The sequence below is a fragment of the Chenopodium album genome, chromosome 14 (assembly GCF_948465745.1).
Source record: "Chenopodium album chromosome 14, dcCheAlbu1.1, whole genome shotgun sequence".
Classification (NCBI taxonomy): Eukaryota; Viridiplantae; Streptophyta; class Magnoliopsida; order Caryophyllales; family Amaranthaceae; genus Chenopodium; species Chenopodium album.
Genome location: NC_137847.1, coordinates 52770833 through 52915011, shown reverse-complemented (window position 1 = coordinate 52915011; position 144179 = coordinate 52770833). Strand labels below are relative to the sequence as shown.

Sequence of the window (144179 nt, the reverse complement as noted above, 5' to 3'; positions counted from 1 at the left end):
ATAATGGTTGGACCCGATTTCACCCGATCTATTTTGAACCGAAACCCATTTTCGAACCGACCCAGTTAAACCCAAACTGATTATGACCCGAACCAATTACGACTCGTCCTGATTAAGACCCGAACTGTTTTTAACCGAAACCCACATTAAATGGGCTAAACCCGTTTTCAAACCGACCCAGTTCAATCCAAATTGATTATGACCCGAACCGACTAGAACCCGACCCGATAAGGACCCAATCCGAATAGAAACTGCAATTAAAAAAACCAAACCGAACTGACCCGATAATTTTCAAAACCGACCCAAACCGACCCGCTTATTATTTCAATCCGTTATAAACCGACCCGTTATAACCCGAAACTGATAAACCCAACCCAAACCCGAACTGTTTAACCGAATTGACACCCCTAATGTTGATCCTTTGAAATGTTTGAGTTGGAGGTAGAGGAGGCAATTAATGGGAGCATTAAATGAAACAATGCTGTTGTATATGAGTTAGCGCACCTCTTTATTTCCACCCTCCTCCATCTTATTTTTCCCCTAAAAATGTTTTTTTTTTTTTTTTGGAAAGATTTTCTTAAAAATATTTAATTTAATTTATTCTGTGTAAAATAAAGAGGTCCCCAATTTCTTCCTCCAGCAAAAACCAGCTAATTTTGCTGAAACTTCAGCTGACCCCACTTTCAGTGTTTACTCTACTGCTGCAAAAACCAAAAACCCCTCTTCATTTCTTGTTCTTCAATTTTTAGAACACTTTAATTTGTGAAATTGCCTTGAATTCAATTCATTTTTCTTTGAGAAATCTTCCCTTTTGATGCTTTGGGTACCAACTAATTTCTCTTGTTTTACTACTTTTGGCATTTTCTTGTGATTTTACCAGTTTTTGGGCAGGAATGAGAGGAGGGTTCTTCACTTACTTCATCAAGCTTCAGTTTTTCAGCACAGTTCTTGTATTGTTCTGTAAGTTTTGCTGATTTGCTTACTTTTTAAGCTTGATTTGCTTGTATTTTAGCTTTTTTTTGTTCATTTCGAGTGTGCCTCACTTGGTAATCGAGAGCCTACTAGACTCCGACTAATCTAGATTAGCCCCGGGTTAATCCCCAAGGGCCGAAGGGGGGCAAAGCTCACCCAATTAGGTCTTATTGATAGTGACCTAGTTATGAGTAATATTGCAGTGAATTTCAGATTTATGTGATGTTCTTTGTAAATGAGGAAATGGGTATTTCATTATTTTGGTTATTTTTATAAAATGTGGTTTGGACCTTTAAATTTTGGTTTAAGGTAGTTGTTATTTCAAGAGTTTATAGCTTTGGTTGTATGTGCTGTACTCTCATTTCAGTCCAGATAATTTTATCTTATATTGCTAGAAATTTGTCTTGGACAAAATATATTTTTTGTCTACAAGTGAGCTTAATTCCCTTTCAAGTTTTTTTACTAGTTTCTATTGTCTTGTCTGTCTTGTATTTTTTTAAAGATTATTATTATTGAGTATTATAAATTTTACTAGCATCTGTATTGGATTTGTTTGTGTTTTCTATTCACAATGTCACATATTTATTTTTGTGCTTAATGTTTCATAGGAGTAATATTCAGGATAGTGTTGACTGTTGAGGAGAAACTTATGTAAATTGGCCCTTTCTTTTCTTAGAAGGTTCTTTAGAAAATGCTCTTGAATTTTGTTGGACTATGTCAATTAAGTGGTTAATCCAATATAAAAACCTTTGTTGTATATGTAGAGGGCATGTGTACTTAAATTATTGATGAACTAAGCTTACACTGATTGGATACTTTACAATGTATGAAAGATCACCATAGATTCCTAGCTTTTCCTTGGAATTATTGACTTAGTATTGAATTGTATGTGATCATAGCTGAATGTCATTTTGTATCATCATTCATAATTTGTAAGTGGAATGCTAAATGAAATTATGCGTTGAAGAATGCCTGAAAGTAAGATGAAAACTGTAAGCCCGGTTAGAACATTGGATCTTTCTGTTGTGTGGCTGTCTTTAGAACAGCTTCATATAATAGATAAGTGTAAAAAAAATTCTGTAATACTACATAGATTATTTAAGCTTACAGATTATTCTTTTACAGATGCCACTGAATTGTATTGTACCCCATTGAGTTATTTCGGAGATCCTGCCCCGGATGGCGGAGACTTCTTACCTATGTTGCCATTTGGGGCTCCTCAGCCCCTTCTTCCTTTTCTGGCACCTTCACCTTTGACTCCATTTACAAATAGTACAGTGCCCAAATTATCAGGTAGATACACAATAACCAGCTTTTCTTGATTTCCCAGTAAATGATGCACATTCCACTGTGGTATCAACTAATATGTTGTTCATTGTAGGAGCATGTCCTTTTAACTTCACTGCTGCTGAAAGTATGATGGGAATTACAGCCACTGATTGCTTTACTGCGTTTGCTCCATATTTGGCTAATGTAGTATGTTGCCCGCAATTACATGCCACCTTAGTTATTCTTATGGGTCAGTCCAGTAAGAAGACCAAGTTGCTTGCCCTGAATGAGACACATTCTAAGCAGTGCCTATCTGACGTTAATCAAGTATTGGCGAGCCAGGGTGCAAATAACGATCTTCAGCAGATATGCAAAATTCGAGAATCCAATCTCACTGAAGGCTCTTGTCCTGTCAAGGATGTCAGTGAATTTGAGAAATCAGTGGACACTTCCAAGCTTCTGGCATCTTGTCAAAAGATTGATCTTGTCAAAGAATGTTGCTCCCAAACTTGTCAGAATGCTTTATCTGAAGCTGCTAGAAATCTCAGCTCGAAGCTTGGTGATCTTAATGATGTCCCTCAGCTTTCAGATATTGATGATGATTGTCAAAGTATTGTTTTGCGGTGGCTGGCTAGTAAACTCAATCCTTCCCGTGCAAAAGAAGTTATAAGAGGGTTGTCAAATTGCCATATCAATAAAGGTGAGAACTGTGCTTGATAGTTGTTGTAGCAGAATTTAATTTTAGCTTAGGAAGCTAGGTGTAGGATCCTGAAATAATGCTTCATTTCATTGGAATAATTATGCATTAGAAAAGGTGTCTAAATGTTTACAAATGAATCCGAGATGTGATTTTTTTGCCTGGGAGCTTGAACACATGTGGAAAGATTGTTTGTTACTCACCCAGCAGGCCGGCACAGTCTAAAGGGACTAAAGATCTAAAAAAACCTTGTGTTTGGAAGTTCTAAATAATTCTAGTGTCTGATCTTTTTACTAAAAAATTGCATCTGGATCAGTATGCAGAGTCGCAGAATGACTTGTCACTGGCTTGAATTAGTACCACTAGAAGCTGTGATGTAATTTACCAAGTCACTGTTAAAAAAAAAGGACGAGGAATTGAACATTGTTGGTCATTAAACAAATGCCGTGAAGAATAGTCTGCTTGTATGATTTTTTCATAGCGCTATCAAAATACTCTATTGCATTACAAAAGTCAGAATTGCCAAGATAGAACAAAAAAGAATAGTCTGCTTATTCTTCATTGATGACCCTGTGCATCTTTTCTCATCTCCAGTGTGTCCTTTAACTTTCCCTGACACAAGACATGTTGCAAAGAAGTGTGCGAATGTAATAAGCAACCAAACTGCATGTTGTAGTGCCATAGAAAGCTATGTGAGTCACTTGCAGAATCAGAGTTTTGTCACCAACTTGCAAGCACTCAATTGTGCTGCTGCGCTTGGATTGAAGTTGCAAAGAGAAAATGTTACTACTAATGTTTACGATCTTTGTCATGTGAGCCTCAAGCAATTCTCTGTACAAGGTAATTTGTTCATGCATTACTGCTTCCAATTCTTTAAATCAGTATCAATAACAGATCTAACCTTCATTTCTTCCCTCTTTGGGCCTTTTGCTTCTTCATTTGGCCTTGTCGCACCGGCTTGATATGATTTATGGCAATCACACCAGCTGGAACACAAGGTAAATGCTGAACTGGTTGATTATATAGCTTTGAGAAGATGGTCCTGTATAAACTACTTTGGTTACTTTCCCCGTTTTAAATCAGTAATTTTTTCTGCATTATCTTCACCTGGATGTGTGTAGCAACTGATTATGGCACTTGCCATGGTGAGTTGCTTTCTCGATGAGTCATTTAACAAGAAAAGAATATATAAATTATTTTGTATACATTGCAAATTAATGAGTTAGAGCCTCCAAATCCCATTTGGTACAAACTTAATGTGCAACTTTCTGCTGCTCAATATGAGTGAACACACAAAGGAGGGCAGAATTCTTTTTCAAGCAAGAAGAATGAAACAGATGTGTACCAAAAGTTTATGCTGCACTACTGAATACGTATCTAGTCTGTTTGATGGAGGGCTTTTTAGTTACTTAAAATTGCATGCGTGTTTATTTTGTATTCCATTCTTAGATAATCATAGATGAAACCATAATTACCCAAAATTGTCCAAAATCTCAACTCCTTGAGTATGTGCTAATGCAGTATTGCGTAATGCATAAAAATCTTTAAACCTAAGGGCCAAGGGTTACCATTCTATTGCATTATTGGATAACTGTAGTGACTTTTGTCATCTATCCTCACCTAGAATCCACTATTTTTGTATCATAATTTGATATTTTTGGTTCCAGAATCTGGATGTCTTCTGCAGAGCTTGCCTTCCGATGTTACATTTGATAAGACATCAGGGATAACCTTCCTCTGTGATCTGAATGATAACATTCCGGCTCCTTGGCCCTCCGCACTTCAGTTGCCAGCTTCTTCTTGCAATAAAAGTATGCTTTGTCTACTGTATGCTCTTTTGTTTAATGCTGAATTGCTGATTATTTGGCTATTGTTGATGAACAAGATGTGTTTATATTGATCATTTGCATTGCTTATCATCAATTAGCTGCTCATGTTCATAATTTGGTTTTCCCTGCAGCTTTAAACATTCCTGCTCTTCCAGCAGCAGCTTCTGGTGAAACTGGTGAGTCAGGCATCTCGTTATTTTCTAGTTCGTTGGGTTTAAAAGGTTAAGATGAGTGCAACATTACCTCTTATGATTGACAGTTAGATGGGTAGATAATCTAGTTGGATACATCAGTAATAATCAATCCGTGATACTCTTTGCTGATCTTTAGTTATATGATTTACGTGTTTCAGGTCTGCATAGCAAGCATCATAGGAATTACTTGCTCATGGTCTTCTCATTGATTATGATTCTATATTGAGCTGGACTATTAACTCCAAACAAAAGGGTTGTTGCTTGTACATGGAAGATAAGCAGGGATATTAAATTTGAGGGAATTATGGTTCAACTGGGAGCAAGTTAATTATACGCGATGTTCTATCGAATATCCTCGAGTACCCAGAGGCCAGAGCTACTTAGAGGTTAATTCAATTTATTTCTCATTGTAGTGATAGTGAAATTTCTTCCAAAGATTTTGTATAGGAAGTCGAGAATACATGAAAATATTTGCATTGTAAAACAATCATAATACTCCTATTGGATACTGTAACTCACCTGTAAATTTAGCAAGCGAGTAATCTACGATATCTTTATTCGGCCATGTTAACTCTAATTTATTCATCCAAACGTACTAATATATACTTAGCTGAGTTGTTCTGAAAGAATACTAACTATACAACTTACTAGTTACTACTATGTAATAAGTCAGAATGCTACTACTATCACTTACTATGTACTAGACTAAGAACACTGGCATCGTTCTCTTGTTCGTTTTGTTCATGGCTCTGCTGCCCTTGGCGCTGATGTATAGGCTTCTTGTTAAACCAAACTAGAGGCAAGTACTTCTAGAGTGTTAAATACGGGATCTTTGAGAAGCATCTCTAGTTCAGACTCATCCATCTCTTGCTGGTAGCAATCAGAGGCAAGCGTATTTAGAGGCTCTGGTACATAAGCTTCTTGTTGGACACAACCAGAGGCAAGTGTATTTAGAGGCTCCGCTACATAAGCTTCTTGTTGGACACGACCAGAGGCAAGTGTATTAAGAGGCTCCGCTACATAAGCTTCTTGTTGGACACAACTAGAGGCAAGTGTTTCTAGAGGCTCTGAAGTATGAGCTTCTTGTTGATCGGGACCATAACCAAGTTTTTGTAGATACGCGTCTAGCATTTGAGGTGAAAGTTTCCCTTTTCTACAGAGATCGTGAGCTTCATCAACACTGACGGTAGTAATGTTATGGATGCTAGACCTCTTAGTGACTTTTCGGACATTTTTTCTTGTTACAGAACTTTTGGGCATGGCTGGCTACCTGGGTTGCAGACCTTGTTAACACAACCGACCTTGATATGCTTTTCCAATCACCCAATCCATAAAGTTCCACTCCAATTATAAACAGCCTGTAATAGGAAATTTTCAAATTAAGGCGGGTTTAGGATTTTTATATTAGGTTGTCAACATCCAAATAGTATGCAAAATAAATAATTAAAAATATATACATAGTAAAAGAGTAGGGTAACAAAATATACTTACATACAACGAAAATCCAAGGTACATTTAAGCATTATATCTTCACAAAATATAGAGTAAAACTGTAAAATAATATGACCCGATTATATTACATGAAATAAATTTAACATTGATGATGTATCATAGATTTATGATCAAGAATTCAATATTATTAATGTGTGGTGCAAAGAGTACAAAAATTTTTAAGGTAAAAGAACTGTGTAATAAACATTAAACATTGATGATATATTAAAGATTTATGATCAATCAAGAATTCAAGATTATTGAATCATGGTAGAAAGGTACAAAATTTTAAAGGTAGCCACAAAAAAAAAAAAAAAAAAAAAAACCCTAGTCTCTCAAAGAGTACGTAAATACTAATCAAAAAAAATAATGAAACATTAATGATATATCATAGATTTATGATCAAGAATTCAAGGTTATTGTGTTTGAGACAATAGTGACTATATATAATAAACTTTTAAGGAAAACCTAGTCTCTCAAGAAAAATAAAAATTAACCCTAGAATATTAGATGAAATAAATCAAATAACATTGATCAATTATATTATAGTTTATGTTCAAGAATTCATCAAGATTATCATTGTAGAGTTAAAATTTGTACTCCATATAATTAAAGAATTTAAAGATTAATGATGATCTATATTAATTGTAAGTGATGTAATTAACATTGATTATTATTCTATGCAATTTCTAAAACCAAAACAATAAAGAATAATTAAGCCATTGTTCAAATTTCATACTACTACGTAGTAATAATAACAATGTACGTACCTGTGTTCATCATTAGACCACTGAGCCACCCCTTTGCTGCTATTCTTTTTCTTTTTATCCGAAGGGGTTGGGATAATGCGACAACTATTCTCCTCCTCGTACCAATGTTGTGGAAAGTAATCAACCTGGCCACCTTCGATCCTCCCAAGGTCGTACACAAGTCGGTCGAAGTGAAGTTTAACCTCTTGCGGAGTTCTTGATTGGCCGAGAAGGTCGGAGATTTGTTGGAAGCGAATATTTCCATCCATACTGTAAAGATAATTCATTGTAAGACACTTTTCAAAGTTCTTGTTTTCTTCAGGAGTCCATTGTTTGTAATTTGAGTATGATGTTGATGGAAAATTATTAGTAGAAAGATGCATTTGTTATTTTTATTTTTTTGACTGATTAATCAAAGAAGAGCTTTAATGAAATTTAATGAGCTCAATAATCTTAATTTAATGTATATATAGACACAAGTAAGTCAATCCTTAGTCAAAAAAAAAAAAAAAAAAAAAGGTAAGTCAACCCTCCAAACTGTCTAACCTCCTTCAAACCCTAAGCCTATTATGATACGGCTGTATTAAGGAAAACTTTAAGCTTAATAAGAGCTTAGTTAGTTATGAATGTAGGTTTTTTTTTTTTTTTTTTTTTTTTTTTTTTAAATAATAAAATATAATTAATTTTTAAGTTAGTCAAGTTGATAAGGATTGATCAAATTAGAATCTTATACGGACTACGTTTACGTATGGAGAGATATTTGTGAAAAATCTAATTTCTAATTTTTACTGTAATAATAATTTTATTTTATTTTATTTTTTTTTTGTGAGATAGTGGTAGAGTTTGTTATATACGACACTTAGGTGCACCATACATCCAACTAACCCAAGTATTTATTTTATTTTATTTTATTTTATTTATTTTTTTTAGGGAAAACCCAAGGTTTGTTTTTTGCTCCTCGTTTGATGATTATATGAAAAACAATCATCAAAATAAGAAAAAAAAATAAATACTCATGGGTGTACGGTACACCCGGGTGTATATAGCAACCTCTAATTTCTAATTTTTATTACTTTAATAGCTTCATTATGAATGTAATATGTCTGACCTTTTCTTATTATTAATTTATCTTATGTTTTTGTTATGAATGTAATATGTCTGACCTTTTCTTATTATTAATTTATCTTATGTTTTTGTTATTGAATTTATACAGTAATATACACTTTTAGTAGGTTTCAAAAAAAAAAAAAAAAACTTTTAGTAAAAATTTGTGCGAGATAAAAAAAAAAAGTTTAATCCTTCGATTACAATTTGATGAATCAAATGGAAATTTTCTTCACGACTACAACAGTTCTGGCACTGTGCATCCACGTCCGAACAAGGAGGTTTCCGAATCTGGTGTTTTGGTTTGGGCGTTTAGATTGTAGTCTACTTCGTCGAAGATCTTAATTGGTATGGTTTTGTCTTAGAGTCTTGTTTGTTTTGGTTTTTATTTGTTTGTGTCATTGTGTGTCTTTAATTAATACCTGGTGTTTCATAAATAATTCACTTGTTTCCATGGGTATTAGTTGGTGTGCTGAAGATTTAGGGTTTCATGGTTCCCGTCAAAGTTGCGAAGATTGTGGGCGTATGTTTATCAGATTAATTTTGCATCAACAGATAGAATGCCGAAACAGAGCGAACTCACAGAATCGTACTGCTTCAGATGAAGGGGAATTTTTTAAGGCTACATTTTTTAAAATCTGTGATGTATTCAATTATGAAGATTCATGTATGTCAGTTAGTCTTCTGAATTTGTCAGAAATTTTTGTAAGTGTCGTTAGGCCTTGTGATTAATGAAACTTTTTTCTTCTTGTAAAAAAAAATATTTAAATTGATGATAACCATAATAATAGTAATAATAAAAATAATATTAATATTAATAAATTATGACAATAAAAAAATTAAATGATAGTAATTTTAACAATAGTAAAAATAGCAACATATTGTTTTATGTGCAATTAACTATATTGTGTGGCCACTTGTAATTAAAAATCGAAAACCCCTATTATGTTGTAGAAATCCCTTATTATACTTAATGAGTAACCATTAAATAACAAAATACTCCCTCCGTCCTAATGCCCCATTCTCAATTTATGGGTCAAACTTTTAACACTTTGAACATTATTAATTGTTATTAGTTATTAAGAGATAATATAGCCGATGGAATCTTATCAGATTCGTCTCATTGTATACTTGATTAATAATATTATTAAGTATTTATAATTTTTTATCGCGTTAAAATAAAAATATATATGCTTTAAGACACATCTTCATGACTGTAAAAAGTCAAATGGGGCAAAAAAATAGGGACAGAGGAAGTAACTCTTACAACACTAGGTGTGATCCACATAATAACACTAACAATCTAACCCCGACCCAATATTATTAACTAAGTAACCCCTATAAGGCTATAACCATATATAACTTACTAAATCATATAACATTAAATGAATAACTTCATGATGGCTGGCCAAATGGGGAGGGCGACATTGTGGCAAGAGTGGGGGGAAAGATAGCGAAGGAGGTGGTGGCGTTACTGGATTTTTTGAGCGGTGGGGGTAGGGCAGGAGGGTGGTGGTATGGTGGCGTGGTGATTGCATGCTAATAAGGAAAGAGAATTGATATACATATGGGGGTGGGGAATCAACTTGGAACACTTAGGGGTATAACAAACAACATCAAAGGGGATAACCTAGGAAAGTTGATCCCTTTACCCTTGCTTGATGAATACCCCCAACTAACCAAATGACCCCTAAAGATCGTGCTAACCTATTCCTTTTTCTTAATAAGTTGACTGAGAATAGGGATAAAGAAATTGCAACAAATATTTGTTTTAAAAAAAAAAACTTGTTCAAAGCACGTGCATTATCATGAAAATTGGCATAGACATTCAGCAAGTACTAGCAATTAGACATCAGGGAATAAATTTGAAATCTTGTTAAGTTAAAAGCTTTCAACTCAAAGTCACAGAACAAGTAAGGCTGTATTAGCATTCTGGCAGATTCAAAAATCAAGGCTATGGGATTATGTTAAAAGTCATGTATTCATTACAGAAAAGAGTAGTCATTAATTATAAGCATGAATCTGTGCATGAATAAATACTCAAATTATATATAATGTAGATGTAAATGAATATATAAATAAAGCTTCAGTGCTTCACAAAGCTAATTCCTGATTTGTAGGCCTAAGTATGTAGCACAGACCTTAATAAATTGCCACCATAATGACAAAAACAATGCTAGCACACAACAGACAGATTTAGATGGATAAACTGACAATACATTGGTAGATATGAGCTTTGGCCCTAACTCATCTAATAGAAATGTCAATTTTTCCCTAAACCAAAGCATATCTAGTCAGTAATTTTGACAGAGTTAACAATGCCAATATTTATGAGAATTAAGACATGTTTTTTTAAAGTTGAATCACATTAAAATTATTCCACAGATAGCCTAAATAGGTGAAAGCATGATGTTCAAATAACAAGGAAATCAGAAATATAAAAGTTGACTATATATGTTATATAATCATGCAACAATTAATAATTTCAACTATAAGATGCTGAGGCACTTAAACTCAATCTTATTTAGACCAAAATTGAGCAGACTCTAATACTCGCGCAGGAAAATTAGCTCACTATAATTACTGAGCTCAGATCATGTAATAAGTATTCAAACCTTAGTTCAAACACAACTGACAAACATAGTATTCAATTCAGGGATAGTTAAAAAGAGAGATTGTCACTATTTCTGATTAATCATCTAGGTAGTCTTCATACACAACCTTCGATCTGAGTTTTTCCATTAATCTTCTGTGAGCTTCAGCTTTTTCCTCATGATACTTCTTAGTATACTCTTTAACAAACTTATCTCCTTTCTGAAAGAGAATAATAAATAATAATTAGTAGGAATATAAAGTATATTAATTACGAATGTGATCAACTTCGATGAAAAGAAGCAACATATCTGTTTTACAGCATACCTTCTCCAGCACCTTATAAAACTCTTCATAATTAAAAGAAAATAGTTGGTGTAAGGATTAAGGGTTCAAACTAATTGCAATCCAGTGAAACCCATTGGAGCGGACGCTCCAAAGAACATGAGCGACCGCTCAAACAAACTGGAAAAAATAGAAAACGAGCCTCGAATGGAGCGGGCGCTCCTCAGATAGGAGCGGGCGCTCCTCGGATAGGAGCGGGCGCTCCGAATTCCCCTGCTGGACAGCTTCTCGTAAAACAGCCATAACTTCCTCGTTTCTTGGCCAAATTTAGCTTATAACCAGTCGTTGGAAAGCTCTTGAGATAAGCTATCACATCCAACTTGAATCATCTCAAAATCCTTTCTAGGAAGAGAGATATGCTCATTTGAAGTCAGCCCTTTTCTTAAAGTGGTCAAAATCTTCACCTCATTGATTTCACCTTATGCCTCCTTGATTTATCCATCTCTACACTAATCCTAACAGTTGGGAAGAAATGAAAAGGAATGAATGTTACAAAAAGTGGAGTGTAGCCCAATCCTGATCTGTTGCTTTTGAGAGAATCCATTTCTCTAGTTCCTCCTCACTAGCCTTAGCCTTGAATTTTTTGGATCTTTGAGCATCCCTAAATCATTACTCGTAGATAATAATATATATACTCATGTTAGACTAGAAATCGACATAAATTAGTAAATCGAACATTTTTAATAAAGGAGCAAAACTTACTGAGCAATTTGTTTGTTAGTTGTTTTTTTGCTTGCTTTAATTATTGGCTTGATAGAATTCTGAAAATTGTAACGAAAATGAAAATTCAAAATATGCAGTGAACATTGTAGCACCATTATCCTAGTGAAGTAATTACAAAAATAATCACCATCATCCCACAAAACAGGACCACTTCAAAATAGACCAACACAGTCTCCTCGATCCAGCACCGCTCATCGGCCACCATTACTACCACACCCACCACCCTAGACCCACCACGATCCACCATAACACTCCGAAAATATCATCTCAACTGAAACCCTAACCACCATCCACAAAATTAAACCCACAATCCACTTGAAACCGCACCACCTAGAACCTACCAAACCACTAAACGAAATATAGAGATTTTTATATGGAATTAGTAATTGAAACTCTAATCATATGGTGAAATTCAATCCGGGTTTGAAATAAAATGAAAAAATCTTAAGTGCAAGTGATAAGAGAATCATATTTCAATACCACTAAACGGAGTACGAGTATAAATCAATCATATCATACCATAACATACATATAAAATTAAAATTAGAGATTACAAAAACCTAACCTCAGTAGTCTTCTTCTTAATCGTGTCGTTCTTGATCGATGCCCTTGTTTGCACCATGGTTGATTCCTAGGTTAAAATTATCGGAAATGCAAAACTTAAGTTAGGGTTGGAAACTAGGGCCCTTTTTTTTTTAATAAAATTAAAATTAAGCTTAAGCTTACTAACTAGGGTCCTTTTTTTTTTTAATTAACCACCACCAGAGTCACCATCAGATGATGCCTTAATTAAGCTTACTAACTAGCCCCCCCCCCCCCCCCCCCCCCTTTTTTTAATAAAATTAAGCTCACTAATTACATCAACTAGAGTGTACCCGTGCAAAATGCACGGGATATATAAAGAAAAAAATCTAATAACAAAATTATATTTCAAATACGTGAAGTTGATTTTTATATAGTACTCAATATATATAATAAATAGGTAGTTTTTTGGGTAGTTGTGTGTTATTAGGAAAAATAATAATGGAAGTTATTTGGAGGTTTATTTTTTTAGAGAGGTGAAAAATAATAGTCCAAAAGTCCATCTTGAATTCATGAATTACTTAAATTTTTGTTAACTTTCTAAATGCATTATTAGAAAATAAGTCTGTAATCCCAACAATATACTACGTATGTGAAAATATTTGAGTTGTTGACAAATTTTGTTAATTTATCTAATTCATGCATTTGACCATGGTGATGAATTGTAACAACCAAGGAATCATCTATGGATGAATTTGTAACAACCAAAGAATCACCAATTACATGGATGTGAATCAAGAGAATATCTTTTTTTGGGCCAATCAAGAGAATATCTCGTTTTACTCCGAATCTAATTGCGGAATAATGTATAATTTTACTTTATTTTATTTTATAAACTAGTATAGCACCCGTGCGATAGCGATACATGACTTACAAATCTTGATACTCATACTCATAACACAAAATTTTAAAATAAAATGATTTAATGAGTAATAATGAATTTACTTATAAATATGTCTTAATCATATATTTTTAACCCTCAAAATAATGATATACAAAGTACAACTTGAAAACAACCTCTTTTTTCTTATTCTTAAATTGTATGGACTATGGGAGTAATAACTTTGGACAATTAACAATTTTTTTTTTTTTTTTAATTTAAACCAACCAAATTTCACCAAAAAAAAAATCAAAGTTATAAAAATCATCTAATATCTTTGCTGAGATGGTTGTTTATTAACTGATCAAGATAATGGATCGAAATTGGGTTCTGTATATAGTACGGAGTACTTTATTTCAGCTTATTCACAAAATTGAACACATGAATAATTAGGTGAAGGAGATTGGAAGTTCACCCCTCGTCTTGAAGTGCAGATAACATTGTACAGTATGATACTAGCATATGCTTAAAAGATGTGAAGATTATTGCTTGATAAAATCGAAAAGTTTGAAGACTATCGCTTGATTAAACCTGGTCATAAAAAAAAGCACTTAGTATATGTTATTGTTACATCTATAATCTCGGTCTTTGACACCATCATGGTCTATTTTTCTCCCAAAATGGAAGGCATTTAGCTTTACAAAGTAGCATTACATAAGAAGTTGGAACTTACATTGTTGTTTACTTGGTTGATCATTTTTACGAAGAGCAAAAACTGATCATTAAACTTACAAGTAAGTGCAACGACTTATGAGATCATCAAACAGAAACACTTCCCTCATTTGTAATATCTAGTTTTAACAAATCGATCCATATTATTACAACCTGCATATTACGTATCTATTCATGCAGTTTGTATAAAAGATTCCCGTATCATCACAATGATCCCCTATCCCTATCATCACAATGATGAAACAATTCATTGAACAATCATCCTCTAACTATCAACTCTGGTTCACAAGTTAGAGATATATCAACAGCCACCATAGAGTACAACAGCAATCATATGACAAACAATATTTCTAATTTGTTAAATTATGATCATTAATCAATGAAAAAACATATATAATCATACTATTCAAACCAAAAACACCAACAAATATAATCATAATTGTTAATATCATACCAATGTAAGTATTCATCCATTGCGAAAATTATAACAACAAAATCAAGTCACGCTACTTTGTTACTTCATTTATACAATTTTTTTTTATACTTCTAGTTGTTTTTTTACAAGTCAGTAAGACTATTTCATTCTTCATCATCCCCATCTTTCTCATCATCATCCCCATCTTCCTCATCATCATCCTAGTTCTGTCCCAGTTTATATAAAGCCCAGTTTGAGGCCTGTGAAAAAAAATTGTATAAAAAAATTAATATTAAATTAAATAACCAGGAAGCTTAAACACTCTTCCTCGCCTTTCGGGCAACTCCGCCTTGAAATTAGGACGCTTTACCACCTTATTAACCTCAGCAGTCTTCTTCTTCTTGTTTGATGCCCTTGCTCGCACCATGGTTGATTCCTCGGTTTAAATTATCGGAAATGTAAAACTATTGAGGAGATGTGACGGCTTTTCGAAATTAGGTTAAGTATCAGTGTTAGCTTTAATCAAAAGGCTTGGGCCTATGGGCTTAATTTACACTCTTCTAAACCCAATTTCAACTTTCAAGTCCTTTTAAATCATCCTTAATTAAGCTTACTAACTAGGGCCTTTTTTTTTTTTTTTAAAATAAAATTAAGCTCACTAATTACATCAACTAGAGTGTACCCGTGCATTTGTAACAACCAAAGAATCACCAATTACATGGATGTGAATCAAGAGAATATCTTTTTGAGATTAGTAGGAATTAACAAGGGCAAATGGGAGAGGCATGAAGGAATAAAGCTAAAATTCATTCATCACGTAGTACATATTCTTCTGACCAATCTTAATTCTTTTTATATACTTTTTGATCATTTGTGTGCTTATATGATGAGTTAGTTTCAATGTATATACTTATATTGTTTCATATTCAATGTACGTTTAAGATATATATTACGGAGTAAATGTTAATACATCCTAGCTAGCTGAAGTGGTGGTAATTGGTTGTATGATGAAACCTTGTTATGAACTTTTTGTTTAGACAGGATTACAAAGTATATATAAGTAACATGGCTAATGGCCTAAGAGGCGAGAGGTTTTGGAGTAATGTGTGCATAGTATATTAATTTAAGAATAAGTATATTTGAATAACACATGCACATTATATAGGGCATTGACAGCTAGGCAAGATTAGCCGATTTTAGTTTATAACTAGTGAGTGTCTTAAGCAATGCCCTGTATTATTATTATTGTCGTTGTTGTTGTTGTTATTATTATTATTATTACTCTTTATTGTTAATACAGTTGGCAAGGAAAAAGATGATAATGCAATCTAATAAAGTAGTAGTATATATAATTATAGATTTTTCAAAGGTATGTATTCTTTTTGTAAGTAATCCATCAACATAGGAAAAACTTTTCTTTTATTTAGTGTTAAGCATGTGGCTAGATGGTTTACAGATTGTGCATGTATAAGTATATTTATAATTATAATTTATGTTATTTATTAATGAAAGTTGTGACGACATTGATATCTTTTAGTACAATATAATTGGTGTACATATTAGAACTTTATCAGCAAAATTAATAATAATATAATTAAGAAAAGTGGTTAGTGAAGTTGTGTAGAATAGAGCCAAATAAAAAGTTGTTAGGCCAAAAAAAATAAAATAATTAGGGATGTCATTAGTTGCACAGGCTAATATATGTAGGCCGGTGCACCATTTTTCTACGCCGTTACTCTTAGGATTTGTCGATAAAGCTTTTGACTCTCACATAAATGCGAAACTCTATCTATTCTATATGTCCTCTTAAGTCTACTCATAATTTTTATTATTCCCAATTTTAATCTTTTTAAGACCGTTAAAACTGATACCACTTTGTAACACCCCCAAATCTCCCTTTACGGAAATACTAGTATAATACGTATAATTATACCGTAGAGATAGACCTAGGAGTGTTACCGCCGTGTGATTACGCAAGACTACTAAAAATACTTAACTCAATAACAAAACTTGCAGTGGAAACTCAACTTTCTTTTATTAATACTTATAAAAATAGTAACATTGTTATGAGTACTCAAATAAAGACAAGACCAACATTCCTAAACTAGGTGAAGCAAATCCCTAGACTCCCATATACTCATTCATGACTCCACCTAAAAATAGTAAACATTGCTTACCATTACGGTAAACAGGGTGAACCAAAACAAATAAGAAATACGGATTAGCAAAATATGCTAAGTACGATAAGTGCAAGATGATGTAAACTCAATTTATTTGCAAACATGCTTTCAAAATCAATTCCAATAATTAATCCAATAAATTCCAAACTCATTATTCCAAAATCAATTTCAATGATTCAATAATCAAAATAATTAATAAAACCAATTCCTTTAAAAATCCAATTCCTTCATTATGAACCAATTTCTTTTAATCCAATTCCTCACCCAAGTGTGCACACCCCCCAAGCTAGTCTCCGTATATTACAAGGCTATTCTTGAGGAAAGATCCAGTCATACAAAGTCCAAGGCCTTATCAATAAACCAAATCCGCATAGTGGGATTACCAATATGCTTATAAAGCATTATTAATAATAATTCAATGGTTCAATAAATCCTTTTAATATCCAATAGTTCCAATATAATTCAAAATCCTTTTTATTAATTCCACATACTTTTAAAATCAAAACATTTTAAATAGATACTTGAGGATAAAATCTCATATTAATAACTTTTCAAAATCAATAACTCTTCCTTGAAAAACCTTTTATTTAATTCAACAAACCTTTTAAAATCAAATCCTTTATTTAAAAACCATAAGTAATTCAAACTATTCAAAACATGATTTAAAAATAAATCATTCAAAATTCTTTTATTAAAATCAATACCTTCAAACATAATTTATTTCAAAATCATAATTCAAATCAATTAATTCAATCACCAATCAAATCATGTAAAACATGTTATTCAAACCAATCACTTCCAAAGGTATCTAGCCACCTAAACGTACCTTGATCCTTGCTAGAAAAACCACACAAAAAGAACCTCAAGAACCTTGATTCCCAATATCAATCAATACTTTGCACTTTCAAACTTCAACCATGGATACACCTTGCAAATAACATAACCATAAGGTTATCACAACATAAACTCAAATCTAATGTGCATGGACTATAAAACTCTTTTAAAATAATACTTTAACATAAAATTATAGCTTTGAAATAGGTATTTGTATTTTAGAAAACTAACCATGAAGAAGATAAAGGAATAGGATTAAAGAGAATTGAATTTTCGTTGGAAAGAATAGGCAGAACTTGCAGAGGTCATAACTCCTTCAATATAACTCTGAATTGGGTGATTCTTGAGCCTAACCTCAAGGATTTTTCGAGAGGAACAATCTTCTGTGACGTTAATACCCCAAAAACTGACCAGAAGTGCCCGAAAACTGGATTCAAAGATAAATGGGATGATATTTGTATGAAAAGAGAAGAAGAAAAGTATGAAAAGGTCGTTTAGGAAAAAGAAGAATAGAGAGAAGAAGAGAATTGGGTTTTTGGTGTGAAGAATATGAGAGGTATGAAGGGGTATTTATAGGCTAGCTCATGCAAGAATTATGGCAAGAGAATGTGGGAAGAATTATGGTAAAAAGAATTAAGGAAATTACTAGGAGAAGTGAATAAAGAATTATGGAAACTTTTGATATTAAGGTGATTAAGAATAATAGAATTTAGGAAAGTGTGTTTGTCATGAAAATAAATGGCAAAAGAGATTACTAGGGGAATAATCAAAGATGAAATAAGGTAGGAAAATAAGATGATCAAATCTTTATGAGATGGAAAAATAAAATTAAGGAAATAAGAGATTTTAAGGAGATAATTAAAAATACAATTTACTAAAATAAATCACCCAAAATCCAACCAAAGTGGCTGAAAATTTTGAGCTTCCATAGCTCCAAATTTTCGGACCATATTAGTAGTGTTTAGGAAATTATTTTGCTAGATTTTAGGCTTAAAAATAATTGTGTAAATAATATATTTTATATAAAATAATTAATTATCAGTGTATCAGTGTTAAGTATTAGTGCTAGCTTTAATCAAAAGGCTTGGGCCTATGGGCTTAATTTACACTCTTCTAAACCCAATTTCAACTTTCAAATACAATTTTTACACTACCCCCTTGTGTAGCGTGTTGTACCTGCATCCCCCCCTCCCCACGACGTCGTTTTGTACGTTTTTCATGTTTCCATCTTTTTTTTTCCTTTTTTCTTTTTCTGTCATTTTTGGTTAGTTTTTTAATTTTCCTTTTTTTTTAAAAAAAATGTCTTACTTTTTACTCAAGCTATGTATATGTATCATTTTAAACTTTTATTTTCTCTCTCTTCAATTGATTTTGTTCTTATTTTTTTTCTCTCTCTTCAATTTGATTTCATCCAATTTTTTCGTTTGATTTTGATATTTGCGTTTTCTTCTGATGGATGATTCTTCAATTTTTTATTTTGATCGAGATTGCGAAGCTGTTCTTCCATCTGGTGTTTCATTGGTTGATTCATTTGTTCATCAATGTGAGCTATTATGATCCTAATTTATTATTTTTTTTTCATTATTGTGTTTATGTTATGCTCTGTTTTTATAATTTCTGGATTTGTTTGTATTTTAATGCTCTGTATTTTGTTAATTGATTTATGTTTCCTGTAATTTTGATTTCATATAATCGCAATTTTGTTGTTCTGCATGTTCATTGTGATTTTGATGCTTTGTAAATGAAAATGATTAGTTTATTTTGATGTTTTCTATTTCTCTAATTATTTTGATTTTTTATATCGATTTGATCTTCTGCATGAAAATTGCAAAAATCGCAATACATTTAGTACATTTTTTTTTTGCTAGATCTTAATTTAAATTGTTTTTATGTTCTAATGTGTTTTAATTTGTTTTGTTTAATTGGTTAAACATTTTTAAGTTTTTTTGATCAAATGTAGTATGCTAAATAATCATGTTTATATTATCATATGTTTATTGTTTGTTACTGACTTACTGGTATATTTTTTATTATTGTTCATTTTTAATTGATAAATGATCATTTGTGTTTACATAATCATTTTTAATTACATTAGATTTTAAATTTTTTTATAGTTGATTATTTGTTGTTTGTTATTGTACATTTTATGCTTTGATGTTGATCATAATTTTACTATATATATTTATGTAGTGGGACAAAAGGATGGTATTGTTTATCAAGAAGCAGATAAGTCTGAATTATTGCATAAAGGATTCAAATCTGAAAACGAAGCTTATGAAATATATAATGAGTACGCTTTTAGGAAGGGTTTTGGAGTCCGAGTTGGGAAGAGTAAGTAGAGAAGAAATGGCTCATTATTGAAGAAACGATTTGTTTGTTCTAATGAGGATTATAAGGATGATAAGTGTAGGAATCGTAGGGCTTATGAGAAGCTTGATGCTCGAACTGGTTGTAATGCTTTTATACAGTTTTTTGTTGATCATGATGGTGACATGTTCAAGACATGAAATGGTTCATAATCATGATATGATTCCTGTTGAAAAGAGGCATTTAATCAGGTCTCAAAGGAGTGTTAATAAAGAACAACTTTGATTTATTTCTACATTGAAAATAAGTGGAGTCAAAGTTTCTGACTCTTTGAGGGCTTTAAAAAAGGAGGTTGGTGGTTCTCCTAACCTTACTTTTACGGCTTCGGATGTGTATAATGCATTATCATATGATAAAGCAGCCAAACTCGATGGATGTGATAGCAATTAGTTGATAAAGTATTTTGCAAAGAGACATGTAGATGAGGCAAATTTTTATTATGATTTTGAGCAAGATGAGAGTGGTGCCTTAGTGTTTATTTTGGCGTGATGGAAGAATGCTCAAAGATTATCATTACTTTGGAGATTTATTGGTCTTTGATACAACATATAGAACTAATAAATATGGAATGATTTGCGCTCCCTTTGTAGGGATGAACCATCCTGGTGACAATGTGATGTTTGGTATGGGTTTTATTCTTAATGAGCGCACTGATTCTTTTGATTGGTTATTTGATACATTTCTTTATTCAATGGGAAAGAAAATTCCCATCACTATTATGACTGATCAAGCACAAACAATTGCAGCGGGTATAAGAAACATCTTCCCTTCAACTGTCCATCATCGATTATGTGTATGGCATCTTGAACAAAATTCGAAGAAGCATATCTTCTTCCTCACTGACAGGTTCTTGTTTAAATTTATAGAAAGATTCTTCACTATCATCACCATTGTCAGTTAAACTTTCATCAGAAGGATCTTAAGATGGTACTTCTTGTATTTTTTTTTTCTCTTCCCAACATTTTTCTTGGCAGGGCTGACAACTGAAAATTGAAATCAATATAAAAGTCATCATAAATGATTATTCAATGTATTGAAATGAATTTTAATTAAATGATAAAATAAACAAAAAAGTTTTTATATATGATCATTCTATACACTGAAATTGAACATTTATCACATATCATTATATACCTGCTTTTTTTTTGCCAACAACCTTAGAAGTTTTCTACAGTTGTCCTATAGATCTCTTTTTTCCACCTACATAAATTTTAAAGTTTTGTATATTACATAAAAATTTTATATTTTATAATACATAACAAACTTTTAATATATTGAACATTTACCCTTTTTGCCTTGTTGTTCTACAACTTTTTCAGCAGGAGCACCAACCATTTTTTTAATAGGTGTTGCAGCGTATTTAGCAGGGGCACCTGCCATTTTTTTTATTGGAGTAGGTGCTGCAGAAGGTGCACCAGCTCTCTTTTGAATAGTAGAAGTCCTTGGAGAAATTTTTTTTTTTAGACCTTTTTTTGCGGCTTCAGCAGGCTCAACAGTTGCCTCCTTCTGGCCTCCCTTAGCAGATTCATCTAACAGAACATCTATTGTGTTTTTAAATTTTTTGTTAGTAAAGTTAAAAATGTTCTATTTAACATTAAATACAAAAGTATTATCTTTACCTTGGCTTCTTGTAACTCTTCCACTTGGCACTACAGGGGTTTTATTTTTGTTTTTTCTTGCAACTGTTTTGTATCTTGATTTCCTTTGGCTTGATTGTTCACTCTTTTGAGATGATGGAGCTGGCTCCTCACTTACATGTGCTGTAACCATATCTTCAGATATTAGATCAGTCTCATCCTCAATTCGATAATAATCATATGCCATTTCTGCTGCATATTAAATGATCAAATATAAAATAGTAAATGAACATTTATGTAAATAGAATCACAAATGTTTATTATATACAATATAAATGAACCTTTTATATAATGAATATTACCATTCTCATTTCCAGTAGTATCTTTCGTCTCTGTAGGCTTTGGCATATCTTCCTTTTGTCCTTCTATGCAAATTTTATCAGTGAAATTAATTAATCTTCTTGAACATTAAATATTATGTAGATCCAAAATGAACATTGTATGTAATAAATATGTACATTTTACATTTTTACCTTTCAGCTCTGTTGTCTTTGGAGAGACATCTTCCACAATTTTCTCTTCAGGGCTTTTCTCATTTTCTGGCCCTTTTTCCCCTCGACCTTCTATGAAAATTATATCAGGGAAAATTGAAATTATTAATCTTTTTGAACATTAAATATTATGCAGATAGAAAAATGAACATTTTATTTAATAAATATGTACATTTTACATTTTTTACCTTTCTGCTCTATTGACTTTTGAAAAACATCTTCCACAGTATTCTTTTCAGGGCTTTTCTTTATTCTGTCCCTTTTTCCTCTTGTCCCTCTATGAAAATTTATTCAGTGAAAATTGAAATTGATTAATCTTCTTCAACATTAAAATTAATAATTATACATATCCAAAATGAACATTTTAAGTAATAAATATGTACATTTTTTATTTTTTACCTCTAATATGTGTTGTCTTAGTTAAGACATCTTCCACATTTTTCTTTTCAGGGATTTTCTTTTCAACAAGCCCTATTTCCTTCTGATTTTCTTCACCTACAAAATTAGTAGTATTATTATAATTTATATATATAAACATTAAACAGAAATATTCAATATATGTGAACATTTACCTTTCTTTAACTTCTTGCTTGCCTTTTCCATTCTTTTGAGATTTTTCATAATTCTGATTGTTGATTCTTTGTACTTCCTGTAAATGTGAGATAGTATTATGAAATTTTCATATATATACATTATTTATTTAATTTAAATTAGTTATTTAAATTTGAACATACTTTGGGTTTTCCTCTATGTCTAAATGTATTTGTTGCATCTTCGCCTTTAAAGTTATTGTTTTTGGCTTCTGTTGATCATCATTTTTGGGTTTTCTGATAACATATTAAAAATATGTTTGAATTTATAACTTTGACTAAATCAATATAAAATGACCATAAAGTCTATAGAAAATGAACATTTAATTTATCTTACTTTTGGCCAGGAGTATTCTTTTCTGTATTGCTCTGACTCTCTGATTGAACTTCTTTTAGCTTGCTGAAATCAATATTAAGTAATACTATTAACAAAAATGCACATAAATGGTACACAAAATAGAATTTGAATTATAAAAAAATGAACAAATTTCGTATGAAAAATGAACATTTGTGAATACAAAAGTGAGCATTAGCATACCTTTGATCCCTACTCTCTTTGTCAGTTGTGGTATGAGTAGCAGACACACTCTCAGTTGTGTTATGAGTAGCAGAGACATTCTCACTTTTTTCACTAAAAAAATTAGAATTATTTTATATAATAAGTTTGATATATATAAACAATTTACAATTATTGCATATAATATATTTATACATATAAACTTACTTGTTTAAAGTGTATCTTTGATAACTACTACCAAATTCATTTTGTTCTATAACCTTCTTTAGAGTTAATGGTTCAGATTTTCCATCTCTAAATTGAAGCAAGTGTTTCACTCTAAATGGTACATCACTACAATATAAATTAATTACAGGGTATTAGTTTGAATGTATACAATTGAGATGATTATTATCATATTTATATATGTTCAAGAAGTTTCAATGAAATGTACATTTGTTGTTTAAGTCTCAAAAGAACAAATACAAATACAAATATATGATCATAACTATATCTATAAATGAACATTATCAGTATCAAATATGAACATTTTTAATGATATAACCAAAATCATCATAACATTATGTATGATCAAATACAAATAGCATACTAAACAATGATCAAATACAAATACCATATTAAACAATGATATAACCAAAATATGATCAAATTCAAATAGCATATTGAGCAATGATATAACCAAACTTATTATAACATTATATAATAAACAAATGAACATAATATATACTGTAAATGATTATATACCTTGGAATTGGAGACATTTTTAAATCCGTACCACTTTTGGCAATATCTTTAAAAAGTTCTGGATCTACAATTAGAGTCTTTTTGCGGTTTTTTTCAATTTTTCTACTCTTGACTGAAGAGGTTCCTCATCATCATCTCTGTTTTGTTTAATTAATAGTTAATATTTTTACTCATTTGTTAATTTTCAGTAAAATCGCACTACAATCGCAAGAAATTTAACAAAAATTATGGTTCATACATAAAATCGCAAGAAATTAAACAAAATTAGGGTTCATACATTTCGTCAGCATTTTTCACCGAAGTACTCATCTCTGAAGTGTTCTTCTGCAAAATGTTCTTCTCTGAAGTGTTCTTCTGGAAACTCACACTACAATTGCAATAAATTGAACAAAAATTAGGTTTCATACTTAAAATCGTACTACAATTGCAAAAAAATGAACAAAATTAACAAAATTACTTACTCTTTTGCTAAATCTTTTTCCGATTCTGCAGTTTCACCTTGAATGTCAGGCATTTGTACTAATTTTTAAGTAATTTTGTGCAATTTTTTCCTGGAATTGCTTCGATTTTTTTGAATTTTATGAGAGAGAAAATGGAAGAATGTTGTAGAAGAAGGTTTTAGAGAGAGAAAATGCTGGTTTTTTTCTTTTATTGTATATATAGGTGTTGTAGGGGCGGTTTTTAACTAGTTACTGTGCGATTAGTGTGTTGTTGCGGTTAATGTGCGGTTAGTGGGGTATTATACGCTGCGTTTAAGGGGGGTGTAGGTAGTGGAAGCTACACTAGGGGGTAGGTGTTAGTGATTAGAAAACTTACGGAATAATAATTAAGTGATAAGACTAAGGCTATGTTTAGTTCAACAACTTAATAATTTTTTGTGTGATGTTTTATCGTTAAATATCTTTAACTTCATAATGAAAATAATTATGAAAATCATCTAGGAAAAATTAACAAAAATAATCCCAACTTTGGATTATTTTTAAATATGTTATGTTGTAAATATGTTATGTTGAATAGTATTTTCCAAATTAATGATTTTTTTTTTTGAAAGGCAATTAATGAATATTTTAAACTATGGCTTTAAAATTTCAAAAAAAAAAGGAAAATTTTAAACTAACCCAAAAAAAGCAGGAAATGTGGCAAACCGGAATTTAAAGGCCATAAACTACGCACGAGTACAAAATTAATGGCCTTTAAATTTTACAACTAAAAAAAGGAGCAAAATTTAAAACAAACCCAAAACAAAAAATGAAAAAAGCCCAAAAAAATTCAAAGGAAAATAAGAAATAAATAATTTCCTTCCAATTCAATTATTTAGCTAGTTTTGGAATTATAATTTATAATTAGCCGTTTTGGAAAATACTTTTGTTAAATTAGCCATTTTGATAAAAGATCCCCTTGCTTTTGATCATTTTTGAGTGATGACTATTACTTGATGAATGTAGCAATCAAACCCCCAAAATTTTCCCTTGATTAAGTCTTGATAACCCTTGAATTTTTGAGACTTGGAATTGGAAGTGGAAAAAAAAAGGGGAAAAGTTTTGGGCACTTGATTAGGAATTAAGTCTTAACTATTAGGATTCAAAAGGGTTGATTTTAGTGAAATAATATCAGCTGAAAGAGACTCTTCAAAACCATGTGATAATGTCAAGAGTTGGGGCTCCAAAACTTCATACTCCGTAGTGTAACTTTTATATACACCCGGTGTACAATAATTTACTGTACATTGGGAGTCACTTTATCAAATTTAGGGTCACTTTTATAATTTTTTGGTAACTTTTATCAATAAAGCATATAAATACTTTGCAACTTCTATTTATGTCAGGGTAACTTTTATTCAACTTCATAAATCAAGCCCCTACCATTGCTAGTTAGGCCCTTATATTAGCTTATCTGAACTTATTTGATTTGGTCTGATCTGATTATTTGATTGAACCAAACTTTGACCTTAAGTATACAATATTCTATAAAGAAAAAAATATATCAAGTGAGATCTTGTTAGATTCGTAATAATGTGTATTTTATTAATATGTAATTTTCATAATTTTTTCATTACAAAATCAAAGATATTTAGCGATAAAAAACTGCACATAACACGATCATCTGATCTGAAATTATTTTTTCTGATATGATCTGATCTGAACTTGTTTATTCTGATTTGATCTTATTTTTTCTGAAATAAGTATAAATAAGTTGAACTAAACAAGACACTAGTTAATATGTAATTAGTGAGCTTAATTTAAAAAAAGGGGGAGGGGGGTAGTTAATGAGCTTAATTAAAAAGGGGGGGGGGGGCTAGTTAATGAGCTTAATTAAGGAGGATTTAAAAGGACTTTAAAATGGGTTTAGAACTTAAAAGAGTGTTAATTAATATCTTATTTGTATACTTGATTCCTAATTAATAGCTAAAAACATGGTAATGTGTGGACACTAGTCCTACTACTTATATTATGTATTTATGTATACCATATCGCTTAGTTTTGTTAAATAAATATTCTTGTGCATAATTTTAGCTAATAAATTTCCTAAAGTTTAGGGTAATTATGCTCTTATAATTTGTATATAATCCATACGTTCCTAATGAGAAGGCAAGGATTCAAACTCTTTCATGGTATTATTTTATTTTAGATCCTAAAATCCCTAACAATCTGCCTATCTTCTTCCCCACCTCTTTCTTCTTTCCGCTGCTCTTTAACAAACTTATTAGCTACAATTATGCACAAGAATATTTACTTAACAAACTAAGACATATATATAAATACAAAATATAATTATCTTATATTTAACATTCTCTTACTAATAAACAAAGAATACATATATATCTTGTAAGTATATTTTCTGAAGATTTAATTAAAAAAATTACCATGTATGACGTTTAACATAATTAATGTACAATACCATTGCACATAATTTATAATACATAGTATTTGTGTTTAATATCTATATTAACAATGGCATTTACTATGATAAGAGATATTACCCCACTAAAGAGAGTTGGAAAATTAAGGTTAGGATTGTGAGACTATGGCATAAACCCAATTACTACAAGTCAACATAACTAAATCAATTGAGTTAGTTTTGGTTGATGAAAAGGTAAATTCATGTGGTAATTAAGTTTTATAGTGATTTTATCTTATTAGCAGCATCAACAACTTCCTTTTTGTAACTTCTACGGAGTATATACTTACGTGTATTGATTTCATGTTATAGGGTGACAAAATTCAAGCCAATATTAAGATGTCTCTCATAAAAGATATGGAGTGATACATATAATTTATAGAAGTGACATTTTTTCCTACAATGATAGTTAATACGAGTAATAGATTATAAATAGCCACAAATTATAAGCATTATTGATCATTTTATGAAGTCAGAAAATCTTATAAATTATATTAGTACCAAGTGTGCATAAGAAAGATTTTATTCATCTATCATATATAAATTTCCATAATAGAAATAAACAAATGCATATAAAAAAATAATAAATATGAGGCATGTAAGTGTATATGTACCATCCTGTAAGAAAAACTATAATTTTCATTTTTAATATAGATTCTGGTACTAATTTTATATGTGTGTAGTCAACCATCATAGGGTTACTCAGTTAGTGTTATAGGGATTACCCATTTAGTGTTATAGTTGTTACTTTGTCAGTGTTGTACTTTGTTATTTAAGGGTTACTAAATAGGTATAATAAGACTATATTCACTACACCTTAAAGATATAATATTTGGTAAAAATAATTTCAATTTAGTATAAATAAGTTCAATTTGGCATATTTAATTTCAGTTCAGTAAAAAACAATTATTTTAAAGAAGAAATATAATACAAAAACAATAAAAAAAATTATGAACAAAAAAAATTTCAATTCGGTAAAAATTATTTAAGATCAGCAAAAATAATTTTAGTTCAGCAAATATAAGATGAAGTGAACAGGGCTTAAAAGTTACTATATCAATATAATAGCTAGGGATTAGTTTGTGAGTGTCATAGGGGTTAAATATTCCCCTTTTTTACAAGCAGTCAAATAGTGTGACCAGTAGCACAGAAAATATGTTGTAGATTTTGTATACGTCGTCACTGGTGATATGTAAGAATGATATTCAATTTTTTTTCCTTCTCTTATATGCTTGTATATTTTTTTTTTTTTTATATTTACTATTATATATATGCAATAAAATATTAAATGATTACATATAATTAAAAAAAAAAGATAGATAATCAAACAATTGACAAGCCTAAACATCATTCTGAGGATAAAATTTTAGAAAAAAAAAACCTCTGTAATAAGCTTTAAGTTAGAGGCTTTGTAGATTTTTGGTTGTCGAAGGTCCAATAGGTGTGTGGTGATGATCAGGTAAATTCATCATATAATAAAATTAAGGTAGTAAGTGATGGGATCAAAAATCCTATTTTTTAAAATTTCATGTTAAACTTTAAGTGTTCGAAAACTTTTTCTTTTTTTTCCGCTCGGCCCAGAGAGGACGTCGGGCCTTCTTCGGTAAGGGGACGACTGGATTCGAATATACTTCATATTAAGTTAGAGGACAGAGATAGCCAATTAAGGCAAATTTTTATATGTGGCTAGCCACATCGTGTGGCAAGGGTTAATCGAGTTACTTAAGGGGTTCGGTTACAAGTTACTTGAGGGGTTCGGTCAGGGGTTAGTTAAATACTCGATCATGGGTTAATTAAGAGGTTAGTCGGTCAGGGGTTACTCGGTCATGAGTTACTCGAGTTACTTGGTCAGGGTTTACTTGAGGGGTTTGGTCAGGGGTTATTAAAGGGGTTCAGTCAGGGGTTAATAACTTGGTCATGGGTTACTTAAGGGGTTACTCGATCAGGTTTTACTCGAGGGTTTATTCGGTTAGGGGTTACTCGGTCATGGGTTACTCGAGTTACTCTATCAGGATTTAATTTAGGGGTTACATGAGAGGTTCGATTAGGGGTTACTCTGTCATGGATTACTTGAGGTGTTCGGTTAGGGGTTACTCGGAGATGGGTTACTCGGGGTCAGGGGTTACTCGATCAGGGATTACTCGAGTTAGGCCCCGTTCACTTCACCTTATTTTTCTGAATTGAAATTATTTTTATTGAAACAAAATTATATTTGCTGAACTTAAATTTATTTTTACTGAACTTAAATTAATTTTACTGAACTAAAATTATTTTTGCTGAACTGAAATTATTTTTTACTGATTTTCTATTATATAATTCTTCTTTAAGAAAACTGAATTTTACTTAACTGAACATATTTTTACTGAAATTATTTTTACTGAACTGAACTTATTTTTACTTAATATTATTTTTTTAAGGTGGAGTGAACAGGGCCTTACTCGGTCAAGGGTTTACACGACGGGTTCAGTCAGGGGTTACGAGTTACTCGGTCAGGGATTACTCGATCAGAAGTAACTCAAGTAACCCCTGACCGTGTAACTCGAGTAACCCGGCCACACGATGTGACCAGCCACACAGAAAAATCCCCCCATTTAAAAATGAGGTGGCTAATGGCGCAAGTAGAAATGAGGAAAAAAAATATGACTTAATGTGGGTATTGATTGTTAGTTCATTGAGTTGAATTATTTTTCAAATCTATCCATATAATTTAAGAATAAAAAAAAAAGAGGTTGTTTTCAAGTTGTACTTTGTATATCATTATTTTGAGGGTTAAAAATATATGATTAAGACATATTTATAAGTAAATTCATTATTAATCATTAAATCATTTTATTTTAAAATTTTGTGTTATGAGTATGAGTATCAAGATTTGTAAGTCATGTATCGCACGGGTGCTATACTAGTTTATAAAATAAAATAAAGTAAAATTATACAGTATTTCGCAATTAAATTCGGAGTAAAACGAGATATTCTCTTGATTGGCCCAAAAAAAAAGATATTCTCTTGATTCACATCCATGTAATTGGTGATTCTTTGGTTGTTACAAATTCATCCATAGATGATTCCTTGGTTGTTACAATTCATCACCATGGTCAAATGCATGAATTAGATAAATTAACAAAATTTGTCAACAATTCAAATATTTTCACATACGTAGTATATTGTTGTGATTACAGACTTATTTTCTAATAATGCATTTAGAAAGTTAACAAAAATTTAAGTAATTCATGAATTCAAGATGGACTTTTGGACTATTATTTTTCACCTCTCTAAAAAAATAAACCTCCAAATAACTTCCATTATTATTTTTCCTAATAACACACAACTACCCAAAAAACTACCTATTTATTATATATATTGAGTACTATATAAAAATCAACTTCACGTATTTGAAATATAATTTTGTTATTAGATTTTTTTCTTTATATATTCCGTGCATTTTGCACGGGTACACTCTAGTTGATGTAATTAATGAGCTTAATTTTATTAAAAAAAAGGGGGGGGGGCCCTAGTTAGTAAGCTTAATTAAGGCATCATCTGATGGTGACTCTGGTGGTGGTTAATTAAAAAAAAAAGACCCTAGTTAGTAAGCTTAAGCTTAATTTTAATTTTATTAAAAAAAAAGGGGCCCTAGTTTCCAACCCTAACTTAAGTTTTGCATTTCCGATAATTTTAACCTAGAATCAACCATGGTGCAAACAAGGGCATCGATCAAGAACGACACGATTAAGAAGAAGACTACTGAGGTTAGGTTTTTGCAATCTCTAATTTTAATTTTATATGTATGTTATGGTATGATATGATTGATTTATACTCGTACTCCGTTTAGTGGTATTGAAATATGATTCTCTTATCACTTGCACTTAAGATTGTTTCATTTTATTTCAAACCCGGATTGAATTTCACCATATGATTAGAGTTTCAATTACTAATTCCATATAAAAATCTCTATATTTCGTTTAGTGGTTTGGTAGGTTCTAGGTGGTGCGGTTTCAAGTGGATTGTGGGTTTAATTTTGTGGATGGTGGTTAGGGTTTCAGTTGAGATGATATTTTCGGAGTGTTATGGTGGATCGTGGTGGGTCTAGGGTGGTGGGTGTGGTAGTAATGGTGGCCGATGAGCGGTGCTGGATCGAGGAGACTGTGTTGGTCTATTTTGAAGTGGTCCTGTTTAGTGGGATGATGGTGATTATTTTTGTAATTACTTCACTAGGATAATGGTGCTACAATGTTCACTGCATATTTTGAATTTTCATTTTCGTTACAATTTTCAGAATTCTATCAAGCCAATAATTAAAGCAAGCAAAAAAACAACTAACAAACAAATTGCTCAGTAAGTTTTGCTCCTTTATTAAAAATGTTCGATTTACTAATTTATGTCGATTTCTAGTCTAACATGAGTATATATATTATTATCTACGAGTAATGATTTAGGGATGCTCAAACATCCAAAAAATTCAAGGCTAAGGCTAGTGAGGAGGAACTAGAGAAATGGATTCTCTCAAAAGCAACAGATCAGGATTGGGCTACACTCCACTTTTTGTAACATTCATTCCTTTTCATTTCTTCCCAACTATTTTCTTTTAATTATGAAGATTTTTATAAGGTGCTGGAGAAGGTATGCTGTAAAACAGATATGTTGCTTCTTTTCATCGAATTCGGAATTAATATACTTTATATTCCTACTAATTATTATTATTTATTATTCTCTTTCAGGAAGGAAACAGATATGAAGCTTTATTTATGTATTCATTTATATCTACATTATATATAATTTGAGTATTTATTCATGCACAGATTCATGCTTATAATTAATGACTACTCTTTTCTGTAATGAATACATGACTTTTAACATAATCCCATAGCCTTGATTTTTGAATCTGTCAGAATGCTAATACAGCCTTACTTGTTTTGTGACTTTGAGTTGAAAGCTTTTAACTTAAGAAGATTTCAAATTTATTCCTTGATGTCTAATTGCTACTCAACTGAGTACTTGCTGCCAGAGCTATTTATGTATAATGTCTTGTTTAAACTGACTTCACTACTTTAGATTTTCTAAATCTGCCTATAAGATAATCAATTTATTGCAAAAGAGTAAGTAACTTTGTTCATTTTGTTCATTTTTTTGCAATTGTAGTACGATTTTAAGTATGAAACCTAATTTTTGTTCAATTTATTGCAATTGTAGTGTGAGTTTCCAGAAGAACACTTCAGAGAAGAACATTTTGCAGAAGAACACTTCAGAGATGAGTACTTCGGTGAAAAATGCTGACGAAATGTATGAACCCTAATTTTGTTTAATTTCTTGCGATTTTATGTATGAACCATAATTTTTGTTAAATTTCTTGCGATTGTAGTGCGATTTTACTGAAAATTAACAAATGAGTAAAAATATTAACTATTAATTAAACAAAACAAAGATGATGATGAGGAACCTCTTCAGTCAAGAGTAGAAAAATTGAAAAAAACCGCGAAAAGACTCTAATTGTAGATCCTGAACTTTTTATAGATATTGCCAAAAGTGGTACTGTAGACACCCATTTGTGTCTCCCCAAAACCAAACCCAGTGATGAATGCCTTTCACGTTGTGTTATTATCGAATTAGGTGAAAGTGGTTTGAAAGTCGAGTGATGCGGTTTAGTTTTAATAAAATTCTTTTCTCTCTGTTTTTGAAAATGATTTTATTTGAAAATAGCCGAACCAGTTTACGTTTGGTCCATGATAAAGGTCCAATAATAGTGTAGTTGGATGGGGCTTGAAAAGATCTTTCCAACGATATATTATAAGATCGATTCCGATGAATATTGAGGAAGTTATGGCCAAATACTAAACTGGGCCTGGTTAATTATTTTAAATGCGGCCCAATGATCTAGAGGAGGGCCCAATGTTAATTATTATTCCTAAAACTATTAGGATTAATTATAGTTTTCTAGAAGTTTCTAGAAGGTTCCTTTTAATTCTAATATTATTATATTAATAATTAATTATTTTTAATAGATTTTTATTTGGAATAAAATATCGTTTTGTTATCTTGAAAATATATTTTATCTTCTGTACGGATTCAGTAGATCAAGTTGATTAAAGATCGGATTCCGCGTGAAGAAAAACGCGCTAATACAGGCTGTCGCCAAACGACAAGTCTGTCGCCGCGCGACAGACCCTGTCGCGTCGCGACAGAGTTAATTCCTGGCGACAGCGTGGAGTTTTATTCCTTATCAAATTCTATGTTTTTCCGGATTATTTTCATTATAAATAGCGTCCGAATCCCTGTTTTCAGAAAGGATCTCTCATCAACTCTCATCATCAATTCTCTCTATTCTCTCTCTAAGGAATATATGCTTTCTTTCTCCCTCTCTTTCTAAACTAGCTTTTTAAACACAATATTCCGCATTCACAAGACTTAGAGTCTCTTAGCCAAGTTCGAAGTTGCCTTCGCCCTAGACGTGAAAGGTTGATAATTTCTGAGGGTTTGGTCCAAAACTAGTCAAAACTTTATTTAATTTGATTTCAATTTAATTCTTTAATTCTTTAATTATTATTGTTTATTATTTTCATTGAAGTTTACTAACTTGTGTATTTTGTTATTAGAAAGAGGTACGAGGCTTCAAAGTATGTAATCTTATTACTCTCTTTCAATGTAGAAAGCATGTTTAGATTTGTTTATTATTGTCTTATAATTCCTAGTATCATGTTAGGATGCTTTTTATGCTTTCTAGTATCATGTTAGGATGTTTTTATGCTTGCTAGTATCATGTTTAGGATGCCTTTACTCTTTCTAATATCATGTTAGTACCATGTTAGGTTTAAAGTTTTGATCTTTATTGTTTAGTGACATGCTAGGATTTGTTATTAATCTTGTTAGTATCATGCCTAGGATCTTGCTATTATTATTAAGCTTTATTATGCCTTATCATGCTATTATCGTTATTATTATTTATTGCTTTATTTATTATGTTGCTTGATATTTATTTTATATTTTATTGTTATTGCTTGATCACACCTTTTATGCTTGTTTAAAGGGAATTGTACTTGAAATCACGCTTAATAAGATAATTATTAATTTGGTTTAGGCTAATGTGATTTTAACTCAAGTGATCGCCAATAATAGTTTTATTTGTGCATTAATATTCAACCAACATAGATAAACAGGTTAGGTTTAATATAATGTTTGTATGTTATTCGAAAAGCGCACATGAATACGAGTAGAACAAAGTAGAGGCCTATTTTATAGGGCGGGTCCTTTCTTTTGTAGATTGGATTCGTACCCTCATCCCCGGACCCTATTTGGTTCAAGACCTTATGGAGTTGATGGTCCTTTTGGATTGTCTTTTGGGTTTACAAGTTCCTAAAACTTGTTGGCGACTCTTTTTGCTCTTTTTCTTTCCCTTTGGAACGCCACCGTACTTTAGTGTATGATCACAGTGGGGTTCAAGTTTGGGGTTATCGTAATGCTTGAAATATTCCCTATAGGTACGGATTTAAAAATGTCTCCAATTCCAAGGTATATAATCATTTACAGTATATATTATGTTCATTTGTTTATTATATAATGTTATAATAAGTTTGGTTATATCATTGCTCAATATGCTATTTGAATTTGATCATATTTTGGTTATATCATTGTTTAATATGGTATTTGTATTTGATCATTGTTTAGTATGCTATTTGTATTTGATCATACATAATGTTATGATGATTTTGGTTATATCATTAAAAATGTTCATATTTGATACTGATAATGTTCATTTATAGATATAGTTATGATCATATATTTGTATTTGTATTTGTTCTTTTGAGACTTAAACAACAAATGTACATTTCATTGAAACTTCTTGAACATATATAAATATGATAATAATCATCTCAATTGTATACATTCAAACTAATACCCTGTAATTAATTTATATTGTAGTGATGTACCATTTAGAGTGAAACACTTGCTTCAATTTAGAGATGGAAAATCTGAACCATTAACTCTAAAGAAGGTTATAGAACAAAATGAATTTGGTAGTAGTTATCAAAGATACACTTTAAACAAGTAAGTTTATATGTATAAATATATTATATGCAATAATTGTAAATTGTTTATATATATCAAACTTATTATATAAAATAATTCTAATTTTTTTAGTGAAAAAAGTGAGAATGTCTCTGCTACTCATAACACAACTGAGAGTGTGTCTGCTACTCATACCACAACTGACAAAGAGAGTAGGGATCAAAGGTATGCTAATGCTCACTTTTGTATTCACAAATGTTCATTTTTCATACGAAATTTGTTCATTTTTTTATAATTCAAATTCTATTTTGTGTACCATTTATGTGCATTTTTGTTAATAGTATTACTTAATATTGATTTCAGCAAGCTGTAGACACCCAAAAGTGTCTCCCCAAAAACCAAACCCGGTGATGAATACTTTTCACGTCGAATCATAATCGAATAAAGTGAAGGTGTGGAAAGTTTAGTGATGCGATTAGTTTTTATTTCTTTTCTTTCTCTCTGTTTTCGAAAACCTATTTTATGAAAATAGTCAATCCAGTTTAATTTGGTCCATGGTAGGGGTCCAATAATGGTGTAGTTGGATTGGGCTCGAAGAGAGCTTTCCGACGATATATTATAAGCTCAATTCCGATGAATAATGAGGAAGTTATGGCCAAAATACTAAACTGGGCCCGGTTTGGCTTTTATATGCGGCCCAATGATCTAGAGGAGGGCCCATTATGATTTATGGTTCCTAATGCAATTAGGATTGATTATAGTCTTCTAGAATCTTCTAGAAGGTTCTTTTGAATCCTAATGTGATTAGCATTGATAATTGAGTTTTATGAGTTTTATTTGGAATAAAAGAAGTGTTTTAAATAAAATTACAGTTTTATCCCTCGTGCGCTTAATTTTATCAGAAATAGGAAAACGTGTGGAAAAATTGCCTGCAGCGCCGCACCACAGGCTGTCGCCTGGCGACAGGCCTGTCGCGCGGCGACAGGCTCTGTTACGCGGCGACAGGGGCTATTGCGGCGACAGCGTCGTGTTTTATTCCTTTTCGAACTCTGATTCTTTTTTTATCATATCCGGGCTGACCTTAAACCTCCGTTTTCAATCATCTACAATCAAGAATCATCATCTCTCTCTCTCTTTCTCTCTATTCTCTTTCTAAACCTTCCTTCAAACACAATTCCTCCTACATTAGCACTAGACACACCTAGCCAAGTTCGAAGTTGCCTTTGCCCTAAACGTGAAAGGTTATAATTTCTGAGGGTTTGGTCCCTAATCTCTATTTCAATTATTTAATTTAATTGTTTGATTTTATACTTTTCCTTGAAGTTACTAACGTGTGTATTTTGTTATTAGAAAGAGGTACGAGGCATCGAAGTAAGAACTTTAATTGTTTAATTGATCTTATGATATAGAAATCATGTCAAGATTGTTATTTTGGTTCCTAGTATCATGTTAGGATGCTTTCCTTAGTATGATATTTAGGGTGATTTGCTTATATCAATTATGATTTCAGGATGCTTCCTATTTTCTTTCCTAATATCATGTTAATGTCATGTTAGGGTTAAAGCTTTGACCTTTATTGCTTAGTGACATGCTAGGATTTGTTATTAACCTTGTTAGCATTATGCCTAGGATCTTGCTAATAATATTATGCTTTAACATGATTATTTTAATTATGATTGTTATTATGATTATAATTATGATTTATGATTATCATGTTGCTTGATGCTTATTTGTTATTATTGCTTGATCACACCTTTTATGCATGTTTAAAGGGAATTTGTACTTGTAATCACGCTTAATAAGATAATTAATAATCTTGTTTAAGTTAATTTGATTATAATCAAGTGATCGCCAATAATAGATTTATTTGTACATTAAATTCAACCAACATAGATAAACAGGTTTAGGGTTAACCTACTGATTGCATGTTAGTCAGAAAGAGTACATGAATACGAGAAGAATAAAGTAGAGGCCTATTTTTTAGGGCAGGTTCAATCTCTTTTAGGTTGGATTTTTACCTTCATCCCCGAACACCAGTCATTGTTCCGGACCTATTGGAGTTAACGATCTCATGGATCGTTAAGGGGTGTAACCTTCACCCTGTGAACGGTTTACAAGTTCCTAAAACTTGTTGGCGACTCTTTTGCTCTAGCTTCCTTCCATTTGGACACCACCATACTTAAGTGTATGATCACAGTGGGGCTCAAGTGTGGGATTGCTTGAAATATTTCCAACACAAGCTAAAAGAAGTTCAATCAGAGAGTCAGAGCAATACAGAAAAGAATACTCCTGGCCAAAAGTAAGATAAATTAAATGTTCATTTTCTATAGACTTTATGGTCATTTTATATTGATTTAGTCAAAGTTATAAATTCAAACATATTTTTAATATATTATCAGAAAACCCAAAAATGATGATCAACAGAAGCCAAAAACAACAACTTTAAAGGCGAAGATGCAGCAAATACATTTAGACATAGAGGAAAACCCAAAGTATGTTCAAATTTAAATAACTAAATTAAATTAAATAAATAATGTATATATATATGAAAATTTCATAATATAAATTATAATAATACTACTAATTTTGCAGGTGAAGAAAATCAGAAGGAAAAAGGGCTTGTTGAAAAGAAAATCCCTGAAAAAAAAATGTGAAAGATGTCTTAACTAAGACAACACAGATTAAAGGTAAAAAATAAAAAATTATTACTTAAAATGTTCATTTTGGATATCACTACTACAAAAAAGGCCTAAGGAATCAGTCATAAGGCACCATATAAATCACTAATCCGGTTTCTTAGATAAAGAAACCATATATGAAAGATGTCCGGTTTCTTAGTTTAATAATAGGAAACCAAACATCATTAAAACCTGGTTTCTTAGATCAAAGAAACCTTATTTGAGAAATGTAAGGTTTCTTAGAATCATTTAAAACCGTTCTTAGATTTATTATAATATTTAATATATGTTTTCAATGTTTATTAAAAAGTAAAAATAAAAAAATAAAATAAAAACCCATAGCAAAAATCCTACCTAGTATAACCGTCGCCCACTACTCTAACTTCTCATCCCCTCTAAATTCAAATTCTCTAACCTTCTCTCCTATCTCCTTTATGTACAGATTTCCTTATCTATTCATTTTTATGTCAAAAATCATTTATATAATTTCTTCTTTATCATCTTCATTGTCATCGTCTTCTCACCGGCCCTATCGTGAAACAGTGAGACCGTATTTGAATCTCTAAATTTTACGCAATCTCCAGGTAAAACTATTGTAACTAAACGAAATTGAAGCACAAACCAGGTCTAAAGTTTTCTTAAATAGTATTGTTTACAAAAATATGATTTATTTATTTAAAATTAATTTATCAATGGGTAAATGCTTAATTTTTGTATGTTGAAATTTGATTGATTTTGTACTTATTTTTGTAGTTAAACGGCGTGAATTTCCCAAGTCGCTATAAAAACGATATACGAAACATATGCAAGGGTAGGAATTACAAACAAATAACCTGTTTGATTGAATCCAAGAAGGATCAAATTAACGTTGGAGTACTTGAATCGTGTAAATTTGATAGTTTGAGTTATTTTTTTAGTTTATTTTTTGACGAAAGATAGTTTGAGTTATTTTTTTAGTTTATTTTTTGACGAAAGATAGTTTGAGTTATTTTAATATGCAATTGTAATTTTATAGTAGCATTTTTGATACAGTAGATGTAATTTACACTATTGTTCATGTACATTTATTGCTTCTAATTATGAAATTTAGATTCTCATATATTAGAAATTTAGAATGCTTTCACATGTATTAGTGTAGACACCCATTTGTGTCTCCCCAAAACCAAACCCAGTGATGAATGCCTTGCACATTGTGTTATTATCGAATTAGGTGAAAGTGATTTGAAAGCCAAGTGTTGTGGTTTAGTTTTTAATTAAATTCTTTTCTCTCTGTTTTTGAAAATGACTTTATTTATTTGAAAACGTCCAATTCAGTTTATTTTGTTCCATGATAAGGGTCCAATAATGGTGTAGATGGATGGGGCTCGAAGAGACCTTTCCAACGATATATTATAAGCCCGATTCCGATGAATATTGAGGAAGTTATGGCCAAAATACTAAACTGGGCCCAGTTATTTATTTTAATACGGCCCAATGATCTAGAGGAGGGCCCAATATTAATTATTATTCCTAAAATTATTAGGATTAATTATAGTTTTCTAGAAGTTTCTAGAAAGTTCCTTTTAATTCTAATATTGTTAGATTTAATAATTAATTATCTTTAAAAGATTTTTATTTGGAATAAAATATTGTTTTGTTATCTTAAAAATACGTATTTTATCTTCTGTACGGATTCCGTAGATCAAGTTGATTAAAGATCGGATTCCGCGTGAAGAAAAACGTGCTAATACAGACTGTCGCCAAACGACAAGTCTGTCGCCGCGCGACAGACCCTGTCGCCTCGCGACAGACATTGTCGCGTCGCGACAGAGTTAATTCCTGGCGACAGCGTGGAGTTTTATTCCTTATCAAATTCTATGATTTTCCGGATTATTTTCATTATAAATAGCGTCCGAATCCCTGTTTTCAGAGATCATTCACAATTATCATTCACAATCGTCAACTCTTTCTCAATTCTCTCTATTCTCTCATCAAGAATTACTTAATTCTTATTTTTCTCTCTCTTTCTATTCTACCTTTTTACAAAATACAATATTCCGCATTCACAAGACTTAGAGTCTCTTAGCCAAGTTCGAAGTTGCCTTCGCCCTAGACGTGAAAAGTTGATAATTTCTGAGGGTTTGGTCCAAATCTAGTCAAAACTTTATTTAACTTGATTTCAATTTAATTCTTTAATTCTTTAATTATTGTTTATTATTTTCATTGAAGTTTACTAACTTGTGTATTTTGTTATTAGAAAGAGGTACGAGGCTTCAAAGTAAGTAGATTAGCTTACTCTCTATTTCTTTCACAATGTAGATTGCATGCTTATTATTGTTAATTCCTGGTATCATGTTAGGATGCTTTTACTGCTTCCTAGTATCATGTTAGGATGTTATTTTATGCTTTCTAGAATCATGTTTAGGGTGCCTTTACCCTTTCTAATATCATGTTAGTACCATGTTAGGTTTGAAGCTTTGATCTTTATTGTTTAGTGACATGCTAGGGTTTGTTATTAATCTTGTTAGTATCATGCCTAGGATCTTGCTATTATTATCAAGCTTTATTATGCCTTATCATGCTATTATCATTATTGTTATTGATTTATGCTTATGTTGCTTGATTTATATTTATTGTTATTGCTTGATTACACCTTTTATGATTGTTAAAGGGAATTTGTACTTGAAATCACGCTTAATAAGATAATTATTAATTTGGTTTAGGCTAATGTGATTTTAATTCAAGTGATCGCCAATAATAGTATTATTTGTGCATTAATCTCAACCAACATAGATAAACAGGTTAGGTTTAATATAATGTTTGTATGTTATTCGAAAAGCGCACATGAATACGAGCAGAACAAAGTAGAGGCCTATTTTATAGGGCGGGTCCTTTCTTTTGTAGATTGGATTCGTACCCTCATCCCCGGACCCTATTTGGTTCAAGACCTTATGGAGTAGTTGATGGTCCTTCTGGATTGTCTTTTGGGTTTACAAGTTCCTAAAACTTGTTGGCGACTCTTTTTGCTCTTTTTCTTTCCCTTTGGAACGCCACCGTACTTTAGTGTATGATCACAGTGGGGTTCAAGTTTGGGGTTATCGTAATGCTTGAAATATTCCCTACATTTAGACTAATGAGTGCTTTGATATTTTAAAGTTTTAGTAATTAAGGTTATTTGTAAGTAGTGTTTAACTAATTCATATGTTTAAAATTAGATAGATGCAAAGATTTTATTCAAATTAAAAAAAAAATGCATAGACTTATGATAAATAGCTGATGATAAAAGTGTTCGTTGACCACTATTCCACTAATTGTACGGCAAAGCAACAACTGAACAAGCACGATTTTTTTAATTTTTTTTTTTACAAAAAATAATTTAAAAAAATGAATTAATTTTTTTTTACATAAATAATCAAAGAGACCGGTCATCTTTTAACACTGGTTTCTTACACTATGGGCGTGTTCGGCAAAATATAGCTGTGAAGGTAGCTGTCAGCTGTGTAGGTAAATTTTAGTTGTCAACGTGTTAGCTATGAAGATAGATAATTAGATAATTTAGGTATGAGTGTTCGGTAAAGTATCGGTTGGCTAGCTGTTACATTTAAAAATCAATATTTTATATTTAATACCATAGATTAAATTTTTAACAACTACCTCAAAAGCTACCTCTAATTTCAAAAGCTAATATTTCTAACTTTTCATAAAAGCTACTTTCACCACTAAAAGCTACCCTAACCACTACTTTGCCAAACACTTACATTTTTTGTTAACTAGTGGTTTGACCAAATCAAACCACTAAAAGCTACCTAAAAGCTACTCAAACGCTAGCGCCGAACACGCCCTATATCTAGGAAACCGGTGATCCACAACATCTGGTGCCTTTGCCTTGATTGTTTTATGGTCTTAGAAGAATCTAAGAAACCTGTTGTAAGGTAGAACTGGTCTCTTTGCTTAATCTAAGATACCGGACAAATATTTGGTCTCTTAGGCTAAGAGACCTACTACCTAGACACCAGAAATTTTTCGGTTTCTAAGGCATATATTGTCCGGTCTCCTAGGCCATTTTTATAGTAGTGTATGTATAGTTATTAATTTTAATGTTGAAGAAGATTAATCAATTTCAATTTTCACTGAATAAATTTTCATAGAAGGACAAGAGGAAAAAGGGACAGAAATGAAGAAAAGCCTTGAACAGATTACTGTGGAAGATGTCTTTCAAAAGTTAATAGAGCAGAAAGGTAAAAAATGTAAAATGTACATATTTATTAAATAAAATGTTCATTTTTGATCTGCATAATATTTAATGTTCAAAAAGATTAATAATTTCAATTTTCCCTGATATAATTTTCATAGAAGGTTGAGGGGAAAAAGGGCCAGAAAATGAGAAAAGCCCTGAAGAGAAAATTGTGGAAGATGTCTCTCAAAAGACAACAGAGCTGAAGGGTAAAAATGTAAAATGTACATATTTATTACATACAATGTTCATTTTGGATCTGCATAATATTTAATGTTCAAGAAGATTAATTAATTTCACTGATAAAATTTGCATAGAAGGACAAAAGGAAGATATGTCAAAGCCTACAGAGATGAAAGATACTACTGGAAATGAGAATGGCAATATTCATTATATAAAATGTTCATTTATATTGTATATAATAAACATTTGTGATTCTATTTACATAAATGTTCATTTACTATTTTATATTTGATCATTTAATATGCAGCAGAAATGGCATATGATTATTATCGAATTAAGGATGAGACTGATCTGATTTCTGAAGATATGGTTATAGCAAATGTAAGTGAGGAGCCAGCTCCATCATCTCAAAAGAGTGAACAATCAAGCCAAAGGAAATCAAGATACAAAACAGTTACAAGAAAAAACAAAAATAAAACCCCTGTAGTGCCAAGTGGAAGAGTTACAAGAAGCCAAGGTAAAGATAATACTTTTGTATTTAATGTTAAATAGAACATTTTTAACTTTACTAACAAAAAATTTAAAAACACAATTCTGTTGGATGAATCTGCTAAGGGAGGCAAGAAGGAGGCAACTGCTGAACCTGCTGAAGGATCCGCAAAAAAAGGTCTAAAAAAAAGAATTTCTCCAAGGACTTCTACTATTCAAAAGAGAGCTGGTGCACTTCTGCAACACCTACTCCAATAAAAAAAAATGGCAAGTGCCCGTGCTGAATATGCTACAACACCTATTAAAAAAAATGGATGGTGCTCCTGCTAAAAAAGTTGTAGAACAACAAGGCAAAAAGGGTAAATGTTCAATATATTAAAAGTTTGTTATGTATTATAAAATATAAAATTTGTATGTAATATACAAAACTTTAAAATTTTTGTAGGTGGAAAAAAGAGATCTATAGGACAACTGCAGAAAACTTCTAAGGTTGCTGGAAAAAAAAAAGCAGGTATATAATGATATGTGATAAATGTTCAATTTCAATGTATAGAATGATCATATATAAAAACTTTTTTGTTCACTTTATCATTTGATTAAAATTCATTTCAATACATTGAATAATCATATGTGATGACTTTTATATCGATTTCAATTTTCAGTTGTCAGCCCTGCCAAGAAAAATGTTGGGAAGAGAAAAAAAATACAGGAACTACCATCTGATGAACCATCTCAAGATCCTTCTGATGAAAGTTCAACTGACAGTGGTGATGATAGTGAAGAATCTTTCTATAAAGTTGAACAAGAACCTGTCAGTGAGGAAGAAGATGAATTGGAGGAGGAGGAGGAGGAGGTTGAAATAAAGCCAAAGAAGAAAAAGACAAAGAAGGAGAAGGAGGAGAAGCTAGTGAAGGCAAAGGCTGAGAAGAAGGTGCAAGAGTTGGTTGTGTATAAGCCAGAAGGTTAGGGTAGGAGAAAAAGGAAATAAAAAATAGAAATAGTTGAGGCAGAGGAAGTTGAGGAAATTGATGAAGAGGAGTTTCAGGAAGAGAAAGCATTAACAAGAGGGGGGCATGTGAAGTTGATGCAATGGATAAAAAAAATGAGTAAAGAACAAAAATTAGTGATAGAGGAGATTGGATTAGGACCCCTACTTCAAATCCAGTTACCTCAGTTTGACCAAAGTTTCTATTATTGGATTTTGAACAAATTTGAAGAAAATAGTCAAACTTTTGAACTTCCAAAAAATCAATCGATTGAAGTGGAAGTAGAGGATGTTAGAGTAGTATATGGTCTACCAATGGGAGAAATACCCATTGTTGAAGCCAAATCAGAAAAAGCAAGTGAGGAGTTTGAAAGTTTTATGAAGAAGTGGAGAGGAAAATGGAATGGAAATATTCCTTCTGTAAGCCAAATTGTGGCAAAATACATTGACAAAAATTTTAAGAAAGACAGACCTGACAATGAAGAATTCATTACAAACTTTTTGGTGGTGGCAGTGAATGCATTGATAAAGTGCATACAAAACAATCGGTGTCATTACAAGTTTCACTATTCAATAATGCACAAGGAAAGAATTAAAAACTTGAATTGGTGTCAATATGTTTTTTATTCACTGATGAAGAACCATGTTGATTGGAGAAAACAGTCAAGCAAGGGATTCTACAAAGGACCCCTACAATTTCTGATGGTATGAATAATAATGTTTATTTTTTAATAATTGTTCAAATCTGTTTTGATAATTGTTCAAATCTATTATAATAATTGATCATTTAAAATAATATTCATTTGTTGATTGATAATTGTTCAAATCTGTTTGATAATTGATCATATGTACTCTGATAAATGTTCATTATTATTTCTTTTGTAGCTGTTCTATTTTGATAAAGTTCAGAGATCGGGTAAAAAGCCACCAAGAACAATCCCCATTATTTCTATTTGGAAACGGGACATGGTTCTTGAAAGAATAAAAAATGAATTGGAATTGGGACTTGGTAAAGGGAAAATACTTCCTAGAATTGTTGAAGAAGCTGAAATCAGTCCTGAGGTATGTAAAATGAACACTTTGAAATACATAAATGTTCATTTCTTTAATATGAAATGTATTGTTTAAAATCTAATAATTTCTTTATAATCTAGATTTTCATTAATGATTTCATTGATGTGGTGATTGAAACTGGTCGTTCCTTCTCAAAACTATCAAACAAACTGTTGAAAGCAAAGGAAATATTCCCCGAAAATGACTTGGTAAAAAAAGTTGTTGAGGTTGTGGAGAAAGTGGCAAGAGAACCATCAATCTTAAGCCAAGATGAAGAAATTTATAGCTCGGAAGATTTCTTGAATGCGATTGCAGAAGCTGAAAGGGAGTTTTTTAAAGCAGCTGATATGGAAAAAAAAAACAAAAAAGGAAAATAGAAACAGGAGGAGTGCAACATCAACAAAGCATTCAGTTTGGGACTTACTCCTCCATCTCCACAAATTGGTAAGAACAAAATATAAATGTTTAAATGTTATACTCAATATATCTAATGATATGTTAAACTAACAAATTTTTGTAAAAAACAAAATCAGATCCAAGTCATCCAACATCTACAACTATGGGTGTTATTGCAGCTGAAGCCTATGCTTCTGTAGCAGTTGAAAATGCTATTGGAAAATCTTTTCCTACAAGTAAATTAAAAAGAAAATAATATGTTCATAATTATTATATATAATGTTCATATTTATATTTGATAATGTTCATATTTATATTTGTTAATGTTCATTTTAAAAACTGCAGGATTGACAAATCCAAAGAGCACTGAAAATCAAGCCTCTGCTTCTGTAGAAGTTGAAAATGAGCCTTAAAGAAAAAAATGGAGAAGACATTTCAGAAAACAAAACTCCAGCAATCAGTGAAGTTATGGAGGACAAGGAAAGTGAACAGGAACAGGGGTAAAAAACAAAACCCCCAGCAATCAGTGATGCTCTATGTATTATTAGTAATAATGTAGTTTATTTTGTTAAATCAAAAAACAATTAAGGTTTACGTAACTCTGAAGAATGTTTTATTTAATCAAGAACAATTAAGGTTTATGTAATTTATGAATTTTAATATGTTATTGTAATATTAATTAGTTTTTATGTAATGTAAACTAATTTTAAATGATTTATTAATTATTTGGTTGTTAAAATATAAACATAACATTATGTTACTAACTTGATTTGATTTTTCAGAAAACAAAAGAAAATTCTAACAGTGGAGATAGAGAAGAAAATTCTGACAATGAAGAACAAGAAGAAAGATATATCTTCCTCAAAGACTGACCAAAGGTAAATATATTATATATCTCCCTCAATAAATAAATGAACATTTGTGGGAACCAATATGTTCATATATAAATAAATTTTTGTTTAGGGAAGAAAATATGAAAAAAAATTAAAGAGAACTCAAATGAAACACAATCAGAGAAGAGCAAAAAATTTGCAAAGAACATAGAAGAGAGGTATAAATTACAAACCTTAATTTTCAAATTGTATTAAATGTTCATTTGTATATACATATATGATTATATTTAATTCATTATATAGCGTCAATCCCAAACTCTTCCTCTTGCTTTTAGATCTCCATACATGGTCAAATACAAAGATCTTTTTAAGGATGAGAAAACAATGAATCAACTTGTATGTGACTTTGCTTATAGTGGAGAAGATGAAAGGTAATTTATTCATACTGCATTAATTTTTTTAATATTTTCTTGGGAAATTACTCATTTATACATTGATTAATGTTCATATCCAGTGCAATTTTATATCATGATGGAATCAATCTCATAAATAGAGTAGAAATGAAAACACTTGGAGATGAGGTACAAGTTATGAATTGTGTCATTGATTCATGGGCTATAATCCTAAATCATAAGAACACAAAAAACAAGATATATTTCTCAACAATGCCACATGTAAGTTGACATCAATTATTTTTGATATGTATTACTCAACAAAGGATTTATTAAATAATGTTTACATGTACAACAATGCAACAAATTATGTGCACATATAGAGTCTGCAAGGAAGGGTCAACAATGGAAAAAAGATTTAAAGAATTCATAGAAAGAATAGACAATGAGTTGCAGCTGTACAAAATCAAAAGCATTGTTGGATACAAACAGGTAACAATTTATAATTTGCTCAATTATAATAAATTAAATGTTCAATTATAATGAATTAAATGTTCACTAACAATTTATTATTTGTTCAGATTATTTTTCCAGTAGCAAATGCCAATCATTTTTTCGTATTGTGCATCAATCATATGAAGGATACCATCCATATCATCGACAATAGAAAGCTACCACAACATGTGTCAGTACCTCAAAAGTATCTCGACCAACCAAAAATGATTGTAAGTTAAAATTTTATAACAATTTGATAATTGACTTATTGTTTAAATGTTCATTTTTTCGTTGATAAATATTAAAATCTATTTTGACAAATGTTTAATATAAATGATCATTTTCGGATTGATAAATATTCATTTGTTAATTGTTAAATGTTCAAATCAGTTAAAAGGATTGGCTGCATACATGAAACACATTGGGTATGAAGATGCAAGTTCTATTGAAGATTATCAAATTGTATTGGAAAAAATGAAATGGCGTAGCAATGTAGATAACACAAACTGTGGAGTCTACATCATGAAGCATATGGAAACTTTCACTGCTGATCCTAATGAACAATGGATTTGTGACCTGAAAGCAAACAATGTAAGTACATCAAATGTTCAATTATCTAAGACATAATGTTCATTTATATAACATAGAATTGTTCTTAACTTATAATTCATTCTCATTTACAGGTTGATCAAATAAGAAAACTAAGGATGCAATACACAGCTGAACTAATGCTTTTTGAAGAAAACACTGAGTCTAGGATTAACAGAAGAAAAGAAAGAAAGTTTGAAAAACAGTAGTATTAAATGTTCATTTATAAATAGCAATATAGTCATATTTTATATTTCATATATATACTGGTTATATTTCATATATAAACTGGTACTTATTATTTTACAAAGTTTTGTATTTGGATATTTCTTTTAAATCAATTTTATGTATAAACAATATTACATATAAATTGTTCATTTATAAATAGCAATATAGTCATATTTCTATGAACATTTATCATTTCAAAAATGAACATGTAGTAAGTAATTGTATGAACATTTATATAAACATAAATGTTCATATTTAAACATAAATTAAATTATGATCTTTTATATGACCATATATTTTTAGCATATATATTAAAAAATTGCAAGTGTTAATAATAATCTTTATAAATTAATGAATTGTATTAACAATAATATTTTGTAGAAACACATTATAATATCATTAACGATGTAGAATATATAATTTGACAATATAATTCTTTCTACAAGTATGAAATGCTAATGAGCTCTCTTATCTACCACTATTAGCCAATCTCTTAGCTACATTAGTATAAAAAAAAAGCTAAAAATCTATCATACTTGGTAGAAAACTGTCCAGAAAGAACATGATCATTTCTTGTAACATTTGAATCACTTTCATTATTAACCCTTGAAGACTAGCACCGGCTTGAACATTCTTTTGAGTAAAAGGAAGAACAGTAGAACGTATTGGAATTCTTGGAGCCCTAACAGCAACATTATCATTCACAGAACCAACATGGACCCTTTTCGGAACATTTGTAGATATATGTCCACTAGCACCGGCTTGAACATTCTTTTGAATAGAAGGAACAACAGTAGAAAATATTGGAACTCTTAGAGTAATACCAACAACAGCATTATCATTAACAGAACCAAAATGGACCCTACACTGGGACATTTGTAGATATATGTGAATCCTTTTCTTACACAAGAAAATTAAACATTGTGAAACAATTAAATATTCAATTTCAAAATATAAAATAAACAAATAAGATGATATAACCTTTGCAATAGCAGAAATATCTGGATCAACAGGTATATTGGATTGAAAAGAGTTTTCACCAATAGCCTTTGAAATAACAAATGTAAAAAATGTTAATAATGTACATATAAAATGGAAAGTACAAAATGCAACTATTAAACATTCTTTAGATACCTGATCAGCATCATTTAGAACACTCTAATCAGAATCCTTTGAGCTAGAAGGCATATCTTCTATAACTACATTCCTACCAACCTACAATTTATTATTATAAATTAATAGTTTATAAAATAAAGATAAAACAAAGAAAATAAATAAATTAACCTGATGTAATGGGTTATTCTCTACAATCAAGTCAGAAGGATCATTTATAGAATTGGCATAACTAACTGCAAATCCATTCTCATCAAAATCCTAGTAAAAAATAAAAAATAAAAATATATTTCAGATACATAATCAAATATAAATATATAAATGTTCATTCCTGAAGATATAATTGTATGTAATGAAAGTAATGAACATATATGAAAAGATAAATGATCATAATTACCTGTACAACAGCTTGACCTTTAGCTCTTATATATGGAGTATATATTGCCTTTCTCTTCCTCCAATTACCCTTTTCTTTGTTGCATGCCTTCTCTAAGGCACTCTTTGGCCTAAAATTCCTCTCACCAGCAGGCCTTGATTTTGGTAGATTCTTGACTTCATGATCAACAATTTCAATACCTTCAGCAGGCTCACTAAAATTTATAGCACCAGAAACACTCTCAACCTTTTCCTTTAAAAGGTTAAAATAACAATCAACCTCTGCCCTTGCATTCAATGAATTTTGACAAATTGTTACCAACTTTACAAATTTCCTTAGTGTTTGTGACCTCCACACACTAGTAGACACAACATTAGTTCTCAAAGTTGGTTATTCAATACCATGACTAGCTACACATAGCAACCTTTGTCCACCGTTTCATTATGTACTCTTGTGGAATATTGCGCACACAATGCAAATGATATACTTGTAGAGAATGAGAGCAAAGCAAACCAGTTTCACTAAAGAACTTGCAAGTGCAAAAGATTGCATGTGTTTCTTTATGAAAAACAACTTCATGTTTAATCATGTCCTTCCCATGATGCCAAAGATGATATGAATATTCAGAAAAACACAAACCAGAATCTTGATGATCATATGCAGTACCTTTGATGAACTGCTCTTCAAAGAGCACATAAGCTTGAATAGTATACAAAGATCTTGCATGAACTAAGATCCTAGTGTTAGCAAAAGCTAAATGTCTATTTCCCTTCAAATTATTGAAATCTCTGCCACCTTCTTTGCTTCTCCACTCAGAAACAACATCAAGAAAAACATGATAAAAGTCACATAGACCTTGTGTCTTATTAAGTCTTTGAGAAACTGACTTATTAGTAGTTTCACTACGTTGAGAAGATAGAATACCACCAGACCAAAACTTCTTAGAAAAAGCTGGACACCACATCTCCTTTATTTTGTACAAATCACACAACCAATCATCATTTGCACAATTATATTTCACCAACATTCTGTGAAGCAAAACTGAACATTTATCATTTCAATAATGAACATACAGCAAGTACTTGTATAAACATTTATATAAACATAAATGTTCATATTTAAAAATTAAATATGATCACTTATATAACCATAAAAATGTACAATTTCCAAATAATAAAACTATTCCAAATGATCAAATGTAAACACGTAATGTACATATATAAATCATAAAATGATCATATTTTCAGAATTATCAAATAGACAAAAAGTATAAAATATAATGATATTACCTTTTCCGGAAATACTCAAACTCAGCAGGGGTTTCATAATATTTCAATAAATAGCTGAACAAATCTGTAAAACCATCCAAACCTCTCAACGCTGCAATATGCTTCTTCGAATTTTGTTCAAGATGCCATACACATAATCGATGATGGACAGTTGAAGGGAAGATGTTTCTTATACCCGCTGCAATTGCTTGTGCTTGATCAGTCATAATAGTGATAGGAATTTTCTTTCCCATTGAATAAAGAAATGTATCAAATAACCAATCAAAAGAATCAGTGCGTTCATTAAGAATAAAACCCATACCAAACATCACATTGTTACCATGATGGTTCAACCCTACAAAGGGAGCACAAATCATTCCATATTTATTAGTTATATATGTTGTATCAAAGACCAATAAATCTCCAAAGTAATGATAATCTCTGAGCATTCTTCCATCACGCCAAAAAAAACTAACTAAGGCACCACTCTCATCTTGCTCAAAATCATAATAAAAATCTGCCTCATCTACATGTCTCTTTGCAAAATACTTTATCAACTGATTGCTATCACATCCATCGAGTTTGGCAGCTTCATCACATGATGATGCATTACACATCCGAAGCCGTAAAAGTAAGGTTAGGAGAACCACCAACCTCCTTTTTTAAAGCCCTCAAAGAATCAGAAACTTTGACTCCACTCATTTTCAATGTACAAATAAATCGAAGTTGTTCTTTATTAACACTCCTTTGAGACCTGATTAAATGCCTCTTTTCAACAGGAATCATATCATGATTATGAACCATTTCATGTCTTGAACATGTCCAAACACCATCATGATCAACAAAAAACTGTATAAAATCATTACAACCAGTTCGAACATCAAGCTTCTCATAAGCCCTACGATTCCTACACTTATCATCCTTATAACCCTCATTAGAACAAACAAATCGTTTCTTCAATAATGAGCCATCTCTTCTCCACTTGCTCTTCCCAACTCGGACTCCAAAACCCTTCCTAAAAGCGTACTCATTATATATTTCATAAGCTTCGTTTTCAAATTTGAATCCTTTATGCAATAATTCAGACTTATCTGCTTCTTAATAAACAATACCATCCTTTTTTCCCACTACATTAATATATATAGTAAAGTTATTATCAACATCAAAGCATAAAATGTACAATAACAAACAACAAATAATCAACTATAAAAAAATTTAAAATCTAATGTAATTAAAAATGATCATGTAAACACAAATGATCATTTATCAATTAAAAATGAACAATAATAAAAAATATATCAGTAAGTCAGTAACAAACAATAAAACATCTGATCATATAAACATGATTATTTAGCATACTACATTTGATCAAAAAAACTTAAAAATGTTTAACCAATTAAACAAAACAAATTAAAACACATTAGAACATAAAAACAATTTAAATTAAGATCTAACAAAACAAAATGTACTGCGATTTTTGCAATTTTCATGCAGAAGATCAAATCGATATACAAAATCAAAATAATTAGCGAAATAGAAAGCATCAAAATAAACTAATCATTTTCATTTACAAAGCATCAAAATCACAATGAACATGCAGAACAACAAAATTGCGATTATATGAAATTAAAATTACAGGAAACATAAATCAATTAACAAAATACAGAGCATCAAAATACAAACAAATCTAGAAATTATAAAAACAGAGCATAACATAAACACAATAATGTAAAAAAATAATAAAATTTGGATCATAATAGCTTACATTGATGAACAAATGAATTAACAAATGAAACACCAGATGGAAGAACAGCTTCGCAATCTCGATCAAAATAAAAAATTGAAGAATCATCCATCAGAAGAAAATGCAAATATCAAAATCAAACGAAAAAATTGGATGAAATCAAATTGAAGAGAGAGAAAAAAATATGAACAAAATAAATTGAAGAGAGAGAAAATAAAAGTTTAAAATGATATATATACATAGCTTGAGTAAAAAGTAAGACATTTTTTTAAAAAAAAAAGGAAAATTAAAAAACTACCCAAAAATGGCAGAAAAAGAAAAAAGGAAAAAAAAAAGATGGAAACATGAAAAACGTACAAAACGACGTCGTGGGGATGGGGGGTGCAGGTACAGCACGCTACACAGGGGGTAGTGTAAAAATTGTGTAAGTTTTCTACTTTTCCTTTCTCCTTCTTTACAGTGACTTTTCATTGGGCTTCCTTCACTAGTCCATAAAATAAAATGGCCCAAATCAATTAAACCGGAAGTTCAAAAAATTATCCAACGAACCAAAAATTGAAGGGACCCACATATCACAAGCTTGAAATATTAGTGCATAAATGTAGAGATTAATCTATCAAATGCTGGTTAATTTAGGATATAATGATTAAAGTTAGTTGAAAAGTCAAAATATATACGAAGTAAGATCTTAGAACTATCCCTTTTCCAAAAAAAAAACTAATTAATTATTTACTTAATTTTTACTCCGTGTATTACTCACTTCATCAATCTTAAAAGTTTAACTCAATTTTTAACTTTAGTTTTTTTAACCTACCCTCTGACAGGACTGATACAATGACGGATTAAAATCAACTCCTCAAGTTCTCATTAGTCACAAATAAAGCACAATATATATAGTACAACAAATTGCTTAACCCTAACCTAATCATTAGGAAACTTAATCAACATAAACTTATCTTTACAATGTGATGCAATTAGACACGTTTCTAATTCTATCTTATCAAAAGTGTAACCGTTTTTTTTTAAACACATCAAGTAGGTAGCAATATGGAAACATTGGAATGATAATTACTCTAAATAATTATTTATGTTCATAAATGTTAGTTGAGATGAACACTATAAGAGGGGGGTAAATTGTATGGAGTTGCTAGTGACTACTTTTGCGGAATATAAAAATAGAACGTAAAGGAAATTGCAATGCACACAATATTTTACGAGGAAACCTTCCAGGGCCCAACTGGAAGTAAAACCTCGACCGTTCTAAGGGATTTTCAAAACCAAACCAATTCACAATAATAGGGCAAACACACAAGTTACAACCTATTATACTCAAACCTTTACTCACAAGTTCCAGACTGAACTTGTTACACAGTAGGACCCTATCCTACCCAACGTAAGTCCCTAACTTAGATTCACTCATACTCCCTGAGTACTCTCTCAATCAGCTTCAACCTAGAAGCCTACACAACTCTATGCAAAGATTAGTTACACACACACCCCAAGAACCAAACCAATACAGAATAATGACCCTTATATATATATATATATATATATATATAATCAGTAATTAATTTTTTTAACAAAGTGTACCTTAAATTCTTATATGTAGTTGGCCACACGGAATGGCCAACCACTATGAGAGTTATTTTGTTAGTGTAATAGGGTTTACTTAATTTGTTAGTGTTATAAGGGTTAATCGGTCATTATTATAGGAGTTACTCGGTCATAATCATAGGGATTACTTTTTTTTCTTTTACAAGCAGTACAAGCGATCACATACTGTGACCAACCGTACACAAGATGCATTGAAACAAGGGATTGGTTAACTCAAACAACACAAAATACAGCATGGTACACAAGTAGTGCTGTCAAATTTCAAACCGAAACCGTTTAACTGCCCGAAACCGACCGACCCAAATGAGAACCGAACCGATTAAAAACCGATTTTTTTGAAACCGAAAACCGACCCGAACCGTATTTTAGTAAACCCGAAACCGGATCGACCCGAATAATGTTAAACTGTATAAGAACCGAACCCGTTAACAAACCAAACCGAATATAAACCGAACTGAAAGAAAACCGAACCGAAAAAGAACCGAACCGTATCTAACCCGAAACCGATTCCAACCCGAAACCGTTTAAACTGGCAAAAAAACCGCTTACACCGAACCGTTAGCAAACTGCTACCCGTTTGCACCAAACCATTTAAAAACCGAACTAATCAATATTACCTTGTTAATCAGTCATTAGTGTTTTCTTTCATTATACAAATCAAAGCACTTTGTAATATCTTCATAATTTCATGAAAATATATAATGATAAACGAGTCATAATTATCAGTCTTGTTGACTAATCAAGTATCGAATTACCAAATTGCAAATTTCCATTTCACAAGAACTCATCAAATCATGATTATGATACTATGCGTAGTATATAAATTATTAAGCAAATAATAACCTAATTGTAAAACAATAATACATTAATAGTTTAATACACTAACTCTTATAATCTACTTCGTAATAAACTAGTAAGATCAGTATGACTAAACTTGAAACAGAACATAATATGTATTTATAAAATCAATGAGGATTTGTTTATAATATGATGCCTAAATATGAAATGATTCGCGACTTTATATAAAACTTGTGAACGCAAAAGGTTAGCAAGTACTATCAAATTTCAAACCAAAACCATTTAACTGCTTGAATCCAAACAACTCGATAAACAATTTGTTTTTTGAAACCGAAAACCGACCCGAACCGTAATTTAGTAAACTTGAAATGGAACCGATATGACTAACGTTAAAGTGGTTAAACAATCGAAGAACCGAACCAGTTATAAATTGAACCGAAAAAGAACCGAACCAGTTAAAAACTGAACCGAAAAAGAACCGAACCAGTTATAAACTGAACAAAAAAAGAACTGAACTGTTTCTAACCCGAAACCGTTTCCAACCCAAACTGTTTGAACCGGGATAAAAACCGTTTACACCGCACCGTTAACAAACCGCAACCCGTCTGCACCGAACCGTTTACTACCCGGACTGTTTACAACCCGAACCGAATTAAAACCGCTTAAGAATAAACCGAAACCGAATCGAACCGAAAACTATTTAAACCGAACCAAAACCGACCCGTGAGACAATTAAACCGATTCCAAACCGACCCGATTAAATACCGAACCGATTTCAAACCGAACCGAAACCGAACTGTCAAACCGTTTTGACAGTGCTATACACAACAATAATAAATCATAAGTAGAAGTACATTTCAATGTTACATATACCCATGGTCTCCTACACAAGCAGTTTGATGCTTATTAAATTAATTAAGTAAATAAAAGTACTACCTCCGTTAATTTTTAGTTACAAAAAAGATTTTTTTTTTTTTTATGATAATACCCTTTTTTGCAACTAAACATTAACAGAGGTTGTATAAAACAGAGCAACTGAAGCAGGAAATGAAGGTATGTAGATGCTGCAATGGGCTAATAAGGTTGGCATGTACCACTGAACCAACCGGTGCAGGATAAAGGTGGGGCGGTGGGACCACAACAGTAACCAGCCACACAAGATTCCCCTTGATGTGCGCAGAGAAAAGCATCAACACCAGTTGCCGCCATCATGAATATAATGGCAACGATTAGTAAGAGAACCTCAACATGCTTCTTTCTCTTCATCATATAAGAATAAGATAAAGAAATAACAATGAGTATTTTGCTTGTTTCTTCTTGGTGCTTCAACGGTTGAATGCATTCCTTTTTTATAGCCTTCAAAATAAACGTATTACGTAGCATAATGACGTAGCTTTTATGTAAATTTAATCCAAGTCAATGCTTCCACATGTGCGATGTGCCCAAACTTTATGGAGATAGTACCCTTCATCGAAGCTGCCTCTTATTAGTTTAATAAGACCAAATTATTTCTCCGTTTCTTTTTATATGTATTTGCAACAAACTTGTTGTTGCGGATTCCTAGCTAGCCAAAAGTTTATTGTGAGTATGTAAGCAGTGGCGGAGCTACAGTGTGTCCTGGTAGGGCACGTGCCCTACCAGGTTTTTTCAAGAAAAAAAAATTTTTGTCAAAATTTTGTTTAAATAGAATATAAAGTGCATCATTATGGTATAGCTTACTAGTAGCCTAGTGGTTAGAGCTTTTCCTTTTCAATCAAAGGTCTTGGGTTCTAATCTCTCGTCCAACATTTTGTTATTTTTTCCGTCTCATTGTTTATTCTTCTTAATGTCCCCCACCCCCCCCCCCTTTTTTTCCTTTTCTCTTAATGTCCTATTCATCCAATTTCCTAAATAACACAAAAACTTACCAACATAAAAGTTTGATCACATTGGGCAAGATTACTTTTCTACCTAAGATAATGAAATTGATGATATAATAATATGCTTTCAAAACTTGAAAACTAGTCAAGTTTAATTTTAACATTTCTTTTTACATGTATGAGTATACTTGAATTATTAGTTATAAATCCTTATAATTAGTATTTTGGATAATCCTATTTGTTAAGAAAGATCTATCTGATTCCAAACCTAATATAAAAGATCTAAAAAAATATGAGCGAGGTTATTGTTTAAAGCCTTGAATAGGGGTAATATTTGATGTATTTTTGAATAATAAAGGTTTGACAAATACGATTGCTAAGTAATTTTGAGTCTTGATATTATGAACATTCTTTGATAAAAAGGTTTTAGATGATACGGTGCCCTACCATCGTAAAAATCCTGGCTCCGCCACTGTATGTAAGGGATAGAGAGAAATATATTATACATGTAGTATATGCATGGATGTGATGAAGAGGTCTGTTCTACGGCCTTGCGTGTGTGTTAGCCAACTGCTGAGTTTTATCCGTATGTTGAATGAGCTACCGCCCTTACCTAAACACAGATGCTCTGAAACTTCCACATGTTCCACCATCAAAAATTACGTTTATTACAAATAATATGAATTTTCAATTTCTGATAAATGTTGCAAATAAAAAGAAATGGAGAAAGTATTAATTTTTGTAAGTGAAACATTATATGATTAATATTCTATTCTGAGATATAGAAACCTATATGGATAGAAATATATATAGAATGGAATACTCCCTTTCAATTGAAACTAATGCTATTTGATAATCCTTTATTGAAGTCAACCCTTGAGGCCTTGACATCTGAAGTACTCCCTTTGTCTCACAACGTACCGCTGACACATATAGTCAACTTTGCACACATGCATGTCGATGCATTAAGTTGATTTTATTTTTATATAACTAAATATAAATGAAAATTAAATCAAAAATTATATTATGAAACTATTTATGAATACCTATGTGACAACATACTTTATGATAAAAATATGATTTATTATATTAGTAAAAAATTATGGTCAAATCTAATACATGAGTATTGAAAAAAGTCCAACATCCGAATACTATTATTTTAGTACGAAGAGAGTGATATTTACTAATTTCCAAATCAAGAGTTTGGGGAGCGCATAATAAGCTGCTGGTCTAGTACAAAGAGAGTAATATTTACTACGGAGTAATTTATTCCGAATGGAATAAATTGATTTTTTACTTGACACGTCTTTATATAGTAACGTTTGTGTATTTATTTATTTATTTTTTTTTAATGGAATAAAAAAAATTCAAACTGATTCAATTTATTTCTCATTGTAGTGAAAGTGAAATTTCTTCCAAAGATTTTGTTTAGGAAGTCCAGAATACATGAATATATTTGCATTATAAATCAATCATATATAGTACTCCTATTGGATAGATAGTGTAATTCACCAGCAAATTTAGCATGCGAGTAATCAACGATAACTTTATTCGGCCATGTTAACTCCAATTTATTCATCCAAACGTACTAATACTTTGCCCTAGCTTGGCCGTACTAATACTTTGCCCTAGCTTGGCGCTGATGTATAGGCTTCTTGTTGAAGCCAATTAGAGGCAAGTACTTCTAGAGTGTTCAATACAGGTTCTTTGAGAAGCATCACTAGAGGCTCATCCATCTCTGAAGACTCCGGTGTACGAGTCTTTTGTTGGTGGACACAACCAGAGGCAAGTGTTGTTAGAGGCTCCGGTACATAAGCTTCTTGTTGGACACAACCAGAGGCAAGTGTTTCTTGTTGATCGGGACCATAACCAAGTTTTTGCAGATACGCGTCTAGCATATTAGATGAAAGTTTCGTTTTCCTATAGAGATCTTTAGCTTCATCAACATTGACGGTAGTAATGTTATGGATGCTAGACCTCTTAGTGACTTTCGGACATTTTTTCTTGTTAAAGAACTTTTGGGCATGGCTAGCTACTTGAGTTGGAGACCTTGTTGGCACAGCGGACCTTGATATGCTTCTCCAATCACCATGTCCATAAATTTCCACTCCGATAATGAACAACCTGCAATAGGAAAATCAAAAATTAAGGCGGGTTTAGGGTTTTTTTTATAGGGGATTAAGGCGGGTTTAGGGTTTTTATATTCAAGTTGTCAACATGCAAATAGTATGCAAAATAAATCAACAGTATATTTTCAGAAAAAAATAAATAAATAAATAAAAGAGTAGGGTTACAAGACTTAATATACAACAAAGTATTTATTTTTTTCCAAATCAAAGGTAGGCTTCAAGCATTATATCTTCAATGAAAATATAGGGTAAGATAATATGACCCGATTATATTACATGAAGAAAATTTAACATTGATGGTATATCATAGATTTATGATCAAGAATTCAAGATTATTGAATCATGGTGGAAAGGTACAAAATTTTAAAGGTAACAAAAAAAAAGGTACGTAAATATTAAGTAAATAAATAAATAAATAAATAAATAAATAAAATCAAACACTAATGATATTTCATAGATTTATGATCAAGAATTCAAGGTTATTGTGTTTGAGACAAGAATGACCATATATAATAAACCTTTAAAGATACCTAGTTTTTCAAGAAAAATAAAAAATTAACACGTAAATATTAGATGAAATTAAATAAATCAAACATTGATGATAATCAATTATATCATAGTTTATGTTCAAGAATTCAAGATTAATTCAAGATTATTATTGTAGAGTTAAAATCTGTACTCAATATAAAGATTAATGATCAATATTAATTGTAAGTCATGTAATTAACATTGATTAATTATTCTATACAATTTCTAAAAGCAAAACAAAAAAGAATTAAGCCATTGTTCAATATTTACACTACATAGTAGTAGTAATAACAATTACGTACTTGTGTTCATCATCAGACCACTGAGACCCTTTGCTGCTATTCTTAATCTTTTTATTGGGAGGAGTTGAGATAATGTGACAACTATTCTCGATCTCCTTCTCATCACACCAATGTGGTGGGAAGTAATCAACCTGGCCACCTTCGATCCTATCAAGGTCCTACACAAGTCGGTCGAAGTGAAGTTTAACCTCTTGCGCAGTTCTAGATTGGCCGAGAAGGTTGGAGATTTGTTGGAAGCGAAGATTTTCGTCCATCTTGTAAAGGTAATCCAATGTAAGACATTTTTCAAAGTTCTTGTTTTCTTCCGGAGTCCATTTTATGAAAGTTGAGTATGATGTTGATGGAAAATTATTAGTAGGACGAAGATGCATTATTTTTTTTTTTTTACTGCTTAATAAAATAATGAAGAATGTCAATGAAATTTAATGAACTCAATAATCTCATGTTAATGTATATATAACACTAAGTAAGTCAAACCTTTGTAAAAAAAAAAAAAAAGTCAACCCTCCAAACTGCCTAACCTCCTTATTAGCTTCAAACCCTAAACGTATGATACGGCTGTATTAAGGAGAATTTTAAGCTTTTTTTTTTTTTTTTTTTTTTTGAGTAAAACGAAACTTTTTTTTTTTTTTTAAAGTAGTAAAAAGTAAAAAGAATCTTAGTTAGTTATGAATGAAGTTTTGTTGATAAGGATGGAAATTTGTGAAAAAACTAATTTTATTATTAATAAATTCATTATGGATTTTACTTTCAAACAAGATAACATAGTTCTCTTTTTAGTTTTTTTTTTTTTTAATGGCCATGGCTCATGGTATGGATCTACAACTAGATGCGATTTTTTATTCACGTTTATTAGTAATACACTGTGTTATATAAATATACTAAAGATCTGTACGGGATAAAAAAAAAATCATGTTAATCATTTGATTACAATCTGATGAATTAAACGAAATTTTTTTCACGATTACAATAGGTTGATAGCCCCCTTGTCGAAAAAGGTTGTGAATCATAGCTAAATGAAAAAGATATGAAAAATATATAATTAAAATTATAAAAAGTTTTTTTTTGTTGTTTAGAGAGCCACAAGCGCGGGTGATGAGAATCGATCCCAGTATCACCTAGAATTGAGAGGGGAGCTCTAACCACTTGAGCTATCCCTCACACTCAAATTATAAAAAGTTGATATTGTGAAAGTATTTTACGAGACAAATCTAACAAGATTCCACATGACTATATTTTACACATTACGTATAAATCATAATTGAACGGAGAAAGTATCAAATTAAACCAGGTAAAAAAAAGTACTTGTAATTCAAACTAAGAGCCTGTTCATATTTACTGAATTGAGCTGAGCTAAACTGAACTGAACTGATTGGAGCTGAACTGAACTGAACTGAACTGATTGGAACTGAACTGAACTGAACTGAACTGAACTGAATTGAGCTGAAATGAATATTTTATGTGAGAGGGAAATTAAGAGCTGAACTGAACTGAACTGATTGGAACTGAACTGAACTGAACTGATTGGAGCTGAACTGAATTGAACTGAACTGAAATTAAGTAAATGTGAACAGGCCCTAAGTAGGTAAAAATAAATACATTCCGTAAAAAAAAAAGGTTCAGACTAGATCATATATATATATATATAATTCAAATTAAACCAAGTAAAATAATACATTAAGGGGTCGTTTGGTTCACTAAACTAGATCAAATTCAAATATTTTATTCAAATTAGATCGGACAGTATTAATTAGTTAAATCTAATTAAAATTATACAATTCCCTCTCTATTGTTTTTTTAACTATAGCATTTTTTATTATTTTATACTTATTAAACATTTGACCTTATTGTGATTTATTTTGCGTCGTATAACTTAGGGCCTGTTCATATTTACTTAATTTCAGTTCAGTTCAGTTCAGCTCTTAATTTTCCTCTCACATAAAATATTCATTTCAGCTCAATTCAGTTCAGTTCAGTTCAGTTCCAATTAGTTCAGTTTAGCTCCAATCAGTTCAGTTCAGTAAATATGAACAGGCCCTTAGTAAAATTATATAATCATATAAGGTCTGGTTGTAATCAGTTCCGTGTGTGTATATATATATATATATATATATATATATATATATATTATATTATATAAAATGTGCATTTACCGCTTATAAACCCAAAAGCTATTTTCAAAAAAAAAAATCATTAATATTCCGTTAAAACTAGATTATATTTTTTCTGTTCACTTTTAGTTACGCCTCTTTGAACAAAGGTGTCAAAAACCCAACTTAAAAAAACCAAATTTAAATTTTTGATTCATATAAACACAATGACTTAACGTGACTCAATTTTATAATTAAACCTAATCCGACCCAAGTCATCGACTGACCGACCTCAACGAATTCGATCCAGAAAACTGAAGTAATAACTCTAGATAAAAGACTGATTGTTTTGTTCAAAATTATTCAAATATTTTTCAAATTAGATCAGATTTAGATCAAACCATAGTAGATGAATTAAGTTGAACTGACTGACTACAACCACTCGTTAAGTTTAGCAACAAAGTAGTGAAGACTCGACGGTCTTGCAACCCTTCTCTCTCCTCATGCCGGTCATTGGCCACCGCACCACCAACATCTCCGCCACGACCTTTGCCGTGTAACAGTTATTGACTAAGTGATTTCAACGGCACCACAGTGAATCAATTGCCAACTAACCAGCTATGTCTACCCTCTTTCAAACCCTATGCGTAATTTGTGGGTAGTATTATTTTAATGAATTTTAAGCTTAAAAAAATAATTTAATTGGAATCCCTTTAAAATAAATAAATAAATGGAGAAATAAAAGTTAGTTTTGAATCAAGTTGATAAGGATTAAAATTGGTAATTCATTAATTTATAATTGGAGGAAATAAAATTTAGTTTTGAATCAAGTTGATAAGGATTAAAGATGGTACGAGTAATTCATTAATTTATAATTAGAGTATTGGAATCTTGTAAGCTGTAACTACGGACTACATTTTGTTGGTTAGATATTTGATAAAATTCTATTTTTACATATATATATTAGGGCTAAGCAAAACTACCCGAAAAACCGAAAACCCGAAAAACCGATCCGTAACCGTTTCGAAAAGTAGGGTACCCGATCCGATAACCATAACGGTTCGGGTACCCGTTCCGATAATTTGTTATCGGGTATGGTTATGGGTATCATTTTAAAATTAACGGTTAGCCGATCCGATCCGATAAGCATTTTTTTGCTTTTTTTCCCTACTTAAATCTATTAATATAAATCTAAACTTTTACTTCACTTCATAATCACTTTATAATATCAATGATTAGTAATATTATTAATAATTTGGTCAAGATTATATGGTATTGTTGTTAATTAGTTTTTAATTATATCATAATAACTACATAATTAAGTTTAATTATCATTATTGGATATCTTATTGGGTACCCGATAACCGATCCGAAAATCCGGGTACCCGAAGTCCGGGTACCCGAACTTATCGGTTCCGGTTATGGGTATCACTTTTAGTGATTTTGGTTATCGGGTACCCGAACCGTTAATACTAACGGTATGGGTACCCATCCCAAGCTCACCCCTAATATATATATATATATATATATATATATATATATATATATATATATTAATACTTTTAAACAAGATAAATTTGTTCTCCCTTAAGATCGATTTCATCTTGTTTAGATCTTATTAAAAGAGTGGTATAATATGAATCTGCATTTTGACACATTTTTTAGTGGTATAATATGAATCAGTAATAATAAATATAATTAAAGGTTATGGAGTAATTTTTTTTAGGAAACGAAGTAATATTTTTTAATTATTTTATCAAACTGCTTTTTAACTGACACATGTCTTTAATCACGTTTGTTGTTATTTTTTCTAATGGAATAAATTGATTTTTAATTGACACGTCTCTATACGTAACATAAATATACTTGACAATAATAGTGGGATAAAGGATTTGAACCCTATTTTTTATCATCAATATATTGCATTAAATCAATAATTGATTTTTTTAACGTAAATTGTACATTTAACATGATATTAGAATAAATTAAGTTCTAGATTAGATCACACAAAATTAGTTGTTACCATCGAGAAATTGTTATAGACACCCGGTGCAAGGTGCATTCAAGGATATTGTTTATTCATTTTTTTTTTGATTATTTTTCATTTAAAAATACCCTTTGGTGCACTATACACCCGGATGTATGTAATTATTTTTAGTTATGACCTGTCAAAAAAAAATAAAAATATACTCATTAACAAAGTCTACTCAATCATCATTTTATTTATAAAAAAAAGTCTACTCAATCCTCGAATTTTTCATTCTCAATATTTTAATAATATAATCATATACTATGTATATAAAATACTTGTATAAGCAAAGTATATTAATGTATTTAAAATATGCTATAGTAAAATTTAAAATTTATATGCATATTAATTTAGCAAAAATAAAAAAAAAATTAAAAAAAAAAAAAAAAAAAACTCTATAGTTTAATTTATATTTTTTTGCCTTTTTTAATTTTTAGGACCTTTTATTTATATTCATAAGAAGATAAGTAGGTCCCTTTTTTCAACCATTTTTACATTTTAGTGACCCTTTCCCCTTGTCGCCACTCATCAACGGTCGTCGACAAGCATCAATTAAAGGTTTAGTTTAGTTTTTTCAATCTCCCAAGACTAACTCTAACGCTTTGGTTGTTTTCTGGAGTAAAGTTAGGGTTAGGGTTTCAAATTTGAGTGGTTTTTTCTTTAATCGTTTCCTGAGATTTAGGCCAGGTACAGTAAGTTAGTTCCTCTTTTCTCAAGTAGGTTTTTGGTCCGGGTCTTCACGTGGTAGGGTTCCACTTCTCAGGCGGTCGTTATATGGTGTTTAAGAGTATTTTTCGTGACTGAGACGAGGACTGGGAAGGCTTTGTTTCAAGTTGTGTTCAGATCTGTCACTTCAGGGATGGGGTTGATATTTTTAGGGATATTGGGCTAGCTTTAACGTCGTCGTCAGGGGATTATCGAAAAGGTCATCGCGACGCTTATACGGTGAAGTTAGGGTTAGGGTTTCATGAGTCTCTTGGGATTGACTTTGAAATCTTGGTTTGATTTTCATTTTATGCCTTTCCTTTGGTCTGTAAGTCCTCTTCTTGGCTTAATGCTTGTTGGTTTGGTCAGTTTTAGTTTTTTTTTCCTACGGAGTTAAGTTTGTTAATGTTTTGGCTAAATAGCTTCCTTAGTTTTTGGGTATTTTGCTGGGAGGTTTTTGTTCTTCGATTTTTTTGTTGTTTTAATTGGGCTAATTTGTGTTTAATCAAGTGGTTTTACATGAAGTTTGGGGGGGGGGGGGGGGGGGCTAAGGGGGTGTGTTAAGCCTCTTGTTAAGTGGTTTGATTTTCGGGTTCCGGTAGTTTCGGGGATGATCCTTGTTTGTGGTTCGTTTTGATTCTTGAAGGTGGTCTTGGCTTGTGTTTTTCTATTTTGTTACTCTTTTTTACTTGTCTAGTCGACAGAGTAATGGTGGATTATCACTTGGTATTCACCGTTTCAGCTTAGTAATAGATTGTCAATCTATTGCTTTGAAAAACCTTTATCCCAACCCTGCTCTCCAACATGGGGGCTACCAAAAGTTTCTTTTGGGAGTTTTTTTAGTATGGTAATGGTCTCTTCCTTAGAGAAGGGGTCAAAGGTACCCACAGTTAAGGGTACCAAGCATCTTGTAAAAGGAACTCAAATTGTGTCGTTAAGCCTTGGTCGTCTTTTATTCCTACTTATTTTATCAAATGTTAAAGACTCTTTGTGTCTTTTTTAAGCTCGAGTTTATGTATGCCAATAACAACCGCGTGTTCTCGATCTGCCTTTTCGTACTTTTCCCAAAATAACAGAAATGGGGATCCAAAGCCAACATAGGAAAATTTGGGGATCTCCTACAGCATGTTCGAAGGCAACTTGTGTGTTCAAGCCGGCATTTTCTTGTGAGCAAGTTGTACTTATGTTTTATTTGTACTTTATGTAATCTTGGAGCTAGTAAAGCTCTTCTAAGTAGCATAGAGAACTTATTCCATCTTTTGTAATCCTTACCTTTGATTACTAAGCATATGTCAAAAAAAAAAAAAGATCCGTAGGTTATCTGATAGTTATTGGTTGAAACTCTTGAAAGATTATTAATGGAACACCTATATAAAAACTCTTATGACATAACTGTTATTTTCAGATTTTTTTTGAGTAAATTTTGATCTAGTAACTCAACGTACATAATAAGTTCAGATCAGATAAGAAAAAATAAGTTCAAATCAAATCATCATTTTATGTTCAATTTTTAATCGCTAAATATCTTTAATTTCGTAATGAAAAAAATTATGAAAATTGCATATTAATATAATACACATTATTGCGAATCTAACAAAACCCCACTTGATATATTTTTTCCTTATAAATTATCGTATACTTAAGGTTAAAGTTTGATCAAATATGACAATCAGATTAGATTTGACGAGAGTTCAAATAAGCAAAAATAAGATGAACTAAACAAGCCCTTAGTCCACTTCTGTTTTACGACTATATTTTTATTATACTTGCTTTATTTCTGTTTTTTTTAGCAACTTTTATCAAGATATTTTACTATTTTTATCTCCACTAATGGTCTCTTCATATTATATTTTAATACTTTTAATATTCTTTCTCCCCCCTAACACTCACTTTGGCTTTTTTAATGGGAATTGAGTATATGGATAGTTGCTTGGTTAACATTATATGTGAGAACAAGTTGCACTTACTTTTTAAATGGGAATTCCTACAAAATTTGGGAATTTAATTCCTCTATGCCTTGTTAATCAAATTTCTATCGTTTATTTTTTGGATGAAATCTATATTACTACCTCCGTTAACTTTTATTTGCAACTTTGGGGTATTATTTATGAGATATAAAATATTCCAAAGTTGCAAATAAAAGTTAACGGAGGTAATATTATTAAAACTCAAAGAGACAACAATACAACATGGAGTTGTCACGTGTCATCCCTCCCTCATCATGACTAGGCGCCCCATGAGTCTTGGCGATGCAAGTGTGTAAAACCTTTCATTTAAAACAAGAATATTAATAAGCTACTCCGTATGTTATTACCATGTCTATTCAATCACCTTAATAATACTTTATAATATTACCATACTAATTTGTAATAATTAACTTATATGCACTAATACTTTATTTTATGTTACATGCATGTATTTCAATGACAGATCCAGAAAAAATATTTAAGGGGTCAAAATACATTTGTTGAATTTTAATGGGGTCATTTAATACAAGTTATTTTTACAAGGAAAAAATTAATTTTACATAGGAATTTTTTTTATTTTTTTCATACTCAAGTAGGGTCATGGGACCCCACTCAAACAGTGTGCATCCGCCTCTGATGTATTTCATGTTATTTATTATACATTTATACGTAGTAGTTTATTTTTTTAATTAATCATATATTATGAGCAGTTATTTCTTTAGAGTTTGGTTCATGCAATTGTTTGAATTTGTTGTTGTTGTTATAGAATCAAATTACTATATCTCCAACCCATTTAAAATCATCATTATTAATTAACCTATACTAAAAGCGAACCTAAAATGACACTTGTCACGATGTCATTAATAATTTTTCCTCCTTTTCGCACTTTCCTTTTTTTTTTTTTTTTTTTTTGCCAAATTTTAATGACTTCCATTTTATAAGCTACAATAATACTTATTTCTATTTTGACAACATATCTAATCCAATCAAACTCAATTAATTTTTTTTTAACATATATTCTATATACTATTAATCTTTTAGTTACAAATATACTAACATAGATTAAAAATAAGGTATTGAAATATATCATTGTCCAAGATTATTATAATATTAATAAGGAGTATCAATTTTTTCCTCCAACATTAATCATTTGACAATAAAATTTATTTTAATTAAAAATAGAAAAATTATTTTGATAGCGTAATTTGTATGAATCTTAAAATTATACATAATGTTTATACAAACAACTGAACAAAATTATTTTATTATATTATACTCCCTCCATTTTTTATAGGCTAGAGTTGGATTTGCACATTTGTCGAGACACAACTTTAATTATCAACATCTTTAATTAGAGAATATTAAAAATTATGATTTTTTTTAATATATAAAAGCAGACAATATGACAAATCCAACAACATAATATATAATCATATTTATATTGTATATTGGTAAAATAAATTAAGTAAATGATGACACATGAATAGTGTAAAAATATTTTAACTCAACATATATTGAAAACTTCAATCTAATTACTCTACACATTTTATGTAATGTGATTATTAAAATTAAAATAGAAACCTCTACTACTCACTATAAATATATTTTTAAAAAGTTGATTACGGAATACTAATTATCCTAAAGTAATATAAAATCAACTAAATTTTCATTTAATGCCGGTCAAAGTGTATCAACAAAAATACAAGGACAAATGTATGTATATGAGTTCGTATACGGGTACTAACCTTTTTTTTTTGAAGACATATAAGGGTACTAACCTAAGCTTATATTTTCATTTTCTTATATAAAACCTCATAGCTTCTAAATTTCTATTACTAAATAATTTTTTATAAAATTCAAAATAATAACCTTTACGCATTTGGTATAAATTAAAATTCAAGTTATTTTGTCACAAATATTTATTTTTTTTGGATAAATTATTGTTAAATTAACAACAAAAAAAAAAACAATAACAACTGAAAAAACCATTCTTTATAATTTTGTTGTAAAGTTTAATTATAATCGTGCATGGCACGGGACTTAACCTAGTTAAATACTTATTGACAATTTTAATGTTATATTATAAGAACCCGGGACATCGTCCGAGCCAAAAACTACTTACATATTTACTCTCATCAAATTGAAAAAAGTAGTTAAATTTAATACTTCATCTGTTTTTTTTTTACTATTATTTTATTTATTGCAACACTTGGCTTTTAAACAAGTTTCACAAATATTGCACTATTTCTATTTTAGAAAACAAAATATTTCTGTTCACACTACAAATAACCCAATATACCCTTACTTTTGCCACTTGATTCTTTAGTTTATGTTTACATTACATGGATTACTTTGTAAATTTACCCCTCTCTCTTCCTTTTTCCCACTACCAAAAATAAGTGTGCCAACCTCTATGGTGTAATAATAAAATAACAGAGGAAGTATACAAGTATATGAAAATTAATTCAAAGGACAATGCAATTTCCTTCCTATTAACCAATCATGATTTTAACAGTTCTTAGGAATTTTAACTTCCTATAATATCTTATTCGTCTTTTTTTCCCTGTTGTAACAAGAGATGTCAAAACCACACCTTACCCGACCCGATCCGAAACTGACCTGAAAAATATCTGATTGAAATTTAGACTCGCGTAGACATATTTGATTTTTCAAATTTAGCATGACTTAACTTTAAAAATTAACCTAACCCGATCCAACCTTATCAGACTCGATCCGATCATCCGAATTGAAAAATCTACTCGTAACCAAACGAGCCTAAACCAAGTAACCAACCATTTCTACTATTTTCCCCTAGTTTAGCAAAAATAAGCCAAGGTGATCAAGAGAATGACCAACTTTTCCCTCGAAAAAGTAACAACAACAACGTTTCAAAAAAAAAAAAAAAAAAAAAAAAGTAACAACAACAAAGTGAAAAGGAAATCGAGCTTAGAATACTCGGCGGTCTTGCGACTCTTGCCCCCCTCTTCCTTCTTCCCGCAACCCCTCTCTCTCCTCCTGCCTGTCATCGACCACCGCACCGCCGCCACCTCCGCCACGGCCGTGCCGTTTAACAGTTGCTGATTGAGTGATTTCAACGGCCAACACTGTGAATCAATTGCGAACCAACGAGATAAAACTGAGAAATTATTGGAGGAATTAGTGGGGGAAGCTTTTTTTCAGCTTGTTGATAATTTTCTGACAAATTAAATTGGTGGGTGTTTAATTTGTTGAAATGGGTAATATTTTTGTGAAAAAACCCAAGATCACTGAGGTTGATCGTGCAATTCTCTCTCTTAAAACTCAGAGACGCAAGCTTGGTCAATATCAGCAACAGGTAATTAATTCCTTGCTTTATTCCCCCTTTTTTTGAATTTTGTTTTCTGGGTAATAATTGTAATCTTTTTAATTTTGTTGGGTTAATGTTGAAATGCCGGATTATGTTGAGAAATGTTTTAGTTTATGTTGATCTGATTCTCTTTGATTTTGATTATATATTTGGTTTTATAGTATGTATAGAAAAGAAAAGAATAATGCACAAATTTTATCAGATAGATTGGTGAAGATTAGTTTTTGATTAAATGGGGTGTTGATTAGCTATTAGCTATATTGTCCTCAATTAGGTTATGCATTGTGCTGCTTAGGGATGAAAGTATGTTTGAGTTTGGGTTCGATTTAGGTGGATATGGAAAGAATTTTGTGCTTAAGTAGAAGCTTTCTGTTGTCTGAAGTTAGTATAAAACATGGTAGATTTGATTATTGATGGGTTGAGGTTTTAAACTTTTAATGCAAAGGAGTCCAATTACAACTATTTGGGGGTTTAGTTATTAGCCTATGGTGAGGAAGGTAGCTTTGGTGGGAAGTAAGCCCAATATGCTGGAATTCTGTTATGGTTGCTTGCTGCATAGAATTCCAAAATGTTTGACTTGAATTGGGTATATCTATGTTTATACTACGTATTAGTTATGCCATTTGCTACATTCGGTTCATTTCTTTGATTGATTAGGTGATATGGACAAATGGATGATTCTAATGAGCAAGCCAGCTATTGTAATTCGTTGTGTATTAGAATAGGGTTGTGGGTGGAGTGATTAAAATGTTTCCAAAAAAACTTACTTCAGAGAAGGGTATTGATACTGTCTTGTTAGAATGCCTGCTTTGTAAGAGCCATTGAAGGCGATCACGTAATATAAGTTATATAACGATGCATCACCAGTTCAGATAGAGGATTAATCTTAGAAGGTCGGCTGGTACAATCAACTGAATCAAGTGCTTATAGTTTCAATACCTGTTGAACTAGCAAAATGTATTTGGGAAGAAAGTATATGTTTTACTTATTTCACTTTTAGGTTATTGTTGGGCATTGTATGCGATCCAGGGTGACATTGTTATTATCATAAACTCATAATGCTAGTTGCTACCTGTATTTGAATTGCTTGATAATAAAAGTATCTAAATTGTGGAAATGATAGAATCCTCAGTAAACTGATCAGATGCAATGACACCTAGAGATGCTCAGTGAAAGGAGTGGTTGGAGTCAAAATCTGATGAATTTTCTAACTGATTTCTAGGTATGTATCGATTATGCATTAGAAACTGGCTTTGGTGTTTGTTTGAATTGTCATTTCCCATTTCTCTAGCAGTTTGTGTTGAAAGTTCAGCATTGTGATTTGGCTTGCTAATCTTCTTGAAGCTTCAGCTTTTGGGGAACAAAAAACATTTAGCTGAGAAAATCTGCTTCTTGCAGCTTCAGCTTGAATCTTGTTCTTTTTCTGCTTTTTGGGAAGAGAGGGTTTATTTTATTTTATTTTATTTATTTATTTATTTATTTTTTTTTTTTTTTTTTGGGTGGGGGTGGGGGGGTAATCTACTCCATTTAAGTCTTTGAAGACAATGAAAGCATAAATTACAGTAACAGGGACTCTTCTTTAATGAGGAATGTTCTAGTTGGTGTGAGTTTTTTGGGGTTTATATACATGAGAGTCGGAGCTTGTTCTGGTGAATGAGTTTGTTTAGGGATATTAGTTATTGTGTGTGCTATGTAACAATGTATTTTGCTATATTATGTCCAATAAAAATTTCTAATATGTGTCAAATTGAAGAAGAAATAGTTGGACATACCTGTATTATGTTAAACACAAGTATACAATTTTGCAAATCTGAAAAATTTTATTGCTTGAACAGATAATACTTAAAAGGGATGGTTTATTGAAGTTTCAGGGGTTGTAAATGAGATAATATAAGTGGTTCAATAACTCCAATCACATTGCCAATACAAATCTAGATTTTAGTTACTCCCTCTGTTTTTTAATATTTGCATCACTTGTCTCTGTGTGGGGTTTTAGATTAGATTCACGATTTTTGTTGTTTGATCCATTTGCATAGGTTGATTTCTTTTTATTGCCATTATGAGTATATGCAGATATGCTTCAACAGTAAAGGTAATATCTTGGTTGGGTTAGAATTGTATATTTTTCTTTGGTGACCCACTGGATAAATCTTCATAGTTTGGTGCATATTCACTTTACATGTTTGTTACTTGGTCATCATGTCCAGCTATAGCACTTCTTCACATCTTTTTGTTGCTTTTTTACCCCCTCTTTTCAGCTTGAAGCTGTCATTGAAGCTGAAAAACAAGCCGCAAGGGACTTGATTCGTGAAAAGAAAAAAGATAGAGCCTTACTTGCATTGAAGAAGAAGAAGGTGCAGGAAGAGTTGCTGCAGAAAGTTGATGCTTGGCTAATTAATGTTGAGCAGCAAGTAAGAATGTCAACCATTATGACCCTCCAGCTTTTGATGCTATTTTAAACGACCTTACTCTTTCCGATTCATTAGTCTCACAATTTTATTTGATTTAGTTGGCAGATATAGAATTATCCAGCAAGCAAAAGGCTGTCTTTGAGAGCTTGCAAGTGGGAAACAATGCAATGAAAGCAATTCAAAGTGAACTTAACCTGGATGATGTTCAGAAGTTGATGGATGACACTGAAGAAGCAAGAGCCTATCAAGATGTATGCTTTCCTTTATTCATATTCTGAATACTATAGTTTTCCTGCTGATTTGACTGTCATATTTTGTTTCTTCTTTTTCCCAAAGGCTTTGGAGTTAGGAGTACATTTAAAGTTAAAATGAAGAAATTAATAAGTCCTGCAAATTAAAAAGAAAAAATAAAAATTTAAGTTTTAATAACAAGAAATAGGAAGTAACCTTGCGAGTCTTGACCTTAGTCTTGATGGCCATAGTAGACTCCCATAGTCCCATGTCCAATCAATGTTCACTGTCCTTTCTCAGAGGTTATTGTTCATATTTTCACGTTGTAATGCCATGATGTCAGGACCAGATATTTGGTATTTACAAATTAACAGCATGAAGCATTTTAATAGTAGCAGTTGCCATACTTGCGTTCTCAATTTTCAGCCCTTAGTTATCAGTTATCAAGCTCTAGCTGTTAATATGTAATTGTGTTCTTAGCCCCTGGGATACCCGGGTCTCCTTGAAATTGATTCTCCTTCATTAGGAAGTTGTAGTTAGTCATTACTCATTAGAAAGTGTCTTGTGATCAACATTTCCTAAATTTCTTGCCATTTATGCCATCAAGTTGGATCACTTGATCCCTGAGTGTGTCCTTTAGAACGATCAGTACTCTGGTGTTACCAATAGGGTAGTGCTTAGAACAAGAATACTACTTCTAGCTTCATATTTGTGCTTGGTAATGACATGTTTGGACAATATACATGGTAGACTTGACAGATTTGATGCTGTCAATACAATAAATTAATAAGAAGCACAAGTCACGGGGACAAGCCGGACAACACTTTACAGGTGCATGATAGTCATAGACAGAAGGTGGCTTTGCAAAACTAATTACGGTTGGCTATAACTAATGGCTAACTAAGAACTATAATTTTCCAGTCATGTCTCTTCAGAATTGCTTGTATGCGATTGGCTATAGCTGTACACGGTGCATGTTATGTGAACCTGTGTGCATTTCTTGTTTGAATTACAATATTTTTTTTTCAACTTTTTTTGGGAAACTAATAATCTTTCATTTGGTATCTGTTTCTAGGAAATACATGCTATACTGGGGGAGAAATTATCTGCTGATGACGAGGAAGAAGTATTAGCAGAATTTGATAATCTGGAAGCAATGGTATGTTTATTTTTTGAGATACTTGTCCTTGTCTATGCTGTGTCTAGTATTAAGGGCTTGATGAGCTGATTAAGACTGCATATTAATTTCTATCTATGGCTTTTTAGATGAAATCAGTCTGTAATCAGCTGGAAGGAACTTAAATAATGAGATTATGTTCATAATATAAAAGCACACATAATATAAGCCTTGGGCAATTCTGTAATGAATTGAAGGAAGCATCCTTAAGTTTCCCAGTGCCCTTTGGGATCACATGTGATACAAATCCTAAGCCTAATTGGCTCTGGAAATTGGAGAACCCCTTCCACAAACAGTATAAGATATTTGATTACGTGAAGGAAAGTTTCCCTGCTTGAACAGTAGTCTGAGGGGAGAAGGCTCCCACATCTTCGGTCTGCCTCAGAACTTCTTAGAGACCATATTTATTCACCACTTGTAGCTATTACTTATGGCTTCTTTTATCATAATGTGCTGAACTCCATATCTTCTGGCTCCCACAAGCATATTTTTTGTCCACATCAAGTAGGTCCAAAGCATGATTTCTGTATGATATAGAGATTTTTCAAAGAAGAAATTGTAGAGAAGATTTCAAATGCTTTATAGCAAGAGGAAACTTAGAATTTATACATTTGTCAAGCTTTGGTGGCAATATATAGTATATAAAGTTTTGTTGTCATTATTTTTATGGGGAGTTGGGGGGGGGGGGGGGGTAGGGCCTAGCCCACCCCCCCCCCCCCCCCCCCCCCCACACACACACACACAAAAAACAACGCACACACAAATTAATAGTGATTTTGTATTTGTTCTGCTGTATAATTCTGTAATCAGGTATAGCTTAATATATACACGGACATGTAGAGGCGTGTTCTTTCATGTGTATCTAGTATCTACTGAAATACAATTGCACATGTGAGGATGGATTTGATTCACATTGTTGTTGTGAATGTTTTACATTGTTGGAAGCCTTGTATATACTCTGACCTGATTCAACTATACTCTGTCCACAAACTGTGAAAAATATACTTGTTGCATCAGATATTCTCTGAATTAGCTAAGTTCAATGAGAAAAAAAGGATAAGACTTTATGCTAGAAATGCTAATCTAAATGCATAGTTTATGGGGAACGTAGATTGAAATGTAAACTCACTTGTTCATTCAGATATAGTGATGTACTTAAATAAATTTAACAGGATTTTCCTGTATATCATGACACATTGATACCATCCTAAGAATATATGCTCATATTTTGTATGAACTTGGTAGTTGGTAGTCATTAGGCATGGAAATAATTATGAACCTTGAACTTTGATCTTTTTAGATTAATTCATACTTAACTACAATTAATTCACACACCTGTGCACATGTGGCACAGCAAGAAGTACAGACCTTATTAGAATTGAACAAAGATATGTAAACTGTGTGACAAGGGACCATGCCTATGTATTTGGAATATGCTTCATTTGTATGCAGCCCTACTAGAAAATCTCTGATCTCAAATGCAGTCTTGCAGCCCTACTGGATATTCTACTATCATATCTTGTGGTTGCATTACACTCTAGCATCATGTATGTTCTTGTCGTAGTCTTATCTGATGGAGGTATGCTTTTGCTGGTGTAGCTTACTGTCCAAGATCTACCAGAAGTTCCCACTACAGTTCCTGAAGAGGAAGAGAAGTTGGATCTACCTGATGTTCCTACCAAGGCTCCCGTTGCTGTTGATGTTGAGGAGGTTTCAGATAAAATTCCTGAGAAGAGAAAAGGTAGATATCCTTCCGTCTTCCACATTCTTCACTCTTTGTTTTTCACTTTTTCCATTCTAAGATAGTAATGGCATTTCAGAAATTTTCTCAAAGAATTTCTCTTTCGTTTTTTTCTCCTCCTCACCCTCTTTATTTCAACTGTATAACCCCCATCTTTGTCAACAATATATTGATGCTTTGGCTCTTCTTTGGCAGTTATGGAAGAGCCATTGCCGGCATAGCCTGCCTAAGACTTTGGAGCTGATCGTGGAGTGCGAGTTGATGACACAAGCACACAACTTTCTCATTATTTCAATAGAAGTGATGTTCAGAAGGCCTATATTTACGCTCCATTAATATTTTTTTTCCTTTCTGGTTATGTATAGTATTGCAGTTGTGTACATTTATCTTTCAATCCTATATTCCTATCCCAGCTAATCAGCCTAAAGTGGAAGAAATCGGCTGTTAGAATCTTCAATGTGTACAGATTTACAACTGTTTATTCAGTTTACGATTTGATTTATACCAGACATAATGTCTTGTTCAACTTCTAGTTTACTTGCCCGTGATTATTGCTATTCGCCATTCCTAGGCCCGTGATTATTGCTATTCGCCATTCCTATCATATGTTTGAATAAGCCATATAGTTCTTGAGTATTTACTATGTCAATCCTGCCTATATTGGACAAACATGTCAAAATGTCCAATCTGTCAATAATCCTCCTTCAAGTTATATTCAAGTCAAAGGAACACTACTAAGCATTCACTATAGATTGAGAAACAAGTGTGAATAGTTACTCGTATGTATTTACTCTATTTAGCTATTTAGTATTTACTATGTACTAGAAATTACAAGGATAAAACAACAAATCTTTTGTATTGTTAGTTTGTTAACCCTTCAATAATTATTTGGTACTATTATAATCGCAACATTTGAAATTTTACAAATGACATATACTATGGAGTTGTAGATTTGTAATATGACATGCACTGTATTATCATTAACTCATTATATATGTAGCAAAAGTTAAGTTTGTGTACATGAATACCACTAACCTTTCGTTGCAAGTAAAACTCGTATTTACCAAGGTCAAGTGGTAAAGGAGGATAAGTACAAGGTGCACCTGAAGCCATTTTATGTTCATTTTAAAATTTTTAAAGGAGTAAAAAGAATATCAAATGAGAAAAAAGTAATAAGTCTTACAACTTTGATGCTGGAGATTCAATTCCTATTAGAGTCACTTTAAGTGTAGGAATTTCCCTTATCCTCCCTCCTAATAACCTAGGAGAAGTTTCGTTAACAAGTAACAAATTTAAATTTATGTTCACACTCACACATTATGTGTCGTGTTATATTATTTTTGAGGAATTATGTCGTATTATATATCATCAATAATTATAACTGATTAATAATTTAATAGTTAAATACGCATGTCACAATAGTTTATGCTTTATGGTAATGTATGTATTTCAATATTTGGTAACGTTCATATCATTATAGTTTGATACTTGCATATTTTCTATATTTAAAATTAGTTGACACGTTTGGACTTTTAACACTATTTACCAACTTTATTTGGATATATTTTGATGATTTATACGGAGTACATAAGAAAAAGTAATCATGAAATTTTTTTGGATTAAGGCTCTGTTCACTTCACCTTAAAAATATAATATTCAGGACAAATAATTTCAGTTTATTAAAAATAAGTTCAGTTTAATAAAATTAATTTCAATTCAGTAAAAATTAGTAACTTTAAAAAACAAATATATGGAGTAATAGAAAATCAGTAAAATTAATTTCACTTCAGTAAAAATAATTTAATTTTAGCAAAATCATTTCACTTTAGTCAAAATAATTTCAGTTCTGTGCCTAATTATATAAAGTTGGTAGGGTACTCATGTTGTGATTTTAAGGTTGTAAGGGTTCTCTCACTTGATTGTGTTTTCCTACCTTGAAAAGGAGTTGGACAAAAAAAAAAAAAAAAAAAAAAAACGAGGGTTATGAATTGAGTATTCTGGGGTATTCAATCGTGTTTTGGAACACACTTGAGAGTTAGCAACAAACAAAGCTCGCAACTTTGCAAAAATAAGGCTTTTCAATTAAACATCCCTTTTCTCAGGTTCGTCCTTTATCTCCCTAACCTAGCCGCCGCTTTTTTCGATCTCTTCTTCCCAATTTCTTGTTTAATTTCTGGTTCAAGATTGAAGCCTTTTAATCTCTCTTTCGATTCCCAAATTTTTCTTTTTTAAAATTTCAATTATAAAAAATAGATTTGCTTTCCCAGCTATTTTTTAATTCTAATAACCCTTTTTATTTGATTTATAGGTTTTTAATTGATCGAAGAAATCATGGCTTCTGAAGACAACGTCAATGAATTGAAAGAAGAAATTCCTGATGTGGGTATTTCTTTTTTTAATTTATTAGGGTTTTCTTTTTTCGTTTTCTTTTTCTGTAATTTTCAGCAATTGATTTCAATATAATTTACTGCTTATTTGTGTAGCTTTTGAGGTTACAATTTAATTTGCTCGTAATTTATAAGTTTTTGGGGTATATGTAATTGCAATTAGGTTTAGCTGTTTTGCCCAAAATCTAGTATTTCTCTTATACATGGAATCTTGGAAAGATTATATTTTTATAATACTTAGGTATACACACACGCCAAATTCTTAGTTTCAAAAAGATGGGGTTGGCTTGGTTGCCTGAACTAGAAATTATCTGAATGCTGATAGTTTTATTCACGAATATATAATTAATATGAAGTTTTTAAGTGCTACATAAAGTAGTAGTTGATTACAGGGGTGTTTAATTAGTAAGGGAATTGGAGAGGTCTTTGAACTTCATAGAAAACGTGCTCGAGTGGCGATGAACGTCAAATAAAATTCAGTGGGAATCGCATGCAGGAAAAGCTATTGAGTGTTGAAAATCTTGCAACCCCAGCTTGTGTAGAAGATGCTAATGTTGAGAATAAAATGGGGCCTTGGTTAGTAAGTTTTAAAGTCTATATGCAAGTTTTGAATTGGTTGTCAATGCCTTATGTAGAAAAGACCTTTGAACACATTCTCTTAGATTTATGGCTTTGTGTAGGCTATAGACTATAGAGTGATTTGATTGTCACAATAAAGAGGTCCAACTTTCTAGTGATGTACCCTCTGTTGAAACTTTCTCTTTGACTGTTGACCTGTTGTGAAGAGATTTTAAGTATGCTCATTGGAGTGACTGACTTTTTGTGGAGCTTTGAATTATTACATGACCAAGTAGTATCCTGGCAATTCCGAACAAATAAAACAAGGCTTGAATTGGATAAACTCGCAATTTAAGTGATGCGTCTTTGGTGGTCTTATTATTCTTTCCAATTTAGCAGCCTTCATTGTGCTGTGGAACATAATTCTATACTCTGCTTCCATCTCATAGTAGTTTGACCAAAAAAATATAAACAAGTGATGTGTCTTTGGTAGAGGCTTTCAGAATAATACCTTGATATGAAGTGTTTTAAGTATTAAGATACTCCAGGCTCGAGCACTTGCTGGAATTAAATAAATTGGGACCTTCAATGGTCTTTAATATTTATTGAGTGTTCAGCTGCAATAGGCAAGTCAGCTCTGGTACGTGTCATACAATTAAGATTATTAACTATTAAGTTTGTCAGCATCCTATACGCAAAGTGTAACAGGAAAAGAAAGAAGCTTCCCTTCATTTTTTTTGGGTAGTTTTCTGTATGGTTTGAAGGAGTAAAAACACTTTTAGGAGAAGACTGGCATCTAATCCTTGATCAAACTAGCTAAGAAAACTTAGTGAGCTTTAAATCTTCTCCTTTGGATTAGAAATACCTTCTAGCCCTTAAGTTTCATCTCTGGTATCTTTATCGGTAGGAGCTGAGGCTTTCCATATGGAGATTAGAGAGAGATAGTCTCATTTCAGTTACGGTTGTTAATTTGGTTGGAATTTCAAATTCCTAGCTTTTATTAAAGCCAATATTGAATTTCATAAGTTGTCTACTTTGTTGACGACATATCCTTTTGCTTTTCTTCATCCAGATAATACCATTTGACCCCACTAAGAAAAAGAAGAAGAAAAAGGTTGTCATTCAAGATCCTGCTGATGAACCTCTGGATAAATTGGCTGAGAAAACAGAAAACTTGTCAGGTATGTGTCTGCCTCTCTTGTGACAGTCGTGTAAGATGCTGAACACTTGTCTTTTTCATTTTGCATTTGGATTGGTGTAGCTTAAGTGTTCTTGAAATTATAATTTAAAATGTACTGTATTTGATCATCATTTTGCAATGAACTTTTATAATGTGGAAGGGTAAGCATTTGAGTATTTTTCGACTCCCTCCTTCCTATGGTGAACTTCACACTTTGTTATTTTGGGTTTTTCCAAGTTAAACTGCACACTTTTTTTCCCTTCCCTTTTGACTGTATTTTTAATTTCCATGCTGAACTCAGATTTAAATTGCATAAAGGGACAGAGCGAGTAATAAGATGAAAGACTATTTTGTGATTTAGGGTATAGGTGATGAAGTTGTCTACTGTTATTCACTATTTGAGAGATGTTCACCTCTGATATTTCTGCTCCTTCTCTGCAGTATCTGATGGAGTTGAAAATTCCTTTGCTGGCTTGAAGAAAAAGAAGAAGAAGCCTGTAAGAAGGGGGGAGATTTACATTACTTTAGGAATATTTTATTTATTGAATAACTTTTGATGAAGAGATTCCGTTTGCAGGTCGAAAGTAACCTTTCAGGCGATGATACTGCTGACTTTGGGGAAGAAAAAGATGGTAGGATTTTGTATTTTTTTTTGTCACCAAATATGTAGAGAAGAGCTATTGACATAAATTTACCATTTTTGTCAACTATATTAGGGAGCCTTTAGTAAATTATGCCTGACATGGCTTTTGACTCAGATAACATTGAAGAAGATGAAGAGGGAGAGGGGATAGTTTTGCAAGGAGAACGAACGCTATATCCTTGGGAAGGAAGTGACAGAGATTATACATATGAGGAGGTCTGTTTCATACATTGTCTCTCTTGTTTGCAAACCAAAATGCTAAAATTGCTATTTCTGTCATTGCCTTATAACTTGTACAATATCATTTTTCTTATATGCCATTAGATGTTGGATTCCTTTCTGTAGTTTTAATGTCTCTTATGTTGAATAATATTTGTTACTAGAGGATCTTATTGAGATGTTTCTTTGCCTAAAAGAAGCATTTATTGTCTACACTTTTATTTTCTGGATAATTTTGAGGTGTATATACTGCCTCCCTCACACTGGGAAATTGACAAGAAAATGCTTTTCCACCATCCCTTCCATCTCTGTATTAGTGGATTGGCCCTGCGCTTCAGAAAAGATTGATATTATATATGCAACTTATGTCACAAGAAAATGTGTAGAATACTCTGAAAACCAGTTGTTATCTACTTGCTTTTACAATGAATGTCCTGGGGTAACGTGTTTTCAACTTTGTAATTGCAATACATGATCGAATACAATCATCAGGTCAAACAAAAATAGAAAGTTAGAAACTAAGATAATTACGGTGGGATTAAAGTAGTACTTATTGATCATTTACCATGGTATCTTTGTGAATTGTAATACTGTTGGTTTTGAATAACCAAGGCACATGATTACATCAACAGTAAACTAGTAAAGCTTGGTCCTTTCTGACATTGTTCTCCTCCATGTGACCATGTCATGGGGACATCTTCTGTGGCATATTGCTTTCCTTGCCTATTGTGTATGAGATTGATTGTCATATTGAGAATGCAGAATATTGTTTTCCCTTTGATGTGATTGCTGTTGGTTGTTAGGCACTGCTGTATATTGTGTTAAATCTTATTTATAACCTGCAGCTTCTTGGAAGGGTGTTCAACATCCTTCGTGAGAACAACCCAGAACTTGCTGGAGACAGGCGTCGAACAGTTATGAGACCTCCCCAAGTGTTGCGTGAAGGCACAAAAAAGACCGTTTTTGTTAACTTTATGGATCTTTGCAAGACGTATGTATAACTCTTCTAATCTTTAGAATATCTAAAGTTCTTAGCCCTTTGGTTTTCCTTTATTATTAGCTTTATTTTCTTTGAAAGGATACCTCTTCTTGTTTTTGTTTTGTTTTTTATCGCCTGGGGAAGGGAGGGATAAGGTAAATATGACCTCAAGCTCTGGTGCTTAGATTGAGCGAGTAAGGTAGCAATAGGGAGCTCAGTCTGGATAATAAATGGATTGAGGCTAGATTCATTTTGGTTCAACTTTTTTTGGTTACATGTTAATTTAAAATTTTGATTTGAATCTGATGTGTGATACACTTGAAAACACAATAAAGAAAATGAACACCCACTGAAGTTATACTGAGAAAAGTTGAAGGTTGACTAAGCCTATCCTAATGTTGATCTGATCTTCTGTAGCTCTAGGCTTGCTAAGCTGTGGTATAAACTGGAATTTTACTGAACTAATACTAGGCAAAGTAGAATGCTTGCCTAATGGATCAATATTCTATTACTGATATCAAAGTATATAGTTAGGTAATCCCTTTATTAAGTATAAATGTGAGTTATATATGATGTGTTGCTCTCCATATCTGTTTTTAATCTGGTTTAGCTCTTCTAAATTTCTATTTATTAAAAGAGAAAGGTATTCTGTGTTGTTTTTCAGGATGCATAGGCAACCAGAACATGTCATGACTTTTTTACTAGCAGAAATGGGAACGAGTGGATCTCTTGATGGACAGCAGAGATTGGTGGTGAAAGGAAGATTTGCCCCAAAGAATTTTGAAGGAATATTGAGGAGATATGTCAGTAAGTACCTGCTTTCTATCATTGTCCTGAACTAAGTTGTTTAATGTTGTAACAAGTGCTTTTATGCTTTGCTCTATTTAACTCATCTGCCTATCCATGTACTGATTTTATGCATTAGAAAGTCGTATGTTTATATAGTGTGTCATCCTTAGATATAATTATATAGGCTTTTCATGACTGACTACTTGCATGAATAGAAAATCTCTTTGATATGATGAACTTTATTGCAAATGGCCTTGCATTATCTTATGACTGCCGTGGCTGGATATATTTAGCAGCCTAATTTTCATGACAAAAATACATATTTCCTTAACCATGTTCTGCAGTGGTCTAAACAATCAGATCTAAAAGGCAGCATTTTATTATATTGCAGATGAGTATGTTATATGCAATGGGTGTAAGAGTTCAGACACCATATTGTCGAAGGAAAATCGACTCTTCTTCCTCAGATGTGAACAGGTTAGTCTTACATTGAAATTTGTTGCTTTCCTTTTGGTGTCCTTGTTCAGTTTTGACTTGGTCTATTGATATTCTTGTCTTTGTGCATGAGCTACTTATGATTTTCTTAAGTGCTTTCTTGTTGAAGCTGTGTGAAAGGCCTATGATGACTAGTGGTATTTTTGAGCACTTGTCAATATGTGACTATGAAAAAACTATTATCCGAGTTCTGAGGCCTCATCCCAGCTTTTGTGTTTTCTTGAAACCTTGCCATGGGCGTAGGTCCATACGTAAGAGGTTTTTATACCTGTAAATATAAAACGTGCATTTCCATTCCCATGTATTTTATTAGAGTTTCAGTCACTGGTTTGAGAGTATTTATTGCAATATCCCTCTCTATTTCCCCAATCTACTGATCAGATTGAATCCTGATCCATGTGCGGACCTCTCTGTACTTGTATATTTGCCAAATACAATCTCCCATTGATGTTAGAAGTATTTAAGTACAGGATTTTTATATATACCTTTTAAAATAAAAATAGCCTATTAATGCTATGTGTTAAGTGCCTTTATGCTTTCCTCTTCTCTGTATATTTGATCTGGAGAGAGATAACGTTCAAGCTCTCTGATGGTTTACGATAATATTGAAAGAAACTTCTAAAAGCTTTCAACTGATGAATCACAAGATCTTTATGAAGAATTTCACCTCTCCTCCCAGTTGAACAAAAGGCTTGTTCCTTGCGTAGGCCAAATGATGATTTAAAAATATTTAGCCTACATTGTCTGACTTACAAGTCCATGATAATGAATATTCAGTTCTGAGGCCTTTTTCCTAGAAGTTTTTCTCACAAAACTCCAACTTTGTTCGTCTAATAAGTGATTTGCCATTTCCTTTAGCATCTATCTTTAAAATGTATCCACGCATTGGATTCACTCATTACATATTCTGATACTCATCTCTGTTGGATGTCTACATTATCACGGATTGACTGATAGCTTGAATTTTTTTCCCTCTAATGTGATTTGCTAATTTGATTGATTTGTATTTTGCAGTGTGGTTCTGGACGGTCAGTTGCACCAATTAAAGCTGGATTCGTTGCTCGTGTTGGGCGTAGGAATCAAGGATCTTAAGGAAACCAAAATCGTTTTTCTTATTTGTTTGCAATATAAATTTTGTTCCACCGGTTTTGAGAAAGAAGAAAATAGAACCCGGTAATTGTTGGATTTTAAGTTATTGGCTTCACGATAAAGATGATGTTTTGTTTCGGTTACAAGTGTAGTGAGCTTTCTTTACGCCAGTTTCATGTGTCCAGCTTGATTTGCAATCACTCTTCTTTTGTTGGAATCATAATTGTGTCAATGTTAGGCTGTTCATTTCACCCTAAAATAATATTAAGTAAAAATAATTTCAGTTCAGTAAAATTAATTTCAGATTAGTAAAAATAATTTCAGTTCAGTAAAATTCAGTTTTTTTAAAGAAGAATTATAAAAAAAATCAGTAAAAATAATTTCAGTTTAGCAAAAATAATTTAAGTTTAGTAAAATTAATTTAAGTTCAGTAAAAATAATTTAAATTCAGCAAATATAATTTTGTTTCAGTAAAAATAATTTCTGTTTACTAAAAATATTTTGTTTCAGTAAAAATAATTTCTGTTTACTAAAAATAAGGTGAAATGAACGGAGTCTTAGAGTCCATGTAAGAGTGGGGCAAAATAACAATACATGCAAGACTAGGGGGTGCTAATCAAGTGACTCAATCACGAGCCGAGGGGTGCTTGACTCGACTCGTAAACTTTTTTACATGTGCTAGACTCAAGCTCATTGCTTGCTAAGCTCAATAAGACCTTGCTTGACTCGTGCTCGTTAGAGTTTTGAACGAGTATGAGTTGAGTAGCTCAAGATATGCTCGTTATGGTTTTATTCCTTCTAAAATATATTATAGGACTTTTTTTTTTTGTTCACTTAATATAAGTTTTCTTTTCTTTATCAAATTGTTAATTAGATTTTTTGCAAGCCTTTTTTTGTTCAACTAGCTTATCGAGTTGAGTCAAACTTTTTAAAACATGGCAACTTTTTTTAAAAATTATATATTAATAAAAAAATATTATCGAGTTGTTCCCAAGTTTATCAAATTGAGTCAAAGCTTGCTCAATTTGTGCTCGTCAACGTATTGAGTTGAGCCGAATTTGAGTCTAGTGTGTTCGAGTTGAGTTTAGTGATGAGCATTAGGTATATTACTAACATTTTGCTTGCAAATTCGACTCAAGTCAATTCGAGTAGTTTTTATTGTATTGGAAAAAAAAATTATACAAATGATCGATGTGGAGTAAACGACTAAACTCGAGTGTTTAATGACTTTATGTGAATTTTATTAATTTTTTAGCAAGTTGGTGTCAATTCAATAAATAATATGGAGTACAAGTTAGTATTAACATTTGCAACATAATCTATCTAAAATTGGTATCAGTGAGTGTAATTTTGCCATTAAATAATACAATCACAACCTTAATGAAACAAAGGTGTGGTGGTTCGTTTTACATAGATTCGTTGTATGTTGACTAAATTCATTTTGACTAAATTAGTGACATGGATTACGTAAGCTATTAGATATGCAAAAATAGAAAAACTAACCCACCCTGGCTGCTGCGGCCTTCTATTGTTGACATTAATTATGTATTATTCTCTGTATATTATGGTTGACTTGATTTTTTCACCTCTATAAAATAAAAAAATATTATTATATAATATATCATTAGATTCGTCATAATGTCTAATTTCATAATATAATTTTGTTATAATTTTTACTAATTAATAATTAAATATATTAATGGTCAAAGTTGCGTCTTAGCAAATGTGCCAGTCAAACTAATGCAAATAAAAGAAAACAGAGGGAATAATAAACAGTAAATTTACACTATATATACCATCAATTCACTTTCATCTCTTTACAATAATATTTCATACAAAATATACAAACATATATATACACACGTACGTACTATAATAAAATGGCAAGTTTGATTGAAGAAGCCGAGAAGAAGATTCAGCTGTACTCATGGTGGAGGAGTTCAGCCTCGGCTAGGGTTCGAATGGCTCTTAACTTTAAGGGGATCGAATTCGATTACAAAGAGGTGAATATACTCAAAGGAGATCAATTTAAACCCGAGTTTGTGAAGATGAGTCCTCGAAGTTTTGTGCCTGTTTTAGTTGATGGTGATATAGTCATCTTTGAGTCCTCTGCTATAATAATGTATTTGGAAGAGAAGTATCCTCAACCCTCTTTGTTGCCTCCACCAAATGATATTCTAAAAAGAATTCTCAATTATCAGGTTAGTTATTTTTCGCTTTTATTAATTTCTAAATTTATATTGTTGAGAGGTGATTTAATTTTATGTTATGTTACATTACATTACATTACCATACTAACACGTAGTACTTAATGTTTGTACGTGCAAAAATGATAAAATAACAGGTTGCAAACTTGGTAGCCTCAAGTTTACAACCGTTTGTAAATATACAAGTGCAAAAATATATTGAAGACAGACTTGGGTCAAATGAGAAGAAGGGTTTGGCAAAACATCAATATAAAATAGGGTTTGCAGCATTGGAGAAGTTGTTAGAACAATATGGTACCAAATATGCTACTGGTGATCAAGTTTCACTTGCGGATGTGTATTTGGCACCGGAGATAGATTGTGCAATCAAGTTGTTCGACATCGATATCAACGACTTTCCATTGCTCAAGAGGTTGTATGATTCGTACAATCAACTAAGTACGTTTCGAGATACTGTCATTCAAGCGCAACCTGATGCTCCAGATGAATGAATAATGATATATGATACATATAATCTGTTAAGAATAATGATTAATTAATTAATTAATTAAGCTTCCTCTGTTATTTACGTGGTTTAAATAAATAAATTAAGGTTTCTCTGGGTATTGTAGAGACTAGTGAGTATGAATGTGGAGACTAGTGAGTGTGGAATGTGGATACGTTTTTTTTATTTTATTTTTTTATTTTTTTAATTAGAGTTTGTGATTTGCAATTATATAAACATATTTAAATTAATGTTTATGGTTGATGATTGGCTTAGATTGTTAAATAACGTTTGTATTTTTGGTTTATAACAGAATTAGCAAAGGTGGGGTTATTTAAAAAATGAAATTTACATTTTTTTTTTTTTTCCTTCTAATTAGTTGTATTTTCCTCTACAAACATTGGGCTTCTTATTTTGGGGCCTTGAACACAAATGTGTTGTTTCGGACATAAGTGAAGTAAGCTTTCTTTACACCAATTCATCTCATCTTTTGTTGGAATCATAAAGTGTCATGGTATCAATTTCATATCAAAGTGGGGTAGAATAACTCATACATGTAATAACTTTTTTTTTTCTACCCTTTTTGGAGAAACTTTAATGGTGTAAAATATCACGCGACACCAATGAATTTAATTGTCAGTTTATATAATACGGAGTACCAATGAGAGTATGAAGGAGATATATTCTTGTCCCTTTAAAGATAAATCAGACCATTAAGTGTCAATGTGTCATTATTATTTCTAGTTTGTATAGTGAGATGTGACAATGATTGATAGATTTGATTTCAACGGTTACCGTTTTACTTGATTATTTCTTTATTCCTAAATATTATGTCCGATATTTGTGTATTTGCATCATTTCTAAATAATACTCCCTTCGTTTTTAAATACTTCCTCCACTTTTCTTTTGCGGCCGTTTTTAAATACTTGCACCATTTCCTTATTTAGAAAGCTTTTATAATATTTAATTTATTTCTCTCAACTAATGAGACCTAATTTTATTACTTTTAGATTCTCTCTCCTCTAATTTGTCTTCCACTAACCCCACTATCTTTATATTTTATTACTTTCTCCAATTTCTCCTAAAATTCCGCACATTGAGAAATGGAGCAAGTATTTAAAAATGGAGAGAGTATGTCACGGTGTTTGTATTTCTAAAATGGCGTCTTAAAATAATGTATCTATCTTTAAATAAGCATAAATTAGCTAGCGTGTTCTATTATACTAAAAATAAATAAATAAATAAATAAATAAAATAAAGACTTGTTCTAATTTTCTGAACTGAGATGAGCTGAACTGAAATGAATTGAACTGAAGTGATTGGAGCTGAACTGAATATTTTACGAGGGAAGGAAATTAGAAAGTAAACTGAATTGAATTGAACTGAACTGGACTAATTGCAGGTGAATTGAACTGAACTGAAAGTAAGCTGAAAAGAACAGGCTCTAAAACAACCTTTGTTAAGAGGGAATTCATATTAATTATTTTGTCAAAAGCTCAATCAAAGTTGTACTATTATGTAGTAAGTACAATAAAACATTGCTTAATGTAATTGAAGTTCCATGTAAAAAATTTCACTACCTATTAAGACAATACAATTACAAACAAAAACTAACTCTCAAAAACCAATTAAAAAGAAATCAACAAAAGCTTGCAATCAATCATCTACTTACTATTTTTAACATTATTACTTTATCTTTATAATGTCTAGGAAAGTTCAAACAAACCACATTTTAAAATTGATAGACTCAAGGCAAATCATATAAGGTTACATATATGAATATAATTAATTAATAGACTAAAAGTAAAAGTCACATAAAAATTTAACTATGAAATAACGTAAGACCAAAATGTTTTGATAGGTTTATGAAATTAGGTGGTCCAATATAATATTATGAAGTCATGCAATACGTATAAAAAAGGACAAAGTTAGCAAAAATTACATACGAGTACGTAGTATAACAAAACGTTAAACTAGCCGTAACTCGTCGTATTTGACCATCAACCAAAAGTTGACATTTGTTATTGCTATTCAAGAGTAATCAAAAACATGAACTACTACTCTACTACTACTAAAGTATTTAATCTATCATCTGGGAAATTTCCCCCAAGTCAGATGAAACTCTGTTAGTTGTATGACTTTATATGCAAGATTAAATTAAGAGAGTACATCTTTGTAATTTATTTGAGTTATTTTTATTTATTTTTTTTTAAAAAAAAAAAAATTTGACAAAGAGGTTGATCTTTGTTGATGCTCGTATAAGATTTATTCCTTGTCCTAATAATTTTTTTGAGTTAAAAATTGACATTGATGCAAAAAAAAAAAAAAAAAAAAAAAAATACTCCCTTCCTATAAAAAAACTATAGTACAATATTACGCTTTTTTAATATATACGAGCATTTTATTTTTTAATGGTTATACTATATTTTTTGGCAAAGTGTTACAATATTTTTAGTATAACTCTCTCCTCTCAATCTCTCATGGTTTCCACACCACACATACCTACTAATACTTAGACCTGGCAATTCTGACCCAGACCCGATGAACCGACCCGAATGACCCGACCCATGACCCGAAATCGACCCGAAAATAGTGATCCGAAATTGACCCAAAACCCGAATCAACCCGACCCGACCCATACCAGACCCGATGTGGAATTGATCCGACCTTAACCCGAAACTCGAAATGACCCGACCCAAAACGACCCGACCCGAAGTTGACCCGAGACCCGAAATGACCCGAGACCCGAAGTTGACCCAATACCCAAAGTGACCCAACTTTTAACTTGAATTAATTTACCCAAATAGACTCGAAACCCAAAGTGACCCGAATCAAAATTATCTTATACCTTAATGACCAGAATCTATTTAAGCTAAAGACTTGACCTAAGCAAACCGAAATAGAAAAAAACTCCAATCAAACTGACTTTTCTCGATTTCTTCGGCCTTTTATCTTTATAAGTTATTAAAAAATTGTAAAAGATTGAAATTTAACGACTATTCTACGGAGTTTGTCCATAAGATTAAAAAAATTAACTAAAACTCGAAATAAAAGTCACAATTCTCACAAGTCTAGAAAAAAAAATATTACAATAATAATGCGTACATAACATAATGTTCAATACCAAATGAAATTACAAAATAATCTAAACTCAGACAATTACTGTATTCCATGAAAAAAGTAGCCTTAATAAATATAGTGAGTTTCTCGTCAAAAAATATATAAATATATACTATGTATATAGAGTTGAATTTAACCCAATGCATCGACCCGAATATGACCTGACCCAAAATTGACCCGAAGATTGACCCGACCCGAAAATTGACCCGACCCGAACTGACCCGACCCAAACCCGACCCGGCCCGATTATTAGTTGACCTGAAATCCGAAATGACCTAACCCGACCTGAACTTGACCTGATAGCTTTTTTACCAGAACTTGACCCGACCCGAAATGACCCGACCCATACCCGACCTGAATGACCCATTTGCCAGGTCTACTAATACTACAACATTAAAAAAAATATATAAAAATAAAAAACTTTCCTCCTGCATTTTTTTCACTTTTACAAGAGATTATTACATTTACTGGCTATATTTCCTTATAATTTTTAGTACCTCATCTACCCTGATTTATACCTTATTATACAAGAATTAAAAATTATGTTTTGCTCAAAGCTTAACACTTAAAAAAAAAAACTCAAAGCTTAACACTTAAAAAAAAAAAAAAAAAAAAAAAAAGGAGAGAATTGAAAACAGTACAAAAAGGAAAATTAAGGAGAAATTTAAAATACAAATTCTTATATGTGGTCGTTTATATGGTGTGAGCATCTATTATAGGGGTTACTTCGTGAGTGTTATAGCCTTACAAGGTTACCCAATCAGCGTTAAGGGGCTACTTTGCCAGTGTTATATGTATGAATTACTCAATTAGTGTTAAAGAGGTTACTCTGTCATTTTTTTTTTTTTTTTTTGATCCAAATGAGGTTACATATTACCAATAAAAGGAAAAAAGCAACATAAGAAATAAAGCAAACTAAGAACTAAGAACAAAAAACAGAAATCACTTAATTACGAAGGGATGAAGCGGGGCATCGCCACCCCTCTTATGTCCTCTAAAATACGATTAAGATCTATCGAGCATTATTAAAGAGTTTGATTTTTTACAAGTTGCCACACGGTACGTCCAACCACATACAAGACACGTTGATTTTAGTATAAAGACTTTTTTGTTTTGTTTTGTTTTGTAACGAGCATAAAGTAATTATTGGAGGAAAATAATCACCCAATTAAATAAGGAAGGAAATCAAATATAATTGAAATTTTTATATACTTTTGCATCATTATTATATTAAAGTTGTTTATTTAGGAAACATATCAAGAAAATTTATAATTATCCTAGTGCACATCAGCACATATATGTTACCATCAAAACAACTTATCATGTTCTTAAATGCATTTATATGATTAAATCACTAAACACCAATATACCATGCTCAAGCTCAATATATTTGACAAAATAACTTCCTTCGCTTGATATTATTCGAGGCTATATATTTTATCTAACATATAAATCAACAAAGCTAATCAAAATAATACTTATGAAAATACTGCAAATAGTATAATTTTTCAAAAGTATAACTAAAAATTAGCGGAGAAAGTATGTCATAAAAAGTTACCGTCATTTTATTTTTTATTTTTTTACGAGAAGAAAAGGGATTTCATTAATGAAAGATAGCCAAACGGCACTTACAAACAATTCCTAGGAAATCTAAAATTCCAATACAAATACGAATCACCTTAGAATTAGTTACATCGCAGATTCGATCAATGATCACCTTAATAATAAAAAAAAAACTTCATCTGAAACAATACAATCTGTGAGTTAGCACTAATTTAACTTAAGATGCACGGATGAGTAGTTGTTTGGGTGAAGAAACTCATATGACCTTCTAGATACTTTCGGAAACGATAAAACCCTAAATCTTCAATCTTTAGCACACGAACAAAAAAAAAAAAGCCTAATTGAATAAACCCCATCATAAAGATGGGATCCATTTATTGAAAGCAATTAAAAAGTTTTTTGGGGCTTACCACCGGTGGAAGCCCCTATAAAAATTTACAATTGAGAAAGAGATGGAAAAAAAAAGAAAAAAGGAGAAGAGTGAAGGAATCCTTCAAAAAAAGCAGAAAAAAATTGGTAATAGAGACTAGAAAACCCAAGGAAAAAGCATAGAGGGAACCAAAAAAATCCTCTCAAGGAGAAAACCTAGAGGGAACCAATCTAATTTTTATAACCTGTCGTTGATATAGTAGTTCGTATGTATAAATAATTAACCATTTTACAAAATCTAAAATTTTAAAACACGAAACACACTTCATACTGTACTATACGTCTATACTTCCAAACATGGCTCTAATTAACCCACCTACACAATTAAACTTGTGGTTTAGTTGACATTTCCAAATTCCAACCCCTTTATTTTAAAGATATCCCACAATTATTTTATAGCCGTAAAATTACATAAACCCCCCTTTTTTTTTCTTCATATTATTATATATGTACCCCACTAGGCCACAACATTTTCCTCCACCCTCAACTTCTCAAAATAAATTCTCCCAAATTTCTCTATTACCAAATTATATTACCAAACAATTCATACAAACCCAAAAAAACACACAAACCACACCACCCCACCCATAACATGGGCTCTAGAGGTGACTTTGAGGAGCCTCTCCTCACATCCCAACCTTCTCTCCTTCTGCCGCCTCCATCGAAGGCGGCAGAAAAGATGAGCTCGGCTTTAGAAGAGACTTTAAGCGACCGTGACACGTCATTCCTCCGTCGTATATGGCTGGCCACGTGGCTAGAAATGACCTATTTGGTCCCACTTGCGGGACCCGCAATTGTAGTGTACTTGCTAAATAACGTGATATCGATGTCCACACAAATATTTTGCGGTCACCTCGGTAATCTTGAACTTGCGGCCACTTCTCTCGGCAATAACGGTGTTCAACTCTTGGCCTACGGTCTCATGGTACCAACTTTATTCTTTCCCTATATATATATATATATTTTTTTTAATTAATTATTAATTTCAATCCTATTTCCTCGGCATTAGTTTCTCGTATATCATTAATTTTTATTTTTGAGTATGTTGAAAATAAAATATACAAGTACAAGTGAGTACTAAAAAAAAAATGTAGTTGTTGCATCATGTTTGTTGTAAACTTTTAATTACTCCGTTTTAAATTTATTTTAAAAAATTGCGATAACTAAGTAGGTTCAATTTTTTGTGGTGATTAACTTTTGACTAATTTGATAGGATATATTTCAACACTAATACATAAGATTGAACGTGTATTAATATGGATACATTCTAATTGGACGTGTATTAATATGGGTACATTCTAATATTGAAATGATTTTCAGAGTAAATTGTTTCTTGGTAAAATTTGCCTGCCTAATAACTTTTATGCATTTATGCATATATGAATTATGGGAATTAATTAATTGAAATAATAAATACGACATTTATTTTTATTATTATTTTAATTACATTTGCCAAATTATTGGAAGAGTTGAGGGAAGACACTCCCTTAAGACATGCAGTAATTTTATTTTATTATTTTTTTTTTTTTGAAAGGAGATACTCCGCACTTTATTTATTTTGTTACTACGTGCAGGGTATATTAAATGTGGGCATTGAATACAACCAATATGTAATATAAGTAACCCACGTGATTAAAATAAAAATCAACTTCGATCAGTTGAGATAATTGTACTTTTATACCATATACGATATATCTGTTGTATATTAGACCAACTTTGTATAAATAATTTACTCGTATTGAATTTGAAAATAAGGTCAGAAAAATAGAATGTTCCGAAAATTTCTGATCTTTCATTTTCTTATCTATTCTTTTGTCCATTTTAGTGTACTACGTGTTAATTTCTCATTAATGCGAATTACTACAATACTCCATAGTTTATACTTAGCTAGGGACCATTGGATCGAGACTAATTAGTAAATAGTTGACAGTTAATAGTTAATTACTGCAGTACGTGCCAAAATTTGGTTAAACAAAGAAATGAGTAAGATAAAGTAGAATATAATAAAAATTAATGGTAGGTATCAAAGTTTGATTTGAAAAGAACAATTCAATAATTGGACAAATTAACATGACACGCATATTTTGTTAAGAGGAGTAGATTTGGTGGTAGTCATGATCTAAATTTAATAACAAAGAGATACTAATTGACATTAGATTTGTTTAAGTACTCCACATTAAGATTTGTTTAAGTACTCCACATTAAGAAATAAAGGAAGTACTAAGGAGTATTAAAATTCAGCTTTCAATTAGGAGTAATATAATACGAGTACTTGGTAGATACTTGTATTTTAATATGGAAAGACTGAAAGTGTAAGAGTTGGTAAGACAAAAAAAGGGTAGATGAATGCTTTTGTCTTAATGTAGACGTGCAGTCAGGACAAGACGGCTGTGGCCTGTGGGCATGGACTTGTCAACGTGATCACGTGACTTTCTATGACTTTATCTTTATACTGCAGGTGCATCTTGCAATATCACACTTTACTCGAATTTAGCAAGGAAAATGATATTTCGGGCTAAAATCTCACACGAGTCAAATAAAATTAATTTAGCGAAAAATAAAATAAAATTGAGCTTTAGAAGTAGAAAGGAAAGGGTAGGGGAATTTTCGCCATCAAAATAATTTTACCCTCACAATCTTATGATTTATGTAGGGATTTTAGTTAGGTTTGCATTTGTCAATTTTATGTGCATTAAGTTATTTATAATTTGTACATGTAAAATGTTTTTTTATACACTCTTAATATTTTTTAACGTTACTTACTGGTATAATAGGTAGCACCACCTTGTCAATTGTCACATTGTCACTACACAGATTGTAAGCGACCACGTATATGTACAATTTGATAATGTTAGGCAACATATGTACCTTGATTTTCGTTGGAGTATTAGATGTATATATGGCCTTATTACTTATACTATGTATCATGTATGTATGCACATGTAGCTTGGTATGGGAAGCGCGGTGGAAACACTATGTGGGCAAGCATATGGTGCTAATAAGCACGACATGCTTGGAGTTTATATGCAACGGTCCACAGTCCTCCTATTGGCCACCGGTATACCATTAATGATCGTGTACCTTTTCTCCAAGGACATCCTTTTACTACTAGGGGAGCCAGAGAACATAGCCTCAGCAGCCGCGATTTTTATATATGGTTTGATCCCACAAATTTTTGCGTACGCATGCAATTTTCCTATACAAAAGTTCCTCCAATCACAAAGTGTGGTATTCCCAAGTGCATACATCTCAGCCGCGGCCCTAGTGGCTCACATTGGGCTTACTTGGGTTGCGGTTTACAAGCTTGGATGGGGCCTCCTTGGGGCTGGTTTGGTGTTGAGTTTTTCGTGGTGGATCATAGTTGTGGCACAATTTGTTTACATTGTGGTGAGCTCAAGGTTCAAGTACACTTGGACTGGGTTTAGTTGGGCTGCGTTTAGTGGGCTTTATGACTTCTTCAAGTTGTCTGCTGCCTCTGCGGTGATGCTCTGTTTGGAAACTTGGTATTTTCAGATATTGGTGTTGATTGCTGGCTTGCTCGATAATGCTCAACTCGCCTTAGACTCCCTCTCAGTAAGGTATGAGTTTTTTGCTCTGCAATTTCAAGTTAATCTCAACTGGCCGTTTTTCCTATGTAATACACCCTAGTTGGAAATAATAGTCACGTATACTTATTTAGTGATAGAGTATGAAACATATTACTAGGACTCAACCATCAGCTTAAGTTCCACTTACTTGGTATCAGAGCCCGCGTGATGCAAAGGTCACAAGTTCGAATCTCATCCATCCCTCCTTTTAAAGTGGAATGTTTTGTGTGAGGAGGGAGTGTGATAAAGTATAAAACATATTTTTGGGCCTAATCCATCAGGTTAAGCTTTTAGTTGAGATAGTCTACTAATATTTAGAATGTTTGGAAATAAATTATTACAATTCATGTTGAATCTATGGAGTGTTAGCTACTCGTAGCTTGTTATTACTAGATGAAATCACAAATGATATGTGGTCTTACACCATCCAAAAAATATGTAGGGTCTAAAATTTTATATAATTCAATTTTGTTTTTCCTTTTTTCATTATTGATGAGTGGCTTATGGAAAGATGGTCTCCATTGAAAATCAATTCATTTAATATCTCCTTAAATTAGGATACTGTTACTATAGAAGTGTTATACAATAAAGGTATGGGCCTCTTATTCTACTTGCCTAGTACTTGGATGATGTTACCTCTAATAAATTGAACGATTTGGACCTCACATAATGCATAAAAAGATGCATCAAATAACAGGATTTCCTTGTTTATATCATGAATATATATGTGTCGTTTGTCATATTGGTAGAAAAGGTTACAATTCCTGCATAAGGAGTAAGGACATATGAACATGAATGCATGTAATAAGTTGTATAATGTGTTCAACATTTGCCTATAATTAGCTACTACAAACATGGCCTAATTAATCAACTTATAATTGCTAAATGTATATTAATTACTTTGTTTTTCTGCACTATGACTGATTTTTATGTATTGAACTTTGGCTTACTATAGATTATTTTTTTGCCGGGCTTAACTTATTTTTGCTAAACTTGACTGATTGCTGAACTTAACTGATTTTAATTTGGTTGTTAGTTTTAAAAGCAATTTATCTTATCCGTAACTTATTTAAGTAAACCGAGAAGAACATAGCCTTAAAACTCCGTGCATATGACTATACATTCATGATTTAAGCTTATAAGTTGTGACTTTGTGTAAATCTTGCAGCATGACAATTTCTGGATGGGTGTTCATGATTTCGGTGGGATTCAATGCAGCTGCAAGGTTAGCTACACTCGATCTGTCCCTTAAGTACTTGTATTAAGTAAGAAAACATGAGTTCAGAAATTAAATTGTTTGTTTGTAATTGACAGTGTAAGAGTGAGCAATGAACTAGGAGCTAAGCACCCAAAATCGGCCTCATTTTCAGTTGTAGCAGTGACAACCATTTCCTTCTTGATCGCCCTCATCTTTGCCATCCTTGTGCTCATTTTCCGGTATCAGTTGAGTTACATCTTTACTGGTGGAACGGAAGTCTCTGAAGCTGTTGCTGATCTTTCCCCCTTCCTCGCCATTTCTATCCTTCTTAATGGTGTCCAACCTGTTTTATCAGGTAACAAAATTTTCGAGTTTTTGTTTTTCAATTTGGAACTTATAATTTAACATAAAAAATGTAACAAATAACTTTGTGCATCGTTCAAACTTGTTATCTTTATCTAATGAGGTGAGCGGAATAAGGTCTCTTTATCAGTAGTTAGGAAAAAACATTGTAATATGTTGTACTCTGTATAATAACATTGCAATGAAGTGAACGCACACACACGTCACACAGTTTCCGTTGCAAATTAAATGGTAATTGTTTCGGATCTATGTGATGTTTGTCTTAACGATCTCTTAGTACAGGAATATGCATGCTTTGCTAAAGTTAATGATAATTTGCAGGGGTGGCAGTTGGATGTGGATGGCAATCCTTTGTTGCTTATGTAAATGTCGCGTGTTATTATGTGGTTGGAATCCCTGGTGGAGTACTACTCGGATTTTACTTTAAGCTTGGTGTTAAGGTAAATTCTTTTGTTCATTACTTTCGCGCTACATTCATACTTGTATTAATCGTCCTTACAAAATATCGACACATTATTGTCTCATTGTAGGGCATATGGGGTGGAATGATCGGAGGTACCGTGATACAAACTCTTATTCTACTATGGGTCACGTATCGAACGGATTGGGAAAAAGAGGTATTGTTATTTGCTATTCATGCTTATTCTATATTATGTGATTTAGGCACGTATCTTTATGAATATGTTCTTGTGGTCGGACTGTCGGAGTACCTCATTTAAACTTTTAAAGGACTTAATTGGAGCGTTGTACCAAATATAATACGGGAGTAATATAATTGACAGCTATACTTGATAAAAATGTTTTGGTCTAACTTTTTACAAGTCTCTAAGATGAATCTTTAACTCGAATTTCCTTTTCCATTCTAAGATTAATACAATAAATATGGACCATTTTGTAATAAAATTGTTTTGGTCGGACTCTTTACAGTCGACTGGTTGAATTTCAACAAGCATGGACCATTTTTTTTCCTAAGAAAGTATGGACCGTTTTATAGAAGAGATAACTGAGATGTTAACTACTGAAATTACACCATAAATATTTGTAGAATTTGTTTCGAGTTTAATTAGGCAGTCCACAAGGACAGTGATATATATAGTTGGAATTTGTCTTTATTTGACGAGAATTCAGTTGATAAAGCCATTTAATTCTCTCTGACAGTACTCCCACTCTATAACAAACGTGTTTTAGGAGTATTTTAGTGGGTGAAGAATTGAATATTATCCATAATCATGAATGATGATGAAAGAAATTAATGTGTAACAAATAATCACCAACTTCATTAACAAACTAATCATGTAATTTATAACTTGAATGCATATATTGTCATAAAAGTGAGTGCATATTGCATCTTTGATGTAACGTAGGAGTATTGATTTTGATTCTAATATACTCGGTAGTTAGGTTGATTGGATTCCTACATGGCAATGTTTGTTATAATGTACCATCATAATACATTCATACACCTTTGATTATCGTCTACTCGTCTTACTATCTTGAATTACATATCATAATGACAATTGTTTCCATGTTTATTATATTTTCTACGTATAGCAGTTTTTGTTGTTTCGTATAGGAGGTTACTTGAAATTTTCTCAACTCAATATCTTAGCTCTTCGTGACGTTTGTTCCAAAATCGTCTATCAGTTTGTTCCAAAATTCATGCGTAGTAGCGTAATATAATGTCGTTGTATGACAAATTAATATCGAACGTACGTTTACGTACTCCAATTATGTGTCCAATAATGTTTACATGTTTTATTAAACATATCTTAGCTTAGTTGTGAAGATGATGGTTGGTTTTAACCACTTTATATGTTGTATTTGCAGGTAAAGAAAGCTGCCGAACGACTAGATACATGGGAAGCCATGAAAGAGCCATTGATAAACAAGATTAGTTGAAAATAAATCATTATTAATGATCAAAATTGTGCGATGAAAATTGGACAAAAGTGCATGCAGTACTGAGTAACTCATCTATATACAGAAAGCGTCAAATCAAACATGAAAGCAAATTTTGTTCGTAGTGAAAATGGATGCATATTTGTTGTGGAAACTATATCCATGTATAATGCGCCTGCATTCAAGAGAATTTCAACAATGTTTTGATGTTATGGTTTGGGGAATTGGATTTAGTCATCAGTTTTAGTTTGCTGTAAAGATAGCTACATTGTTAAGTTAGTCGACTACACCATTGAAAGTGATTGAAAATGATACTTATTTTGACCAAAGAAAGGCAATCTATCTCCGTTCCATAATAATTGAGAAGCTTCTCTTTTTATTTAAAATAAGGAAAAATTGCTTAGAATAATCCCACTTTTGGATTATTTTTAAATAATCTCATTTTTACTCCTAATCTACTCCTAATGGTCTCAGATGACCGGTTAACTGTTAAAAAGATAAATTCTTTTTTTTTTTTTTTATAATTTTTTTTTTAGTTTTAAAGTACATGTTTCCCATTCAATTTGTCTAAAATTTTTAATTAAAATAAATGAAATTAAAAAAAAGGGGTGTCACCAGCCACCACCTCCACCAGCCACCGCACTTGATTGCCGAATTGCAGCAGATCGGATCGGAGCTCGAGAGAGAGTAACGGAGGCCGAAATCGTGGCGGGGAAGCCGAACTCGAGCCGGGGAAAGGGGAGGGAGGTCGGAATCGGAAAGGAGATAGGATTTTCGAGGGTGGCGTGATGAATTTATGGGCTGAAAAAAAGGGACAGAGGAAGAGGAGAGGGGTGAAAACATGGCGGGGCAAGGGGATGGGAGGTCGAGATCGGGACGGGGAATGGTTTTGAAGGTGTTTGGTGGTTCATGGGGAGGGATACGGTGGTCGTCGCATTCAGGGGGAGGGGAATGACATCGGAGCCTAAGTTTTCGAGGGTGATGTTGCTTGTTCGTGAGGGCAGGAGGCGTGTTGGGCTGGTTTCGGAGCCTGGTTTCGAGGGGATTCAGGCCAACGCCGGCGCAGGCGCTGTCGCTGGGGGGCCTGGTGACCGGAGCCACGGGGCAAGGTGTCAGCGGCGGCGGGGAAGGCATGGGCCGGTGGTGGTTTGTAAATAATTATTAATTTTTTCTTTAAAATATTTTTAACTATTTTAAAAATTAATTTTATTTTATTTTTATTTTTGTGACAAATCACAGGCCAACACGTGTCAAGTAACTTGTTATAACAAGCTACCTGATTGGTTGGGACTAGAGCTGTCAAAAACTGACCTGACTCGAGAACCTGATCTGAACCGACAATGATCTAAACCTGATCTGTATCCAAACAATGGGGTGAGCTAATGACCTGTAACCTGACCTGAATCGACCTGATGTGAGCCGACAACCGATTTGATCTAATACTTTATGACCTAAACCCGAATTTGCACCTGATCTGATAGTAACCGTCAACCAATTTAATCCGACTCGACAACAATACGAACCCGAATTAGTACCCGACCCGATTTGAACCTGAAAACAATTTTAACCCAACACAACTTGTTATTGACCCGATTCATGAAAGGTTTAATAAAATTTTACACACCTTTCGTTCAGGTGATACAGTGCTGTAAACCCTTAATCCTTAACAAAATATTGGTACAATTTGTTCAGCTTATATACCTTTTGTTCTCTATTACTTCGCATATAGGCTTAATAAAATCTTGATAATGTTTGATCAAATTATTAAAGGCGTAATTATATAGGTTCAGGTTTACCACATCGATATATATTCGAATTGAACTTGAACCAAAACCAAGAATGATCTAACTTTAAGATTATCCGACCAAATAATTATCTAACCCAACCCTAACACGAACTCGAATGTACCATCTATTAACCCGCCCAAACCCGACTCAACACAACCCGAACCTAAAATTGAACTCGATCTGAATTTGACTCGAATTGAACCCGACCTATACCCGAAAAGGTAAACGACCCAGAATAATCTAAATTGAAATTGACCCGACCTGAACCTGAACCTGATCTGAGGCTAGATTGACCCGACATAACCTGATCCTAATTCAACCCGAAACCTGATTTGACCCGACCCGAACCCGACTTGAATACCCAAATTGACAGCTCTAGTTGGGACCATTTAAAACTGATTGATATCAAAGGTGGGATTATTTAAAAATAACCCAAAGGTGGGATTATTTTTAGCGAACGGCCCAAAGGTAGGATTACTCCGGGCAATTTTTCCTTGAAATAATTTGTGAATGTGTCATATAAATTTTCAAAATATAGTTACATGGTTGTTTAAAATACTAATTTCCGCCTACAACCCCTCAAAAAAAATGTGCATAATCTTAGACGATGGATATAGGGAGGGGAGCTCTTAAATGAAATTGAAGCGAACATTTTTCACTTATATCAACCGGGCAAGGTTTAATGATTTGTTGGCACAATAAGAATTAGGAGAAGCATTAGAACTATATTGAGTGGATGACTATATGGAATAATCACTTTTGGTTCATGTAGCCGATCTAACTTATGGAATTAAGACTTTGATTGATTAGAACTATATTGAGTCATTAATTAGAAGCATTGATTAAATTCATGATTTTTACTATATGTAAGGAGTATATTATAACACAGAACGAAATTCAATTTGAAGAAAATGATATTGAAAATCAAAACTGAATTTCATGATACCAGATACTATGATACATTTGAAGTCTAACATATGAAATCTTCACATATGATGGGTTTCATGAACTTTGAAAATGTGCAGAAAAAACAGCAACAACTTTTTATTACAGGAAAAATCTACCAAGTTTATTCCAATATACGATGTCGATTAGAGCGACTGCTGTTGCTTCTGTTGAGTCCTCTTTGCGATGAACCTGCATTTGGGTAATGCAACATTTAATCAGGCTTGTCTTAACTGATACCATAAGAGAAAATTAAGACAGCATCAGTACTGGTTTTGGACCTGTTGTCACTATCAAGGCTACCTACAGTAGGTAAATACGCCAGACCACCCTTAAATATGAGCTTAAGTCCCCAACGCCCCCAAGTATCTCCTGTTCACAAATTACACTATGATTGTTAAAAGATACAAGAAATTGTAAGCTAATTAAGTAATCACTCCGTACTACCACACAGAGTTAATATGCTCAGAGCCGAGGAGAGTAAGAGGCCATATCCAGTATGTTTCTGCTGGTAACAGAAATGCAGAATGTAATCTATGATTAACTTTACAGATACCTGTATCATTATTTGGCTGCTCATCTGGTGAAGGTATTGGCAATTCTGCAAAAAAAAAAAAAAAAAATGTTGAAGGGATTCAGTTTTTCAGGAATGAACATATAAGAAAGTTTAAAATTAGCACACATATATAGTATAGTTTTCTCTTAGTGTTACGTAAGATGGTTGATGATGATTAATTTGTGATATATGCGGCTAGCACAGGCATGATACACAACGCAGACAGCAAGACAGGAGGAAGAAGTACGAATGTAGTAAGTCAATGCCGCAGGCAAAGTAATAAAAAAAAGGTAGAGACATGGTTCTTAGACAGACAACTGTTAGTAAGAAGAAACAAAAGCAAGTCTCAACTTATAGGCACACCTGAAGTAAAAGAGAGCTCCTCTGCTAGCTGTGGTATTTCTTCGTATTTGAAGGTAGAACTGGAGTTTTGATTACGTTTTTTTGCTTTCTCAAGCCACTTTTTATCCCCTCTGATTTTAATCTCGCGTTCTCCACCCAAGATGATCTCAGGAAGCTCCATGATTCCACAACTGCAAACCTCAACCTCCTGCAAAGAAGGACAATTCAGCACTTGATAATCACTTATGTTCTTCAGCTCCGGCAAGTCAGAAAGCAGCAATGTTGTTAGTTCAGGAACAATAAGGTCGACATGTTTGCCCCTAATATCTGGCTTAATTATGGAAACAGTTCTCCGACATCGCTTCACTTGTATCTTCTTCAGCTTTTTGAGCTTTTGAAGCACCTCCCACGTGAGCACATACTCGAGTTCGTTGTAGTCAGAGACATCCAATTTGGTCAAGTACTTGCAGCAGCCAGCAATATTCAATGAGGGTAATTTTTTAGCACAACTCATCATGTTCAACTCTTTGGTTCCTTTTGGGAGAGTAGCTTCGTGATCTTGTACTATTGTTACACTATCTTTGCCAATAACACGATTATCACTGTTGTAGATTCCACCAACAAAAAATTTGAAACTCTGTTTCGCAGCTCCTGGCTTGGCAGCATTCTTCTCGAATTCTGAAGTCTGTAAAAAATCTCTGAGGACTGCAGTATCCAAAAAGTTAAGCTGAAGAACAGCCAACCTCTTCAAATTTTTGAGCTCGTCTATACAAAGACCTTTCCAAGCTGAAGAAACCCTATTCGACCTCTGTTTGAGAATCCCCTTACAATTGCACATCAATAGAAGTTCTTCTATTTGTGTCAATTGACCAAGTTCTCCAGGTCGGAAAAATTTTAACTTAGTCTGTGAAAGATCTAGACGCCTTAAGTTTGACAAGCTGTTAAACCCTACAGGCAACTCTCTTAAGGGTGTCCCAGCGAGGTCAAGGACAAATAATTTATGAAATTTCGACAAGGATGGTAGATGAGTCAAGCTACTGCAATTGCGAAGGATAAGTGCACGAAGATTTACCAAGTCAGCAAGTGATTTTGGCAGTGATGAGAATCCTGTATAGGATAAATTAAGGACTCGAAGATTAACTAGTTTTGAAAAAAAATCATCATGGGATACTATTAGACGATTTAAACCCAAGGGTTTATTGTCTTGCAATAACAAAGTAGAGAGATTAATGCAATCAGGACCACTTTGTAAAGCACCTAGCTCATTCTGAACGAATGAGGCTCTCTCGGTGTTTGGAGGCCAATCCTTTGCTAATGGAAGCTCTTTGAGAGAATTTCCACATTTGACAAAGAGTTGGTGACCTCTTGTCACAGCAACATTCTTTGCCACAAGTCGAATTACGTTGAGCATCCTGACTAATTCTTCAGACCTACCATCCTCTTCAGCAACGATCTCAACAAGGTGAGCATCTCTGAGATTATTCAATACATTCCATCCATAACCCATGGTTTCATTCAAGGATGAAACTTGATCATCTAGAAGCCCTTCCCACATCCAATACTCTATCAGTTCCTTTGCCTTGAGAGCGTTAGGGCCCTTATCGAAACAATCCTTTGGAAACAACAGACAATAAACAAAACATGATAACGACTTCTCATCCAAATTTTCGAAGATATCTTCGAAATCACTGAAAAACTTGTGGCTTTTGTAACCAAGCAAGGACCCTGAAGTACTCAATACAAACAATTCTCTTTCCCAAGCTTCGATAATTTTGTCAGGGTTGGCCTTAGGTATTTCTTTCAGGGCTGTTGCTAATATATTAATAGCTGAAGGAAGGCCATCAAGATCTTTAACAGCAAGCTCAGTATTCTTGTGGATATCACCTTCTAAAATCCAAATGTTAGGGCCTGCCTCATGGAAAAATAATTTCCAGGCCTCATACGGAAGGAGAGGTTTAATTTCATGAACTCTGCTCCTGTCTCCAAAACTGCTCTCAAGTTTATTGCAGGCTGAATAACTTCTTGAAGCAACTATCAGCTTACACTTATCGCCAGAGCTTGGAATTCCAATACAATCAAGTTGGAAATCTTGCCACATTGGTGAATAGTCTAAAATCAGGAGACACTTCTTGCTAGACAGAGCCCCCTGCAGTGTTAAAGCTCTTCTGCTGTCATCTGTACAGGCAGACAGATTAAGATCCGGTAACTGCCTTGCAATTTCTTTTTGGATGTCTTTGATCGTTGATTTATAATCGATACTGACCCAAATAACACTCTCAAGGTCCTCCTCTTCCAAAGCTTTATTATGGATTGTTGATGCCATGAGTGTCTTTCCAACACCAACTATTCCACGAATGCACACAACCTGAACCCCTTTTTCCCGTGAAACCTCCTCCCATATCTCGTCTTTGATTTTTTTAACACTATCTCCAAACATCTTCTTACAAGACCTCCTAAATCCTATCAACTTCAAGTCTTCACCATCCTTCAAGTCTTCAACATCGCCAATCCACGTTGAAGGGTCAGGCCTAAACACACCGCCTTCATTAAATTTCTCTGAGATGTCCTTGAGCAAACCTTTCAGATCTTTCACCTTCTGTTCCAGTATTGACAAATTCTTACTGCTTATTGTATATAAACTATAAAAGCAGGCAGATGAACCAATAACTGGTGCCAATATTCCCACAACAACAGCCACTACCTGATATGCTGCAAAAGCCAGATTAATCTCATTAGATATCAGATCAATCTCATTAGTTATCGCATACTAAAAACCAACAGATAATGTAATAATGCAGAGATAATTATAATCATAACTTCACTTGAGCATTTTTCCGAACAGTTGGTGTGCATGGAAATTATATACTATATACGATTCAAATCATGCAATACTACGAGTAGTATATAATAATTCTGTATCATAGTATGTGTATTAGTAATTGAGAGGTCAAATATAGTAGGAAAAACTTAGCTTGATTTTCATAAACATAGATCATAACTGTTGTTTGACTTCTGTTCTTTCTCCGGAAAGTTGACTTTTGTTTCGTAAAGCATTGTTGCTCATCCAATATACGTATTCTCGTACACAAATTTGTTTTGGTTGAGAACCGAGACCGGCGAGAGGGGTCGAATCCTACTGTCAAATTTGGGTCGAATTCTCTTCAACTTTTTTTTTTTTTTTTACTAAACTAAAACTATTTTTACTAAATTTAAATTGCATGATATCTTTAGGTTGTCTTTTTTTTTTTTTTTAATTTTTTTTTAAGCTTTTCAATTACACTCTTAAAAATTAAATTTTAAAGTAGATGAATTATTGAGTTATTACCTTATAATTAGATTGATATCATCATGTAATATGTTGTTGAGTTTGTTACAATGCCTAATTTTATAAATTATTTTCTCTATAATTTTTACTAATATCTAACTAAAGATATTCATGGTCAAAGTTTTGACCCGAAATGTGTGCAAACTCAAGTGTGGCAGTTAAAAAAACGAAGGGAGTATTAGTCGCCTCATTAGATAATTTCTTGTGTCATTCTCATCTTTAAGCCAAATTCAAATCGAATTATTGATGACATATCATATATACCTACATATGTGAGACGATAAGTAATGAACTATAAGCAAACAAATCATTAGTTTATTATAACTCTTCAATAATACGACCTTATGAGGCTACGAGAATTATTAGTTTGCTACATTACTAATTCATTTCCTATAAGATGTTAGTTAGAGTTCTCAGGTCGGAATTTAATCGAGTCAGGTTATTATCAGTCTGAGTCAAACAAATCAGATTGAATTGGGTATTTTTCAAGTTAATATCGCGCTAGTTGAGTTTAAGTCGGGTCAACCAGTTTGATTTGCATTCAAGTTGGGTCAAACCGATTTCGGGTTGGGTTCACATTGAGTCAAACCGGTACCAGGTTAAGTTTAGATTGGGTCAAATTTAGATTATTCGAGTTGAGTTTAGCTCGATTAAATAGTGCAAAAGTACTAGACCTAAATTTGAGATGCCAACTTTTGGCCTGGTTAGATAGTGCAAAAGTACTTAACTCCATATCCAGTTAAATTATCAATGTCTTTATTGGTCATTTAGCATACTCAAAGAAATCAAGAAATCATCTATTGACCAAACACTTAAATACAATCAGTAAGTCAAATTAATTAATACAAGTAGCTAATTAAAATCAGCAAACACGATAATATCACTTTTCGGGTTTTCACTAGACACGTTCAAAGTAAATGAATAGCAGAATAGTATGAAAGCTGACTAAAAATGAATAAGAAAATTTCCCTCCGTTTACAAAAGATGAAATTATTTCATTATTGTATAATTGTATTCTTGGTTATAGAGATCAGTTGATCAAAGCAAAGTTTGACCACAAATAATTCTCATCATATTAAATGGGTATAACAAAATTAAACAGAAGCAAATGTTAGCTGTACCTATCATGATGCTACTAACTGTCACAACTGCTTTATCCAAGTAGGAAGCACAACCGGCAATCTCAACTCTGAACTGTAAAATGATGAATTTCATGGCAGTGTCGTCTTGGACATTTTAGGGGTCCGGAGCGAAATCTTAAAAAAGGCCCCTAAATTATGAGAATGTATTTCATAAATTTTTATATTATAAAGTTCACCAAAATTATTGATTTTAATCGATCCTCCGAGCATTTTTTTTAAAGCAAATTCATCAATCAAACCCTCACAAGCTATATTTCCACTACCTCATTTTATTTATTTAAAAAAAAAGTCAAGAATTTAAACCCAATAAATAAAAAAAATTAATAAAGAAGAGAAGTTCAGTAATTAAAGCTAACATAATACGAAGTAGAATTTAGGTAATTAAAGCAAAGAAATAAACTAAAAGAGAAAGTAGAAAAGAAAAAAGGAAAATGAAAGCTCATATAAAAGAGAAAATGAAAATCTAAAAATACAAAACAAAAAGAAAATTAAGCAAATAAACCAAACCCCTGCTTTAGTGCTTCTTCATTTCCTCCATTTGAACCCAAAAAAATCACTTAAGCTAACTAAATTAATCTTTTGATTCATCTTTATTTAGATTAAAAAGAAGCAGTTATACTTGTCATTAGTACTACATTTTATTTAGATTAAAAAGAAGCAGTTATACTTGTCATTAGTACTACATTTCATTAATTTATCAAAAAATAGTTTTTTTTAAAAAAAAATATAAAAAAAGAAAAAAAAACAAAGAGGGCCCTACAAAAGGGGGGCCTTGAGCGATCGCTCAATGAGCTCCCCTAGTAGCCGGCACTGTTTCATAGTAGTGTACGAAAGTATTAGACAATATAGCTTAATTTGGACGTTACAACTTACAATTACAAATACGAATGTACAAGTATGAAAAATATCAAACGCTTGGGGAAAAAAAATGACATACCTTTTATTTGGCACGAACTTTATATTATAGAGTAGATAAGAAAACCTTGAGCCAAAGCTACTTAATCTCACGCATCAAAGAAGAATTGGAATGTTTTATATGTGGATAGGAAAAGAAAGTAGAGAAGTTTCATCCTATTTATCAGTCCAAAAAAGTCAAGATCTAAACCAATTTTACCAAATGATAATTTTTAATTTTATTTATTTATTTAGAGTAAAGTCATTTCTTTGATATAATAATCACACAATGCAGGTGATAGAGCAGTAATAACCTATCTAATCTTATACTTTCTCCGTTCATTTTTAATTGCAATTAAAAAGAGGAAATACTAAATATTATAGCGATTGAAATTATTTATAACTTGGGCCTTTTTTTTTTTAAAAAAAAATAACTTGGGCTTGTTTGACAATGTTTTTTGTTTTCAGTTTTTCGGTTTCTTGAAAATAAAACCAAAAATAGGATATAAATAAAAAAAAATGTCACTTTTCAAAATTATCATGATTTTAATAAGTTTGACATATTTTTAATTCATTATATGACATATATCATACGAAGTATGACTTTGAAAAACAAAACAAAAAAATAAAAAATAAAAATAAAAATTATATAAATTTACAGCAATACCAAAAAGAGTTTTGTATGTGTGTGTGTTTTTTTTAGTGGAGCCTATATCTAGCTCACATCTTACCACCATATATTGTATTGTATATTTTAAACTAGATAAAAAAAAAAATAATAATAATAATAAAAAAAAAGGCAAATCATATAGATAAAATAAAGCTCACCTCAAATAAAGGAAAATAAGTTTTGATTATAAGAGATTAAGTTTAAATCAACAATAACAACGCCCAAAACAACACTTTAGAGCATTCCAAAAGACCAAAACTACACAGTTGCCCTATACGTATTACTGTAATTTATAAAAGAAAAGACTTCGACTTAAACACTTTATACAAGCTAAAGGATTATTTATACTAATTGCTATTTATCAAATAATTTTATTTAAAATAGAATCTCCTTAAACTTGTAAATTAAACTACTACTATACATGTGTCGTACGGACTACGGAGTGTTAATGGATTGATGTGAAACAATTGTAAAGATGATAGCCAATATCACATATACTCAGCGGCGGATGTAGAATATTTAGGCCCTGTTCTTTTGAGCTTCTGGGCAGAACAGAGTAGGGGTCAGTAGAGTAGAGCAGATTAAATTTCAGTAGAGTAGAGCAGATTAAATTTCAACAGAGCAGAGCAGAGTAGAGCAGATTTCAGGATAACAGAGCAGCGCAGAGCCGAGCCGAGCCGAGCAGAGCTGATTTCAACATTATTATTATTATTATTATCATTACTATTATTATTATTACTATTATTATTATTATTATTATTATTATTATCATTACTACTATTATTATTACTATTATTATTATTATTATTATTATTATCATTACTACTATTATTATTACTATTATTATTACTACTACTACTACTACTACTATTATTACTATTATTATTACTATTATTATTATTACTATTATTATTATTATTATTATTATTATTATTATTATTATTACTATTACTATTACTATTACTATTACTACTATTACTATTACTATTACTATTAAGTGCATATACCACTGATTTAGGTGAGTGAAAACATAAATAAATGTGTTCCGTATTTAACATATGTTAATAGTATAAAGATAAAAGACAACAGTTTACTTATATTCATTTCACAAAAATTTTAAAATAAAATGATTTAATGAGTAATAATGATTTTACTTATAAATATGTCTTAATCATATATTTTTAACCCTCAAAATAATAATGAAATACAAAGTACTACTTAAAAACAACCTCTTTTTTTTTTAATTCTTAAATTGTATGAAAAAATTTGAAAAATAATTCAACTCAATGAACTAACAATCAATACCCACATAAAATGTTTCTATACATTGTGATTCTAATATCAAATGTTTATAAAAAGAAATTGTTATTAATTTTTATTATTATTATTTATTTTTTTGAAAGAATTGTTATAATTATTAGAAATTATTAATTAATAATATTATTAAATATTAATTCTTAATAATTTGAATTATTAAATATTATTATTGATAATTATTATTATGATTAATAAATATTAATTATTATAATAATTATTTTTAATATTAATAATTATTTGAAAATATAGCAGGGTAGAGCAGATTTCTTTTGAGCAGAACAGAGAAGATTTGATCTGAGCAGAGCAGTGGAGGGGCACTAAATAAATAAAATGCTTATAAGAGAAATTGAACCCAACACAACTCAATGCATTACCACTATGACAAAGCTAATTAAATGTTATTTATTGCATTAAAATTGAGTTAATATAAAAAGTGGGTACTGAACTTTCGTCAATGTTGCAAATTGGGTACTCATGTTTGGCTCGTGGCAAATTGGGTACTGTAACCGGCCTAAGACTACTTTTCCGGTGGTTTACTTGCTGCAAGAGGTAAATAGCAAGTTAAACTGAAAAAAAAAAATATTCTGCATAACAACACCCGAGGCTTTAGTGCTTCACGCCTTCACTTCTCCCCAAACAAAGCTCTCACATTGATGTAATTAAAGGAGTTTTTTTCTTTAAAAAAAAAAAATTAGTTCTTCTATGTTGGTAACCGGTTCTTATAGGTGAACAATCTGGCAGTACCAAAGTTCAGTACTCAATCTGCAACATTGCAAATATGACTATATGAGTACCCAATTTGCAACTTTGTTGATAGTTCAATACCCAGTTTTTATATTAACTCTATTAAAATTGTATTTAACCGGTAAATTTACACCTTACCTAAATAAAAAATAATAATTTTTGGAGGGGCCGGTGCTACCCAGGCCTCTTAATATATCCGCCCCTGCATATACTACCAAAGTCAAATACAACAATAATTATTAATTAACAATGATTAATGATAAACAGATAGGCAAGTGATGTAAGATACTATGGAGTAAGATATGTACGATATAATATATATTTGTATTTATGTTCATCAAAATTTTAATACGAGTACCATTTAGTGACTAAAATTATACTATTCCAAATGTAGTATGGAGTGATAGCGATTTTAATATACTAAAATTATACTACGTATTATTCGTCTTACAGCTAATTTTCTGCCAGCTGATGAAGAGTTTTTGGCTGTCTAATGGATTTCCTTCATATAATGTTAGGTTAATAAGATTTGAAATGATTTGGAGTTTGTAATAAGACAAATATAAAAAAAAGTTGAATAATGTTGGAGTCATACTCGTACTAATTTACCATGTGAGACGATGTGCACCGATGGTATAATGCAATACTTAATCGACTATTGAAATCAAAAAAAAAAAAAGTACTCCGTAGTCATCATAAATGATGATAGGTAGATAGTATTTTAATTTGTGTTTTGTAAACAAAAAAAAAAAAAAAAAAAAAGAAAAAAGTAAAAATAGTAAATACTACTAAATAGTAATGTAATTTGTGAAAGCCAGTAAGAAGTTGTACGTAGTCAAATATTGAACTAAAACCTTGATACAAAGTAATAATTGCAATAGTTTAACTTTTGAACTATTTATACTTCGTATATTTACTCTTACTATACTTGTGTAAAACTGTAATTTTTTTTTTTTTTGAAAGAACCCAACGAGGATACTATTATATTAGATCATTTAAAACAAAATCAAGAACCAAAGGCGGGATTACATCACTCCACAATCATTGACCAACTCCCAAGGTTGGAAGTGAGCCAAGTCATGTGCTACATTATTGCCATGCCTCTTAACAAACAACCAAACAATACTATAAAGAACAGAACACAAAGCTTTAATATCATCTAACACTAATTGAAACAAACTCAAACCCACAGTATTGTTTCGTAAGGCCTCAATCACAAGCAAGCAGTCGCTCTCCACCACCACGCTTCGCAGCCCAGCTTCCTTGGCCAAATGCCACCCCCACTCATACTGTACTTTTTACCATATATAGAAGAATATATGTTGCCATACAAAATATTTCTGAATTAGTCTATATGTATAATTTCATTTGGAAACTATTTGATAAAATGTTACAGAGTATTGAATTAATTTTAATATAATTAAATTTTAATAATTTTTACTAGTACAACAAATTAAATAGTTAATTATTTAAGTTATGCAAAGATAGTTACTTTATTAGTGTAATAGAAAAAATGGTGCATGTGTCAAGGATGATATGAAAAATAATGAAGCAACTTCGCCAAATCATTTTCCTTGACAAAGGAGAACATAAGAGCTAAAACACTAAAGATTTCTACTTCGTTTTTCATTTTCTGATAGACATCATGAACTCATGATGTGTAAGAAATATTATTACTGAAAGACAAGTTTGAAGTGTATAACTAGTTGGCCTGTTGGCGTAATTTGCAAGATTTTACAAATTCAATGGCAAAATAGCAACTCTCATCATCTCAAACAGTCGAGATCAGAAGCTAAATCAAGATCAACAGAACTCTGAAATAAAGTTATCAGTATATTACAAAAACTATATTACCAGATGAGAATAAAACGAAGTGGTTGTAACACAAACGTATACGCATACATTTGGAAAACAAACTTCTACACAAAGAAATAAAACACAATTTATTGCATATACGGAATAATAGTCAGTTTACATTCAGAAGGCATCGCTAAGAAAGTCAAAAGATTCAATAGGTGTGTGAATGTCGCCGACTCATCTAAAGCATAGCATAGATGTTTACATGTTTGTAACATCGCAGGGTAACTCAAGCTACTCTTCAACTCTAACCCTTCGTTTTCTTGTTTTTCTTTTTTCGGGGGCGGGGGCGGATGGTGGGGAGGAGGTGTTTGAGATACAAAAATAATGACAGTTCAAATCTACTGTGTAGGCCATACAGGGCAACTGTTTAATCCCAAAATGTTGCAAAAATCTAGGTACAAAAAACATTGTTGCTCACCAGAATGATTTGTAATAATGCCACAATGTTCGGTCTTATATTGCGTCAATCTACTTCCATGTCATCTTGTTTGCTCCTGTGATCAGAGTACATGTTATCTGCTGGCTTATCATGAGAACCCTTTGAGTTCGCTGGCCTAAAACACATCCTGTCAAGCATTCGAGAATCACCAATAAGCTAATATAATAAGAATACTTCCAACCAGAAACAATTAGTAAAAGTCTGCATTCTGTAGCTAGACAGCAAGGAGTAAGTTGATAAGCAACACCTGAACGGCACTTCTCCATGCCGTTAAAAGTGTTGCACTTACAAATAAAATGGAGAGAGATATAAGAGATAAGGCTACAAGCACATTACTCTCGAAGGGTTTTTGTTGATTCTTCAATATCACTTGACCATATCACTGGATCAACGTTTTTAGGCCGTGAAGTCTGCTTCTGAATATTCTCTTCGAGCCATTGTTCTAATTCATTGCATTTCTCTAGTACCTACAAATGAAGAAAAATATTCTTATACTTCGTATATCAGAAGAAAAATAGCAAGAGCTCATTGCTTATCCCTATTATTAGTCAAATTCAAGTAGGACCATACAGCTTCTCTATCACTAGCTGGTATAGCAGCTGTCCTGCACTCCTTTATTAATTGAAGTAAATTCCTCACTGCTTGAGGTCGGGCCTCTTCTTCCTTACATCGAATTTCAATTGGATCCACCATCTAAAATTATCAAAAAGAGTTCAGTACATAACCATGATGTGTATAATGTTAAATTCAAAACTGATCTATTAATAACCTGTTTAAGATCCTGCAGCCTCTTAGAATAAACATGAGCAGATTCATCATCTCCCTCCTCATAAAGCCAGTCCTCTGTCTGCTGCAAATCCTTGCAGATTTGTTCTTTTTCTGACTCAGCAGTAAAATCCTTGTGCGTATTCAAAATCTATGCAAATATGGAACTTAATTATTGTCTTGCTGACAGGGTAAAAGAAAGGAGACAAGGAATCATCAAGATCAAGAAAATAGAAAAAGTACAAAAAGGACCAAGCAGTGAGAGACCAGATAGGCAGATAGTACCCAGCAATAAATAGAAGAAACTTAAGTTACCTATGTTCTCTTTGATCCTTCCATGCACAAGACAAAAGTACCAGGAAGATAATGACCAGATGATAAAGCCCAATTCATACAGTAATAGGCTAGCACCCTCCCCACACAGGCACACCCAGACCCTGTTGCCTAAACAAGTAAAAAGAAAGACCAACTAGTCGCCAGCTGGACTTTCATCTACACTGAACAAAACAAGGGCTAAAAATACCAGGACAATCCTAACAAGCCCAGATAAAAGGTCGACAGGTTGTCTCCTACCACTCATGACCCTGTCCCCTTCCATACCCTATGTCCCTTATAAAATTTTCATAGCCCTAAAAATAAATTAGATTGTATTGATTGATTAATGGAATAGGATAACTAAGAAGATGGCTACATAAAACTAACAACTGTGACACAGTGCTATGTAACAAAATTGATGAATCAGAAAAGGAAAATAATGAAATCCATAAACCAATTTTTTTTTTAAAAAAATAAACTAAAACATAAAGAAGAATATTACTGTCATTTAGCTTACTAAAAAACTGTCCTCTATCAAACAAGCTGTAATAGTCACAGCTGCATGAATTAAATCAGAGGACTCAAAAAATAGGTCATCAAAAATTGATTGTGAAGTGAACGGTTAGTTGCCTTTCACAACTATATTTTTCCAGAAATAGCCTCTTTGTAGTTGTAGCGATAATGCTCAAAGAACAGCATCATGATTATATATACTTCCTCCGTTTTTTATTTATTGCACCACTTGCCTTTTAAGGAAGTTTCACAAATATTGCACCATTTTTATCTTAGGAAACAAAATATCTATGTTCACACTACAAATACCCAATATACCCTTACTTTTGCCACTTGATTCTTTAGTTTATGCTTACATTACATGGATAACTTTGTAATTTTACCCCTCTCTCTCTTCCCTTTTCCCACTACCAAAATAAAGTGTGCCAACCTCTATGGTGCAATAATAAAAGAACGGAGGAAGTAATTAAGATCCCATAAATCTTAACTCAATTTGCTATAGAGGCAAAAGCCTCAGTAGACTACTAGAGGTGTTGTGATTATAGAATAGTGCAACAAGGTTACATATACATATGAACTTTAGAATAATCCAACCCCCAAACCTCTCACCAAATTACATCGAAAAAGTCACGCACAAGGGGTAAACTACTCCTCTCTCAGTCTCTCTTTACAGCCTTAGTATTCAAATTTTAAATGCTAAAAATAAATGGCATTGCTACATACTCCAACCAAAACTGAAACTCATCAACCACTGACTCACTAGATCCCCCATAACTATTTCTCACCCTTAGCTTAAGCCAGAAACTCATTCTATGATGAAAATCATATGCTTTACTTTACACCTCAACAATCAAAGTTTTAGTTAAGCTCGTGAAAAATATAATACATGATAGAAGATAGTGTTTCTTTCCTATTATTTATAACTAAGATAGTATTTGACCAAGTTTCTGGGACCTAAAAGTTGAAATTAAGAAAACAACACAAAACTTGGTAGGTGCTTTTACTTTTTGAGAATCCCTAAATTCAAAAGGGGATAGAAAAGAAGAAGTTCCAGACCACTTTGAAACAGTATCTCAGGGAGCTAACCCTTTAATAAATCCTTGCCCATTCTAAAAAGTAAACACATGGCCCATGACATCTATAATATGGCCCATGTCAGATCCTAGATCCTCGACACTCTGACATAGGTATGGACACTCTGACACTTCATTTTGGGCTAAAATCATGGAAAATTTTCACAATTTAGCCGAGTTGGACACGTACCAATGTCCAACACTAATACCAAAGTTCATGTAACATTAATAGGAGCATACGTGGCATTCATAATGTTATATAAAATGAATTTTATATTATACTAAGTTATAACCTTTGCTTTGCAAGGGTTTACAAGATAAACTAGTTATTATTGTGATGCCCTACATAAAATTCTTGAATAAGCCACTGCTCGCTCAGATAACCACAAGTAGATGATATTTAGATGTAAAGGATGATAAGCGACGCTACACCTACAATACAATTGGTTGAAGGGTACAAAAAAAAAAGGAAATTAAAACCCTTACCTTATTGCGGGTTTCATATACATAAGACTCCAGGGTGTTTTTCTTCTCTTTAGCCTGTTCAACTTTACAATCTTGCTTGGTCAGTTCAGCTTCCTTTTCCCTAGCTTTGATAAGCTCTGCCTCACTAAAGTGTCCACAAACATCCTCGACTATAGGTACAGGTAGCCGAGTCATGGCTTTACCCTTTCTGTTGTGACTCTGCAGAAGGATAAACTGTGATGTTAGCATCAATAATTCCTCTCTACAAGACAACTATTCTTTTTTTTTTCATTGTTATTATTAATAGAGATAAAAGTTCCAGACTTCCAGTAGAAATTTTGAAATATCTTCATGCCGGCTATAAATGTTACAACAAACATCATTATAGGTCAAGATGTGAGCAGCTTAAGCCTAAAAAGTCAAGAACAGTGAAGATTGTGTATATTTTCAAATTCTCTAATTCCATATAGCTTGAAAAATAAAATGTGCAAGTTTGACCAATACTATAAACTATGACATTCATAGTGGGACATGAGGAATACTTAATAATCTCACAAGAAATGAAAGCCTGTGCCATAATAAATATTCATTCCATCCTGGAAAAAAAAAGGCACATGCGACTGTGAGGTCAAATTTTAAACTTGTACCACCCCAGTTCCCAAAAGTTCATAACAGTAATTTTTGCACACAAATTAAGGCAATTGGTGAGAGAGAGTTGATGTGGTAAGTGGGTGTCCAAATAGGGTGGACAAAGTAAGAGAGTATGTGGAAGGATGTAAATATTGTAGGGCAAAAGAGATGGGTACTGAAAAAATCTTGACAAAGATAGAATATAACAAAAGGGTACAGACTAAAACAGAAAGCGTAAAGAACTTTCAGGAGGTACAGCAACAACAACAACAACAAAGCCTTAGTCCCAAAATGATTTGGGGTTGGCTGACATGAATCGTCGTAACAAACCGTACGATATAAAGAAAAGGACATAACAAGATAATCACTTTAAAAAGTTTGAAAAAAGGTGAAGTGAGAAAAGGAGGAGCATCCAAGAAATATTAAAAGAGTTTTAAAAGAGAACCAAAAATAAGATCTAAGAAGGTTTTCAAAGAAGTGGTTAAAACTTTGAAGTAAATAACATAAAGGTTTCAGAAAACTTTAGCAAAGGAGGTAGTAACAACTACTATATACAACTACATAAAATTATTAAAAAAAAGTACCTTATAAGACCAATTCACATTTGAACTCAATAAAACTACAATATATTACTGTAAAATAACAAGCTTCTAATGTCACACATGAAATTGTTATGAGATTGAGGTCATAACATTAAAGCCACTAAGTATCATGATCCAAAATTTGGTGCAAATGTCAACTCACAGAAAATGCAGGCACTGGCTTAGGTGCAGAATATTTATCTTCGGCATTATCTTCTGTGTCATGGGATCCATAATCATATTCAGCTTCCATCCTTTCTGAGGATTTGTCTGCACTCCTCAAAACTGGTTCATCCACATAAGCCCCTACAAGCTGATACATTGATATAAGACTATAAGTCCATGATAAGTGAACATAAAACCCTCCACAGTATCAGGGCAGAGACAGGGTTGATCCCACCTCTCCAATCTCTGTCCTCTCCACCCCCCCCCCCCCTCACAGCCTATGGGCAGGAAGGAATCACTTCTCGTTGTAATAAAGTATAAGTTAAAGTAAATTACTCACAGTGGCTGATGGTAACTTTATAGTCCCATGGAGTGTAAGATGAGCTTTAACCTTTATATAAGCCTTTTCAGCGGCCAGTGGAAAAGGCCCAATCTGCAAAGAAGAACAAAGAGCGAATTTCATCAAATTAAGCATTAAATAAATTAAGCACAGCCAAAACATCCTCAGTTGATCATTCAAATATTTAGAGGAATATTTTACTATAAGCACACAATTTATGATTAAATAAATAGTACGAACAAAAAAAGATGTTGGTAATGTCCTATACCCAAACAGTAAATTTTAAAAATAATGTAACCAGTAAATAGAATGAAAAAAAAGACTATACATGGAAAGGAAACTTTTCATTCTGTTTACTTTGGATATAATTCTAAAACAAGGTCCCCCAGCCTCTGCCTTTATCCAGGCTTTACACTGGCTGTTACTGGCCTACTGAAACCCTCCGCCTTTATCCAGGCTTGGGACTAGCAGCGGGAAACCCAATGGCAGAGTTCCCCTCCCCCCCCCTCCCCCCCCAAAAAAAAAAAAAAAAAAAAAAAGAAATTAAAAAAATAACAGAAAAACAAAGCATGGGCGAACTATTGCCAAGAATTTCATATTTTGACTTTGAAAAAAGCAGAATTTATTCTAGCACTAGAGAGCAATAAAAGCTTACTAGAGATGTAGTTCTACAATATACTCCATACAATAGTCGGTAAGAAATTCATTACTCATGAGTCATGACTCATAAAATCTGTGGACTACATCACAACAAAGAAGTCTCATTCCTCAACTTCCACTTGAACACTCAAATGAACAATACAACATGTCCCATGATACACTTTGCAAATAAGGACTTTCTGATCCTTTGCTTCACGGCAGAGATCTTTCCCTTCACCATAAGAAATTTCAAGGCAGCAGAAGTACGACAGTATATGATTCAGTGCTCAGAATATTGAGACATGCTAAATCAGGGAAAGTAGAACAGAAAATCCACTAGAGCCTGAACATTCTCCTTGCTGCATGGGGCACTCAACAGAGTCAACACCCACCCTCCTCCTCCCTAACTCCCTTATATCGATCAATCAAAGCCTTATATGATATCTCAAAATTAATTTTCATAATTTCAGATACTCCATACCAAATACTCTACCCTTGTCAGGAAAGTTTTATGAAAAAATTCAAGAATGAAATCTGAAAAAAGTCAGATATCACAAAGATGATATCCAATATAAGATGTACTGATTTTCCAATCTTTATCAACTCCAATATAACGCCATATAAATGCAACGGACTAGCGTGGGACAACACAAAAATATAGTCGAAAGGTTGAAGGTTTGATTGATAAAGCTTAGAGCTTGCGAAAAGATGACAATGGCTTTAGGCCATTACACTCCATGAGTTTGCTTACAAATTTCTGAATGCCTACTTTCTTAGAGACAACTACTATTTATACTAGCACTACAATACAAGAGTTGGCAAGAGCCTTAATTACTAGCTCAAGTTACCACAGTAAATGGGCTAATAAGCCAATACTGCCTTGCTACAGCTTTAGGGATCCGTTGCTTGAACATGTAGTGGGATTGGGTTGGTGTTGGTGTCCTGCCTCAGCTGTCTTGGTCGCCTACTGTACGTTAGAGTGATTGGTGGTGGAGGTGGGTGCATTGCAACACCACCCCCCAAAAGTGCCACCTTGTCCTCAAGGTGGAAGCTTGGAAATTGCTCCTTGATGACTGTAACAGACTGTAACAAATACCTCAGCCACTGTGTACGCCGTGAAGGGATGTTTTAAGTCCTATGAAATGAGCATATTTCGTCAATCGATCGACCACCACCAAAATGGTGTCAGCCCCTTTAGACCTTGGAAGCCCCTCAACAAAATCCATGCTTATATCTTCCCATGCCCTTTCCGGGATCAATAGGGGTTGAAGGAGCCCTCCCGACGACTATTGAGAGTGTTTGTTGCGCTGGCACACCCCACAACCGCGTACGCACTCTGCCACATCCCTCCTCATTCCAGCCCAAAACCACTCCGAGCCCATGCGTAGATATGTCTTTGTTTCTCCCGTATGTCCCCCCTCCGGTGAATCGTGGTAGGCTTTAAGCAAGGCACCCTTCATGCTAGAATGTAGAGGAATGACCACCCTCCCTTTGTAAAGTAATTGCTGATTTTCTAAAGTATACCCCTACGCTCCTTCTCCCCTCTCTACTTCCTCCCTTAGTTTCTGTAGAGATGCATAACCTGTAATCTCCCTCTCCAAAGTCTCCCAATTAAGTGCTTGGGTAACAATCAGGGCCTTTAATTCACCCTCTGGCTTCCCCCCTCCGTGACAAAGCGTCCGCCACTCAGTTTGAGATGTCGGGCTTGTACTGTAGATCAAATTCGAACCCAATTAATTTTCTACCCCACTTTTGGTATTCGGCGCTGATCTCTTTTTGTTGGGTTATATACTTCAAACTTTGTTGATCGCTTCAAATGATGAACCGCCTACCCAACAGATAATGCCTCCACTTCTGCACCGCCAAACACACGGCCATCAATTCCTTTTCGTAAATCGACTTGCTATGACCAACAGGATCTGAAATCTTGCTGAAAAATGCTACGGGCCGCCCCTCCTGCACTAACACGGCCCCGAGCCCGAAACCCGAAGCATGCGATTCGACCACAAAGGTCTTTGTGAAATTCGGCATGGTAAGCACTAGAGCAGCTGTCATCGCCCCCTTCATCCTCTGGAACGCCTCTTCCGCTGCCTCAGACCACCCATAGTTAGTGGTTGAGCAATTTAGGCATAATTGCTAATGAACTTGCGATAGTACTCGGTTAAGCCTAAAAACCCTCTTAGTTCTTTTATGGACTTTGGGGTGGGCAGTCCATCATGGACTTAACTTTGTCTTGGTCCACTGCTACACCTTCCTTGGATATTATGTGGCCTAAATAAGCCACCTTCCACTTCCCAAATTCACATTTCTTCTAATTTGCGTACAATATGTGCTCTTTGAGTGTTGCAAGAACAATCTTTAAATAACATGATCTTCTTGACTAACACTATAAACAAAAATATCGTTAAAAAATACAAGAACAAATTTACGCAAAAATGGACAAAATACCTCATTCATGAGCGATTGGAATATAATCGGGGCATTGGTTAACCCAAAAGGCATGACGAGGAACTCGTAGTGCCCTTCGTGAGTTCGGAATGCGGTTTTATGGGTGTCCTCTGGTCGAACTAAAATTTGATGATATCCGACCTTTAAGTCCAACTTGGTGAACACTTGAGCTCCATACAAGTCGTCAAGTAACTCATCTATTACCAGAATCGGATATTTATCCGGGACAGTTTCTTTGTTCAATGCCCGGTAATCCACGCAAAACCGCCATGAGCCGTCTTTCTTTTTGACCAAAAAAACGGGGTTCAAGAAGGGACTGGTAGATGGCTTGATGATTCCGGCCGTTAGCATCTCCCGTACGAGCTTTTCAATCTCATCTTTCTGAAACGGTAGATACCGGTAGGGCCGAACACTCACGGGATTGCTGCCTTCCTAGAGATCGATGGAATGTTCATGGCCTCGGGTCAGAGGTAATCCCTTTGGGTCCACAAACACATCTCCATATTCTTCCAACACCGCCCTCAAGAATTCCGGCACTTCACCCCCTTTCGGCTTTGTTTCCTCTCCTTCCAGACTATTCATTTCCACAAGCAACCCCCAATTCTCCTTCCTCAACGACGTTCTTATCATAGCTTTAAGTCTAATACCCGTTTGAGCTAAACTCGGATCTCCATTAAGGGTCACAGTCTCTCCCCCTACAGAGAAACTCATTCTCTGCAATTTCCAATTGGTGAGTATCTCCCCTAACTTCTCTAACCATTGGACGCCCAATATTAAGTCTGAGTTGCCCAATTAGAGGGGTAGAAAGTCCTCTACCACCTTGAAATCCTCTTTCAATTTCATGCGAACTCCGCAACAAGAGCCACGCCCCTTCACCGCTTCACCGTTTCCCAGGGATGCACCAAAGGAATTTGTTTCGGTGATCAGTATTCCGAGTTTCTCACTGTTCCGATGGAGATAAAATTATGGGTGGCACCGGGTCTATCATTACCACCACCTATGTCCCCTGTATGGTTCCCATCAATTTCATCGTCTTCGGATTTGTCAATCCGACGATGGAGTTCATAGAGATGGCTGTCGGCACTATCTCCTCCTCTTCTGGGTTTTCTAACGCCAGCAGTCTCCCGTCTCCTTCGCTTCCTCCTCCTCAACGAGTAAGACACTAAAGCCTTTGGACGTACAGATGTGGGTGGGCCCTGTCCACTGATCGTCACACCCGAAGCGAAGGCCTTTTGCCTTTTTGTCAGCAATTTCTCTGTCCGTCAAGCGTCGCACATCGCCGTTGAATCTGGTGGTGCTTGGGTTGTTTTGGTTCGGGTAAGTGTGAGTTGGGTTGTTGGCCGAAGCTACAGAGGATTAGAAAGATTGGGTTGGGTTAGTATGTGGGTTGGCTTGATTTGGGTTGTAAGGGAATGCGTTTGTGGATATGGTCTGGCCGAAATCCAAGTAAGGTCGAAGCTGGACTCTTGGTGAAATACGAATAGGGTCCGGGTTTGGAAAAGGCTCCATCCGTTTTCCTCGAGCTACTGACCAGATTCCTCTCTTCGACCCATACTGCTAGGTTCATGGCATCCTCCAAGGTCAATGGGTTTAACATTCGGATCTCCGCCTTTATCTCCTCTTTCGGGCCGTTAATGAACTGGCCTTTCATCAAACTTTCGGGTATGTCCATTGATGGCGACGCCTTCTCGATAAACGCCCTCCTATACTCCACCACAGTGGTCGTTTGCTCCACCGCAAGCCATTGCTCGTGCAATGTTCCTGAATTAATGGGCCATAACTGGTCAATGCCCGTCCTTTCAAATCCTCCCAGCCTATGAATGGTCGGAAGCGGCTTTCCCATTGGTACCACCGTAATACATCGTCGTCCATAGCCACCACAAAAGTTTCTCCACCTCTAATAGTCGGTAAAATTGAAAATACTGTTCACTCCGGAGTATCCATCCATCTGGATCAGACCCGTCAATGACCGGCATATCGAGTTTCCTCGACTGTCGTTTTCGCCGTGGTTTTAGAACTCTCCTCCAGCTCTCGGGTCCAAGTTGCCGAAACGGAGTCCGTTGAAACCACCTGTTCCCGACGGCGGCTCGTTATATCCACCAGCACCCTGTGGCGAGTCGTTGAAACCACCAATTGGGCGCGGCAGCTCCACCTTGTCTTCCACCGTTATCGGTTGTTTGCCCAGATTTTTAATGGTGGCTAAAACTCCTCGTATCTCCTAGTTTTGTTTGGAGCGAAAAACGGTCAACTCTTCCTTCGAGCACCTGTTGTACGTCGTCGATGGCTGCTATGTTCTTACGCGCTTCTTCATCTTGGTTCTTCAACAGGTGTGCTGAAGAGAGTTCTCACCGTCACCCATTTTCTCGAGAATTTCTTCTACTCGTTCTTCCAGCGCGGTGGCGTCACTGTGGTGTCGAAGCCATGGCTGCTGTGATACCAACAACAACGGACTAGCGTGGGACAACACAAAAATATAGTCGAAAGGTTAAATTTGATTTATAAAGCTTAGAGCTTGCGAAAAGATGACAATGACTTTAGGCCATTACTCTCCATGAGTTTGCTTACAAATTTCTGAATGCCTACTTCCTTAGAGACAACTATTATTTATACTAGCACTACAATACAAGAGTTGGCAAGAGCCTTAATTACTAGCTTTACTAATACTTGTCCTCTCCTCAAGTTACCACAGTAAATGGGCAAATAAACCAATACTGCCTTGCTACAGCTTTAGGGATCCGTTGCTTGAACATGTACTGGGATTGGGTTGGTGTTGGTGTCCTGCCCCGCTCTTGGTCGCCTACTGTACGTTAGAGTGATTGGTGGTGGAGGTGGGTGCATTGCAATAAATAGAAGAGAGTGGGTGTACAAAGGGGATAATTTCAATGTAAGCTCCTTGATGAACAACAAGAACCAGAATCAATAATTGATTACATCCAAAGCAGAACTACTTTTGAAAAACTCCATTACATCTAAGGCCATAATTTGAGGTTTATTGGATCTTTCTTCAGTAATTAATTCAGAGTACTCACAGATAACTACAAAATCTTTCCGAAGATTTTCTTTACCCAAAAATCTAGCATGGTTCCACAACTAAAGATGGGAGTCTTTGCAAGAAAGGTCTTGCATATGACATGCTATGATAACAGCAGGTTAAATATTGTAAATTATGTGATATAAGATGACCTTTATAGGTGGCCTAAATGGAAAGAATGATTTCGCATATAAAAAATGAGAGGACACGTATGTAATTCAAAAAGAATTGGCTATTTTATCATACCCAGCAAAGATAAAACAATTTGGGACACCATGAAGCCACCTTTTGGAGAAACGATGTCAGGGCACTGTGTGACTAGATGATTCCTCTTAGATTGAACCTTTTTCAACATCTAAAACTCGGCATAATGACACTGACACTAATGTAACACAAATCCATCATAATAATACTCAAGTAACGTAAAAATATTAAAATATTAAAGGTTGAGAGTTCAATTTCATTCCAGTAGGCATAACCCTAAAATAAGCAATTACCCTAAATAAAAAGGCATTTAATGAGGCAGTCATGTACAATGGTCACTGCCAAAATAATTCTCAATCCTAATAGGTTATGCTGTTATAGGTAAACCCAGGATCCATCCATTCTATTGCAATAACTGATTAATTGGTAGCCATCAGGCTAAATTATTTTCGCTATCAGAGTATCTACCCTTTCCTGAAGTCATTTTCTTCTCTTCAGTCAATAGGCTGTCTTTTCAAAAACAGTTCAAAAAGCTTATTTCATTGAATATATTATGTTCATGAATGCATCTGCCAAGAACACGGATAAGGTATTTTGTATCCTTTAAGAAGGGTTGAGGCCAAAAGCAGTTGCAGGATTTTCAGCCACAACACATGGGACAGTTTTTGAAGGCTAAACACATTCCATATTCATCATTTGAATACAAATTCAATTGGAATAATAGTTTAACATGCAAGTCATTACATGTATATTTTGGCAGAGCATGGAAACAGATATAAAGAATTAGACATTTGAAAATAATCCGCCCATTGACAATGTAACAACACAGTAGACTACCTAGCAGTTCCAGAAGGCAAGGGCATGACTGGCACCTGTATTACTATAACAGCTACTCAAATTTGAACTTGATAGGGATTATGAATCCTAAATACACAGTCAAGCATTGAAAAACTTATACATAGTTAAAGTAGAATTCCGATGAGTTTGTAGCATAAAATCTACAGCTCTACATTTGTGCAGCTAACTTATTTAAAAGTTGAACCAATAAACTATTCACAAAATAATTGTGCATGATATATAATTAAGTCATATGATTGTTTGGAATTTTTTAAAAGACATCTTTAATCAATAATATCTTTAATTAAGTATTGAAAAAAGATACTCCCTCCATCTCCGAAAGAACGACCCTTTTGGGCTGATTTCACGGGTATTAAGAAAGTGAAAAAGATAGTACTAAAAGTACATTGGAAAGTGAAATTCACATGGGGTTTGCACAAAAGTAGAGAGAAAGTAATAAAAGTACATAGAAAAGCAAAATTTACGTGGGGAAGCTAACTTTGTACAAATATTGTTGCAAAATGGATAGTATTTTAATGCAAATGAGATGATCATTTTGGGACTAGATTTAAATCATAAGGGTCATTCTTTCGAGGACGGAGGAAATATATAAATAATCTTTTAAAAACAAATAGAGGCCAATAAAACAAGACTTCACATGATAATGTTTTTTTCTTACTCCCTATGTTCCTTATAGTAGGGAGAGATTAGCAAGTGGGGCATGTGTACGGAAAAGTAGGAAAGCGAGTGTTAAAATAGTGTTTATATATGATAAGGTATGAAAGAGAGTGTTGAATATATGGTTCATGTATGTATAAAAGTAAGATTTTTTTTTTTTTTTTAAAAAACGAAAAAAAAATAGGAACAAGGAAACTACATGTAAGTAATATTACTAATCTAAAGTAATCCCCAAAAGTATCCACGTGTCATCGCCTCATTAAAAAATTTCCCGCTCAAAATTTATTTATTTTTTTTTAATTTTAATTTTTTTTTTTTTTTAAAAAAAAAAAAAAAAAAAAAAACCCCTTCTATTTTAGAATAGTATTATAAGGGAAAAGATAAGATAGAAAATTCTTATCTTAACATTCACAATCCTAAATTCTATTTTGACGGGGTAAAGATGAAAGGTTTGTTAATTTTGATAAAATTTAATTGTTGATCGACTAAGTAAATCATGATTCATCCTAAAAAAAAAAAAAGTAAATCATCAAATAAAATTAATTAGCCATGATTAAATGAAAAATCAGCTCGGGTATTAACTAGTATGGGATAAACCGATAAACCTAGCCAAATTAAGAATAAAATATGGTGTAAACTGTGTAACCAACAAAAAGGGACACAATGAATACATTTTAGGTAGTATTCACTTATCCCATTGAACTTTTTAGCCCTTATCGTACCTAAACTTATCATCCCTTATCTTATCTTATCTTATCATATACATCGTATCATATTATTTGACGTTACCTTGTTATAGGCCTCATTAAACCTTTTTGGTATTGTCTTATCTTATCAAAAGATATCAACCCTATGTGCACTTAGAACATATCTAATGGCAAGCTAATAAGCAAATTAGCTTGTCATGCCTCATGCCACATATAATTCAAAGCTAGCTAATCCCCTTTGGAACTAGTTTGTACCTCAATGGTTAGTTACTAGCTTGTGATTTAAATGAGCCATACTTTCTTAATTAACTTTTTTAAATTTAATTTTATCAATATATCAACCCTCCCCTTTTGGCAATTATTTTCTCAAGCAAATTAGCTTGGGTAAGATGCCCAAGCTAGTACCTAAGAAATTTTGAAAACTGACAAGTCCCTAGCTATAGCCATCGGAGATGCTCTTATCAGCCCTTATCTTATTAAACTTATCTAATCTTATTATATACCTAAATTAATTGAAAAAAAGGCGAGGAACACAAAATTGTATGAAACAATAAGATCAAAGTAGTGATGTTTGACTTTAATATAGAAATTGGGTAAAGTTTATAGAAAAAAGAATAAAATATGTACTTTTAGTAAAGTTTCCAGCATAAATGACATTAGGACAAATGCATAGAAATCAGGGGGGGGAAGGTTTCAATCAACCACGTACCGTGAATATGCTAATTCTAGGAGATACACCCGGAGGTAACTCATGTACATCAGCATAAAAGGCTTCCAACTGAAATTCACTACTTTTCTGCAACTTGAACACTTTCTCACTAGGGATTGGATGACCTTTGGGAAATAATACACCATTTGGAAGTGCATGTATTCGACCCTCATCAGGTAAACAGAGTCCTATGGAAAATGGTAGCGAATCCTCCACCTATGCATGAAAAGGTGAATAACCAACTGGGTAAGTGCCATTATTATGCAACAGACAATCAGCCATGCACCAGATCAGAAGACTTCTAATAGCCAAGCCTAACAAAACACACAGGGCTTTGACCCAACACAAAAATGTAAATAACAATATTATTTAGGCACAGGTCAATTAATCAAAACTCAAACTTCAAAAGTGCCATTCTCGCAGTTTGACGAATTACTAATTAAGTAGTATCTGGAAAAAAAAATACTAGTACATGTTAAGTAAAAAGAGCAGAGCTATTCTAAATCATCAAAGAAAGATATAATTACAAAAACTGCATTGTTTGTTATGATCATTTTTCTTGCATTATATTGATTTCAAGTATATATGAATTATAATTTTATTAGGTCCTCAAGAAAACAGCATCTCTGCATCCAGAGAAGGCTACGTACACCTTGACATACTCAGAATGTCCCTTAGGTAGAATCCTCATTGCATCAGTTATCGTTTACTATTATTCTCCCCATTCCTCATGGGTCATCTACCCAATTGCCACATACTTGCATCATTGAGTAGTTGCTTATCTCTTTATTTAATTTATCTTCGGTAAGTACTGCTTTTCTTTTCTCATTAGTACTCTTAGGTGCTTTTAGCTCCCAGCATAATACTTACTGTTTTGTCATAAAAACCCAAATGCGCAACCCTATCCACTGATTATCTAATGAATTCTTATTTTGTTATTTAGAGGAAAATGCAGACTGTGAATGTATTTATTAAATAATTGTCTAATAACTATTAGCTTGAAAAGGCTTCCACAATTAATAAATCTTTACCAGCATATGGTTTCGCAGCTTTCACCCACATAACTCCATCAAACTTATACTGGTTTGCAAACTATTTTCATAAGATTCAGTCTAGCAAATGAAAATCTTTGCAAGATTTCAGCAGGGTTTAAAAACAAGATTATTTTACTTAAGATTGAGTCTAGCAACTTGCGCTTCATGTCGGTTATCATTAGTTAAACAGCTATTTTGGAATAAAAGGCAAAAAAGTGACATCAATAAATAGTATCTCGCAGCAGGTTTCAGAGACAAAGTGTAAGTAATCTATACTAATATATTAAAAGGCATTTACAAAAACGTCCATGTGCCACGTAGATCCTTTTATAATATGCCACGTCACTTCACAAATACTTCATGATGCCACATCACCTACATACCCAACATCTCTTTATGCCACATCATCACCCAAGCAATCCACATTACTTCAATTCATACTTGTATATAAAAAATATAATGTTAAGGGGATTTGAACCCCAACAACTTATAACAAAGGTGGCTTATTAACCATCTTAGCCCATTATCAAGCATGTTATAAATATTTTTAAAAAATGTACATAAGTGTAAACCACATGATTTAATTATTAAAAAAAAAAAAAAAAACACATTAAATAATATCGATTTCATATTTCAAAATCCTTAAAAATTGCCCCAATTGCACGATTATAAAAGTAGCAACCCGGGGCAACGCCCAGGCTACTCACTAGTTAGGAATGAGAAGAAGAAGAAGAACTCAACAACCCCCCCCCCCCCTCACCACACCCCACAGTCCACACACTTACCAAAGAAAAAATAAAATGGCCAGGGAAGCGACCCTGAACATATTATCCTTCCTGTTCTACAGGTAACTACTAAGATTGGAGATAAGTTACAAAAACAAAAGCAAGATACTGACAGTAGACCGAGCCTGAACATATTATCCTTCCTGTTCTACAGGTAACTACTAAAAAGATTATACAAATATGACTACTATTGAAACTGGAACTAGTCTAACAATGCATAAACCAGGGTGTTTTATCAGTTCATTCAAGCTGCCAATAATGTGAGAAGAAGAGGAAGGTGGCTGGGGGGTAATGATTCTCTAGGGATCTATAGTCTGTAATTGAACCTTGGGGATTTAAATTAAAAAAGTCCAATTGTAGCTCAGCCACAAGAATACAGATATCACTCTCCAGTATTTTTCAGAAATTTCATAAACCACACTGTACAAGTTTTAAATTGTCACCTTCCAATGGATGAAATGTACTAATGGTTAACATACTAAAAGCAACAAATTTCTTACAGCAATATTTTTTTTTTAAAAAAAAAAAAAAAAGCAAAAATTAACTACTAGTTTTTGAATTAAGCATTAAAGCATGAGTGCCAAAATAGCAACAATCTAAACTCAATAAAGATACAAACCTCGTAATCTTTAACACGGAAATTTGGACTAAACATAGCACATTGCAGCGCACAACCACGAGCGACGCATTCACTGGCATTCAATTTCCGGCTTGGTTCTCTTCTGAAAACAGACGCTAACACTCTAGAAATAGCTGGAATTCGAGATCCTGAACCAACAAGCTCCACAGATTGTATCTTCTCTGCTGCCACACCAGCATCCATCAGAGCCTTTTTACATGGTTCGGCTATTCCCTCCAACAGATTTGCCGAGAATTTTTCAAATTCATCCCTTGTAATAAAACCCTTCACATCTTTCTCATCCATCAAGCACTCAATGTTCAAAGGTGCTTCAGGGTTTGCACTCAAGACCTTCTTCAATTTCTCACAAGCAGCCCGAAGCCGAATGCAAGCTCGGCGGCTAGAATGAACATCAATATTGTACTGTTGTTTAAACTGCGAAGCAAAGTGACGAAAGAGCACCTCATCAAAGTCTCTAGCCCCCAAGTTACTCTCGGAAGCATGAGAAAGTACTTTCATATGTCCAGGTTCAAATGAGACAACTGCGACTTGAGTATCAGAGTGCCCAATATCCACAAAGGCAGCGCAGCATGGGCCCTTGTTGGAGAAGTCTGTCTTGTAAACCCCATAACCAAGGGCAGTAGCTGTGCAGTCATGCAGCAACCTCAACGGTGTAAGACCTGCAATAGCTGCAGCATCTAGATAAAGCTTCCGTTGCAAATTTGTGAAGTACGAGGGGATCCCAATCACACAATCCTTAACAGGTGCTTCCAAACATTTCTCGGCTGTCTGCTTCAAATGTGAGAAAAGCATTCCCAACATTTGCACAGGTGTAAAGGTATGTCGTTCACCTAAGTACTGTAAATGAATCAGAATACTGCCATCAGGACCCTCAGAAGTCTCAAACGGGAACATCCTCAAATCCTCCTGAACCTTGGGATGGTCATATCTCCGACCTATCAATCTCTTAACCTGAGAGATTGTTGACGTCGGATTCATGGTCGCAGAAGCAGCCCCTGCAGAACCAAACAATCTCTGCTTCTCCCCAAATGACACCACAGCCGGTGTCTCACGTTTCGATTCCTCATTCAACAACACATCAATCCCCCTATGCTTCACAGCTGCAATGACACAGTTCTCGTTTCCAATATCAAATCCCACCACACTCATGTTGCCTAGATGTCACTACAATATCACCTAATATACAATAATCAATAACACGGTTCAACACGACTTCTTCCTCGTAAAGAAACAGAAGATTCCTTTCAAAATTCAGTAAACATGAATCAAATATACACAATCATGATTCGATTTATCACATTTCCAAAACCTTAAGCAATCATGATGCTCCATACTTCATGAGTTCATTCTCAAACCAAATTTACCATAATCAAACAATTTCAATCAAATAACACAAAAATCATCAGTGGATAGCATTAAATTACAAGAACCATAACATAAAAAGGAAATTCATCAGCAGCAATTCAGAAATCAAAGCTTCATCAATTAACAAACGAAATTAACTTGCACTAGCTTCACAAATTCACAACAATTATAATTTAAACAAACAAAACCATAAACAAGCTGAAATAATTAAAATGAAACTCAAATTAAACGATAAAAATTAAAAAAAAATGAAAAAAGTAAGACATACCAAAATTGGTGAAATGCCGAAATTCGAAGAAAAAGGAGCCCTAGAAAATGGAGAGAGAAAATGCGAAGAAATATCAGAGATTCAACTTTGTTCGTAGATTTTGAATTTTCAAAGGAATTGCAAAATGTAGTGATGTGAAATCGATGAAATTCCAAAATTTGGTGTTTTGGGGTGAAGTTAAGAAGTAAACGTGCTTGAGAATCTAAAAAAATCCGAATTTGACGGAAAAATATTTATTGGAAAGATGAACAATGGCCTTTCATCTTCTTTCTCTCTTTTTTTGAATTACGAAAGGTGACTTGGTTTGGTATTGAGCCAATTCACAAAAGTAAGCATAACGTTTGTGGGATGTCCACTAATCACTAATGTCATACGACCATACGAGTAATTATCAAATTATCACCGAGCTCTTAGGAGTATAAAGTGAATTGTGTAATTGATATTATGTTTGCATTTGTTTTAATTTTACAATGGAAATGTAATTCTTACTCTGTATTAGTTAAGAGTTATATAAGTAAATGTTGTTACGTAAGACATTAAGTATTGTCTGTTATACACATCGAAAGTCTTATTATTGTAGATTTGGACCTGAACTTAAAGTTATGATCATTTTTGTATACTACGTAATAAACTTGACCTAAATATGCAAACATGAATACTTGTCACGACCCTAATCACTTACAAGTAGTTATAAATTTATTACAGGTGAATATTTAAAACACATAGATGTATAATTTTAAACTACTTGCTTGCATTTAGATATCTTCAAACATCTTTCCTATAGAAATTTCAAGGAAGTATTCAAGGAGGGTGGTTGAAGACATAGGATAGCAATGGGCATAAGTTATTACTTATAATAACAAACAGGGAGTTTAATATGTGGGAATGTGAGTTTGAGGATTTTAGGGTGGCATGGAATCATGGATAGAGAGTTGCTGATTGAGTAATCATAGAAATGTTGCAATTGCTGAATTGCATATCCCTTGTTTGGTTGAATGTGAAGAATATGATTGTGTTTGATTCAACTTATTTTGGTATGAAATTATCGTATCATAACTTTGGAAATTTATCTTATTTTGTCTTATTTATGACTTATGAGAACAAGTGTACCATGCAAGCTTTTATCCTTTTGTCATTACCTTTGTCTCAAAAAAAAAAAAAAAAAAGAAAAAAAAAACACTTCAAAGTTACGAGTGAATAATATTTCACCACTAACAACCTTTGATCAGTTTTCTCATTCCTTAATTGTACTTCAATCTTCATCGATTTTTATAGTTTTTGTCTTATTGAATAGAACACACCATTGAGTTAATTGGACCTTTTGGTTTCAAACTAACCTTAAATTATGTAAACATATTATCACTCAACTTAACTCATTGAGTGTAATTTTCCATGTATCAAGTTTATATAAGATGGAAAAATCCGGAATTACGGGTAATATATGTAGTAATGTAGACACACTATGTTCCAATAAAAGAAAAGGAACAAAACAAAAATGTAGACATTGAAATCGATCTTAATTTTTGAGTAGTTGAGTAAGATACTGGGCTTGGGCACAAAAATAAACACTATCTATATATGAGGCCTGGTATGGGGAGCCCAAATTAAAGTATCCAGAACATATTTTTGGTTGGGTCTAATAGTTCAATGAAGACAATCGACTAGTTCGGACTTTCAAAGGCAAAAGATAAAATATGGGTTGCTCATGTTGGAGTTTTTACAATTCTAGTAATGCAAATCGGAGATTTACCAAGTGAGTGTGCGAGGAGTTAACGAGGGAGTGATATATGCAAGCTAAAGATCTAGCGAAGGAGCTATAGCTCTAGCAAGGATAGATAGCTTCGGCAAGGCCGAGCTATAGCTCAGGTAAGAGAGAGCTATAGCTCGCTGCTGCTCGTGGTCGCTGCAAGGCCGAGCTATAGCTCGGATACAAGAGAGCTATAGCTCGCTGGCCATTTGCTTGCGACAGGGGCGAGCGAGAGCTCGAGCGATAGCTCGCACGCTAGCTCGCTGCCGTAGTTGCTCACTGCTAGGCCGAGCGATAGCTCGCTCGACTGCGAGCGAGAGCTCGGTCGATCAGTTTGCTTTTGGGCGGTGGGCTTGCGTGGGCTAAAAGACCTAATTTCTTGGCTTGTTCTTTACTCCATTATATTCATATAAATACCCTCATACCCCAAAATCAATATACGTTAATTTCATTATTGAAAATACCCAAAACACAAAAACACGAACCTACCCTTTGAGATCTGAACAGTTCTTGAGTAATTCCACGCTTCGGGTTCGGGTACACGAATTACGAAGGAGAGTCGTGTTAAACTTGGGGGGCGTGCGTCATCAGAAAACCTGTACCGGTGGTGGCGTATTTCGCTTCTAAGGCAGTGGATTATGTTCCACGGCGCGACTATGAGTTTGAGATCTTCGATCAAGTATTTTTTCCCTTTCATCTTCTCTATTTTGTCATTGAAATCAACAGGTATTTTACCAACAGCTCAGTAGTCTCATAAGCATGACAATTTTTATTTATTTATAAATTTAAGGTAAGATGAAGAACTTTTTTGATTCGACACAGGTTAGAGCATGTTCTCTTCAGATTATTTTCAGTTCAATTCAGTTCAGATCTTAATTTCATTCTCTCATAAAATATTCAATTCAGTTCAGTCAATCAGAACAGGTTTTTAATCTAGTCCAATTTTACAGTTTAATGCTTGAGAGTAAAGGGGCAAGGTAAAGAAATCCTCTACCCTCAAGTAAATGTAGTTGGCGAGACTTGAACACGTGATTTTAAAGTCACGAGATAAGTTTCTCATCAACTCTACCAAACTCGCTTGTTTAATAACATGACATATTGGTTCTCAAAACAACATACTACTTTATGCGAGTATGTCTGATTTGGGTCATATGAGAGAAAACCCTTCTACTTATATCATATTTATGAGGCAAAATTTGTCAGGCATCTTATTACAAATCCGCATATATATAAATTGTTATTTTATTATTGTTATTATTTTTCTTCATATGATAAAATTTTTTCATTGTTATTATTATTCGTCATGTTATTTATGATATTTTTTTTCTTCTTGTTTTTATACATAAGTTATGTAATTACAAGACGAATAATAATAACTTACGGAGAATGTAATTACAAGACTTGAATTCATATCATCTCACTAATAAAATTAAATGATACGTAATACGGAGTATATACTATTGTGTATATAGTCTGTATAATTCTCCACACCGAACCATCGTGTCATATTGTCAATATGTCCCAAAAAAATCAAACAAGTTATTTAACCAACACAAATTCTTAAATGTGTGGCAAGTCATTATTAGGGGTTACTTTATTAGTGTAATAAGGGATACTTGGTCAGTGTTAAAGGGGTTACTTCGTCAGTGTCATAGGGTTACTCGGTCAGTGTTATAAGAGTGAATTACTTGATCATGATTACAAAAATTACTTGGTTAGTGTTATTGGAGTTACTTTATTCTTTTACAAATGGTCACACGCTAGGCCAACCACACACAAGATCAGCTTGGTTCGAATCTTGGCAGAAAAGTTAACCTTTAGGTTTCAAAAAAAAAAAAAAAAAAAAAAAAAACACACACACACACACACACACAAGATCAGCTGTATAACCAAAATTGGGTATCAATACCCTTAGGGTTTGTTCGGCTGTTCTGATTTACTGAACTGAAATGAACTGATTGGAGCTGAGCTAAACTGAACTGAATAGAGATGAAATAAATTGCTTATGAGAGAAGGAAATTAGAAGATGAACTAAGCTGAACTAAATTGATTGGAGCTGAACTAAACTGAATTGAAATGAAATTAAGTTGAAGAGAACATACCCTTTATTTGAATATAAATTACTCGTACCATACCCAGTGACACCATCCAACATCTTTGTAAACGCGTCAAAAAACTCCATACAGGCATACAACTACATGAGTCACGTACAGATTTGTAAGTACAACAGTACACCCAAATATAAGATAGATGGTTATCAATCCGACATTGAGTTTTTCAACTCTCACCTAGTCACCCATACCAATATATCATGACACAAAGATGAAACCTGCACAAAATGTCAGGCTCCCCAAATAAAACCCACCTCCAAAATATTATCCAGTATTAATTTGTGATGTCGGATCAGAAGATCGATATGATCAAAGTTGCAAGCTAAGATTGACATTAATTAAGCTAGCTGTTTCCGGCTAATAACTTGATCATCTAATTTTTTGGACAATAGAATTTAAGGTAACGTGCACCCAATTATGAGAATTACCTGCCTTTTTTCTTTGATTTGTACATAACAAAACGTCCGATTTCAGGGAATATCAGCAACAAACAACATCTATATTCGTGGAAATTTGGAATCAATCAATCATATGATTACCACTGATTAAGATAGCTAACTATAGCTAGATTTGTATCCCAAGAGTTATTATTATTTGATTAATTAATACTTAGTACAAAACATTATTATATACTACGTTATCGAAGTATATCAATATATGTATTGTATTATTATTGAAATGATTCATAAGTGTAAGCATGTTATTGAAATATTGTTACTATTGGTATTGGATATATGGATCTACCATTGCATTTGGAAATTGAAACTGAATTGCTATGGTTGACCAAAACATTCTACCAATATACTTCTTCTGCTTTTTAAGATGAAATCTTTTTCATTTTTACGGCATATTTTATAATACACCGCAACTTCAAATAATATATCAATTGAAACTGAATTGCTATGGTTGACCAAAACATTCTACCAATATACTTCTTTTGCTTTTTAAGATGAAATCTTTTTCATTTTTACGGCATATTTTATAATACACCGCAACTTCAAATAATATTGATATATTTTAATATATATCATTATTGATGAAATAAACTCTACCATTAAGACATACTTCTTCCGTTTTTATTTAGTTGCAACACACCCCTTTGGCACGCATGTTAAGGAAGATATTAGACTACATAAATGGATAAATTAATTTACAAAATTTTAACACCTATAATATTATAGGGATAAGTTGCTACGGTTTAAATTTCATAGCTTAATTCATTCGTTTATCTAGATTAATCACCTCATCGATAAGCGTGATAAAAGGTATGTTGCAAGTATAAAAAAACAGAGGAAGTATATACTACTATAAAATTCCACTTATCTATAAAACGATTTTTTCCTTTACTGTAGTATAATCCACCAGATATAGGGAAGTAAATTAAAGTGCGTGTTTAAATAGTACAGTGTATGAAAATAATCAAAGTGTTCTAATAATCTTAAAAAACAAGGATTATGTATTGCAATTAATTACTAAACTCACTATATTTCTTTCCCATTTTCGGGGGAGGGAGGCAAGGGTTAGTCGGTTGGTTGTGACTCGTGAGGCGTGACTTGTGGGTCATGTAAACAATGTGCTAATTTTCCCATGTTAACTTAGCCCGCTTACACTACTAAACTTCTTCTACTACTAGTAATATTATGAGATCAATCTCTACTCTCATGTAACAAGGAAGTATGATTGATAAATGTCTCTTAGTATATATATATATATATATATATTTCATTTGGTGGATCAGAGGTTACACATATACAAATTACGAAGTATATATTTTTTCCACGGGTAATATAGATCTCTGTATGACTATATGTTTATATAGGTTGCGCGTTCTGACTTTGATACATACACAGATTAATTTTATTTTTTTTATGTTCATTCCCATATGGTGGAGGCAACATAGATCTATTATGCATAGTGTTTGCGACTTTGACACATATCGTAAAGCTAGTTAGAGTAGTACTCACTAATCATATCATATGGAGCATTAAATAACATGATGAATAAACTAAGCAAAGGTATATTCTTAAGTTCTTGCTAGCCTAAGTAATAATGTGGCACCCGACATACGCGGTGATGAAGCACTCGATCCAATTAAATGTCAATCATGCATGTATATAGATAATACTCATATTTCATAGTGGGAGGATGGACCAACCTTTAATGTAGATTGGGATGGTACGGATATATGCACTATGTAATAATATTAACTTTTTTGGTTTTAGAGAGGATCCAAAGTTTAATTTGGTTTAATATTATAAGTAGGACCACTTATATGCATATATGCCGATAAGATCTGTTTGTATGTATAGGCGTATAGCCCTCCTTGTTGGACTTCAAAGTTCATAAAAAGGCAAAACAACAAGAATGATTGAAGTTGGAATGGAATGTAAGTCAGAAAGTTGAAGTATGTTAAGTCAAGGTTGAGTACTTTATTTGAGTTTTTATTTTGTGTGAAAAAGGATGTAATGGCGGAGTATAGTATAATGATAGCTTGTACACGAATAATTGAACACTAAATAAGTAAATGTGGTAAATAAGTCGTAGCTTGGGTTTATTTCTGATCATATGTACAATACGTAGTATTATATTTTTTTTGTCAGATACGTGGTCTTATGTATATCTGAAAACCCAATTATGAGGTTCAACCGTTCAATAGCATATGGCCTGGTTTTTGTTGCAAGTGATTGTTGCTACTAATGTTGGTTTGTTAATGCAATTGGCAACTATGATGGTCCCACTTGAACTATATTGGACCAAGAGAAGCCGTAGGATAGAAGTGTTTGAAAACACAAGAACTAACACATGTAATCGCCCTCAAATTATTAAAATTTATGCCAAACTTGTAACAAGAGACGTAATCACGTAAAAGAGATCAAATTTTTGACAAAAGAGAGTAAATTAAACAATGTTCATTGCACACTAAACATGATTTTTGCATGTCATCTATGTTCAAGTAATGAACCCTCAAACAAACACCAGAACAATGCTAAGTATTATTGAATTATAGTTTAATTTGTTTATGTTTATGAAACCGGCCATCATTATTCGTTAATCTAGCTAGCCAAATAACCTTTTATAGTAATTTAACACCGGAAACTTCGACATATTCTTAGTTAAGTCCTCAAATATTGCATATGAATATTAAATTCCTAGTTTTGCATTATTCATGGAACTTTGCCAACTAACTGTTATCTTGTTCATTACATCACTAGGCCACATGAAAATATAATATTTCTCTCAATTTAAAAAAAAAAAATTAAATAAATAAAATTCTAGATGTATGAGAATGAGACCTTAGACATATGGAAAAGGCACTCCTTATTCAACGCTGGCTGAAAGGAATCTAACCATATTTCCTACCAAAAATGCTGAGATAGTGAAAATTTTGACTTATTTCATACCACATATTGACATTTACTATGATATTATTGATACTACCCTTGTTTCATATTATTTACAACAATTTGACATAAAGTATAGAGAGGAAAAATGTCTACTTGTAGCAAATAATATGAAACGGAGGTAATATATCCAAAATGACCATTTAAAAAAAAAGATGTAACAGAGACAGAAAATGGCAAATTAATCGTCTCTCTAAAATATAATTATAGACTTTATATATAGGGAGTACTTGGATTTTCCATATAATTTTTCTCTTCAATAAAGAGAAAAATTAAACCCAAAAAAAAAAAAAAAAAAGAAAAAAATAAAGGAAAAAGCTTGCATTAACTTGACATTTACCATAAGCTTTTGAACAAAAAGAGAAAAGACCAATGCAAATTGGTCTAATATTATTGAATGATGATCAAGTGAACAAAGGTTGAGGAAGACGGCCGATCGCAACACCGCCTTCTCGGCACCCGGCAACATTAAACAAGCGCTTGAAGCTCTTAAGTTGAACCATAACTTGTTTGTAAACACTCATCTTAGTCTTAACAATGTTAGACAACATAGTTTTCCTTAATCTCAAAAGCCTCTTACCAATTCTCACCTTTAATTTGTATATTCTCAACTTTAACCAAGAAGGCCTTGTTGATCTTCTTACTACAATTTGATCCGCTTGCTTTAATGTCTTGTATATCAAAAATTGTGCCTCTCTTTGTTTTTTATCTTGTGGATCTTCTTTTTCCATCATAGTGTAACCATAACTATTAAAACTATTGTTTTTCTTGAATAAAGTTGCCATATTTTATGTATATAATATGGTCTTTTTTATTTTTGTAGGAAAAAAATGTGAACCAAAAATGTTGGAGAAAGAAGAGAAAAAGAGAGAGGTTATGTAATGAAATGAGGGTGGGAGGGATTTTGGTGTATATATATAAGTAGGAAGAAGTGAGGTAGTCAAAGAATTAATAATTAAATTAAGGGGTTTGGAAAAGCATACCATGTGCACTTTATGTTTAAGCACTAAATGGGAAAAAGAAATGAAATTACATGGAAATATATGAGGACATACATTATTTCAATTCGGAGCTGTCTAAGAGAAATTGATTAAGAATAATCGCTAATAATATTTATTAGTTAATAACTTAATACTCCTATTTATATATACACAAATTATATTGGAGTATATTAATTACAAATGAAGAGTAATAATATATAGCTTTCGATGTGTTTCATACTTGCATTTTGTATACATTATGATTAGTTATCCCTAATTACAAGTACACAAAAGTTAATTAATCAATTTTTAAAGTTGACTTTTATAGTATTTGTGGATCAGGTACTTGGATGTAAGGAGGAAAGTAGAAAATCTCTAACTTCAAAATTCAAATACCCTCAACCTCAATTGGTATGATAACTAGAAAAAAAATACTCCTAATATTAAGAGAGGAATTACATCACTAGTTAGAAAAATGTTCGGTTGCGTTCATCACCATGCATTCATACGTTTAGTAGAAGAATTAAATAATCAACAAAATTTAACTACTTTCTGTGTATTTTTTGTAGCTTATCCTTTTTATTCAAACTCACAAATAAATATATCTAAGGTCAATCTACAATTTTACATTCTATAGCACTTGAAAAAAGAAAGGAAAAAAAAAGGTATTTTTTTACTCATGGTTCGTACTTCCAAGAGAAAAAAAAAAAAAAATTATGGTTTCTTTTTAATTTTTTATTATTATTTTGTTGCCAAACAAAAGGACTACTTCTTGGTAATATTTTGGGTCAAATTCCAAGTATGGTCATCGGTCCATGCTTAATTGGATTGCTTAGATTATTAATATTATTATTGATATTGATATTGGTATTAATATTAATATAATGTCTTTCAAGAAGGTGAGATGGCCAATATCACGTCAAAAATAGAAGGCCAATTTGACTGTCATCGACTCATCGCATATCTTCGTGCACAATAGTAGCTATTTGGCTGTTTGTTCATTGTTCTCTTGTAAGCTTCCAAGTTCCAAGTGACAACTTATATTCGATCTACATTGCCTCATTCAATTTGTCTCTAATTATGTTCGTTCTTAGAATAACATGAATGCCTTTGTTTCGATAAATGTAATGCAATTATGATTCTTATAAAAAATTTGATAAAATTAGAACTATATACAGTAGTAAGTCTCAAGACGTATCATTATAACTCTGTTTTTTCCTCTTAAAAGTTACTAAGAGGTCTAAGACTATCCTAATTTAAATTTTCTTTCATATATTAAAAACATAAAGTATATATCCTAAATCAAATTTCCACTTTACATAAAGCAATCTCATATTCATCCTTAAGATTTCTCCAATAATAATCTTAATTAAGCAATTGTGGTTTATGCTTTTTCTTACTTTATTATTCAATGTTATTATTTGGAAATATTAAGGAGATGAGGAGTATGAGAACTCAAATCAAATAATTGATTACAGTCTTAACCACACAAGAGGGTAGGTAAACTAAGAGTCAAATCAAATAATGAGTAAAGATTTGCAACTTTTTGAGTTCAAACATTTTGAACCTCTTATAGTTGAATGTCGCAATAGGCAATAGTAACAAACGACATTGCATTTTGCATGCATGGACCACGGTTCAACTTTCCCTCATTATATTGTCAATTGATTACTGTATTTTATTTTTTCCCTTTTAAATTAAAGAAAAATATTTAAGGACAAACGAGCATGATAAACTTTCGATCTCTTAAATTTAATCATACTATATATTCCATTTTTGAAATAACTCGTAAGAAAACCTTAATATTATGTGGTATTTCACTATATGCGACAATATACATCAATCACATCCAGTCACCGTAGTAATATTTATTATAAAAATGTAAGGTTCTAGTACAATGAGATTAAATTATTTTACAATTAATCTGAAAATTAGATAATTATACTCAACATCAAGGTAATATAAGCATCATATATCATAATAGTAAAAATATACTTCATTTACATTATCATTTTGAGCATAGGATTTAGAGTCGCGATCCTCTTTTGTATTTTACTAATTAGTTGAGGATTTATGCCTTCAAAATCTCATTCAATTGTTGCATTTCGAAAATCTTTAGATTCCAAAATACTATAATACGAGTATAAAATATTTTTAAAAAATCTTGATTATTGATATTGGATGATAAAGAAACAAGCCTAAATTTCTAAAGTCTTACTCTAGAAACACGAACCGAATAGACTGAGATTGAGGAATAACGGGAATTTTACGAATTCCAAGACCCGTACCATGAGAGCAAGACTCACATAGTCACTTGGTTTACGTACAAGACAATAAAATGATTGCAAGAACTATAAAATAAGTACATAATATAATAGATGATGTAATAATCAAAGTATTCATATGATTTAGCTTGGGAGAAATGAAATGAGCGTTGAATCAATGCCATCATACATTAGTATATACAAGTAGAATATTAATGCAAATTATTATACGTACACTATAAACTATAGTGTAGTAGCATTATTTTAAATTTTTATTAATTAAGCACCGTCAAATAAGAAGCATGCATGTTAGTTCAATTGATAGAGTTTCAAAAGTCAAAGTCAAAGGAGTGAGAACACAAAGCATGAGCGCTGCCTGTTGCTACCATGTAAGCCACACTGCCATGCATACTTCATTTCCTTCGTAGCACTGACTATACAACTTGAGCGAAGCCGCACCGCACCTACTGTTGATATTATTTTGTCATCTAACCATATTATATAATTTTATGACATAAATATAAGTCGGTCTAATTCATAAAACAAATATGATGCCAAATAATTGTCTAGCTAAATAAATACGATTATTATTAACTATTAGTATTATGTACGTAAGTCTTTCCAATCAATATATTACGTATTAAGATTACTAGCTGTTTTTTTTTCATGAGGTTATCTACATTGATGTGCATGTGATTGCTGACAAATTTATACCAAAGAATTGCAATAACATTGTTCAATAAATCGTCTGATCGTCACTCAACATACATAGTGATTAGGTTATATTGTGGGTATGATTATTTCAATCTTACTCATATCGCATTATCTCTCACTTTCACTATGTATCTATATGACGCCGCCAATCATACAAGTTGCATTTATAACTTAGTTTTGTTTTAATCAATTTTACATAAAAGACTTTAACGTTGTTTAAAATTTTTGACTCGATAACCTCGTGATTGGTGAAATCTCTCAAAACTTTTAAATTTATATACTACAAGATAACATCTAGGTACGGAGGATATGGGAAGTTATGTTAAAACATTTTAAACTCGACATACTCTACCATTTAACTTAATCTAAACTCAAATGTTGGACTAAACATAACTTGAAATGGTCTATTAGAGTGTATTAGTACGTACCCTCTAGACATACCTGTATTTGGAAAGTAAAAATAGATTTAATAAACTTGTACTAAGTCAAGGCATTAATCTAAATTGTGGCATATTGCCCGTGTATGTAAACCAAAAGTTATGGCTTTAATATAGTTTAATTAAACCAATTAATTATAAGTGAGTACGTATTTCTTAAGAATTGAAGAAGATGGCACCTCCTCGAAGACAGCAGATCAGATAAATGCATCTCATCGATCTCAAATCTCGAGCTAGCTGTTTTATTATCATACTCCTTATCATACTTGTAAGCATTAACATGATAAGTTGCTTGCATGACTAATTTTTTTTTTTTTTTTTAACATGCTCTTCTTATTCCTTTAATTAATTTTTTTTCTTCTTAAATTCCACTACTCTTTACAAACTCGATATCATAATATAATTATCCGTCCTTTGCTTTAAATTTACTAACTTTAAAAAAAAAAATATAAGGTACGAAATATTAGAAGATCCTCTGCACAATGATAAAGACACCAGACACCAGACACCAGACACCAGACACCTAACCTAATACGTTTATCCTTTGCTCTTTAATTTACAAAATTTGTTACTCCGTACTATATTACTTATTTCTTGTATAAGATGCTCTTTACAAATTTTGTTACTAAATGTAAATAGTAGGATATTAATTTGATAAGAAGGTTTGGATTAAAAATGTGGTGCATATCATTTCAAAAACAAAAAGAGTTTCTATAAGATAAAAATTAAAGCATGTATAAAAATCCAATTTGTCAAAGTTGTTAATCAATAATTACGAACTTAGGTGATGAAAATACTCTATGATTAGACAACTCTAATCAAACATAAGTCCAAGAATGTTTGAACTTTGATGACCATAATGCATTAATGCATATAATAATGATGAAATTTCTCCTTGAATTATTTCAGCGATAAGTTGCATGCAGTTGGTGCCCTTAATTATAATGTGAATTGATCAAATATTCAAATTCCTTTGGCTTTCACTGTATGAGTTTTCATGCATAAGGCCCCGTTTTAGGTATCTTCTTTGGCATATCACATATAACAACCAAAAAATCATCAAAGGTGCGATATTCCTAACATATGCTCCTTTCGTTCCTTAATTTTTGCTTCACTTTTCTTTTTAAGTTGTCCCTTTATTTTGCCCCATACCATATACGGAGTACAATTATAAGGAATCCAAATCACTATTTTCCTTTCACAAACAATATTTTAGACCCACCATTATTCTCTCTCATCAACTTTACACAACCAAAAAATAATAAAGTGAACATCATACACCTATGGGGCAAAATAAGGGGATGGAAGGAGTACATATCATCTTAATGGAACCTTGGAATGCCTAGTTGGTGGTTATGAAATAATCACCTCTTACAAGTCGTGACTACCATTACAATAGATGTTCAAAATAGTCTGACGACCATTGAATCAAACTCATTATTGAGACTTTGGAAACTTATTGCTGGCCTGTTACAATCATAGATAAATATTATAGCTTTCATGACTCCGAGAGTCACTTCCCACATCCATTTCAATTTTGGAAAAATATTAGCCGATCCAAAAATAACTTAGAATCGTGTATTATAAACTTCCTCATACCCAAAAAGGATAAAGGACGATTATGGGCTTCCCATGGACTAACGACACCTTGGAAAGAGATCACTTAGATGTTGGAATCATCTAGTTTGCCTTTTAATAACCATTGATTTAACTAGTTACATGCATGTAATATATATCGCTTATTGGCTTAATATAAGATTCTTTGCGTTCTAAGTAATGCTGATATAACTTATCAGCTAATTTGCTACTCGGTTTGTTTCCCTATAGACAGCACCAAAAAGTAGTGATAACATTGGAATCGATTAAAATACACATGACATATTGTCACAATCTCGTGAATTCGTGATGATGAAGAAATAAGTTTAGACAGCTTTCTATTGGCACAACATGAAAGACAGAATAATAATTGTTAAGATTATCACAAAGCTTACCTACACAAATAATGCATTATTGTATACATTGATGTTATATAACGATAGGTTTAATGGGGGAACGGCTCACCTTAGGAGTACGTACGAAGTATTATTTATGTAAAATCATTAACCCTTTCTTGAAGAAAATTAATTAATAATTAAACCGAAAAACTGACACGAATATTCTTGTAAAATGGGTGATAATGAGTCAACATAGTAAACAAATCAAGCAAGTTGACAAATGACAATTATTATTTGTTTAATTCAAATGGAAAGAAACGAAACTCCGAGGCATAAAACGGGAGTTTTTCATACTATATAGCATGCATGTGCATTTATAAATCACATTCATACGCTTAAAGTAGTTTGCATTGTTAATGAATTGTATAATCTTGTATTATGCTCCTCTTAAGTCTTAA

The 144179-nt window shown here is 32.5% G+C and overlaps 8 protein-coding genes and 1 non-coding gene across 10 annotated transcripts; 6 read left to right on the top strand and 3 right to left on the bottom strand.

Annotated features, from left to right (window-relative positions):
* The first annotated feature begins 527 nt into the window (after positions 1–527).
* LOC145579555 (putative GPI-anchored protein At1g61900) lies at positions 528–5524 on the top strand. The gene is made up of 8 exons (XM_081636798.1): positions 528–960; positions 2098–2265; positions 2354–2941; positions 3533–3778; positions 3925–3936; positions 4606–4749; positions 4899–4943; positions 5120–5524. Exons 1-8 carry the CDS (start codon positions 894–896, stop codon positions 5185–5187), a joined length of 1338 nt encoding a protein of 445 aa, XP_081492924.1. The 5' UTR covers positions 528–893; the 3' UTR covers positions 5188–5524.
* Positions 5525–68742: 63218 nt separating this feature from the next.
* Positions 68743–75257, top strand: LOC145579554 (vacuolar protein sorting-associated protein 20 homolog 1-like). The gene is made up of 6 exons (XM_081636797.1): positions 68743–69159; positions 71430–71582; positions 71681–71833; positions 72889–72972; positions 74590–74731; positions 74927–75257. Exons 1-6 carry the CDS (start codon positions 69058–69060, stop codon positions 74950–74952), a joined length of 660 nt encoding a protein of 219 aa, XP_081492923.1. The 5' UTR covers positions 68743–69057; the 3' UTR covers positions 74953–75257.
* Positions 75258–76760: 1503 nt separating this feature from the next.
* Positions 76761–83216, top strand: LOC145577546 (eukaryotic translation initiation factor 2 subunit beta-like). The gene is made up of 10 exons (XM_081635031.1): positions 76761–76833; positions 77040–77110; positions 78749–78857; positions 79298–79353; positions 79434–79488; positions 79615–79715; positions 80564–80709; positions 81362–81504; positions 81878–81963; positions 82996–83216. The coding sequence occupies exons 2-10, from the start codon at positions 77063–77065 to the stop codon at positions 83071–83073; spliced, it is 822 nt and encodes a 273-aa protein (XP_081491157.1). The 5' UTR covers positions 76761–76833; positions 77040–77062; the 3' UTR covers positions 83074–83216.
* LOC145580519 (small nucleolar RNA SNORD34) lies at positions 82685–82771 on the top strand. Its single transcript, XR_014099541.1, has one exon. It is a non-coding gene; the product is annotated as a small nucleolar RNA SNORD34 (small nucleolar RNA).
* A 1734-nt stretch (positions 83217–84950) lies between the features above and the next one.
* LOC145579553 (glutathione S-transferase 2-like) lies at positions 84951–85783 on the top strand. The gene is made up of 2 exons (XM_081636795.1): positions 84951–85271; positions 85415–85783. Exons 1-2 carry the CDS (start codon positions 84951–84953, stop codon positions 85766–85768), a joined length of 675 nt encoding a protein of 224 aa, XP_081492921.1. The 3' UTR covers positions 85769–85783.
* A 5551-nt stretch (positions 85784–91334) lies between these two features.
* Positions 91335–98273, top strand: LOC145577545 (protein DETOXIFICATION 40-like). Its single transcript, XM_081635030.1, has 7 exons — positions 91335–91798; positions 93820–94451; positions 95629–95685; positions 95775–96013; positions 96343–96461; positions 96552–96638; positions 97849–98273. Exons 1-7 carry the CDS (start codon positions 91466–91468, stop codon positions 97918–97920), a joined length of 1539 nt encoding a protein of 512 aa, XP_081491156.1. The 5' UTR covers positions 91335–91465; the 3' UTR covers positions 97921–98273.
* Positions 98274–100709: 2436 nt separating this feature from the next.
* On the bottom strand, positions 100710–104810 carry LOC145577544 (disease resistance protein At4g27190-like). The gene is made up of 4 exons (XM_081635029.1): positions 101572–104810; positions 101209–101253; positions 100934–101024; positions 100710–100844 (listed from the first exon to the last, which is right to left on the bottom strand). Exons 1-4 carry the CDS (start codon positions 103985–103987, stop codon positions 100799–100801), a joined length of 2598 nt encoding a protein of 865 aa, XP_081491155.1. The 5' UTR covers positions 103988–104810; the 3' UTR covers positions 100710–100798.
* Positions 104811–111572: 6762 nt separating this feature from the next.
* On the bottom strand, positions 111573–130435 carry LOC145579552 (heat shock 70 kDa protein 16-like). 2 transcript variants are annotated; one of them, XM_081636794.1, is made up of 10 exons: positions 130134–130435; positions 128480–129664; positions 126042–126257; positions 116789–116881; positions 116447–116596; positions 115094–115291; positions 112711–112857; positions 112512–112634; positions 112278–112408; positions 111573–112068 (listed from the first exon to the last, which is right to left on the bottom strand). In XM_081636794.1, exons 2-10 carry the CDS (start codon positions 129647–129649, stop codon positions 111966–111968), a joined length of 2331 nt encoding a protein of 776 aa, XP_081492920.1. In that variant the 5' UTR covers positions 129650–129664; positions 130134–130435; the 3' UTR covers positions 111573–111965. The 2 variants fall into 2 exon arrangements, with proteins under 2 accessions (XP_081492920.1, XP_081492919.1); XM_081636793.1 differs by having other exon boundaries at positions 128480–129676; positions 130134–130434.
* A 7361-nt stretch (positions 130436–137796) lies between these two features.
* On the bottom strand, positions 137797–138177 carry LOC145578365 (uncharacterized). The gene has a single exon (XM_081635694.1). The coding sequence runs from the start codon at positions 138175–138177 to the stop codon at positions 137797–137799; it is 381 nt and encodes a 126-aa protein (XP_081491820.1).
* Between the last annotated feature and the right edge of the window lie 6002 nt (positions 138178–144179).

Coding starts and splice junctions, on each gene's coding strand:
- LOC145578365 (XM_081635694.1), bottom strand. CDS start 138,177: ATGGCAACTTTATTCAAGAAAAACAATAGTTTTAATAGTTATGGTTAC.
- LOC145577544 (XM_081635029.1), bottom strand. CDS start 103,987: ATGTTTGGAGATAGTGTTAAAAAAATCAAAGACGAGATATGGGAGGAG. Junction 101,025..101,208: donor GCAGCCAAATAATGATACAG/GTATCTGTAAAG, acceptor ATTTGTGAACAG/GAGATACTTGGGGGCGTTGG. Junction 100,845..100,933: donor AGCCTTGATAGTGACAACAG/GTCCAAAACCAG, acceptor ACCCAAATGCAG/GTTCATCGCAAAGAGGACTC.
- LOC145579555 (XM_081636798.1), top strand. CDS start 894: ATGAGAGGAGGGTTCTTCACTTACTTCATCAAGCTTCAGTTTTTCAGC. Junction 4,750..4,898: donor AGCTTCTTCTTGCAATAAAA/GTATGCTTTGTC, acceptor TTTTCCCTGCAG/CTTTAAACATTCCTGCTCTT. Junction 4,944..5,119: donor AGCAGCTTCTGGTGAAACTG/GTGAGTCAGGCA, acceptor TACGTGTTTCAG/GTCTGCATAGCAAGCATCAT.
- LOC145577545 (XM_081635030.1), top strand. CDS start 91,466: ATGGGCTCTAGAGGTGACTTTGAGGAGCCTCTCCTCACATCCCAACCT. Junction 95,686..95,774: donor GGATTCAATGCAGCTGCAAG/GTTAGCTACACT, acceptor TGTAATTGACAG/TGTAAGAGTGAGCAATGAAC. Junction 96,462..96,551: donor ACTTTAAGCTTGGTGTTAAG/GTAAATTCTTTT, acceptor GTCTCATTGTAG/GGCATATGGGGTGGAATGAT.
- LOC145579553 (XM_081636795.1), top strand. CDS start 84,951: ATGGCAAGTTTGATTGAAGAAGCCGAGAAGAAGATTCAGCTGTACTCA. Junction 85,272..85,414: donor AAAGAATTCTCAATTATCAG/GTTAGTTATTTT, acceptor ATAAAATAACAG/GTTGCAAACTTGGTAGCCTC.
- LOC145579554 (XM_081636797.1), top strand. CDS start 69,058: ATGGGTAATATTTTTGTGAAAAAACCCAAGATCACTGAGGTTGATCGT. Junction 71,834..72,888: donor AAGCAAGAGCCTATCAAGAT/GTATGCTTTCCT, acceptor ATCTGTTTCTAG/GAAATACATGCTATACTGGG. Junction 74,732..74,926: donor AATTCCTGAGAAGAGAAAAG/GTAGATATCCTT, acceptor CTTCTTTGGCAG/TTATGGAAGAGCCATTGCCG.
- LOC145577546 (XM_081635031.1), top strand. CDS start 77,063: ATGGCTTCTGAAGACAACGTCAATGAATTGAAAGAAGAAATTCCTGAT. Junction 79,489..79,614: donor CTTTGGGGAAGAAAAAGATG/GTAGGATTTTGT, acceptor CTTTTGACTCAG/ATAACATTGAAGAAGATGAA. Junction 81,505..81,877: donor AATATTGAGGAGATATGTCA/GTAAGTACCTGC, acceptor ATTATATTGCAG/ATGAGTATGTTATATGCAAT.
- LOC145579552 (XM_081636794.1), bottom strand. CDS start 129,649: ATGAGTGTGGTGGGATTTGATATTGGAAACGAGAACTGTGTCATTGCA. Junction 116,882..126,041: donor CTAGAATTAGCATATTCACG/GTACGTGGTTGA, acceptor TCTTCTTTGCAG/ATTGGGCCTTTTCCACTGGC. Junction 112,635..112,710: donor GGCTGCAGGATCTTAAACAG/GTTATTAATAGA, acceptor TGATAATTTTAG/ATGGTGGATCCAATTGAAAT.